At 37.6% G+C, this 142,591-nt stretch overlaps 12 protein-coding genes and 1 long non-coding RNA gene across 15 annotated transcripts in view; 10 read left to right on the top strand and 3 right to left on the bottom strand.

Annotated features, from left to right (window-relative positions):
* LOC115974746 (stromal processing peptidase, chloroplastic) overlaps nt 1–8,742 on the bottom strand; it is an 18,382-nt gene extending 9,640 nt beyond the window's left edge. Inside the window, exons 1-10 of the mRNA XM_031095248.1 lie at nt 8,401–8,742; nt 7,231–7,474; nt 5,826–6,067; nt 4,124–4,322; nt 3,535–3,582; nt 3,183–3,290; nt 2,901–3,089; nt 2,501–2,800; nt 1,719–1,820; nt 836–970 (exon numbers count right to left, since the gene is read on the bottom strand). Of these exons, the coding sequence (XP_030951108.1) occupies nt 836–970; nt 1,719–1,820; nt 2,501–2,800; nt 2,901–3,089; nt 3,183–3,290; nt 3,535–3,582; nt 4,124–4,322; nt 5,826–6,067; nt 7,231–7,474; nt 8,401–8,567 (1,734 nt within the window). The 5' untranslated portion in view covers nt 8,568–8,742. The remainder of the gene's footprint in view (nt 1–835; nt 971–1,718; nt 1,821–2,500; nt 2,801–2,900; nt 3,090–3,182; nt 3,291–3,534; nt 3,583–4,123; nt 4,323–5,825; nt 6,068–7,230; nt 7,475–8,400) is intronic.
* A 15,906-nt stretch (nt 8,743–24,648) lies between these two features.
* On the top strand, nt 24,649–25,780 carry LOC115977745 (putative calcium-binding protein CML19). The gene has a single exon (XM_031099764.1). It carries the CDS (start codon nt 24,884–24,886, stop codon nt 25,553–25,555), a length of 672 nt encoding a protein of 223 aa, XP_030955624.1. The 5' UTR covers nt 24,649–24,883; the 3' UTR covers nt 25,556–25,780.
* Nucleotides 25,781–33,402: 7,622 nt separating this feature from the next.
* On the top strand, nt 33,403–41,145 carry LOC115977929 (putative calcium-binding protein CML19). Of its 2 annotated transcripts, XM_031099961.1 has the most exons (2): nt 33,403–33,885; nt 40,818–41,145. In XM_031099961.1, the coding sequence occupies exons 1-2, from the start codon at nt 33,439–33,441 to the stop codon at nt 40,995–40,997; spliced, it is 627 nt and encodes a 208-aa protein (XP_030955821.1). In that variant the 5' UTR covers nt 33,403–33,438; the 3' UTR covers nt 40,998–41,145. The 2 variants fall into 2 exon arrangements, with proteins under 2 accessions (XP_030955821.1, XP_030955822.1); XM_031099962.1 differs by lacking the exon at nt 33,403–33,885 and having other exon boundaries at nt 40,293–41,125.
* A 3,587-nt stretch (nt 41,146–44,732) lies between these two features.
* LOC115977837 (putative calcium-binding protein CML19) lies at nt 44,733–45,587 on the top strand. The gene has a single exon (XM_031099861.1). The coding sequence runs from the start codon at nt 44,836–44,838 to the stop codon at nt 45,430–45,432; it is 597 nt and encodes a 198-aa protein (XP_030955721.1). The 5' UTR covers nt 44,733–44,835; the 3' UTR covers nt 45,433–45,587.
* Nucleotides 45,588–59,310: 13,723 nt separating this feature from the next.
* LOC115960181 (zinc finger MYM-type protein 1-like) lies at nt 59,311–61,231 on the top strand. Its single transcript, XM_031078952.1, has 3 exons — nt 59,311–59,344; nt 59,827–59,992; nt 60,049–61,231. The coding sequence occupies exons 1-3, from the start codon at nt 59,311–59,313 to the stop codon at nt 61,229–61,231; spliced, it is 1,383 nt and encodes a 460-aa protein (XP_030934812.1).
* Nucleotides 61,232–62,873: 1,642 nt separating this feature from the next.
* Nucleotides 62,874–63,889, top strand: LOC115974744 (calcium-binding protein CML37-like). The gene has a single exon (XM_031095247.1). It carries the CDS (start codon nt 63,100–63,102, stop codon nt 63,706–63,708), a length of 609 nt encoding a protein of 202 aa, XP_030951107.1. The 5' UTR covers nt 62,874–63,099; the 3' UTR covers nt 63,709–63,889.
* Nucleotides 63,890–65,259: 1,370 nt separating this feature from the next.
* On the bottom strand, nt 65,260–67,138 carry LOC115974745. Its single transcript, XR_004088003.1, has 2 exons — nt 67,077–67,138; nt 65,260–65,694 (listed from the first exon to the last, which is right to left on the bottom strand). It is a non-coding gene; the product is annotated as an uncharacterized LOC115974745 (long non-coding RNA).
* Nucleotides 67,139–72,529: 5,391 nt separating this feature from the next.
* On the top strand, nt 72,530–93,431 carry LOC115974743 (2-alkenal reductase (NADP(+)-dependent)-like). The gene is made up of 3 exons (XM_031095246.1): nt 72,530–72,755; nt 92,763–92,830; nt 92,955–93,431. Exons 1-3 carry the CDS (start codon nt 72,591–72,593, stop codon nt 93,331–93,333), a joined length of 612 nt encoding a protein of 203 aa, XP_030951106.1. The 5' UTR covers nt 72,530–72,590; the 3' UTR covers nt 93,334–93,431.
* Nucleotides 93,432–96,817: 3,386 nt separating this feature from the next.
* On the top strand, nt 96,818–105,842 carry LOC115974740 (2-alkenal reductase (NADP(+)-dependent)-like). Its single transcript, XM_031095242.1, has 6 exons — nt 96,818–96,921; nt 98,970–99,315; nt 99,690–99,867; nt 104,646–104,812; nt 105,088–105,170; nt 105,295–105,842. The coding sequence occupies exons 2-6, from the start codon at nt 99,088–99,090 to the stop codon at nt 105,671–105,673; spliced, it is 1,035 nt and encodes a 344-aa protein (XP_030951102.1). The 5' UTR covers nt 96,818–96,921; nt 98,970–99,087; the 3' UTR covers nt 105,674–105,842.
* A 9,537-nt stretch (nt 105,843–115,379) lies between these two features.
* Nucleotides 115,380–116,389, top strand: LOC115974742 (calcium-binding protein CML38-like). The gene has a single exon (XM_031095245.1). It carries the CDS (start codon nt 115,621–115,623, stop codon nt 116,233–116,235), a length of 615 nt encoding a protein of 204 aa, XP_030951105.1. The 5' UTR covers nt 115,380–115,620; the 3' UTR covers nt 116,236–116,389.
* Nucleotides 116,390–118,600: 2,211 nt separating this feature from the next.
* LOC115974741 (UPF0047 protein YjbQ) lies at nt 118,601–121,615 on the bottom strand. The gene is made up of 8 exons (XM_031095243.1): nt 121,240–121,615; nt 120,391–120,451; nt 120,205–120,299; nt 120,078–120,111; nt 119,900–119,954; nt 119,766–119,808; nt 118,922–118,994; nt 118,601–118,811 (listed from the first exon to the last, which is right to left on the bottom strand). Exons 1-7 carry the CDS (start codon nt 121,582–121,584, stop codon nt 118,923–118,925), a joined length of 705 nt encoding a protein of 234 aa, XP_030951103.1. The 5' UTR covers nt 121,585–121,615; the 3' UTR covers nt 118,601–118,811; nt 118,922.
* A 6,564-nt stretch (nt 121,616–128,179) lies between these two features.
* On the top strand, nt 128,180–132,001 carry LOC115974827 (putative disease resistance protein RGA1). 2 transcript variants are annotated; one of them, XM_031095356.1, is made up of 2 exons: nt 128,180–129,249; nt 130,041–132,001. In XM_031095356.1, the coding sequence occupies exons 1-2, from the start codon at nt 128,286–128,288 to the stop codon at nt 131,534–131,536; spliced, it is 2,460 nt and encodes an 819-aa protein (XP_030951216.1). In that variant the 5' UTR covers nt 128,180–128,285; the 3' UTR covers nt 131,537–132,001. The 2 variants fall into 2 exon arrangements, with proteins under 2 accessions (XP_030951216.1, XP_030951215.1); XM_031095355.1 differs by having other exon boundaries at nt 128,180–129,419; nt 130,211–132,001.
* A 174-nt stretch (nt 132,002–132,175) lies between these two features.
* Nucleotides 132,176–139,618, top strand: LOC115974739. Its single transcript, XM_031095241.1, has 9 exons — nt 132,176–132,792; nt 133,421–133,648; nt 133,811–133,932; nt 134,143–134,203; nt 134,449–134,589; nt 137,592–137,699; nt 138,051–138,279; nt 138,392–138,643; nt 139,220–139,618. The coding sequence occupies exons 1-9, from the start codon at nt 132,640–132,642 to the stop codon at nt 139,300–139,302; spliced, it is 1,377 nt and encodes a 458-aa protein (XP_030951101.1). The 5' UTR covers nt 132,176–132,639; the 3' UTR covers nt 139,303–139,618.
* Nucleotides 139,619–142,591: the final 2,973 nt, after the last annotated feature.

Here is a 142,591-nt window from a genome sequence, read left to right as displayed (position 1 = left end):
AAAAAAAACCAGAAAACACATTGAACCTCCTCTTGGACCTGAGATCACAGTTCTAAGTAATTTGAGACTGGCACAAAGCACAAGCTCCACTGCACATTCTCACAAGGAGCTTATCAGAATTCATGATTGAATGGTTCTGGACCTTGAAGTTATTGGAGTCTGTTGATCTCAATCTTATGACAGTATTCTTTGGCATCAGTCATGGCCAAAGGATTGAGGACTAGTTCTAGGGGTTAGAAGTGTTATATCTTACTCAGTCAAATCATCTTAAATAAAAACACACACACACACACACAATTTTGCATTACAGGACAGGCTGCTATGCAAAGAAATTTCCAATTAAGCGAAGTCCCACCCTGAACAGTAGTTGGGTCTTGAATTTTGTGCCAGCCAGGCCAATGAGGCCTAAAAAATCTGCCCAAGCCTGTCCAGCTAATATATTTATGGCATCAGCCATGCCCAAAGGATAGAGGATCGGGTTTAGGGGTACACGTGTTATATATTACTTGGTCAAATCATTTTAAATAATAAATTTAAAAAAAACACACGCACAAATTTGCAGCCCAAGACAGGCTGCTCAATTATGAAATTTCCAATTAAGCCCATTCCCACCGTCAAAAATAATTGGGCCTTGAATTTTGTACCATCCTGGCCCCATGGGCCTCAAATAACTGCCCAAGCATGCCCGAATGCAAGCCAAGCATGTCCAGCTGAGTGCCAGTCCACTATCAGGTTCAATGATGACAACCAAAAAAGATACAAAAGAACATAACATAGCTACTACACCAAAATCAATGCATGAAGATTGTATTTATGGAATGGTAAGAGTACAAACCTCTTGGACAGCCACCCTAATTGCACTCTGCCAATTCTTCGGTTCAGCACTTACTGTAAGAGTAGTGACAGTGCATCCTTCCCTTCCAGAATCACTATGGTCCAATTCAATTGAAGTGAAGGGCGGATTTGAACTCTGAAAATTTATGTAGGTTAGCTACACTTTTGGACAGAAAAAAAGGGTTTTTCCAAGCACCAAACAGGGTTTCAGCACACAGACAAAATGACTTAAGCAGCCTCTATCGTACCCATTATCAACCTGATTGAAAGTTTCAAATGAATTATTGTAATTTCATTAACTGGTTATATCTTTCAAACGTGTTATTGCAATTTCATTACCTGGTTATATCTTTTTTTCTCTTTTAATATGCAAATAGTTAACACAGGTAAGGAATTGAAATTGAACCATTTACTACCAATAAGTAAAATTCCATTGCTTGTCCCTTTTTTTTTTTATTTTTTTTTATTTTTTTTTATTTTATGATGTGGAACCTCACCAAGGTAGGTCCATTTGGACCCACCCCCTGTTTGTCCATTTTTAGTAGTACTAGATACTTTCATCATTTTTTTAGACCTTGCAAAAGTAGAACCTTTGTGCACTAGGTACGACCTTTATATACTTTTATCATTTACACATAACTTAAGGAACAATCTTCACTTGCATAACAAAGAAGATGAAGCAAAACCCACTCAAACAAAAAAGGAAAGGAACATGATGAAAATCATACTTTGATTATAAGAGTAATCAGCTGCAATCAACTCAGACAGAACAATTTTCGGAGGGGGGGGGGGGGGGGAACTCATACTAAACAATAATTACCTGAATTGCAATCAACTAATTTATAATAGTGGTAGGAAATAGTACAATAATAATTGCAACCCACCTTGTATCTTGTATTGATTCGGAAATGTAAGGCAGATAGAAATATTCTCTTCATCAAAACATTTCGCAAATCACTGTATGTTTGAACCTTGTTCACTGGAATCTGCACAAAATTAAATCCCCCCCAACCAAAAAAAAAAAAAATCCATATTAAAAATAAAACATAAAAAAGAGAGAGAAAAATGGTAATCATATAAACTCGTTGAAGGCTCAAACATTAAATATGAATCATAAAAAACTGAAGACCACCAAGTTAACCAAATTGTTTTTTGATAAGTGACCAAGTTAACCAAATTTTAAACTTTGATATTAGCTTGAGTTGTATTTTTTGGTGTTGCTCTTATACACTCCCCATGTAATAGGTGAGACCCTTTTTTGGGCTCTTAAACATATTCTTTACTTATCAAAAAGAGGGGAAATTCTTCTAGGGCAATCCTTTTGTTAGCCCAATGTAGACAAATATAGGGTACTATTTCTTTCACTTGTCTCCTATTTGTAAAGAAAACAAGGAACCAATTTTCAATTTATTCTCCTTTAGCATTGTAATATGAAGCAATCTACTACTTCTCAGTAGAGCATCCCTCCAAAGTTTTCTCTATATTCCCTTTATTATCTCTTCAAGTTTACCCTTTAAATTAAGTTATTCTTTAAGTAGGAAGTTGTAAAGGCACAAACTAGTGACCAAACCACAGTATTTACCAACAAAACAAAGACATCTTCACATGAAGCCCTATACTAATGAAACATGACAAGTAAATTTATTTATTAAAAAAATCACCATACCTTGCAGAAGAAATTGATTGAGAAGTTTTGTAGCAGCTCGTGCTGGAATATCTGTGGAAGCTTCACATCGATGCTGCTTCCAGGGAGAGACCAATTATGCTTCACTGGAGGACGAACTGCATGCCTCTCTTTCTTTAAAATTTTAGATTGATCTAAAGAACTAGATGATTTTTCATTAGATAAACTTCCAGCAAGCCCAGCTGAGAGCTTAGGAACAAGAAAACTAGCCATGGCACCAAATGCACTAGGACCAGGTGCAGAAACTGGCTCATTTTCTAGGCCAGTCTGCCCAAAGATAGCCTGCATGGAAAAAACTAACTATTGTCAAATTCAAAAGTTAAAATATTTCTCATCTGGACTCCGATGTTACAAATGATAATTAACAAGATTTACGACATACTTCAATCTGGTCAACTGTCTTTGAGATGTTATCAATATCCCCCACTATGTACAAGGTTGCATTTGCAGGAAAGTACCAACGCTCATGAAATTTTCTTATTTTATCTGCATCCCATTTCTTAATCTGCTCTTCTAATCCGATTGGGAACCTTTTGCTCAGCTTATTTTCAGAATGCAGGTGTTGTAACAACTGAGTTCAAAAGAAGGCAAGAAAACTATGACATTTGGCCACCAATGTGCAAATATCAACCAGCTAAAACACAAAAATATCTTTAGTCCATACCTGACAATCAACACGATACTCTATTGTATTCATCATCTGGAGTTCTGAAAGTATAGCACGACGTTCCTTTTCAACTCTAGAAGAAAGAAATTTTGGGTGGAACGCTATCTTTATGCATGAATGAAATAGATTTCATCAGGCAGAGCATTACAAAACTCATTACATAAGATGCTGTACTTCAGCTAAGAAAAGCTTTTTTGAAAAAAGGGAACAAATTGAAAGAAATTAAAAGATGATTTCCATGCTAATATGACATAAGAACTAAGTAGCAAACACTCAGCTTACTGATGATTTATCTTTCTACAACAAGGCACACACAAAAAGCTTATGGCAGAATCGAACTAAATCTTACCTCGTTCAGAGCATCCAGCACAGATGGAAGCAGATCTCCATCAGAGTCCTGCAAGCACCACCCAACTACAGTCAGTAAATGAATGAGACATTGATTGTAACTCGTATTCTTTATTTAAAGAAAACAAAATGAGATACGAATTATTTATCCTTCATAAGTAAACACAAAATTCCGCATGTCACTAACTTGACTTCACAGATTTGTGTACTTTTTTTTTACAATAAGTACTTTTTTAACGACTACTAAGTTTAATAAATTCTGTATAAAAGAAAATGCAATACATACGCATGTGCATCAAGAAAAAAGGAACACCTACCAATGGAGCATAACTTAAGTTGGTAAGAGAACAAATCAAATGGCCCAATTAAATCAGTATCCAATGTCTAAACCTTGTAATCATAAAAATAAAAATAAAAAAGGTCTATACCTAGTAGAAAATATTAATTAAAAAACTAAAAGAAGAAACCTTTTCTATAAGTAATAAATTTTTTATTAAAGAATAGATGAATCACTACACAAGATGATTATAGGGCATCCTTTCAGAAATTACAATCAATTAATTCAATAGGGCTATAGGAAAAAAAAAAACCTTTGTGCTAGTTGGAGAATGGATGTGGAACACTGTATGGTGGAAATCAGTATAAGCATTAGATCGGGCTCCTGTTCCAAGAAGTTTCTCACGCTTCTTACTTCCAAGGAAAGCAACATGTTCAATCATATGGGCAATTCCTTGCTCATCATCCTCCTCATCAATTGATCCAGCATGAACTTCCATATGCGCTTCAAACCTAAAAACAAAGAGGCAAATCATTTTTACATAAGAGCAAGCAAGAGGACGGCAGAGATCATCTCAGCTGCATAGTATTTTTTTAGCAAAAGTGACAATCAATACAAAGAAAACAAATAGGCAATTCTTTCCACTATGCCCTTCTGATACATGAAGAGGCAAACTTATTCATTAATCATTGCACTTCGAAAAAAAAAAAAAAAATTCTAAGTTTTGCCTATTATCAAGCTTCTACAATTTTCTTTTTTTAACCAAAACTTATCATACTATTAAATATAAAGGCATTATATTAGTTGTTTACATATGATAGATTATCACATGCATATTCAGTACTTTTGTCCAGACACTTAATGTTTAATCCTCTGACATATCACATATTTCTGTAACATCTACCATTAATTCTTTAAAATTTCTTTACTTTCAAGTCATAAGGGACATGTCAAGTTTTCAACCTGTGGGAGGGGAGGGTTTTGCAGTAGGTAGTTTAATAAAATCAACGCTAGTTCAACAAATACAACTATTAGGTACTAATTATAGTTCACTGAACATAAAAATCATATTGAACTATATTCTTTGTCTTCCATCATCATTTTATATTTGTGCTACATCAATGGTGAATTGGCAAAGGAGGTTAGTCGCCATACCGCCATAGTACTTGAAACATTTCATGTATAACTCTACATTAAATATAAAACCAAGTGCTAATCACATATGGAATCACAAACGGAAAAATGACAAAACTTGAACATTAGGATTAGTTCCAATCAACATCATCTATAAAAAAAATTAACTGTGCATTAGGGTTAACTTTTTGTTAAAAAGCTTATTTGCTGAAAAGTTGGTAAAAGTACAGCTATACCTAGAAAGAGGGAGTATTAAAGAGCTACATTTAATCTAATAAGCTAACAAAAAGAAAAAAAAAAAACCTAATCCAAATGCATTTCAACATTAAATAATACCAACCCCTAAATTTAGGTTGGAGATCAATCCTCAATTAGCACTCACTTTAGACAAGCATACCTGGAGTAAACAATTTTTTTATGAGTAAATAAATGCAATTAAAAGCACAAAAAGAGAAGCAACCCCTTGGAGTAAACCAATTATTTAAAAGGAAGATTACCAAATAAAAAAAAATGTTGGAGCGATGGACATTTTTTGGAATTAACCTATAACCTTGCATTGACAATGAGTCTAGCAATAAAATTGCAAGGAAATGTATGATATTTGTGCGAAGAGATATGAAACATTAAATTTCAATGAAATTTGCATAAAATTTTACAAATCTATGAGCAATACTTCGATGTTTTGTAAGTGATACGTGTTTTAATTAGCTGCACATTAAACTTGTGGCTTGTCATTATCATGCATAAACCATTCAGTATGCCTTTTTAAAACCACACTTTTTCAAAGCCCCCAACAGGTACAACTTATTAGAACACTTCATTCTTAAAAAGCTATAAAATAAATAAAAGGTACCAAATGGACAGTTGTGGATGAACCATACCTATTTGGAGGTACTTTATTTGGTAAAATAAGATATCGCAATCCATTTTTTAGCTGTCCTCGATACAACTTTGGGTGAGACGGGAGTTCAGAACTTAAGAACCCATCCAAATTTAGTTGTTCTCTCTCAGGATAAGATATATCTAAATCTTGTTTTTCAAGAACACCATCTGGCCAGGCTGTATTTGCTGCATGTGGCTCATCTGGACCAACAGTTGCTCGCGGAATATGATCAAACTTCACCTGAAGAATATAAAGAGTACAAAAAAGTTGACAAATATTGTCTTGGGAGTAACGAGAAGGGAAATTGGAGCGCACTAAATTAAAACAAATCATCTCATACATGCCTTCTCTTCTATTTCAATTAGTGAATTACACACATATCAAGTGGATCATAACCACAACCTCACCCTCCGCTCTGTTATAGAGGAGGTACCATTTGAACCAGACCTTACCTTATAAAAGCCATCTTAATATACAACAGACAAAAGAATCAGTATCTGACTAAACATGAAACAGTACAGATATCACAGTGAGCTGTTTCTAGAATCAGTATCTGACTAAACTGTTTCTAGAAGCGCCCCCCCCCCCCCCCCAAACACCACCCCCCCCCCAAAAGAAAAAAAAGAAGAAGATAAAAGTCAAACATTGTTTTGCAATTCGTACAGATATCACAGTGAGCTGAAAAATGCTGTTTCAGGCTTAAGATAACTCTTAATTAGTTGCTTGATAACAACAAACAACAAATATAACAGTAATAATCAGCCTAAGACTGAGTAAAAGCATATGCCATACAATTCAGATAACAAGCTGGGCAAAAGAATGAGATGACTGTGCAACTTTCTGACCTGAACTAGGAAGTTAGAAACAAATCACTTCAAGTAACTTTTTTTTACTAGAAGTAACTTATTATAATTTTTTTAAAGGTAATGAAATTGATTTCAATAATTCATTGACTGAAACAACTCAGGTGCAATCCTAGTCAACAAAAAGGTCCTACCTTCATTGGGTTCAGATTAGAAGAACCAACCAAAAAAAAAAAAAAAAAAATTTTTTTTAAGTGATTGTTTTAAAGGTTTGAGAGAAACACATATTCGGTCATCAATGAACTATCAAAATGGTGACCCAATATCTGTTCCATAAAATCCATGCTAATAAAATAATTATTTCCTCTTCATATTATGTGATGCAACATCATAAAAATTAGAAGCAACCACTCAATTACATATGGAAGTTCATAGACACCTCCAAGATTTGGGGAGGGGGGGGGGTGGGGGGTGAGGAGAGGAGAGGAGAGAGAAAAAAAACACTTGATTGCGTGCGCATAGACACACACACATAAAAATCAGTTGAGAAGAGCAAATTCGATGTAATTTAACTGAAGGAATTTGATCCGGTATACTTACAGAAGTATTGCCAAGACCATGCTTGGAGAGATGAAAAGTAGATTTGTCATGAAAGGCCCATGGTATAGATCTTTTGAAAGTGGGACGAGTTATTCTGCGGTTGAGGGAGCAACTAAAGCAGGCGGTCTGTCCTAAAAAAGGTGCTTCAGTCACTGGTTCACCAAGCATGGAAGAATGATGTTTCCAAGCATTATTCTTCTTTCTGTGATTCGCTAATCTGCCATGACCAAGTTCAAGTGGGTACCTGTTATCCACAATAACATGGAAAAACAATTTAAAAAGGATTATTATTTCTACCCAATACTATAAGTAGCAATAAAGTAGTCATACTGAAAATGTAAATACACAAGTATATGGCATACTAAAGGCAATTTCTTTAAACAGGTTTTAAAGTAAGGCCTCACCCTTGGAAGTGCCATTTGAGCCAGAGCTCATTGGCCCTACAAATGGCAATTATAAAGGTACAACAGAAATTGGCAAGAGCAATTTTTTATTTATTTAATTTTTCAACTGGTTTTTTGAGACAAGAATTGCCTAAAGAAACATGTCCTAAAGCTTAAGAAATGTATGTGATTGTTACACGAAAATAGAACATTCAATAAAAACACGCCAAAAGCTTTATAGCTCAACTAGCACCTTCTAATGTTTACGACAGAGACATCTAGAGTTCAAAAACCCATTGTAACTATCAAACTATAAAAAAATAATTAAAAAAACATGCCAAGGCATTTGTTATTCCACTAATTATTTTGTTCTTGGAATTGATTTTTTTGGATAATTCGATAGTTGGGGGTGGGGATTTGAACCCGGATGTCTTCACTGAAAACCAGAAAGTGCCATCCAGTTGAGCTATAAAGCTCTCGGCTGAATTGGTCATTATTAGTGCTAGTTAGTGAGAGTAATTACTCCCCGTTTTTTGTGGACACGGATATAAAGCATTAAATAATGAAAGGCGCAACACTACCAAGCACGCAGACTGATTAATTTCACTTTTTTTTTTTTTTTTTAGTTTTGAAGAACATAGGGACAGGAAGCACAAACAAACATATGCTAGTATGATATTCATGTCAATTCCATGGCTATGAAAACAAGTTTGTGTAATTGAGAATTAACAATAACCTAATTAATAAAGCCGGAAAAACAAATAAAAAAAAATAAAAAAATAAAAACCTGGTTCTGGTGGAAAGATGGTTGAGATGGAGTCGGGTCAAAGGGTGAGAACGAGGAGGCAGAGAGAGGAGCGAATTAAGGCGTCTTCTGGGATGAGTGTCTCTCTGTTTTAAAGATTGGATTTGAGGGACGCTGCTGCTTCCAACCACGGAGCTTAACGCAGCCATTTTTGCAAGATTGAGAAATTACACAGAGAGAGAGAGAGAGATAACTTGATACTTTTGTCTGAGGGTGGGGTTGGGAAGCAGGGGAGAGCAGGTTTGCCTTACAAACGGATCCTTTCGATTGATTTTTTTTTTCCTTCAAGAGAGTAGGGTTCCCATACACCGCCAATGCAGCTTATGGAAATGAACATGTGAGGTGTAGGGATTGGTTAGGTTGATCTTTGGGGCAGTCAAGGATTTTTGGTTTTTGTTTTTTTTGTTTTTTTTTTTTTTTAATTTTAAATAACACTAAAAGCCAAACTAATTTTTTAATTAACAAAGTTTTGAAGCTATTTGGGTATCTAACAACTCGAGACCAAAAGACTCAATTTTGGAGTTATAAATCGAGTATAACTTACTTGATTTTCCCATCGTGCAGCAATTAAGGTGGATACTTGGTCCATGTAGGCACCGAACTCGAGTCAAATGGACTCGAGTTTTGTCATATAGAAATCGAGTCTTACGAACTCAATTTAGTTTTGCTTCCTTTTGCTTCAAGAACTAGAGACGAACTTTCTTGTTCTTCCAGGCCCTAAAAACCCATGAACAAATCTAAATACAAAACCCAAAACAAATACCTGATCGGATTGGATCTTCTCCTCTAGTAAGATCTTCTCGTTGCCATTGCTTGAAGCTTTTGCCACCTAGGTTTAGTCAAAATCGTCGCCTGGGTTACTTCTCCTTTAGCAAGATCTTCTCTAGACTCTAATGTGTTCTTCTCCTCCACTAGAGCGACAACAACATCACCTGAGCGGCTGCGAGAAACCACACCCACATTAAGTCCGATCCGATTTCCCTCGCCTAAAGCCTTCGCTACCATTGCCTGAAGCTTTCGCCGCTTGGGTTGCTTCGTTATTGCTTCTCTGGTGCTTTGCCATTGAGTATCAGGTGGTAAGAATTGCTGGGTACCAAAATCGAGCCTTATAGACTCGATTTCAATTTAAAAGAATTGACTCTGTAAAGCTCGATTTTCATGCCTACATGAACAAATTTCCACATCAGTTGAAGCACGATGTTGAAATCAAGTTCAGTGTACTCGATTTAGCATTCCAAAATCGAGTCTAACAAACTCGAGATGTTAGTTTCCTAAATAGTTTGAAAACAATGCTAACTAACGAATATGTTTGAAAAATAATGTTATTTTGAAAAAAAATTTGGCCGTCAAGATCCATACTTTTATTTTATTTTTATTTATTTTTTGGGTAATAATTCTAATATACTTAATTTTGTGAACACTTATTAAATTATTCAAAAATAGATAAAATTGGTTGTGTTAGGTTGATACAAAATATGCTCATTTCAACCCATTTAAAAAAAAAAATGATTCAAAGTCTTTGTTTGATTTAAGCTTATAAATTCAACTTTTAGATTTATGTACAGTTTTTAAAAATTTCATTCAATTTTTTAAAGTACATGTATACTTTAGCAAAAAGCTAGATAAAATATTTCTAAACAAACACAAAATTACTGGGCCTTGATTTAAAACCTAAAATGATACATTGAAAATACAAATGGAGATTTGTCATCTATCCTAAAATGGTTTCTAATAGTATTTTCAAATTCTCACCCAAATTTGACTTAATTTTTTTTTTTTAAATCTACATTTCTGTAAAGACACAATTTGTAACGACCCAAAACGATACTGGATTCGTACGTAAATAGTCCCAGACAATATAATTTGTAGAGCGTGGGAGTTAAGAACTAGGTTAACTTTTTCGTAATGAAAAGATTCACCCTCACGTGTCTCGAAGGCCCAGAGCTGGCTCAACGATCGTTTTGTTTTGGTAATTGATACATTTCTTTTTCTCTTTACGTTCTTCTTCTTCAGTCTATGTTTTCTTTCTTTCTTTCTTTTTTTGTTTCTTCTCCTCTTTTTGCATGTTCTTTTTTCAATTTATATACCATCCTTTGTGTTCCATCCTCACCACACACGTGTAGGTTGGGTTCGGAGGATTTCTTTCTGTCCCATCTAGCACCTCCTGGAACTTCCTATGGGTAGTTGTAAGGCTGCCTCCTTACTATTCAGGTATCACCTCCACATTAATGCGGCCAGAGAGTTGGTTGAGAGGTAATTAATGCGGAGGCAGCTGTAGTTATAGATATTTGTTTTGTCTTTTCTCTTTTACCATTGGTCTGTTATCCTATCTTCAGTGGTGACATAATTCTGAGATCCGGTTGCAACAAGACCGCGTCCTGATCGTCCTCGGACGTATACTGCCGAGGAGTATGGCGTCCTCGGATGAATACAGAACTCTACCTTCGTGATATTGACCACCAACCCCCTTCGGTAATTGCCTTGTGACTTGACTTGGCCTCCTCGGACGGATATGCATCCTCGGATGGGCCACAGGCCCAACGATCCTGACCTTAATGGGCCTGTCGATTGACAGGCCCCCACAATAGCCCCTCAAAATCCTACTTTTCGACTCCTCGAGAGAGAAGGTGGATTTTTGACGTCATAAGCCCGTACCTATGCGTGTTTTGGGGCATGCCCCTGACGCTTCAGCATTCCGATTTTGGTAGCATTAAATTTTGTCAACGCCCTTGTCTCCCACGTTCGACGGTGAGATTTAAATCAAACGGCAGAGGACCTCCCTTGTTTTGTGAGCGGGAACTTTATCGCTCACAATCCTCATATGACTATAAAGGCGTTCTCAAATTAACCCTGTACTTTACCTTCGATGATTACGTGGTTCCAGAGTTCATACATTGAACCTGCCTTTCTCTATTTTCGTTATTTTCCTAGCGACTACAAATAATCGTACTTTGTCCGAGGTCCTTCCTTTGAATCTGTAAGTCCTCTCGAAGTTTTTACCACTTTTATTTCAAACCCAACAGTCTTTTCTGCTAAGTCTTTTAGAAAAATGGGGAAACAAAAGAATCCATTTCGATGTCTTGTTGAGTCCGAGGAAGGTATTAGAAACTTTCGCTCTAAGTATAAAATCCCCTTAACGGTAGGGATGAGGTACGCAGCCCAAGGGAAATGGGCTGATGCCAGACAAACTGGGGAAGTAGTTATTCTCATGATTGCTTTTATAAAGGGCGGGATGACTATCCCCATAGGTAGTATCACTAGGAGTTACCTTAATTTCTTTAGGCTATCCCCTACCTAGTGTGCTCCAAACATATTTAGGGTCCTGGGAAGTATAGACGCTCTGAATAAGAGAATGGACCTAAAGTTAACCCATCATGATGTGAATTGGGTGTACAACCTCCATCACTTAACCGGCCAGGGGTATTATCTCAAGTTAAGATATCTTGAGGTAAGGCTAATTCAGTGCCTTCCCACTTCAAATAAGAACCTAAAGGAGGACTTCCTCATTTTCTCTGGGGAATGGCATGATGGTCTGCCTTGCCCGACGGTAGAGGGAACACCAGGTGGGCGCGTAGGCATAGATCTATAATATTTAGTTCACGAACACATTTCGTTTTCTTTTTTCTTTTTAATTATATTTGTCTCCAACAATTTTCACTCTCAACTCAACGGTTTTGCAGATAGACGCTACACAAAACCCAATCTTAGGTTAGTCAATAAGGCGAGCTTGGATAAGTTATTAAAAGCCAAAATATACGTGAACGAGGCTGATGGTCAACTCCGGGCAGCACACTTAATTCTCGGCTATACCCCCCTTTCTTTTGGCTTTTAGGCGCCGAAGTGCGTGATTAGAGCCTGCGATCCTCGGCTTCACCGTATCAATGTTGCCTACGAAGGCTTCATTGTTCCAGAGGGTATTCCGCTTCCCCAGTACACACCTCGCATAGAGCCTCTTTTCGTAGCCAGCGTCTCGGCAGGAACTTCTTCATCCCTACCTTCCCTTAGGAAAAAGGAAATAAAAGGGAGAAAGAAAAAGGAGAAAGGCGAGGAAAAGGTTGTAGCAGTATCTGAGTCCTCGGACGATTTCGGGATTTTTGATCAACCCATAAGCCCCGAGGAAGATCCTGACGAGATGGGGATACAAAGAAAACCCCAGAAAAGCTTACTGGAGCTGATGGAAGGTCAGTCGGAAAAGAGTGCGCCTGCAAAATCAATACCATCCCAGGCTTCATCTCTTTATGCTAAGTCCTCTCCTCCTACTCCTCGTCAACCTCCTCGGCCATCAACACAGCCAGCGTTTCCTAACGCTGTCGAGCAGAAAAGGCGTAAGGAACAGAAGGGCAAGGAGGTGGCGGACACGAGTAAGTCCCGTCCAACTCAAGAGGAGGATGTCCAACGAGCTGCAAAGCAGCAGAAAACCAAGCACCAAGCCATGCGGGGCCAAGAGAAATCTGATTCCCAACATCCTGAACCACAAGCATGGTTGTTAGCACCTATGCACGGTGGGGAGCCCCTGCGAGATGATGCATCTATAAGGGACTTTAACGGCAGCATAGGGTGTCACGTAGCCTCGGCCATAGAGGAAGCCTTATTGCTCCCAAAAGATATGGCCGAAATAAATAATATGAGGAAGAATGAACTCGTCCTCGACAACAAACGATATTTGGGCATGGTAAGGAGCTATCTTTTATCTTTTTCATTCTGTGACTGTTACTCACCAATATGCACTTTTCATTGACTATAGTGTTAACCTTTTTCCTATAAATCATCCAAAATACTTTCAAGCTAGATGAGATGCTCAACGCCTGTTCCGATCAGCTAGATGACGAAAGAAAAAGACGGGCAACGGCTGTACAGACCTTGTCCAAATTTGAATAGGACTTGGCCGATGCAAGGAAAAAGCTACAGGTCGAAGAGTAAGCTCGCAAGAGCGCCGAGTCGGCATTAGAAGGCTACCAAAAGCAGGCCGAGGACTAAGGGAGACTTCTGCGTGAGGCGAATGCCGAGCTAAAGAAGACTCAGGAGCAAGCTCTAGTTCTCAGGAAGCACCTGGAGGAAACTCAAAAGCTAAGGGAGCGAGCTGAAAAGTCCAAGGAGCAAGCCGAGAAAGCAAAAATCGATGCCGAACAGGCAATGAACGAAGCTGAGCAGAAAGGCTACGAAGTTGGTATAGCTGAAACTGAGAAGGCTCTAAGAGCCGAGGTTCCGGAGGTATGCCGTATCTACTGCGCAAGAACTTGGAGCGAGGCTCTTAACCGTGTTGGGGTTGAAGCCTCATCTAAGTTACGTAAGCCAGAGAACGTATTCTATCCCGAGGCGATCTGCCCCTCAGTTCTTTTACTCCATCAGGCTGATGCTCCCCCTTCAGCTATTAACCTCAACGAGGAGGTTTCGCCTCACAGTTTTCCTCCCCGTAGCTAGCCGGAGTTAGCTAAAGAGGGACTTGCCCCTCCCAGAATTTCCCCAGACAAGACCACCACCGCTTCGGAGGCAGAAACGGCCTCCCAAGGTTTTTAACGGGATTTGGACTCCACAGTTCTGCCAACTGGGGGCGTCACCAAAGCCAAAGAGGGAATCATCACTTCGGAAGCAGACCTACCTGCCATTCAGAACCCGAAGATGCAATTGAAAATGAAAAAGTAGAACTTGTTTTGTAGCCTAACTAGACATTTAGTAGGGAACTTCCTTGCTTATTTTCTTACCGCTTTTACTATTTTATGTTATTTTTGTACTCGTTCACTTTGTTATTGTAATTTGGATAGGTTCATTTCAACTACCTTTTACTTGTATGGGACAATTTTACTCACACATATCGTCAATCGATAATTAGCAATAGGCAATAAGCATTAATACAACAGGGTCTTATGGAGATGTTTTTGATATGTGCGTATTCTTTCCAATCAATTGCAATTCTTTACGAAAGCTCATAAACTAAATAATATCATGCCTTCAGTACCTTGATTGTACGCCAACTTACGTCCAAAGATCTCTCTCTGACTCCTCAATGAGTGTTACAGGGCGTTATTTCCCGTTAAGTTTGTGATTAGAAGATCTATCACAACTCAGTTACTGTTCAATACTTCAATACACAACATAAGACGTTAATTTCTACCAAGTTTGCGGTTCGAGAACCCGGCATAACTTAGTTTCTGTTTAACATTTCAACATACATCATAGGACGTTAATTTCCACCAAGTTTGCGATCCGAGGACCTGGCATAACTTAGTTTCTATTTAACATTTCAACATACATCATAGGACGTTAATTTCCACCAAGTTTGCGATCCGAGGACCTGGCATAACTTAGTTTCTGTTTAACATTTCAATATACATCATAGGATGTTAATTTCCACCAAGTTTGCGATCCGAGAACCTAGCATAACTTAGTTTCTGTTTAACATTTCAATATACATCATAGGACATTAATTTCCACAAAATTTGCGATCTGAGGACCTGGTATAACTTAGTTTCTGTTTAACATTTCAATATACATCATACGACGCAGGAGTATAAGATATATGGTTGACGTAAATTAAAAGAAATATTTGAATTGAAACACTTTTATTAATAATAATACCTCTTGAGATTATTTACATTCCAAGGATGAAGTACGGCTTTTTCATCTAGGTCTTCCAGATAATAGGCTCCTATTCCCGCTACAGAAGTGATTTGATATGGCCCCTCCCAATTAGGTCCCAATTTTCCCCAATTTGGATTCTTGGTGGCCCACAGAACTTTCCTCAGCACCAAATCTCCTACAGCTAGTGGCCTCATCTTCACATTACTATCATAGCCCTGCTTGAACTTATGTTGGTAGTAAGCTAGTTGAACCATCGCGCTCTCCCTCCGCTCTTCAATCAGGTCCAAACTTTTCTCCAACATCGCATCATTACTATCCGAAGAGAATGTACCGGTCCTTAACGTTGGGAATCCAGTTTCCAGGGGAATGACGGTCTCGGCCCCATAGGTCATGGAAAAGGGAGTTTCCCCCGTTGAACGTCGGGGTGTTGTCCGATACGTCCAAAGCACATGTGGCAATTCTTCCACCTACTTTCCTTTCGCGCTCTCCCTCCGCTCTTCAATCAGGTCCAAACTTTTCTCCAACATCGCATCATTACTATCCGAAGAGAATGTACTGGTCCTTAACGTTGGGAATCTAGTTTCCAGGGGAATGACGGCCTCGGCCCCATAGGTCATGGAAAATGGAGTTTCCCCCGTTGAACGTCGGGGTGTTGTCCGATACGTCCAAAGCACATGTGGCAGTTCTTCCACCCACTTTCCTTTCGCATCATCCAGCCTCTTCTTAAACCCATTGACTATCATTTTGTTAACAGTTTCAGCCTGCCCATTGCCTTGTGGATAAGCCGGAGTGGAATATCTGTTTCTTATACCCAGTTCTGAACAATATTCCCTAAAGGCATTACTATCAAATTGGAGTCCATTATCTGAGACAAGAGTGCGGGGAATTCCAAATCGCGTAACAATGTTTCTCCAAACAAACTTCTTCACATCTACGTCTCTGATGTTCGCCAAGGGCTCAGCTTCAACCCATTTAGTGAAGTAGTCTGTGCCGACCAGTAGGTACTTCTTGTTTCCTATGGCTTTAGGAAAAGGGCCGACGATGTCCAGCCCCCACTGGGAAAAAGGCCAAGGGCTAGAGAGAGGGTTAAGAACTCCTCCCGGTTGGTGGATATTTGGAGCATATCTTTGACACTGATCGCACTTCTTAACGTACTCCTGCGCTTCATTTCACATATTTGGCCACCAATATCCTTGTGTGAGGACTCAACATGCTAGAGACCTTCCTCCTGTATGGCTTCCACAAATGCCCTCATGCAATTCCTCCAGTATTGACTCTGCTGTCTCAGGAGGCATACAGAGCAGGTATGGCCCAGAGAAGGACCGTTTATATAACTTTTTATCCTCAGATAACCAGTACTGAGGAGCTTTCCTTCGTATTTTCTTAGCTTCCACCTTATCTTTGGGTAATATGTCACTTTCAAGAAATTCTAACATGGGATCCATCCAGCTTGACGACGGACTGATTTGATTGATTTGGCAAACCTCCTTTTCTGGTGAGGTGGGGGTACACAGGTCTTCGATGATAATCACCCGAGGAAAATTTCGTACTGAGGAGGTGGCAAGGGTTGCCAAGGAATTAGCGTGAGTATTTTCACCTCGAGGAATATGCAATAAGTCGAAAGACTCAAACTTCGTTCGTAGACGCCTAACCCGATCCAAATACCCTTGCATCCTTGGGTCTCGGGTCTCCAACTCTCCTCTCACTTGGCCGACCACTAATCTCGAGTCTAAGAATAACTTCACAGCCTTTCCACCCATTTTATGGACCATACTTATTCCCATTATCAAAGCTTCGTATTCTGACTCGTTGTTAGTAGCCGAGAACCCTAATCTTAACGACTTCTCGATGATGACCTCCTCGGGGGATATCAACACCAATCCCAATCCTGCTCCCCGTTGGTTTGCGGCCCCATCCACGTACACCCTCCAAAAGGACTTACCTTGTGCGGATATTAGGCCAACCGATTTTTCATCCATGTGACCATGGTTCATATTAACTTCTTCTGGGCATTCGACGAACTCAGCCACCAGATCGGCAAGGACTTGACCTTTCACAGAGGTGCGAGGCATGTATTTGATATCGAAAGCATCCAGAATCGTGCCCCACTTGGAAATTCTTCCGGTGTAGTCAGCACTTCTAAGTATGGACTTAAGAGGTAGTTGGGTCAAGATAACCACGGTATCGGCCTAAAAGTAGTGCGGGAGTTTGCGTGTTGCATGGACCACCGCCAATATGGCCTTTTCCAATGACAAATATCTCACCTCGGCCTCATGGAGGGATTTACTCACATAATAAACTGGCCTTTGGACGCCATTGTCTTCTCGTATCAAGACGAAACTAACTGTATGAGGGGCTACCGCCAAATAAGCAAACAACACCTCATCCATCTCAGGACTAAACATGATAGGTGGCCTGGACAGGTATTCTTTCAACTGCTAGAACGCTTCAGCACACTCCGTGGTCCATTCAAATCCCTGCCACTTATGCAATAGGCGGAAAAAAGGACGACACCTCTCAGCCGACCTGGAGATGAACCGAACCGATTCAACGCAGCAGTCATCCCAGTCAGTTTCTGCACTTCTTTTGGATTCCGAGGTGCTTGCAAATCGTTGATGGCCCTAATCTGGTCTGGGTTCACCTCAATTCCTCTATGGGTCACCATGTACCCCAAGAACTTTCCGAAACCTACACCAAAGGAGCACTTTGAAGCATTAAGCGCAACTTATGTTTTCTCAGTATCTCGAAGATACTTGTGAGGTCCTTCACGTGTTCGGACACCACTTTACTTTTCACAACCATATCATTGATATAAACTTCAATACTTCTACCCAATTGCGGTTCAAACATTTTCGTCATCATGCGTTGGTAGGTAGATCCAACGTTTTTCAAGCCAAATGGCATCACCTTGTAATGGTAGTTCCCAATCGGGGTCACAAAAGCAATCTTTTCCTGATCGTTGCAGCCAGCGGTATTTGGTGATACCCTTGGAAGGCATCCATGAAACTTATCCTAGGGTGACCCACGGTCGCATCCACTAACCGGTCGATCTTCGGCATAGGAAATGGATCCATGGGGCAGGCCCTATTAAGATCCGTTAAGTCCACGCACACCCGCCACTTTCCAGTCTTCTTTTTTACTACCATCGTATTGGCCAACCACTGAGGATAAAAAACTTCCTTGATAGCCCCAGCCTGTTTGAGCTTGGCAACTTCGCTTCTAATCGCCTCGGCGTGTTCCTTCGATGGTCGCCGAGGAGGTTGCCTCCTGGGCATAACGGCGGGATTCACGTTGAGTTGGTGACAAATGAAATTCGGGTCCACCCCTGGGGCTTCATATGGGTTCCATGCGAAAACGTCCACATTGGCTCGGAGGAATTCCAGCAACCTCGCCTTCTCCTGTAAAGGCAATTTAGTCCCAACCTGGAAGAATTTTTCTGGATCATCAGCAACAACTACCTTCTCCAGATCTTCACACTCTACCCCATTGGCTGGCACGTCTAAACCTGATACTGGGGACTTTAATTGCTATAACTCATTGTCGGCCGTAGCCGAGGTTTCTGCTTCTAGCCGATACTGTATAGCCGCTACTAGACATTGCCGAGCAGCCGCCTGATTCCCTACTATTTCCAACACTTGGTCTCCAGATGGGTACTTCACCTTCTGATGTAGAGTAGACGAGACCGCTTTAAGGGTGTGAAGCCAAGGTCTGCCTGTAATAGCCGTGTACGGAGAAAAAACATCTACGACAATAAAGTCCACCTCCACCACATCCGTACCTGATTGCACGGGCAGCCTGATTAGTCCTTTGGGAGTGACCAACCTTCCCTCAAAACTTACTAGAGGAGAGTTATAGGTTGTTAAGTCCTCTGGTTTCAAACCTAGCCCCTTGTACAAATCTGGATACCTCACATCCACAGCGCTACCCTGATCAGCCATCACTCTCCTGACATCGTACCCGCTAATTCTCAGCGTTACCACCAAAGCATCCTCATGGGGTTGTATGGTCCCAACCATATCCTCATCTGAAAAGCCTAGAATCAAGGGGACACGCACTTTGGCCCTCTTCACTGCTTGGGAATGATCCTCGGCCGGGGATCGGGACACTGACAATACTCTGGAGGGGCAAGACCCAGTCCTTCCCGGGGCTGCAAGGATAACATTAATCGTACCCAGCGAGAGTCTTGATGAAGCGTCCCTACGCACCTCTGAACCTGCTTGGCTCGCCCTTCCACTGGAGTGATGCAAGAGTTGTTTCAATTTCCCTTCATGGACCAATTGCTCCAAGTGATCCCATAAATTCCTACAATTATCCATCGTGTGCCCATGATCCTGGTGATAGTGGCAGTATAAGTTCGGGTTGCGTTTCCTAGGCTCTCCTGCCATCTTGTTCGGCCATTTGAAGAATGACTCGTTATTTATCTTCTCTAAAACCTGCTGCACTGGCTCTCGAAATATTGCATTAACCACCTGGGCGTCCGCCGAACCCGACTGCCCAACAAAATCCCTCCGTGGTCGGCTGTTATTATAACGGTTCGACCTGAAATCCCTCCTCTCCTGAGGGATCACCTTGGCCTTTCCTTTTCCCTGAAGTTGATCTTCCTCTACCCTTCTGTACTTATCTATTTTGTCCATCAGTTGGCGCACACTGGTGACAGGTTTACCCGTCAGGGATTTCCTCAAATCATGATCAGCTAGGAGACCAGCTTTGAAAGTGGTTATAGCCACAACATCGTTCTTTCCCTCTATTTCGTTAAACATTTCCTAGTACCTATCCGAGTAATTCTTGAGAGTCTCGCCCTCTCGCATAGACAGAGTCAGCAAAGATCCCAAAGGCCGAGGAGTCTTGCTGCATGTAATAAAGCGAGCACCAAAAGCCCGAGTCAGTGTTTTGAAAGATCCAACAGAATTGGCCCTTAAGCCGTTGAACCACCTCATCGCCGTCGGACCCAAACTCGATGGAAAAACTTTGCACATCAAAGCCTCGTCCCTGGAGTAAATAGCCATCTTCTGGCTGTAATAGCTTACATGTTCCATCGGATCTGAATGGCCTTCATACAGAGAGAACGTAGGCTGATGGAATCGCCGAGGATGAATCACATCGTCTATGTTTCTCGTAAAGGGCGATTTGGAAATTTGACTCAAGGCCTTGTTCATAGCATCGTTTCCCAAGCCCCTGCTAGGTGGACTTCTACGCTTACGTCGATGGCGGTGCTCCTCTTCGTAGGAGAAGGTTTCGCTTGGCGGAGTTCTCAATCTCCGCCTATAACTAGTTCCGTTCGACTCCTCAGATGATGGTTCGGAGCAAGGTGGGGAGTGCTCCCGCTGTGCATAGCGCAACTCTCTCTTCAAATCTGCAATCTCACGTTGCAGATTCTCGTCATGCTTCGCGTGGGAGACGTGACTCTTCCCACGAGAATGGCTTCTGGTGGTATGAGTTTTACGTACACTCCCCTCATGGCCTTCCCTCCGTTCGGGACTCCTCCGGAGATCACCATGCTGGGAGTCCCTTGACTCTGCCTGGTGCAAGTTGACATTCTCCTGATGCGGTCCCGCCTCGTGGTGATGTGGACCCACTTCCTCCATCAGAAACGTTGCACCGGAAGTCCTTTAAGTTAACACAAGCTCTTCTCACAGACGGCACCAATTGTAAGGACACAATTTGTAACGACCCAAAACGATATTGGGTTCGCACGTAAATAGGCCCAGACAATATAATTTGTAGAGCGTGGGAGTTAAGAACTAGGTTAACTTTTTCGTAATGAAAAGATTCACCCTCACGTGTCTCGAAGGCCCAGAGCTGGCTCAACGATCGTTTTGTTTTGGTAATCGATACAGTTCTTTTTCTCTTTACGTTATTCTTCTTCAGTCTATGTTTTTTTTTTTTTTTTTTTTTTTTGTTTCTTCTCCTCTTTTTGCATGTTCTTCTTTCAGTTTATATACCATCCTTTGTGTTCCATCCTCACCACACACGTGTAGGTTGGGTTCGGAGGATTTCTTTCTGTCCCATCTAGCACCTCCTGGAACTTCCTATGGGCAGCTGTAAGGCTGTTTCCTTACTGTTCAGGTATCACCTCCACATTAATGCGGCCAGAGAGTTGGTTGAGAGGTAATTAATGCGGAGGCAGCTGTAGTTATAGATATTTGTTTTGTCTTTTCTCTTTTACCCTTGGTCTGTTATCCTATTTTCAGTGGTGACATAATTCTGAGATCCGGTTGCAACAAGACCGCGTCCTGATCATCCTCGGACGTATATTGCCGAGGAGTATGGCGTCTTCGGACGAATATAGAACTCTACCTTCGTGATATTGACCACCAACCCCCTTCGGTAATTGCCTTGTGACCTGACTTGGCCTCCTCGGACGGATATACATCCTCGGATGGGCCACAGGCCCAACGATCCTGACCTTAATCGACAGGCCCCCACAATTTCTATTTTACCTACCTAGTTTAAATCATTTTCAAGATACTTTTATGTTTTCTCTATTCCATTTAAATATCCATTCAAAATTCATTTTTTATATTTCTTTTCATATTGTGAACTAAAACCCATCACCTTTTGTTAAAAAAATAAGTGATTGGTTTAGAGAGTTACAATGGCTCACAAGGTGCGGAAAGCCACCGTAATAAATGTGAAAGAGCAAATAATTAAGATTTAAGATTTTTTTATTTTTATTTTTATTTTTATAGATAGTTATAGTTTGTTTTGCTAATCTCGCAACTTAAACCATTTTTCCCTAGATCCCAAGCACTTTGTACATAAGGAGGTACCAATTAAGTTATAAAATCCTTAACTTAAAAGAGAGTTTGTTAGAGCATTTTGAGTTTGGATTTGTAAAAAATGGAGAAAGTGAAATATAAAAGAGTTTGTTGGACATACTCTAAGTCCTAAATATTTTTTTGTATATGTGTTCTCACAATGTCATCTTTCTCCCCACTTCCACATTGTTGTAACCACGAATTATCAAAAATAATGTCATCTTTTTTATTTTTTTATTTTTTTTATATACTAAATTACACTTATGACCTTTAAAGTTTGAGATTATTTTTCATTTTGGCCATGTATATTTTAAAATTTTCAATTTGATTCTTCGTTTTCATTTTGTTTTCATATTGACCATGCCATCCATTTTCGTTGGTAATATGATCGTTAAGTGCCCATCATGTTGAACTATTTTATGAAATCCTAACTTTGAAATGTTGTAAAATGCAGGTATTCTATTGTTGTAGGAAAATATTTATATATTATGGACAATCAAATTACTAGAGAAAATGAATGGCAAGATTAATGTAAAATAGTATCAAATATGAAGAGTCAAAATAAAATTTTTTGAAAATAAAAACAACCTCAAGCTTTAAGGTTAAGGATCAAAAGTATTACATAACTCTCATATATTTTATTTCCTAGCAAGCTGCAACTATACGGACATGATGAGCCCATGTCTAGAATCTGTAGAAAAATCCAGCCACAATCCAGCTAAGGTTGAGAAAACTTATTACACGTCTAACTATAGTTATAATCGTGGCTCGTGGATTCATCTTGAATTGTATAGCTCGACCTAGATCTTTCTCTCGACCTGTTACGATGGTTCTCACATGCTATCTAATTATCTTTCCTACGATGGTTCTCACATGCTATCTAATTATCTTTCCTAGCCAACAAATATTCAACTTTCTTAAAAATAAAAATAAAACATCGCATCAAAAAAAATAAAACATGACCCATATGACAGTTGTGTTTGGTATTGGCTTAAAAAGTTAGTTTTTTTTTTTTTTTAATATTTAGTTTATTTTTGTTACTATTCAGCTTATTTTTGTTACTATTCATAGGTCTCATTGCACTTTTTTGTATTATTCATGGGTCTTATTGTACTATTTCAGTTACCTTTTAGCTTTATCTATAATACTTTCGACAAAATGTTTTTAATTTCAGCTAAATAAGCTGTTCTCAAACATATCATCCAGAAAAATCCATTCTGTGTTTCACAATTTTGTATTTTATATTTATAATTCTAGCCCAAAGATAATTGTAATCGGACCCGGTTTGGATGATTTAGCCCAATCTAACCGGACCGGACCTATTTTACATTGGATAAGTTAGAAATGGGCCTGGCTGCCTAATTTATTAGGGCAGGAACCCGTCAATCCACCCTAAAGTTTGATCCACATTATCATATTTTGTGGGTTAATATTCAACGTAGAAAACCAAGTCATTTTATTCAAATACTTGCAGAATGGTAGAAGAAAAAACTGATTGTGGCCAAACCAACATTCCTTGTCTTTCTACAGTTCCACTTGAACTGGATACTGTACTAATGAGTAATGAATGTGCTGCAATTTTTGCAGTTCTACGTACAAAAGAAACTCTAGCTGATTCAAGTGTTCTCAAAGTGTTGTAAAATCCAAGATGCAACAGCCAGCAGCTCAAGCCTAAGCAGTTCAAGAGTGTCAAGCTACAGTCAGATTGGAAACAAAGTTACAATAATTTTCACGGGAAAAACTTAGGTGCTCTGGGAGCAATGCTCCCTCCTCTCACATGAGGGGTGGGCCCCATGCGTGGGTCCCACCATGTGGCCCTCCCCTCATGTGAGAAGAGGGAGCATTGCTCCCAAAGCATGTAAGAATTACCCCGCTTTCACATGGTTTTCTGTCAATACCCCTATATGAGCTTATGATCACGTGTGTCACTTATCTATTGTATGTACACATGAATAAAAAAAAAAGTAACAAATTAAATATACTTGCATATAATTTTTAGGCGCATTATATTAAATTTTTAATTAAATTCAAAATATGATTGAATTGACCAATTTAATATGAATACAAGATAAGATAGTGTTGAGTATTCTCTTTTTCCTAGCGATAATTAAATTTTTAAAAAAGTATTATTTCTCACCCCACACACACAATACACACTTTCACACTTTCTCCACATTTTTCATGGAATATTCACATTTTTTTCACTCCAGACTCTAGAGAACATGCCTTCTATGACAGTTTTGACCGTTATTCATTAAATAATACATAAAAAGTATCTACCGAAAGAGGAGGGAGAAGCAAATACTATCTGTTTTTCCTTAAATTCATTGTTGTCAACAAGGTTCTTTCAGTACCAAAAATAAACTCACAATTGTTGTCACAACTCTCTTATATAGCCAACTATAATTAATTGCATATTACTTTCACATGATCCATGTACACGTCATTTTTTAAAAAACCTTTCACAGTTAGCCACAAAAAGAATTGCGGCAAAAATTATACATTTTTGTGATACTAGATTTTTTACATAAAAAATTCGGTGACCGACTTGTAGCTTTAGTTACTTACCACAAGATTCAACGACACTGCTCGCCCCCGCGTGTCTACAATTGATTGCGGCTAAGCTTTCCCTATGGGCAAAGGATAGAATAGAATACCAAAAACAAAAACAAAAACAAAACAAAAAAGTCTCAAACTTTCATTAGTCAATTCCTCCGCAGGCAGCAGGAAACTTCCTTCACGCGCTGCCGTAAAGCTAAATCCAACTCATTTGTCTTATCAACAATTGAAGAGCCGGCTAAATATCAATCTCATGATAGCTCAACACCGTGTCCCGTGTAACTTATCCGGTATATATATATATATATATATATACCTATTGAAAGACCATAACTTAGCCAACTCATAAAGACCATAACTTATAAAAGTTTGCACGAATTTCTTGTCGTGTGCTCCAAAATATCCTCAGTTATTTCATGCTTTATTTCTCCTTTACTTTTTAGGATTCATTTTCCGCGTCTGTTTCGCTTTCAAATAATCATTGATAGCAAATTTCTCTCTTATATATATAGCAAAGAGGAAGAGCCAACCTTGTTCCATTCATTCAAACTAATTTCAAGTTCAGGTTTATGCACAAAATTTCAAAGTTCTTTGATTTAGCAAACTTCCTTCAATTAATCTCAGGTTTCATCATGAAGACCACACACACACTGACACACGATGCAGCTTCTTCGTCGTCTTCTTCTTCTTTCTCTTCTCCAACTATAATATTGGAAGAAAGGCGTACTTCAACCTCACCAAAAAAATCAGTTTTAAGAAGTTTAAGTTGTAAATTGTCTTCAAGAAGAAAGGCCAATAAGCTCTCTCTTTCATCAAGCAAAAACTACAGCAATGAGCTCCAAAAGGTGTTCGATTACTTTGATGAGGATGGGGATGGTAAAATATCTCCTTCTGAATTACAGAGCTGCGTGGGAACTGTGGGGGGCGAGCTGTCAATGGATGAGGCAGAAGCAGCTGTGAGAGCAGCTGATTTGAACGGAGATGAACTGCTCGACTTCGAGGAATTCCAGAAGCTAATGGACGGAGGAGGAGAGGAAGACAAGAATGTGGAGCTCAAAGAGGCTTTTGGCATGTATGAGATGGAAGGGTCGGGTTACATCACTCCCACAAGCTTGAAGAGGATGCTCAGTCGACTCGGTGAGTCCAAGTCCGTTGAGGATTGTAAAGCTATGATTCGAATGTTTGATCTCAATGGAGACGGCGTCCTAAGCTTTGATGAGTTCCAATCTATGATGCGTTGATTAATTCATATCCATTACTGTTCGCCGTAAATATTTGTACGATTCCTTTGGTGAATTGGTGATTGGTTTTTTGTTTTGTTAACACTTCATTCTTTTGCTTGTTACACATTTGTAAGGAAAATATTTCCATAATCTTGTAGAATAATCAGCTTATATTTTTCGACCTTTGTTTATACTGATGTATTATACAATATTCACTAGTTCAATCCTACAATATTCTATATATGTTTAGGCCCGCCAAAAAGGAAGTTTGAAATAACTAGTTAGTAAAGTAATAACACTCCAACTACCTGATGGCTAATCAGGTTCTGAAACAAATTTTCGGTATTTAGTATTTATATAAAATTTTATACACTTTACCGCACATATTAGAACAACTTGTGCTTGTGTTAAGTGATAATTAGATTGTTTTTCACCAAGTCCTAGTGATGGCCTCATATGTAAGTGATCTAATCCAATCTTAAATTGGCAAAAGTGAAAATTGTGGCAAAATGGGTAGGAAAGTGTGTGATCCTAAAAGAGTTGTGTTTATATTGACAGCTCTTGTGATTAACAATGGATAGGGGATTCAGTACACTTATTGAAGAGCATTGTTCACTCAATGCATCATTTTTAATTAGCGCGCACACTCTTTCTCATGTTCTCACTGCTCATCAACAGACCATAGCTTCTCTCTCTCTCTCTCTGCCACCAAATTGGTCTAAAAGATCTTGTGATCTTCAATGGGGAGAACAATGAATCCTCAAGTAGTGGTGCGAGGTTGGGCCGACTGTGAGAACAATGATGTTGCGATTTAATAGATTTGCAGCGGTGTGAGACTAGACCGACGCTTAAAACAACGATGTTGCACTGGTGATTAATTTGATGTTGGATCCGGTTGGGTTGATTTAGTTTTGATATGGTTGTGTTTTATTTTTATCTAGTTTGATGGTGGGTCGGCAACACTGATGGATGTTTGTAGGTGGTGATTTGAGAAAAAAAAAAGTGAAATTGGAGAAGGATGAGGTGAAAACAAATATTTAAGAAGATATGAAATAAGTTTTAAATGAAATTGTGATAGAGCATTGAAACTAATGTAGCTATTTGTAAACAATAGATTAGCTAAATTAATAAAAGTGAAAATTTTAGACTAAGTTTAGCTAAAAATTCATTGAGGCTGATGTGAACGCTTAATGAATCTAAATTTTTCATATTAGTATGAGTTCTAAACATTATTTAGATACCTTCACAAAAACACAAAAAAAAAGAAAAAAGAAAATGCCATCTTCACAAAGCAATATACTTTTGAAACCAAGTGACAAGGAAACAACACTGACATTTACTAACACATGTTATGGACACATAAATAAGTATATTATTGCTTACATACATAAAAGGAAAGAAACAGAAATCTCTGAAATTGAGTGTCTATTCTTTTGAGGTTAACCACAACTTTGCAAGGAATAGCGTTGTTGTAGTGCTCACACTGACACGCCCGATCCTCCCAAACCTTATCTTTAGGTACAGAGGCAATGCACGAGAAACTCAGGACCTGTTTGGGTAAGGATTTTTCATCACTCAATTTCCGTCACTCAATTTCCATCACTCATCACTCAATTTTTTACATCCGTTTGCCTTCATCACTCAGTTTTCATCACTCACTATTTTTCACACTATTTGGAGGGCCCACACCTGTCACAGTACAGTGTTTTTTTTTTTTTTTTTCACTAGCAGCTTCTTTTTTTTTTTTTTTCCCTCCTGGGTTGGCTGTTCGGTCTGGTTGGTTTTTTTTTTTTCCACTAAGTTTGGTGAGTCTAGGTACTTAAAAAAAAAAAAAAAGCCAAAACCCAGGAAAAAAAAAAAAAAAAGCCAATGCCAACCCAGGAAAAAAAAAAAAAAAAAGAGCCAACGCCAACCCAGAAAAGAAAAGAAAAGAAAAAAAAAAAGAGCCAACGCCAACCCAGAAAAGAAAAAGAAAAAAAAGGACAGCCAACGCCAACCAAAAAAAAAAAAAAAAAAAGACAAACAAAACAAACAGCCAACGCCAACCCAGAAAAGAAAAAAAAAAAAAAACAGCCAACGCCAACCCAGAAAAAGAAAAAAAAAAAAGTCAAAAGGTGGTCAAAAGTTGCGGCTGTGGGTCCCTTATGTGTGTTTATTTACGGAAATGCCATTGAGTTATGAGTTATGGAAACTGAAAACAGCCTTTTGTTGTTTTCAGTTTCCATAACTCATAACTCAAAAATCAGAGAATTGAGTGATGGAAACAGAGTTATGGAAACAGAGTTATCGTTTGGCCAAACAACCTTTTTGCTATGGGTCCCACCATTTTTGAGTTATGAGTTATGGAAACTAAGAATTGAGTTACGGAAACACTTAAACCAAACAGCCTCTCAGTTTTCCTGCTACGATTGGAAAAATTACTGCCAATTCGCTTGCATTACTTGATTACCTTTACTACCAAGTTGAGGTCTTGCTTGCAGTAGAACATTAATTGGGTGCTTGCTTGATTTGAATGTTGTTAAACATTCTTAGCTAGCGCTAGATCTTTGGGTCTTCTACAACGATTCTTAATCTATCCCATGCTCTGGACCTGGAACTAGAGAATGCCCGTGTAGTTTGGGTTGGGCATAGGGCTAGCTCAATACAATTTGAGCATGCTAGGGATAAGCCTTACAAAACTGAGGCGTAGTCAATAAAAAATATTGATTTAAACATTCATTTATTATGTTTCGGTGCCATATCAGTTTCTAAGTATTTTGTAATAACTTTAGCATTTTTCATTTACTTAATGGTGATTGGGTTGAATTTCTATTAATCTTAAATTTTTTTGTTGTGAAAAATGCTAAAATTAGTCCAAATTTTACTACAAAAAACTTACAAAATAATGTAAAAAATAATGCAATTGGTGGTACTTCAAAACGATAACAAATGAATATGAATTATATTTTTCTTATGATTGGTGACAACAATTTACACAACCTAAAAAATTAAATGTGTAAATTTAGAGTATCTCCAATAGATTAGCGAAATCTATTTTTTGGAGAACAAACCCCAAAAATCAACTCCAATAGATTCTCCAAATGCAAAACTTTTCCAATTTTTTTTTGAAGTTGCTACAGTGCTTCTCTAGATATAGAAAACACTGTACCAACTCCAAATGAATTTTTCTACTTAAAAAAAATCTTACAACTCAATAAAAAATAATTCTTTCTCTCTCCTCTCACAACGGCTACAAACACAACAATCCTTTCTCTTAAACATCTCTAAACTCAAGCATAATCAAAATACAAACTCAAAAACACAATCTTAAAATTAATCAAATCATAACAATAAAAGAAAAAAGAAAAGAAAAGAAAAAAACAAAGAGCTAGCAACGGTGGAGCAAGCAAGATTCTGCGTCTGCCTGTATCCTTCGATCAACGGTGGAGCAAGCAAGATATCTCTCGCTTGTTCTTTCTCTGTTTCTTATCAAATAGAGACCTAAAGAATGTTCTAGAATCAAGTAGAAAAAGAAAAATTAGAAAAAGAGAGAGCTAGAGAAAGAAAGAGAGAGAGAGAGAGAGAGAGAGTCAAGTAGAAAAAGAAAAAGAAGGGAGCTAAAATGGGTATACATGTGTGGTGGAGAAAAAAAAAAGAAAAAAAGAAAAAGAAAAAAAAAAGGTACGAATGGTTAAAATTGAAAGGAAAAATAATATAAAGAATAAGAAATGACAATTAAGAAATGCTACTACAATATTTTCACAATAAATCTTAAGTAACAGATTGTTATTAGCTAATATTAGTGAGTAAAAAAATAATTTCAGTGGTGGGTTCAAATTAAAGCTAGTAACAACTTTCCACATAAAATTTTGTTGTGATTTTTATGAAAATATTACGAAAAATGTTTTACATATAATACTTCTTATTGAAAAATATAATTACTAAGAATGAACATAGGAAGAATAAAGGATGATTAAAAAGAATAAAAAATGAATGAAAAAATAATATTTAAATGAGATGAAGAAATGGATGAAGAATTTTTTAAAAAGTGTATTTGAAAAATAGATAACTAAAAAGTTAAACATCACTGTTTGCTATCTAAACCATACAAAAATTTAGATAAATATGCTCTAACCTCGCAGATTTGGGAGAGCTTTCACTTGTTGGGGGTCTCAGACCTGACCCGAGTCACCTAGCTGGGTGGGCCTAGCTACCTGCATGATGTATCCAAGCTTCCATGTTTCGTACAAGTTTAAAATATAGTAATCTTTTTTCTTTTCTTCTGTTGCTAGAAAACACGCTTTCTTTAGACAGTTTTGACCGTCAATTGTTAAATATAAAATATCTTACAAAGGAAAGGCAGAGAGAAGCAAAGTTTAGGCGCGTTTGTTACGCGAGTTTGACATATTTTTAATTTTTCAATAATATTATATGTATTTTTACACACTTTTTTATTTACATATACTTTTAAAAAGAATTTTATTAATATGTGTTCTAAGAGCATATAATAATTTTCATTTTTAAAAAAAAAATTCTCAAAAATTGAAAAAATATTGACAACTTTTTCAAATTCCGAAAAAATATTTTCAAAAATAGATAATTTAATATGTGTCCTAAAAACACACATTAATTAAACACTTTTAAAAAAATAAAAAATATTATTTAAATATCTGTACCAAACGAGCCCTTAATATCTATTTTCCTTTATTTGATTGTTGTAAATAATTCCAATGACCATGTGTTTACCTACCGCTATTCTACGTCACTGCAGAGTGCCTCCAAGTCTACAATTACGATTACAAATGTGTAATCAATCGCAGTTAAGGTCTCCCTACGGTCAAAGGAAAGAACGGTATTAGGGGAAAATTTTTAAAATTCCCGAAGTGTCCCAAAAAGTCTCTAATATAGTTTGTGTTTGGAAATTATTGAAAAAGTTTTGTTTTGTTTTTTTACCTTCTGTCTTACGTTTGTTTGTTTGTTTTATTTTATTTATAATTTTAAATAATATAATTTTTATTAGTTTTTTTTAAATAAGTTATAAAAAACTATATTTTTTTATAGAATCTTTGCAAGTAAGCTACTAAAAATAAATTATTCTCAAATGGACAATGATGGCTTTAGGAATTTTTTTAAGATGATCATTAAGAAATTTAAATTATAAAAAATTTAATAAAGAGATCATTTGAATATATTAATGTTATAAAAAAACGCACAAAAATATATAGTATTACAATTTCTTTCTATTAATAAAGAGAAAAAGAGAAAATAGACGAATAACAAATAAAGTAGGAACTGAGAATGTTGAAATGAGAGTGATAAAGTGAGTGAGGGTCTGAAATAATAATAGAGAAGAAAAAAAAGGAGTTATTTGCTATAATTGAAAACCAAGTCGCTAAAGAGAGTAAAATTGTTGCAATTGCGCGCAAAACCAATGAGAGCATAACTGCCATCACACCAAGAAGAACTCACAACTAGTTTATCAAAAAAAAGAAAAGAAAAAAAAAAGAACTTACAATCACAATATTTTTATTGGTACCGTTTTTTAAGGAAAAATAAAATTATAGATTATTTTTATTGAATGGGTGAACGAGTTACAAATTTAAATTATTAGAGATTTTTATCTTTTTATTTTAGAATAGGCTTTTTGTTGAATAATTTGTTCTCTTATTATTCTTGTTATTTGGTCTAGTATTTTTTTTTTTTTTGGGTTATTTTGTTGATATTTGAGCTAATTTTTACTGATGTTATTAAGCTTTAAAGAAAAAGGGGGGGGGGGGGGGCTAAGGATTATGTTTAGAGGGCCAAAATTATTTTTGAAGTAATGCTATGTTCACAATATTTTTTATAATAAATCTTATGCAAAAAGCTATTATTGGTGTGTAAAAAATTGATGTCAATATTGGGTCTAAATTAGAATCATTAACAGCTTACCACATAGAATTTTTTGTGAAATTATTCTTAAAATGTTATGGATATAAGTATATAACATTAGGAACAAAGTTTACTACAAAATTGGTTGTAGTCTAAGGTTACAACCTTACTCAATAAAATAAACATTATTACATATTTTAAAAATCTAACCGTTAAATTGCATGTTTTTTAATACACATATCAAATTTTGTGTAGATTAGATATTATTTATTATTTGATCTATAAGCTTATATTTTATGCATAATTTTAAACTACAAAAACTTACAATTTAAATAATATATTATTGATCTTTAATTTTCTAGAAATTTTGCAAGTATGGAGGATAAAAGAAGAAGATGTAATCCAATGGTAAATTTGTCAAAATTCACCTCCTATAAAAAGATATTGAGTAAGGATGTAGTTTTAGGCTATAACCAATTTTGTAACTAAAATTTGTCCTAACATTAGTCTTATTTTTGTTGAATTCAAATAAGAGTGTTTAACATTTTTATTAAGATAGTTACAATAGGTTAATTTAGTATATAATTTTTTTTTTGGCAAGTTTTTTTTTTTCCTTTGCAAGTTAGGGTGCTACTGTATAGTAGAGCCAGCGCTGCAAATGGACAAAAATATCTGATCAACAATCGTCATGGTCTTCGTTAGAGCATCCACACTAGATGTGGTAAATGTGCCGAATGCCAAATATTTGGCACATTTACCACACCAAACACCAAAAACCATCTTTATCAGATGTTCCAAATGCTATAATTTTTGCAACATATGAACAGTGCCATTGCATATTTACCAGTGTACGGAGGAAATGGTATACTGATTAATATTTTTTTATTCTCTTTTCTCTCTCCTCTTTCTTCAGTTTATTATTTTCTCTTCTCTCTCACCTTTGTCATCGCCGATCCATCATCGCTGATCTCTCACCGGTTGCATTTTGCATCGTCATCGCCGATCTCTCCGGGCATCGTCATCGTCATCGCCGATCGGAATCGATGTGGGCATTGACGTTGAGGTGAGATCGGAGTGTTCGTCACGATCATGGGCATCGACGTTGAGATCTTGATCGTGGGCATCGACGTTGAGGTGAGGTGAGATCTTGATCGTGGGTTGCCGGTGCTAGTGGGTTTGAGTTGATCGGAGTCTTTTCTGGGTTTGAGTGCTAGTGGGCATCGACGTTGAGTTGATCAAGATCTTGATCGTGGGTTGAGGTGAGGTGAGATCTTGATCGGAGTGTTTTCTGGGTTTGAGTTGCTGTGTTTTCTAGGTTTGAGTTGCTGTGCTAGTGGGTGTTGCTCTGTTTTTAATGGGTTTTGTGGTGGGTTGTTGATGACGGTGGTTATGGTGGTGGTTTAGTTTTTAGTTTTTTGTTTTGCAATGGATTGTGGCTGCCACGGTGGTGGCAGTGGCGGCGGCAGCATGGTTGTTAATTATTGTGTTAGATATATTATTTTAATGTGTAGAAAATATTATTTTAATGTATAGAATCGAATGATAAAACATCTGATAAATGAGATGTTGTAAAATGATTTGATAAAATAATAAAGTAAGTCTTTGATGTAATAAAATGACATTTTTTTTACACATCTACTGTAGATGCTCCTACCTCCTCTCATAAATAAAAAAAACAATTGGCGGTCTACAAAAGTCAAAAGTCAAAACCATTATACGGAAAAAACACAATTGAAAAAATATTGGTCTCAAGATATATATAAAATCTTTCCACCACAAGTCTGTCGTCACGTTCCACAACGTCATCACTTATATCATTTCATCATCGGACCTTTATTTTGCTTTCCCATTTGGGATTCCTTTTCCGCTTGTGTTTCGAAGTTTCGAACTCATCATTCTATTTCTATATAACTTGATATCTCTCTCTATATAAAAAGCCAACCTTGTTGGTTGTTACATTCATTCAATCTAATTTCTAAGTTCGAGTACTATATACCCAGCTCAAAGTTCTTTGATTTAGCAAACTGCCTTCAATTAATCCGGGTTTCATCATGAAGACCACATACGATGCAGCTTCTTCTTCTTCTTCTTCTTCTTCTTCTTCTTCTTCTTCCTCTACTCCAATTACAGTATTGGAGGAAAAGCCTAGTTCAACTTCACCAAAAAAATCAGCTTTAGGAAGATTACGTAGTAAATTGTCTCCAAGGAGAAAGGAGGATAAGCGCTCTCTTTCACCAACTGCTTCCAATGCAAGCAAAAACTACTGCAGCGAGCTTCAAAGGGTGTTCGATTACTTTGATGAGGATGGAGATGGTAAAATATCTCCTTCTGAATTACAAAGCTGTGTGAGGACTGTTGGCGGCGAGCTGTCAATGGATAAGGCAGAAGCAGCCGTGAAAACATGTGATTTGAATGGAGATGGGCAGCTGGATTTCGAGGAATTCCAGAAGCTAATGGAAGCAGGAGGAGAGGAGGACAAGAATGAGGAGCTGAGAGAGGCTTTTGGAAAGTTTTCTGCTGCTTTGCAGCTCGTTGGACATCCTCCTCTCGAGTGGAGCGAGATTTACTCGCATCTATCACCTCCTTACCCTTCTATTCTCTGCGCTTTTCTTGCTCGGCAGCACTGGTCGGCGTTGGTTGCGGAGAAGATTGAGGAGGGTGGCGAGGAACTGTAGGAGGAGACCTGGCTGGAAGAGATGAAACCAGGGATGGTACTGTTTGGGCAGGTGCAGCCTTTCCCTGTTAACCTTCCATCAGCTCTATTAAACTTTTCTGGGGTTTCCTGTGTACCCCCATCTCGTCAGAACTTTCCTCGGGGCTTGTGGGCTGATCGAGAATCTCTAAGTCGTCCGTGGATTCAGACACTGTTACAACGATTTCCTTGTTTTTTCCCCTTTTCCTTTTCCTATTGGTTCCCTTTTTCTTGAAGGAAGATGAGGGTAAAGAAGGCCCCGCCGAGACGCTGGCCACAAGAAGAGGCTCTGTGAGAGGTGTGTGTTTGGGAAGTGGGATACCCTCTGGAACAACGAACCCTTCGTAGGCAACACTGATACGGCGAAGTCGAGGATCGCGTGCCCTAATCACGTACTTCGGCGCCTGAAAGCCAAAAGAAAGGGGGGTATAGCCAAGAATTAAATGTGCTGCCCGTAGCTGACCATCAGTCTCGTTCACGTATATTTCGGCTTTCAATAATCTGTCTAGGCTCGCTTTATTGACTAATCTGAGATTGGGCTTCGTGTAGCGTCTATCTGCAAAACCGTTAATTTTAAAGTTAAATTTGTAAGACCCGAAAATAATAAAGGTAAGTAAAATGTGTTCACGAGCTAAGTGGCATAGGTCTGTAACTTTGCACCCACCTGGTGTTCCTTCTACTCTCGAGCAAGGTAGACCATCATGCCATTCCCCAGAAAAAATAAGGAAATCCTCCTTTAAGTACTTATTTGAAGTAGGGAGGCACTGAATTAGCCTTACTGCAGGATATCTCGACTTGAGATAATAATCCTGGTCAGTTAGGCGGTGAAGGCTGTATACCCAATTCACGTCGTGATGGGATAGGTTTAGATCCATTCTCTGATTCAAAGCGTCTATACTCCCCAGAACCATAAACATATTGGGAGCGCATTGGGTGAGGGATAGCCTAAAGAAATTAAGATAACCCCTAGTGATACTGCCCATGGGGATGGTCATCCCGCCTTCAATAAAGGCAATCATGGGGATAACCACCTCCCTAGTTTGCCTGGCGTCAACCCACTCCCCTTGGGCTGCATACCTCATCCCTACCATAGGTGGGATATTGTACTTAGAGCGGAAGTTTCTAATACCCTCCTCGGAGTCAACGAGACGCCGAAAGGGATTCCTCTGTTTCCCCATTTTTCTAAAGAGACTAAGTAGAGAAAAATTTTTTTGGTGTAGAAAAACAATGGCAAAAGCTTCAAGAGGACTTACAGGTTCAAAGGAAGGACCTCGGACAACGTATGATTATTTGTAGTCGCCAGGAGAACAGTGAAGACTGGAAGAAGGCAGATTCAATGTATAAACTCTGGAACCACGTAACCATTAAGGACAAGGTGCAGGTTCAATTTGGGAGCGCCTTTATAGTCATGTGAAGGTTGTGAGCGGTAAAATTCCCGCTCACAAAACAAGAGAAGCCCCCTACCGTTTGATTTGGATCTCACCGTCGAACGTGGGAGACAAGGGAGTTTTCAGAATTTAATGCTACTAAAACCGGGGTGCTGAAGCGTCAGGGGCATGCCCCAAAACGCGCACATGTGCAGGCTTATGACGTCAAAATCCACCTTTTCTCCTGAAGAGTAGAAAAGTAGGATTTTGAGGGGCTATTGTGCGGATCGTTCGATTAATAGGCTCATAGGATTCAGAATGGGTTCAGGATTGTTGGGCCAGTGGCCCATCGGAGGCCATATACCCGTCCGAGGACACCATGGTCCTCGGCAGAACGCGTCCGAGGACGATCGCGTCCGAGGACGATCAGGACGTGGTCTCGTTACGATCAGATCTTAGAATTCAGTCATCTCAAAGGGTAGAGTAGCCGACTAAAGATGAAAGAGATAAGGCAAACAAATATCTGAAGCTACAGCTACCTCCGCATTAATGACCTCTCAACCAACTCTCTGACCGCATTAATGTGGAGGTGATACCTGAACAGTGGGGAAGCAGCCTTACAGCTGCCCATAGGAAGTTCCAGGAGGTGCTAGATGGGACAGAAAGAAATCCTCCGAACCCAACCTACACGTGTGCGGCGAGGATGGAGCGCAAAGGGAGATATATAAACTAAAAGAAGAACATGAAAAGGGGGGGATCGGGACAGAAAAAAGAAGGAAAAAAGAACAAGAGACAGAAAGTAGAGAGAGAAAAGGGAGAAGAGAAAGAAGGATTGGTACTAGTCACTAAGGAGGAATATCCAGAGTATCAACTGAAAAACCTTGAACGTTCATGAAATTGAGTCTTTGGAGGATAGATTACAGTTAGCCTAGTTCTTTACACCCACGCTCTAAAAATCATATTGTCTGGGCCCTTTACGTACGAACCCGATACTGTTTTGGTTCGGTACTAAATCGTGTCCTTACAACTAATATTCCTATTATATCCCTATTAATTTACTAACTCAATATTTTGATAAATTTATTTAAGGGTAGTTTTGGAAACTTATACATTTTTAAAAGGTAGACAAGATAATAAATGATGTTCCCTTAAAAAATTTGACTTTTCAAACAGGACAAACAAAGTGAGACGGAGGGAGTAGTAATCTTTTTTCTTTTCTTCTGTTGCTAGAAAACACGCTTTCTTTAGACAGTTTTGACCGTCTTTTTTTTTTTTGTGTGGCTAAATAGACAGTTTTGACCGTCGATTGTTAAATATTAAATATCTTACAAAGGAAAGGCAGAGAGAAGCATAGTTTAGGCGCGTTTGTTACGCGAGTTTGACATATTTTTAATTTTTAAACAATATTATATATTTTTATATATTTTTTTTATTCACATATATTTCTAAAAAAGATTTTGCTAATGTGTGTCCAAGGACACATAATAATTTTTATTTTTGAATTTTTTTTTTCTAAAATAGAAAAAGTTGTCATATTTTTTTTAATTTATGAGAAAATATTTTCAAAAATAAATAATTTAATATGTACCCTAAAGACATAGATCAACTAAATTCTTTTAATAAATAAAAACTGTTATTTAAATAGCCGTACCAAACAGCCTTAATATCTATTTTTCTTTATTTGATTGTCGTAAATAATTCCAATGACCATGTGTTACCTATCGCTATTCTACGTCACTGCAGAGTGCCTCCAAGTCTACAATTACGATTACAAATGTGTAATCAATCGCAGTTAAGGTCTCCCTACGGTCAAAGGAAAGAACGGTATTAGGGGAAAAATTTTAAAATTCCCGAAGTGTCCCAAAAAGTCTCTAATATAGTTTGTGTTTGGAAATTATTGAAAAAGTTTTGTTTTGTTTTTTTACCTTCTGTCTTACATTTGTTTGTTTGTTTTATTTTATTTATAATTTTAAATAATATAATTTTTATTACTTTTTAAAAAATAAATTATAAAAAACTATATTTTTTGATAGAATCTTTGCAAGTAAGCTACTAAAAATAAATTATTCTCAAACGGACAATGATGGTTTTAGAAATTTTTCTAGGGTGATCATTAAGAAATTTAAATTATAAAAAATTTAATAAAGAGATCATTTGAATATATTAACGTCACAAAAAAACGCGCAAATATATATAGTGTATTGGGCCTTATACTTTGTCCGAGAACATTGACAAATCCGAGGAGGAGCGAATAGTTATTAAGGGGTTCCCAGTTAAAGTTTCATAAGCGAGGGATGAATGGAAGGTGATCCGAGGAGAAATACCTCCTCAAATACGACGAATGTAGTCCAAGTGTATACTCTAACAATTAAAGTAACCCTCCAAAAGGCTCTAGCGATAGAAATATGCCCCATGAATAAACGAGAAGGAAGGAAACTCAAAATATCTAAGGAAAAACTGTTATCACCGCATTAAATGCATTGCAGTTACTTTTATAGCCGCATTTATGTGGAGAAGACCTCTGAACAGTGCTGTCTTGGCTACCACAACTCACTGAAGGCTAAAAGGGGTGTCTGATGGGATGAACACTCAAGCAGGGACTCAAATGATCAACAAGTGTAGGATCAAGATGATCCAAAAAGAGCTATATAATGTGAGGGACTCTCCATGAGAAGAGGATCGGAAAATAGAGAGAAAAAACAGTGTAGCAATCTAACTCATTCTGAGATTCAAGAGTGATCATTATATACAAGTTTAATCTCCTCGGACTGAAAGTTTTTTGATATCAGCATCCTTTATTCGTGTTTGATCGCCATGCAATTCCATACTAACCGCTGTCCAACTCATTGTGACCTAGTTCTTTGACCTATTCTTTACAAATTCATTGTATTGGGCTCATTGGGCTAAGACTCCATATATTTTGGGCTTGGGCCTCAAATTGATTCCCTACATATAGTATTACAATTTCTTTCTATTAATAAAGAGAAAAAGAGAAAATAGATGAATAATAGATAAAGTAGGAACTGAGAATGTTGAAATGAGAGTGATAAAGTGAGTGAGGGTCTAAAATAATAATAGAGAAGAAAAAAATGGAGTTATTTGCTATAATTGAAAACCAAGTCGCTAAAGAGAGTAAAATTGTTGCAATTGCACGCAAAACCAATGAGAGCGTAACTGCCATCACACCAAAAAGAACTCACAACTAGTTTATATATAAAAAAAAAAAAGAACTCACAACCACAATATTTTTATTGGTACCGTTTTTTAAGGAAAAATAAAATTATAGATTATTTTTATTGAATGGGTGAACGAGTTACAAATTTAAATTATTAGAGATTTTTATCATTTTATTTTAGAATAGGCTTTTTGTTGAATAATTTGTTCACTTATTATTGTTGTTATTTGGTCAGTATCTTTTTTTTTGGGTTATTTTGTTGATATTTGAGCTAATTTTTACTAATGTTATTAAGCTTTAAAGAAAAAAAGGGGGGGGGGGGGTTAAGGATTATGTTTAGGGGGCCAGAATTATTTTTGAAGTAATGCTATGTTTACAATATTTTTTATAATAAATCTTATGCAAAAAGCTATTATTGGTGTGTAAAAAATTGATGTCAATATTGGGTCTAAATTAGAATCATTGACAGCTTACCACATAGAATTTTTTGTGAAATTATTCTTAAAATGTTATGGATATAAGTATATAACATTAGGGACAAAGTTTAGGTTACAACCTTACTCAATAAAATAAACATTACTACATATTTTAAAAATCTAACCGTTAAATTACATGTTTCTTAATACACATATCAAATTTTGTGTCAATTAGATATTATTTATTATTTGATCTATAAACTTATATTTTATGCATAATTTTAAATTACAAAAATTTACAATTTAAATAATATATTAGTGATATAGCTATTAATCTTTAATTTTTTAGAAATTTTGCAAATATGGAGGATATAAGAAGAAGATGTAATCCAATGGTGAATTTGTCAAAATTCACTTCCTATAAAAAGATATTGAGTAAGATTGTAGTCTTAGACTATAACAAATTTTGTAACTAAAATTTGTCCTAACATTAGTATTATTTTTGTTGAATTCAAATTATTGTAATTTTCAAATTAGAGTGTTTAACATTTTTATTAAGTTAGTTACAATAGGTTAATTTAGTACATTTTTTTTTTTTTTGCAAGTTAGTTTTTTTTTTTTCCTTCGCAAGTTAGGGCGCTACTGTCACTTAATCGAAGAGCCAGCGCTGCAAATGGACAAAAATAATTGCCATTAAGACCTATTACATATCTGATCAACAATCGTCATGGTCATCGTTACCCCCTCTCATAAATAAAAAAAACAATTGGCGGTCTACAAAAGTCATAAGTCAAAACCATTATACAGAAAAAACACAATTGGAAAAAAGATTTTGCTAGTGACTTAAGAGCACACAATAATTAATTATTTTTATAAATATTTTTTTGAGAATTGAAAAAGTATTGACAGTTCTTTTAATTTTTAAAAATATATTTCTAAAAATGGATGGTTTAATGTGTGTTCCGAGAAAATATTTTTAAAAATAGATAAATTAATGTGTGCTCTTTTGAAAAAATAAAGACACACGACCCTATCAAAAAATATTGATCTCAAGATATATATAAAATCTTTCCACCACAAGTCTGTGTCACGTTCCACAACGTCATCACTTAAATCACTATATCATCATGCCTTTATTTTCCTTTCCCATTTGGTATTCCTTTTCCGCTTGTGTTCAGAAGTTTCGAACTCATCCTTCTATTTCTATATAACTTGATATCTCTCTCTATATAAAAAGCCAACCTTGTTGGTTTTTACATTCATTCAAACTAATTTCTAAGTTCAAGTATATACCCAGTTCAAAGTTCTTTGATTTAGCAAACTGCCTTCAATTAATCCGGGTTTCTTCATGAAGATCACATACGATGCAGCTTCTTCTTCTTCTTCTTCTTCTTCCTCTTCTCCAATTACAGTATTGGAGGAAAAGCCTAGTTCAACTTCACCAAAAAAATCAGCTTTAGGAAGATTACGTAGTAAATTGTCTCCAAGGAGAGAGGAGGATAAGCGTTCTCTTTCACCAACTGCTTCCAACGCAAGCAAAAACTACTGCAGCGAGCTTCAAAGGGTGTTCGATTACTTTGACGAGGATGGAGATGGTAAAATATCTCCTTCTGAATTACAAAGCTGTGTGAGGACTGTTGGCGGAGAGCTGTCAATGGATGAGGCAGAAGCAGCCGTGAAAACATGTGATTTGAATGGAGATGGGCAGCTGGATTTCGAGGAATTCCAGAAGCTAATGGAAGCAGGAGGAGAGGAGGACAAGAATGAGGAGCTGAGAGAGGCTTTTGGAAAGTATGAGATGGAGGGGTCAGGTTGTATCACCCCCACAAGCTTGAAGAGGATGCTGAGTCGACTCGGTGAGTCCAAGTCTACTGAGGATTGCGAAACCATGATTCGAATGTTTGATCTCAATGGAGATGGCGTCCTGAGCTTTGATGAGTTCCAAACTATGATGCGCTAATTCATATTCCATTGCTGCTAATCGAGATTATTTGTCCGTTTCCTTCAATGATTCATTGTTCTTCACTTCATTCTTTTCATCTTTTGTCAGTTACATATATATTTGTAAAGAAATTCAGATTCCACCAATCAACTTATATTTTTTGACCTTTGGCTGTACTGAAATCCTTTATTAACAATTACTCGGAAAACTTTTTTCAGCAAAATAAAACTTCTAAAAAAAAAAAATCGTTGAATCTTACAATATTCTATGTTTGGGCCCGCCAAAAAGGGAGGTTTGAACTAACTAGAGATAATATAGTAACAACATACCAACAACCTGATGGCTGATGCCATTATAAAGAAACTTTCATTATTTATATTGACATCCCTTGCTTATATATATATATAGTGCCTAGCTAGCCGCAATTATCTAAATATCTTTATCATCGGCCAAAAGAAAAGAGGATTGGAATTGCTTCTCCAACCAATCACACATTAGTATATTTTGCTTTACTTTTCTTCTTTTCCCTTGGCTTTATCAAATATGAGCATAGTTCAAGTATTTTCATACACTTTGTCACAACTATTCTATGTGGTAAATTGTAAGTGATAAAAAAAAAATTTGTGAATTTATATGATAGTGATAAACATCTAATCACAGTTAGCCACATAAAACAATTGTGGCAGAGTGTGTGAAACTGTATGGTAATAGAATTATTCTAATGATCTTGTTAACGGATGTTTTTAAGGCATTTGTTAATGTTGAAAAATTGCCTCTAATTCCAATTGTGATTTGGAAAGTCAATTGAGTTTCTTTGTTGAAAAAGGAAAAATTAATTTGAGTTTCTTTGATGTGGAATGAAAGACCATTCCTTAGTGTGAAATGAAAGTTTATTATTTCTTAAAAAAGTAATGTATTCCTTGTTCTAGAGATAATAGAAAAAGAGTTTTATAAATAGAAAATGCTACAAAGAATTTGATGGCTTCGGCCCAAGGGTTCTCCCTAAGGAAAGAGGGAAAATAGAGCGTGAAATCAAAAGAGAGAAAAAAGGGTTTTCGCTTGGGAGGTAATGCAAAGAGAGAGACAACAAGGTTTGGGTTTTGTCAACAACATTTTTTTGTAAAGCACACAAATCAAGGAGAATTTGTAAAATTTTGTTTGATGTTGCAAAGTGCCAAAGAAAGAGGTGCTACATAGGGAGAGATAGCCAAGGAGAGTTATGTGGAAAAGAGAAAGAAGAAGAGAAGAAAGATAGAAATAAATAATTAGTGTGTATGAGAGCAAAGAAAAAAATAAGATTTTTTTTAGCCATGAGACATACACAAGAGGATTTATATTGTATTTGGTGGTTCTCAAGTTAGGCATAAACTTAAAAATTATTGTAATTGATTTAATAATAGTGAATTGATTTAGAGTTTATCCTGTGATTTTTTTTCCTTCAAGTAGATAAAATTTTCTATATAAATATTTGTGTTCTCATGTGTGATTGCTATTAGAATTGGTAATTTTGGTGATAATTAATATTATTTAGGACCCAACAGTTTATAGACTATTTTAATAAAATTTTAATACTACTTTTATGAAAAACATAAAAAGCATAGTTCCTAAACCAATACACTTAGGATATCCGTTAACTTTTTCTTTATTCCAAATGCAAACTGTTTGAAGAAAAAAAAAAAAAAAAAAAAAAAACAGTATACTTACCTTCAATCGTATGCTTCCAAGAAGTAGACCTTCCCTGAAAATAGATATCCAAAAACCATTGAATATCTTTGTTAAGATGACATAGTCTACTAGATGACATGCTAAGGAAGGCAAAAAAACCTATGGATCTATCTTGTTGAGGAATGTCACAATATCATGCATCCTGAACATCAGAGTTGTAATTCTCATTGATATATAGTAAGGGATGCACTTTGTGTGCTGCATTAAAAAAAGAGATGAAATTCTGAAAAAAAAAAAAAAAAAAAAAAACCATGATGAACATGAAGAGGAAATTACTTGATGGATATCGTAATATTACAGAAGAGATGAGCAAGGCCACACTTGAATTCTGACAGATGTTGCTCAATTTCCTTCACGATCTGATATTTTAGGAACAAATGTAATAAGTGAATAAGTGATGATTATTGAAAAAAAAGAGAAGACAAAAGATGGTCTGAAAAATATGCTGGCACCAACTGCATGTACTTACTGTTTTTCATGGTATTAGTCACTATTGTGAACTGTGAACATAACATAAAACCAAACAACGCAGTATAAAGATAATCACATTCATAGTTAGAGAAGAAATATTTGTAAAATAATTTCAAAACTATTAAGGGGCTGTTTGGATTTGCTGTTTCCATAACTCATAGCTTTGTTTCTATAACTCATAACTCAAAAATGGTGGGATCCATGATTGAAAAGTCCGTTTGGATTTTTATAACTCTGTTTTCAGTTTTTGTTTCCATCACTTAATTCTTTGATTTTTGAGTGATAAGTTATGAAAATTGAAAACACCTAAAATGTATTTTCAGTTTCCATAACTCTGTTTTCAATAGTATTTCCGTAATTAAACATACACCAAGGGACCTATTAGCCGCAACTTTTGACTCACTTTTTTTTTTCTTCACTAGTTTTGGTGAGCTTGGTTTCTTCATCTTCCTTTTTTTCTTTTTCCTTTCACACTAGGTGACTTCTTCTTCTTCTTCTTCCTTTTTTTCTTTTCCCTTTCACCCTGAGTCTTGGTCTTCTTCATTAAGTTTTTTTTTTTTTTTTTTTTTTTTTTTTTTTTTTTTTTTTTTTTTTACGGGGTTCGGGACCTTTAGCATTTTTTTTTTTTTTCACTGGGTTTGGTGAGTTTGGGTACTAGGGTTTAAGGAAAAAAAAAAAAGAAAAAAAAAGTAAAAGCTGTATCGTGACAGGTATGAGACCCACAAACAGTTGAAAAATATTGAGTGATGACAAGTTGAGTGATGGTACCAAACACACTTCATGATGAGTGATGGGGTATTTTGAGTAATGAGTGGTAATGAGTGACGAAAATTGAATGAGAAATGATGAGTGACGAAAATTGAATGATGAGTGATAAGTGATAAAAAAAAAATCCAAACATGGCCTAAACCACCATAACCATTCTCAGTTAAACAATAAAGTATAGGATATACCAAATTACCAATCCCTATCTATTTCGTTTGTTGCTAGAAAACACGCTTTCTTTAGACAGTTTTGACCGTTAATTGTTAAAAAAAATAATAAATATCTTAGAAAGGTAGGATAGAGAGAAGCAAATATCTGTTTTTCTCTATTTGATTGTCGTAAATGAATCCAACGGTGGTGAGCGACAACAGGTACTATGAGTTAGTTATTGTACGACACTGCTGAGTGCCTCCACGTTTACAATTGCAATTACAAACGTACGATCATTTGTGGTCAAGGTTTTCCCAAAGTCAAAGGAAAGAACAATTCAGAGATTAAAAAATAAACAAGAAAGTCCCTGAAGGATCTCGATAGACAAAAGTCTAAATATATCCTCATCCCTTCACTCGCTACTGCCGCTGAATCCAACTCATATTAGAGTATTATACATCTGATCTTATCAACAACTGTCATGGTCGTCGTAATCTCATCTTCTAGAAAACAACGGGCGGTCCAGAAAAATAAAAAAACGTCATACCATAAAAATACTCCGTGTGATGTGACACGTCAAAACCGTGTTCCGGCGTGTTCCGGCATGTGTTATATATCTCTCTATATAAAGAGCCAACCTTGTTAGTTGTTACATTTCTTTCAAACTAATTTCAAGTTCAACTATATACCCAGTTCAAAGTTCTTTGATTTACCAAACTGCCTTCAATTAATCCAGGTTTTCATCATGAAGACCACACACGATGCAGCTTCTTCTGCCTCTACTCCAATTACAATATTGGAAAAAAAGCCTGGTTCAAGTTCACCGAAAAAATTATCTTTGGGAAGATTACGTCTTAAATTATCTCCAAGCAGAAAGGTGGATATGAATTCACTTTCACAAACTGGTTCCAATGCAAGCAAAAACAACTGCAGCGAGCTTCAAAGGGTGTTTGATTACTTTGACGAGGATGGAGATGGTAAAATATCTCCTTCTGAATTACAAAGCTGTGTGGTCACTGTTGGGAGCGAGATGTCGATGGATGAGGCAGAAGCAGCAGTGAAAACATGTGATTTGAATGGAGATGGGCAGATCGATTTCGAGGAATTCCAGAAGCTAATGGACGCAGGGGGAGAGGAAGACAAGAATGTGGAGCTCAAAGAGGCTTTTGGGATGTATGAGATGGATGGGTCAGGCTGCATCACCCCCACAAGCTTGAAAAGAATGCTGAGTCGACTCGGTGAATCCAAGTCTACTGAGGATTGCCAAGCCATGATTGGAAGGTTTGATCTCAACGGAGACGGTGTCCTGAGCTTTGATGAGTTCCGAACTATGATGCGCTAATTCATATTCTGTTGCTGCTTACCGAGATTATTTGACCGTTTCCTTCCATGATGTAATGTTCTTCACTTCATTCTCTTTTCGTCTCTTATGTCAATTAGGGCATGTTTGGTAGACGGTAATAGACGCTGTAATATAATAGTTATTCTTATGATTTAGTTATTTTTTAATTGGTTATATTTTTATTACAAGGAATAGAATTCCTTATGAACAGCTATTCTTCAAAATGAAGAATAAATATTTCTTTTTAAAAGGTTGTATTAGATATTCATTCGTAAGTGCAATAATTTTAATACTTAATATATTTTCAAATAAGCAAACTTTTCATATACATCTAACAATTATAAAAATAAAAAATCATAAAAAATAACACATATCTCTCTTAAATTTAAAAATAACAAATTTTAATGAAATATAATTGTATTAATAAGATATTTCCTAAAATAAATGTTAAGTTTCATTCTAATGTTATAACTCACAACCAAACTAATTAATAGGTTTAGTTATTACATTACAATGCACTTTATTACTAGTAATAAATATTACAATTCCTGTCGTAATCCTCAGGACGTACCCTTACACATTTGTAAAGAAAAGATTCCACTAATTAGCACTTTGCCTATTCTGAAATCCTTTACTACCAATTATTTAGAGCATTCTCATTAGGTGCGTCAAATGTCTAATATTTGGCATTTGACACACCAAATGCCAAAAAATCCCCCACATGATGTTCGATGTATATGCTTCAAGTAAGTGTAATGGATATTAGTATTATCATGGAAAACATAAAGCAATAGTTAAACATTGTAAGCGTCCCAAAGTTGTTTCCTTAAAAATTATAATTGGTAAGAATTTTTTTTTTGAGATGATAAATGGTAAGAATTAGAGATTGGATCTTTAAAAAAGAAAAAGAAAAAAAGACATTAGTATGTATGACTTGCCATAAAGTTATTTAAATCATAAAATTAATGAGAAAACCATACAAAGCTATAAGTTATAATCTCAAATACAAAGAAAAAGAAGAACACCATATGCTCCATACCTATCGATCATAATATGTAGAAGATTGTTGAGGACCAAAATTTCACAAGAAAGCCCATTTCATGAAAAGTAAGGAAAGACCATGCGCCTTAACAAAAGAAGGCTCAATTCATGAAGTTAAGAAAGACCATGAAGTCCCAAAAAGAAGGAAAAAGAAAGAATAAAAAAAAAATAAAAAAATAAAAAGAAGAAGAAGAAGAAGAAGAGGACTTAGACTTGGTTAGGCTAGAGAACATGCAACAAGGATCTCGGTCAGGCCAGAGGATATGCAGCAAGATGAATATCAAGGCCCTAGGACCTTGATGTGTCCTTTTGAAGCCTTGAGAAGAGGACCTTGACTGACATATGAGAAAACCAAGGTGTATGTTCAGATTTCTAGCAAAAAAGCCATTAAAAATTAGCAAAACATGTATTTTCTTTGTAACCCATGGTCCAAGCCCATGGGATCCCAAGTGCATAGTAAGGGAGAAGTGGTTTGGTCGGTAGGGGAGTGATTTCTGGTGAAAGAAGGATCCTAAAGGTTTCCTTTGGTTCATATATTTGCTTGGAATGCATGAATCAATGGAAAACTCAGTTCCCCCATGTGCATGACACCTTACCACAATTTCCTCTTAATTGTCATTTTCAACTAAAGCTGTCATCAAGTACATTGAGCAGCCCACCCACTTCTTTGACTTTCCAAGAAGGAATCTTTCATTTATAGCTAAAGCCAAATGCCCCTTTAAGTTATAATTGTCTAATTAAGCTAAATCTCTGCCTAATGCACTTTTTCAAGTTCCAAAGGACATTGTTTTACCCAGTAGACTAGGGATGTCCTCGCCTAGGGTACCAAACCATGTCCACTATAAAAAGAACACTAAGGCATAGCAAAAAAGGGAAGGGGGAAAGGGGATTCAGAGGGAGGAAAAGAGGGAGAGTTCAGAGATTCAAAAAATACATTCTTAGAGTTTTAAGAGCCCAGCAAGGGAAGGGAAAGAAAATAAGGACAAAACAAGAGAGAGCCAAGGAGTAGGAATTCATCCCATATCCTTGAGATTATTCAAAATATCACTTAGCCTCTAAAGAAACATATGTCAAAACATGCACACATCAGATATCACTCTCTCTCCCACAAAATCCTCCTCACCCAACTATCTTGGAAGGCAATGCCCAAGCAAAACTACTTGGAATTTAGTTCCAAATCCCACAAGTCTTGTGCAAAAGCACTAAGTTTGTGAAAATTGGGGTCAGGATCCTCGTGGTTGACTCATTCTCATGATATTTATTTACATATATGTATATATATTAAAATGTATGTCCTAATTTAAGAAACTAACGATTATTTGAAGATATGTTTATTGTATAGTGTGTTCTTATGCAGAACCTATAGGGGTAAAGGAAAGGACAAAACTCCATTGCATAATAAGCATGGAAAAAGATCGTATAGTTCAGAGAATCGACATTCTGGGTTCCATGGATTATAGGCCTAGTACATCTGGGGTACCACGACAATACGTCCGAGATACCATGACATCACGCTTGGGGTACCAAGTGAAAGAACTTTTTCAAATGTTCACACAATAAAAGATAAGCCCCAAATACTCTATTTCAATCTCCTTCTCATTGTGAATATTGTGAATAATTATTTTACTTATTTCGTAAGAATAAAGGGTCATTTTGTAACACTAAAACACTTATAATGGTATTTAATTGCTTAGGAGAAATCACATTTTTGCCTTGAGGAACTTTATGTGACTCGCGCATAACTTGGTTTGTAATAAGCCCATTTCACTGCGATGAACCAAGCTCAGTCCACCAAACAATAAGTAAAGGGCCTAGGATCCTTGTTTTTACTTGGGCCTGGGTATTGTCCAAAAAAAGGACCCACACAAAGATCTTGTTTCTTCTTCCAATGTATCCTAAGATGTTAGAAGTTAACATAGATTAGATTTAGATGAGACTAAAGAAAATTAGCAAGAATTTATATAGTAAACATAAATAGAACAAATAACAAAGCCATTCAGAAAATAAAATAAATAAATGGGAGGGAAATGATCATGTACTAAATTAATAAAATGCATTCAAATTTTTTAGACTATTTTAATGGTTAAAATGCAATTATGTATAGGAAAATTTTAAACATGAATATAAAGAAATAGACTAACAATTGACAATTTGAAAAAAAAGAAAAGAAAAAAAGAAACAATGTATTACGACATCATAATATATATATATATATATATATATATGTGGGGCCCAAATGATTTACGGGCCAGGCCCATCTACTTGGGGAAAATCCGAAGGCCCAAGCCGAGGAGGGCTATGGCCCAAGCTCGACAAAATAGCCTGTGGATATTGCCGAGGACGGCTCAGTCCTCGGCAGACCCAAAGTCCCCCCCCTGAAGGAAGGGTAAAAACGGTATAGGACCGAAATCAGGACGAAAGATCTAAAATATCCAGGGAAAGCTGCTCTCACTGCCATTCAATGCTCTGAACCTGACAGATCCGCAGTCTTAGGCTTTTACAACCACCCCCAACGACTTTGAATATGGGCTGATGGGACAAGTATCAATTTTGGAAAGGTTGACCCCATACGTGGGCGAAGGACAGTGGACGCAGGCGAGTATAAAAGGAAAAATAAGTAACCTAAAGAAGGGGTTGGGAAAAATGGCCAAAAACCAGAGCCTCCCAGCCCACCTCCAGGAGAAAGACTCCAGGGGTGTAGGAAAACTTAAACTGGTACGAACACCGCGAAAAACCCACCGCCTATCGATCAAGGCCTAGCCTTCCAAACCCACGCTCTACAAATGATGTTGTTAGGGGCCTTTTCACGTGCGAACCCGACACTGTTACGGTCCGCCACGAATCGCGTCCTTACAATTGGCGCCGTCTGTGGGAAAGGCTTGTGTGTTGGTATAGGAAGTGGGTCGATAGAGTTTCTTCGTTATATCTAACCGTTGGTTATAGAGTTCTAGTACAAAGTTCTGTTACGGACTACGTTTCTTGACTAGGGGCTTGGTTGAGGAGCTAACTCCCTTAAAGCCAAGGTCCCCAGTAAAGAGCAAACTAGGCGCGTGGTAACGTTAACCGTATGGATAAACTCTAGGGGCTTGGCTGCGGAGCTAACTCCCCTAAAGCCAAGATCCCACACAAAGAGAAAACTAGGTTTTGGACAGAATCAAGGCATTGCATGGTCTACGAACTCAAGCCTCTGGGGAAACCAACTACCTGGATGTGGAAAACTAAGTTTTGGACAGAACCAAGGCATTGCATTGTCCTCGGACTCAAGCCTCTGGGGAAACCAACTACCTGGATGTGGAAAACTTGGTTTTGGACAGAACTAAGGCATTGCATGGTCTACGGACTCAAGTCTCTGGGGAAACCAACTACCTGGATGTGGAAAACTAGGTTTTGGACAGAACCAAGGCATTGCATAGTCCTCGGACTCAAGCCTCTGGGGAAACCAACTACCTGGATGTGGAAAACTAGGTTTTGGACAGAACCAAGGCATTGCATAGTCCTCGGACTCAAGCCTCTGGGGAAACCAACTACCTGGATGTGGAAAACTAGGTTTTGGACAGAACCAAGGCATTGCATAGTCCTCGGACTCAAGCCTCTGGGGAAACCAACTACCTGGATGTGGAAAACTAGGTTTGGACAGAACCAAGGCATTGCATGGTCTACGGACTCAAGCCTCTGGGGAAACCAACTACCTGGATGTGGAAAACTAGGTTTTGGACAGAACCAATGCATTGTATAGTCCTCGGACTCAAGCCTCTGGGGAAACCAACTACCTGGATGAGGAAAACTAGGTTTTGGACAGAATCAAGGCATTGCATAGTCCTCGGACTCAAGCCTCTGGGGAAACCAACTACCTGGATGGGGAACCAACTATTTTAAAAAAAAAATTATGGCACATAAACCTCAAAATTCATCCGAAGAGAGCTCCGCGTTAACAGATGGGTTAATACCTTGATTGCTCGGATTCCTCGGTCCACCCTCTGATCCCCCAATATCAAAGGGGTTGATGCGATATGGCGTAACATATTATCCAGAAGCACAACCAAAGCCCCTCGCTACTCGGCTACCCTCTCGGACGAATTACTTAGAATTTGTCGTACTCGGACATCGCTCTTGTATGCATCGCGTAGCACTCAGCCGTTATTCCGGTTAGTTCCAAGAGTTTAATTTATTTGATGACTAACCTTGTTATGTTTGATAATATTTGTAAGTCTAAGCTAGTAGGAATCTGTGTTAAGGCCTTTCTCTGCCTAGAATATCATTAAGGGCAAACTCATATTTAATATTCATGCATAAAGTAGTGGTTACGAAGAAGAAAGATATGTATAGAGAAATAAACACATATTTTATTAAGACAAAGGAACAGTACAGTGTACAATGGAAAGCTGAAACAAAGCCTACATCGAAGCTAACTACGTAAGTAACGAAGAATACAAGAGAGTAAAGATAAAGCCGAGGAGGCAGTTCAGAGGAGAGGTTGGCTACTGCCTCGAGACCTTATTCCCCCTCCATGCTTTTGCACGCCCATAACTCAGGCAGCAAAAGAACCCAACTTGGAGCCTGCACCGGTACAGAAAAGGTGCAGGAAACCTGACTTCAGGCTAACACCATCTACAGAAAAGGTGTAGGGAGCCGGAAGTTGGGAAGCCCCCGCAAAAATTTGCCTGCTACAAGGCAGACGGCGCTGATGGCGGAAATTCCTTTTTCTGGCATACCAAAAATCTGGCATGACCAGAACCTGCTTCGGATTTTGACTAAAAGAAGGAGGAATACCATCTTCCTCCTGTCAAGGCGGAGGACTGGCTTGAATCTGTGCCATCCTTGTCCATACCATATCACCTTGAGGATTCGGTGCCTCTGAAGCACGCGGAGACCTTTCATCCCTATCCAAGCCTAAAACATCTTGCTTTGGGGCAGTGGCACTAGAAAGAGAGATCGCGGATATGGAAGAAATACAGTTCTGAAGGGAACGGGAGAGTTCATGTGCAAGTAAAGTGATCCACTATCCCATTTATACCCAGAAGTAAACCGATGGCATTTAATTCGCGCAGCGTCCCAAGGAACGCTACAGACAAAATGTATCTGGCTCGATTTCCAACGTCGTCTGCAACCCTGAGGATAAAGGAGTCTCGAGAGGGTGCACCTCGAACACTGGGACGCCAAAAGGTACCGCGTGATCAAAGGTTATGGAAACACCTCTTAATTTGTGGGCCCAGTAAATTCGCGGCCCAGGCCCGTTCAGCATATGGGCCCAGGGACAAAAAATTATAAAAATTACAAGTTTTGGACAGAACCAAGGCCTTGTATGGTCCTCGGACCCAAGCCAATGGGGAAACCAAGTACAAAAAATTATAAAAATGACAAGTTTTGGACAGAACCAAGGCCTTGTATGGTCCTCAGACCCAAGCCTATGGGGAAACCAAGTACAAAAAATTATAAAAATTACAAGTTTTGGACAGAATCAAGGCCTTGTATGGTCCTCGGAACCAAGCCTATGGGGAAACCAAGTACAAAAAATTATAAAAATTACAAGTTTTGGACAGAACCAAGGCCTTGTATGGTCCTCGGACCCAAGCCAATGGGGAAACCAAATACTTGGATAAGAAAAGGTTTGAATCCCGTAAGATGGGTTACTTGGTAAAAATGTCAGGTCACTTCATCCACGGCTTAAACACCATAAAAGGTTAAGGCCAATAAAGGTGTAAGGAAGGGGGTGGAAAGCCCCAGCACTAAGTCATATAAAAAGGCCGCTCATTTGGTGGGCGCTATATTTTCAAATGGTTATTCCTTACATGACATCAAGCCTTCGTTTCTCTCCTCGGCTAGCATGGGATAAGTATTACTCTTCACTGATCGGCCCTATTATGTCAAGCATTTCTATTAAAGTTATGGCGACGTCTTTTTATTATCAAATCTTTTGGTCTTAGCCGTCATTGATTTAGATGCTATATTAATATGCCGAGCAGCGTTTGTAGATCCAAAAGAAAAAAAAAAGTATAGAGACAAAGCATGCGAAATAAAATAACAACGATTTTTATTAATACGAAAAATTATTACAATGTACAAAGAAGGGCTCGAACGAGCCTATACAAAATGCGAATTGCCTAAGCGATAGTTACATCCGTAGTACAGATAACTAAACTCCCAGGCGTCTTCTAAACTCGTTTTCAAAGTCTCTCCAATCTTTGCCTCGATACTGCTCATATAATGATAAGAACATTCTTTGGGAAGAAATGGCGGAGAGGGAAATAGTAAGGAAGAAATCAATGAAGAAGATGGAAGAGATGAATGAAGAAGATGGAGGACATGAGTAAAGAAGGAGGAGAAGAAGAAAGAAGAGATGAAAAGAGAGAAAAAGGAGCAAAAGAGGGAGAAGTGAAAGCACCAGGATGGAACTGGTGCTGGGAAGACTAAGAAAGGGAGATGGAGAATAGCTCCAGTGAAGGAAGAGAGGAAGAAGTAGAGACGCTTAGTCCCGGCCTCGATCCTGACTCCCAATACACTGGAGCCATACTAGGTATGCTCATAGGAGAGCGGTGGGTACTGATGATGGGTGTTCTCGACTCAGTCACGCCGAAAGTTTGACATGACGAGTCCCTGTTTCGGATTTTGATTGAAAGAAGGGTGAGGTTGATTTTGGGTCTTCGCCATCCCTGTCCTGATCGAGCCATAGAGAGCTTTATTGGAACATGGCGTCTATGGGAGGGGTTTGGCTCCTGCATCACTCGTTGTTATGATAAAGTGTATCACGATTTAGTTTGTGGACCAGTGGGTAAAATGAACTCTCGGGGAGGCCAAATATTTCAAATCTCAGAAAGATGAGAAGGAATTCTTTACAAAAACAATAACCTCCGCCTTTCCTTCTTATACTGAGGGTGGAGCGGGAGACATTTAATAGGTTCAGATATCCAAAGGAATCTGCCAACACGAACATGCCGGTTCCGTTTCCCCACCCCATCAAAACAAACCGCCGAATTAAAGCAGTCTCGTAAATAGTGGTCATTAAAAGCACGTTTTGGCATACCCAAACGATAAGAGCGCATCAAGCGCGAAATCAAAAGGCTGCCTCATAGACCGGCGCGTTTCTTGGATAGATGAGGAGCCGCCAGCATTATTAAAAGGCCAAATTGATTGGGCCGTAGGAAGAGGTTTGGCATCACCAAAACCCCCCTTTCCAACCAAGAGGTTGGACAGCCGGGTTTTGAGGGGCTATTGTGGGGCCCAAATGATTTATGGGCCAGGCCCATCTACCTGGGGAAAATCCGAAGGCCCAAGCCGAGGAGGGCTATGGCCCAAGCTCGACAAAATAGCCTGTGGATATCGCCGAGGACGGCTCAGTCCTCGGCAGACCCAAAGTCCCCCCCTGAAGGAAGGGTAAAAACGGTATAGGACCGAAATCAGGGCGAAAGATCTAAAATATCCAGGGAAAGCTGCTCTCACTGCCATTCAATGCTCTGAACCTGACAGATCCGCAGTCTTAGGTTTTTACAACCACCCCTAACGACTTTGAATATGGGCTGATGGGACAAGTATCAATTTTGGAAAGGTTGACCCCATACGTGGGCGAAGGACAGTGGACGCAGGCGAGTATAAAAGGAAAAATAAGTAACCTAAAGAAGGGGTTGGGAAAAATGGCCAAAAACCAAAGCCTCCCAGCCCACCTCCAGGAGAAAGACTCCAGGGGTGTAGGAAAACTTAAACTGGTACGAACACCGCGAAAAACCCACCGCCTATCGATCAAGGCCTAGCCTTCCAAACCCACGCTCTACAAATGATGTTGTTAGGGACCTTTTCACGTGCGAACCCGACACTGTTACGGTCCGCCACGAATCGCGTCCTTACAATATATATATAGCACAAACCATAAAATTTGCAACTAAAAAGAAAAGAAGTTGAAAGGGAAGAAAAGAAAAGACTGAAATCAAAGGGAGTTTCCAATTCTATTTGTAATTTGGTGACTTATGAGGTGGAAAGAGAGCAATTCAAAATTTATATATATATATATATATATAATCAGTGGGTTTTAAATACAAAAGGAGGCAAATGAATGTTTTGATGGGGAGAGAAGCCGTTTTAAAATGGCTGCCATGTGTTAATTAATGACTCCCTTACCTTAATCAATTATTAACTTCTTTATTTTTTTTTTTGAAAGCCAAACCAGCATAATTTCATTCATTCAAATTCAGCATATCAAAGTACAATTCATCCACCACTGGAGGCAGGGAGTCTTCCAGCCAATACATATCTTTCGAAACTTTTTTAGCAAATCTCGCAAGGCCATGAGCCACCATATATCCTTCCCTCCTAATATTGTTTACATATACATTTTGCATCCCATTCATAAGACACTTAACATCCTCTATTATTATGCCCAGTGAAGAACGGTTTGGTAGTAATGAGCCTATAATCTTCATAACATGCGCATTGTCACCTTCAATGATCAGCTCCAGAAAACCCACATCGATTGAGAATTCAAGCGCTTTCCTGCAAGCTAATGCTTTTGCATCATCTCTAGTTGTCATCGGCGGACCCTTGGCTGACATAGTAGCCATCACCTCTCCTCTGTAGTTTTGGATTACTGCACCAAATCCCGTACAATTCTACTCAACAAAGATAGCTGCATCGAAGTTAAGTTTGAAGCACGAATGTGGTGGTGGCTGCCAGATGGTCCTCTGTGTTGTTGATGCAGTAACAACAAGTTGCTGTTGTGCTTGCTGATAGTCCCTTAGGTAGTCGCTAGCTCTTTTGTTAAGCCATTTTGGATCCTTAAAGCTTCCTCCATATAAGACCGTATTTCTCTAGTTCCATATGGATGAAGCTTGGACCAGAAACAACTCAACCTTTGAGATCTGAAGCCTGTCTAACAGAGTCTCAAGAAGCTTAACGATATTGCCGTGGCTGTTTGGCATCTTTTGGAGCCTAGGTACACATCCTGCCCAAACATCTTGTGCAGCCCCACATTCCCACAGTACATGTGCTTCAGTTTCAGGTTCTCTCCCACAACACCGACATAGATTATCCTCAATGATTTTCCTTTTTGCCAAGTTCACACGGGTTGGCAGAATTTCATGACAAGCACGCCAACCAAACAACTTAATTTTATTCGGCACTCCAAGCTTTCAAATCTTTTGCCATACATGCCTTCTTGCTGGACCCGTGGAGCATTCAGTCCACCCAGGCTCCCTTGCAATCTGTCTTGCAACTTGATATCCAGACTTGCAAGAGTATAACCCATCCTTGCTGTGAAGCCAAAAAATGGCATCCGGTGCAGACCTAAGACTCACTGGAATTTTGCAAATAGCATCCGCATCAACTCTATGGAATTTGGCATAGATGAGCTCTTTATTTGCTGGTCCGTTAAGAAAGCTCCTGCAGTTGGATTGATATTGATGAACAAATACCATAACATTAACATCAATGCATTAAATGATTTTTATTGTGGAGAAGGGTAGGAGAAAGGTTAGTTTGCCATAGATTTATAAATAAAAAAAATAAAAAAAGGAACCATTAAAATTATACTATTTATTTTCTATCTATGGAATCCAGACATAGTAACAAACAATACAAAACAAAACATTACCAAACCAAAAAAGAAAAAAAAAGAGCTTAATTGTTTCACATGTACTAAATCAATAAAACGCATTCCAATTTTTTAGACACAAACAATTTTAATGGTTAAAATGAAATTATGTATAGAAAATTTGTAAACATGAATATAAAGAAAAAGACTAAAAATTGAAAAGTGGAAAAAAAGAAAAGAAAAAAGAAACACTGTAATATGACTTCGTAAAAAAAAATCAACAAACCATAAAATAAGGAGATGAAAAGTCAAAGAGAGAGAGAGAGAGAGAGAGAGAGAGAGAGAGATGATTGATTGTTGAATTTAAGGCAATTGAGATTTAATGGTGAAGTCATTAATAGAAGAAATATTAGCAATTTGTTTGGTGGGAAGATGATGTGTTTTTTTTTTTTTTTAGAAGAGGAAGATGATGAGTTAAGAGAGAGATATAGATAAGAAGTGGGTTTTATGGGGGAGATAGAGATGTGATTTATTTTATATTTTATAGTATTTTTAAATTAATAGAAATTATTTTTAAATTGTTGGACAAATATAAAAAAAATGATGGAAATGACACGGTTGCTGACATGACTGAATGTGAGCATAACAATATTAAATGTTATGCTTCAGTTTTTAGTATTATATAGAAATAGATAAGAGTTTACCTAGATCAATAGGACCATCCCTAACATCTCTTTGATAGTAAGAAGGGATGCAGTAGTACTTGTGCGCTGCTCTAAAATGTTTAAAATAAAAGATGAAATTCTGTCAAACTAAACCACGATGGACTTGAAGGGGAAAATACTTGATGGATATCGTATATTCGTATCACTTTACATTAGAGATGAGCATGGCCACACTTGAATTGTGACAGATCTTGCCCAATTTCAGGGGCGGAGCCACATAGTGGCTTGGGGGGGCCATGGCCCTTGCAAAAAATTTTTTTTTTCCCATTAGACTATGAAGAAAAAATAATTGGGCCCCCCCAACATTAGACAGCCGGCCCCCCCTACCTATTTCTCACCCATTCTCCCAGCCCTCAATCAAAATTTAGGAACACCCTTAAATTAAAATAAAAAAAAAAATTTATCTGTTCTACTTTCAAGCAAAAAAAAAAAAAAAAAACCCAAAAAAAATTTGAACTAAAATAAAAAAAAATTTAACAGAGCCAAGCCCATGGTGAGCCCAATAGATTACAGAGGTAGCTCGCTCACGGCAAGCCCACAGATTCTCAACCAAAAAAAAAAAAATCAATACAAAGAATCAGAAAATGAACCCATCACGTCGCTGGCAGAGAAATCAACCCCATCACGTCACTGGCAGAGAAATCAAACCCCAATATTGTCTATACAGAGCAAAAGCAAATCAAACTCCAGCAAACCAACTTCTTAAAAAAAAAAAAAAAAAAAAAACTCCAGCAAACCAAACACAAAGGTGTTTATCTTAAAAAAAAAAAAAAAAAAAATCCCCAATACACAAACCAAAACCAAACCCCAGCAAACCAAACCCAGTAACCCACGGTCATGTTGCCGCGACACCGCAGCTCACTCGTTGTCGTCGTCGTCGCTCGCCCCTCATCGCAGATCGCAGATTGGAGATCACAGATCGTAGATCGCTCTGCCTCTGCTCCGGTGCTCGGTGCTCGGTGCTCCCTCTGGCCCTCCCTCAAGGTATTTCTCTCTTTTTCTCTCTTAGTCTCTCTCTCTCTTTAACTCATTGAAATGAAAAAATGAAACGAAATTTTCGCAGATCATAGATCGGTCATCAGAGATCGCAAATCGCTCTGCCTCTGCTTCGGTGCAGCGGTGCTCGTTGCTCCCTCCAGCAGTCCGGCCCTCCCTTAGGGTTTTTCTCTCTGACTCTCTCTCTCAGTCTCTCTCTCTCTATCTCATTGAATGAAAAAATGAAAGGAAATTTATGAACGTCTCTCTCTTTATTCTTTAACTTTAATAGCCTATCTGATCTCACATCTCAGTAAGTCTCTCTCTCTTTTGAACTGTGAGTCTCTTATTGGCTGGCTTTTGCTTTTTTCCTGTTTTTGTCTTTTTAAATTTGGCTTTATCTTATCCCTTTTTGTTGGTCAGTGTGTTGGTCTTTAGTGTAACGTGTGTTCACTGTGTTATGATTTGTGATTGGCATTGCGAAAATTTCTGATTGCAGCTGGCTATTGTGATTGGGGCGCATGTTGTGCTTGTCTGTTGTCTGTTGAGTGGGGTGGGAAGGGGGTAGATGGGCTCATAGGGCCGAGTAAACAATAATTAAAGCAATGTAATGTGCTGAATGTAATGTGCAGCACATTACATTGCTTTAATTATTGTGCTACACATGGAATGTATAATGTTCGGCTCTTTCAATGTAATATGTACAAGGGGCTAAACAATATAACAAATTAAAGCAATATAATTAATGACAAATAAATTAAAGCAATATAATTTATTGTTACGCTAAACAACAATAATTAAAACTATATAATTAAATTAACCAATACATTATAAAAGACAAATTAATTAAATTATTTTTGTTTTTGTTTGAGGGGTTATTATTAATTAAAGTTGTATTAAAAATGGGTTGACTGTTTAAATTATAGTGGAAATTTTGTTTTTTTCTTGAGTATGAATAACATTCATATAATTAAGTAAAAATTTCTAATTAAAATTTTATTTTTTAAAATTCTTTTTAGGTTAATTTTTTAGTCATATTCTTAAAGCTAAAAGAATTATGAGCAAACGAAAAACAATTGATGCATTCTTTAAGAAAAAAGATGTTAGCAATTCAGAAATTAGGACACCTGTGGCTGTAGAAACAAATGTTAATGCTTCAATGCCTAATGAAAACCCCTCCAAATGTCCAAAACTTCAATTTGAAGAGATAGATCGTGATCTAGGAACACGTAAACAAATATGTGACTTTCCTATCAATAAACAAGATGAAATCCGACGAGCTTATCTCATAGAAGGTCCATACCAACCTAAAGATATAGACTATCCATACAATGATGATACTCAACGTCATCGATTTCAACCTTTTTAACATCTTTAAGAAAAAAGATGTTAGCAATTCAGAAATTAGGACACCTGTGGCTGTAGAAACAAATGTTAATACTTCAATGCCTAATGAAAACCCCTCCAAATGTCCAAAACTTCAATTTGAAGAGATAGATCGTGATCTAGGAACACGTAAACAAATATGTGAATTTCCTATCAACAAATAAGATGAAATCCGACGAGCTTATCTCATAGAAGGTCCATACCAACCTAAAGATATAGACTATCCATACAATGATGATACTCATCGTCATCGATTTCAACCTTCATGGTTTGTTTCACATAAGGATTGGTTGGAATACTAACCTTCAATGGATGCGATATATTGTCTACCTTGCTACCTTTTTAGTAAGAAACCAATAGGTCATTCCGGATCAGATGCATTCATTTCAACAGGTTTTAATAATTGGAAAAAGGTGAAAGATAGAATGAATTGTCCTTTAATTTGTCACGTAGGGAAAGAACCAAACTCCCCACATAAAATTGCTGTGAAATGTTGCGAAGATTTAAAAAATTATTCACGACATATTGACAAACTAATTAAGAAACAAATGTCAAAAGAATTAGAGAATAATCAGTTGCGGCTCAAAACCTCAATAGAGTGTGCTCGATGGCTAGCATTCTAAGCTTGTGCTTTTAGAGGTCATGACGAAAGCCTTGATTCAAAAAATAGAGGTAATTTTATTGAATTGATAAAATTCACATCAACTTTCAATGACAAAGTAGCTAGTGTTGTCTTGGAAAATACTCCAGGAAATGCCAATTATACATCACCCACAATTCAAAAGGAGATTTTGCATATTCTTGCTAGTAATGTGCGAAATGCTATTTGTGAAGAAATTGGGGATGCAAAATTTTGCATTCTTGTTGATGAAGCCCGGGATGAGTTGAAGAGAGAGAAAATGGTCATCATTTTGAGGTTTGTTGATAAAGAAGGTTTCATTAAAGACGTTTCTTTCATGTTGTGCATGTTAGAGACACTACTGCATTGACTTTAAAAAATGAGATATGTGCTGTCCTTTTTCGTTACAACCTCCACATTGAAAATATTCGAGGTCAAGGATATGATGGAGCTAGTAACATGCGTGGTGAATGGAATGGATTACAAGCTCTTTTTCTTAAAGATTGCCCATATGCTTATTATGTATATTGTATAGCTCATAGGTTGCAATTAGCTCTAGTTACAACATCTAGAGAAGTAAAAGATGTTCATCAATTCTTTGATCATTTGGTTAATATTATCAATATTGTTGTTGGTTCTAGTAAGCGTAATGATGAATTGCAACATGCTCAAGCAGAACAAGTTGAGAATATGATTGCTTCTAATGAAATTGAAACTGGAAGAGGTGCAAACCAGATTGGTACTTTGCAACGAGCTGGAGATACTAGGTGGGGATCTCATTTTCAATCTATTTGTTGTTTGATTAAAATGTTTGATGCTACTTGCAAAGTTATCAACACTATCTCTGAGGAAGGGGCTAACTATAAACAACGCGGTGATGCCGAGGGAGCTTATCAGGTATTAACATCATTTGAATTTATTTTAATCTTGCATTTGATGAAAGAGATAATGAGAATTACTAATGTTCTTTGTCAAGTTTTGCAACAACATTCTCAAGACCTTTTAAATGCCATGCATTTAGTTTCAACTACAAAATCACTTATTCAAAAGTTGAGAGATGATGGATGGGAGCATTTACTTGCTAATGTTATGTCATTTGGTGAGCAACATGAAATTGATATTCCTGATATGAATGCTCGTTACACTAAAGGTCGAGGTAGATATCGTCGTCAAGATGACGATTTAATAATGGAACATCATTTTAGAATTGGCATATTTACCGTTGCAATAGACTTTCAATTGCAAGAATTGAAAAGTAGATTTTGTGAGCTAACAACGGAACTTGTCATTCTTAGTTCAGCTTTAAATCCCAAGGATGCTTTTAGATTATTCAAAATTGTTCATATATGCAATTTGGTTAAGAAATATTATCCTCAAGATTTCACTAAACATGAACAAAAACTTTTGGAGTCTCAATTGCAACATTATGAGCTTGATGTGATAAAACATCCAGATTTTCTGAATATGAGTACAATTTCCGAGTTATGTAGGGGATTAAAAATTTCAGGAAAGATTAAAAATTTCAGGAAAGTCTAAAATCTATTTTTTGATTGATAGACTTATTCGTCTTGTGTTGACCCTTCCAGTTTCTACAGCAACTACAGAACGAGCTTTCTCAGCTATGAAGTTGTTAAAAACAAGACTTCGCAATAGAATGGAGGATGAGCTTTTGGCAGATAATATGATAGTTTATATAGAGAAGGAAATTGCAGGGAATTTTACTATAGAGATGATAATGGATGAATTTTATTCCATGAAAAATCGTCATCAGGCATGATTTGATTCGGTTGATGACCCGACCTGACCCGAATAATGGGAGATTTACTGAGGCTTAGTCCATGCAGCGGAGACTTGGGCCGACAAAAATTTTTTGGCCCGTTTTGTAGCTTATTGTGAATCCTGTGCGCAGGATATAAAAGCCGTTTTTTTTGGTGATTAGGGTTTTGTCTTGTTGTTATTTTTGAGAAAGAAAAACACTGTAACCACACATTGTAATTTTCTTTGATAATAGTGAAATCCCTGCAACTCTGTGGACGTAGGTAAATTGCCGAACCACGTAAATACTGTCTTGTGCGTGTGATTGTTTTTCTTTTGCCGTTTTGTTTTCTCTATTTTTTTGTTTCTCACAGGTTTGGAATTTCGGTTGAATTCCCAACATGTTCAAGTATATAATGATATATGAAAGTTGATAATTTTGTATCCAATAGACTTAAAAATTATATTTACTTTATTTAATATATCTCTGTTACAACCCGACCTCCCCAAGTATGTATTCCTAGCTACGCCCCTGCCCAATTTCTTTCACGATCTGACATTTTAAAAGCAAATGTAAGTTATATAAAGGATGGTCTGTGATTATATTGAAAAGAAAGAGAAGACAAAAGACGGTCTTTAAAAAACTAAAATATGCTGGTACGAACTGCATGTACGTACTGTTTTTCAGTGTATGAGTCACTATTGTGCACTGTGAACATAGCATATATAAAACCATACTACTATAAAGATAATCATCTTCATAGTTAGAGATACTTTGTAAAATAATTTCAAAACCATTGAACCAGAACCATTCTCAGTTAAACAATAAAGTTTAAGATATACTAAAATTACTAATCCCAATTCATTTCGTTTGTTGCTAGAAAACACGCTTTCTTTAGACAGTTCTGACCGTTAATACCTGTTTTTCTCTATTTGATTGTCGTAAATAATTCCAATGGTGGTGACCAACTACAACAGATCCTATGAGTTACTTATTATTGTACGACACTGCTGAGTGCCTCCACGTCCACAATTACGATTACAAATGTACAAAGGAAAGAACAGTACAGAGGAAAAAAAAAAAAAAAAAAAAACAAGAAAATTCCCAAAGTGTCCAGAAAAGTCAAAAGTCAAAAGTCAATATATACTTTCACGCTCTCATCCCTTCACTCGCTACTGCCACTGAATCCTACTCATATTAGATATATATCTTATCAACGTCATGGTCGTCCTAATCTCCCCTTATAAAAAACAACTGGCAAAACATCATACTTTAAATATGTTACTCGATGTGACACCTCAAAACCGTGTCCTGCATAACACCCAACCATATTCCCATTAGAAGGCCATACATATATAACATATATAAAAGCTTTTCCACGAGTCTGTCATCGCGTTCCATAACATCATCAGTTATTTCATTATATCGTCATATGTACCTTTATTCTCCTTTCCGTTTTTAGGATTCCTTTTTCCGCGTTTTTCAAACTCATCATTCTATTTCTAATTAACTTGATATCTCCCTCTATATAAAGAGCCAACCTTGCTGGTTGTTACATCCATTCAAACTAATTTCTTAAGTTCAAGTATATACCCAGTTCAAAGTTCTTTGATTTAGCAAACTGCCTTCAATTAATCCGGGTTTCATCATGAAGAACACACACGATGCAGCTTCTTCTTCTTCTTCTTCTTCTTCTTCTTCTCCAATTTCCATGGAAGAAAAGCCTAGTTCAAGTTCACCGAAAAAATCTACTTTGGGAAGATTACGTAGTAAATTGTCTCCAAGGAGAAAGGCGGATAAGCGTTCTCTTTCACCGACTGCTTCCAATGCAAGCAAAAACCACTGCAGCGAGCTTCGAAGGGTGTTTGATTACTTTGACGAGGATGGAGATGGTAAAATATCTCCTTCTGAATTACAAAGCTGTGTGAGAACTGTTGGGGGCGAGCTGTCAATGGATGAGGCAGAAGCAGCCGTGAAAACATCTGATTTGAATGGAGATGGGCAGCTCGATTTTGAGGAATTCCAGAAGCTGATGGACGCAGGGGGAGAGGAAGACAAGAATGAGGAGCTGAGAGAAGCTTTTGGTATGTATGAAATGGAGGGGTCAGGTTGTATCACCCCCACAAGCTTGAAGAGGATGCTGAGTCGACTCGGCGAGTCCAAGTCTACTCAGGATTGCAAAGCCATGATTCGAATGTTTGATCTCAATGGAGACGGTGTCCTGAGCTTTGATGAGTTCCGAATTATGATGCGCTAATTCATATCTAATAGTATTGCTGTTCACTGAGGATATTTGTCCGTTTCCTTCAATGATTGGTCTTTGTTACTTGTTAATTAGTTCATTCTTTTGCTAATTAGTTCATCGGTTAAGAAAAGATTTCCATAATCTTGTAGAATAATCAGCTTATATATCACTCCGAATTCTTTTTTTCTTTCCACTTCCTCTGGCCCCTCCTCGACTTTTTTTTTTTTTTTTTTTTTTTTTTTTTTTTTTTTTTTTTTACAATTATGCAGCAAAATAAAACTCATAAACCATAAAAGACGAGAAAAAATAAAATAAAATCATGAAATCCTATAAAATAGTCTATGTTTAAATCTTTAGACTAACTGTGGGTTTCAATTAACTCAACTGGTAAAATTTCTGATGGTTGTATAAGAGATCTGGGTTCAATTCCCACCTACACCAAAAATTGATTGATGTCTTGGTCTGATGATAATGAGCTATCATTAGGAGCGGACGCCATAGATTAAAACTCTCTCTCAAAAAAAAAAAAAAAAAAACTTTAGACCAGCCAAAAAGGAAGCTTAAAATAATTAACTAGATAGTAAAGTCCTTCTCAAAAAAACTAGATAGTAAAGTCTTTCTCAAAAAAAAAAAAAAAAAAAAAAAAAAAAAAAAAAAAAAAAAAAAACTAGATAGTAAAGTAACAACACCGTCAACACGGACCCCACCACCGCATATATAGATTCCACGTACTATCTATGAGAGGATGGTCTCGTGAGAATATCCCATGAAATATTTTGTCTAAAAATAAACGAAATACCTACCTTAGAGCATCAGCATCAAAGAATGCTATGCTATCCTATTTTACCATCTCAAAAAGTTACTTTATCAATTATACCATACCATTTTACAATACACCCTACATCCAAAAACTCTATTATTTCACTTTTTCATTAAAATATTATTTTTTAATCTTTCTTTATTATTTTTTTCACAACATCACTTTTTTTTAATTAGGGATCTATTCAAACGGTAACATTTTCCTGGGCTTTCCAACTATAATTTTTTCAACTATAATTTTTTTTCCAGACTTTAGCCAGTTCACACATTGCTTCTTCTCTGAAGAAATAGAAACCCAACATATGACTAAATAAAATAAATAGCATGTTACTCTCCACGCAAGTAAGAAAATTTTCATAATATAACTTGATCTGTGACTTCAAATCATGTGATCAAGAGATTCACAATCAACATAAGGTTCAGTTCACTTTCTTCACCAACTAGCCAAGATGCATTTGATAATTTTCATTGAATACCTGATCTGATTTTATAATACGCTGGAAACTCATGAGGAGACTAGTACATGCTGGTAGAAAACAAGGAAAAACCACCACTGTAACTTTATGACAGCCACAATCAATGCTCACAACGTCAAATCTCTTGCAACAATTATTGAGATCACACAAAAGTTTTAACAGGTATAAATGTAAACCACACCAATCTTCTCACAAGTATAATGTGAATCACACCATTTACAATAACTAAAGTTTCTATCAGTCAAGAAACACTAATAAAATTTATAACAGAGTGAAAAGAATTCATTTAAGTACAAGCAGAAGCCAAGAACAACTACAAGAGAGCTAAAAAAAAACAAATCCATATACAGAAGAAAGCAACCTTGGACGCACACAACTTGGAAAATAACTCAATTATGTAAATAAAGATAATTTATCAATGTTGTCGCTTGCCGGAGAGGCTGATAAAGCTAACTTTCATAGGGGTAGCAACCACTAGTGGAGCTTCTGGGGAGTCACTAATGGCAAACTTGTCATGCATGAACCGACTCTCAATAATAGACTCATCCTTCAACACAATCTTGTAACAATAACAGCTTTTAAGGCCTTGCTGATTCCTGTAGCATGCATGAGCACTGTTTTTCACCTGCTGGAAGTCCCATATCACACTGAACTTTCCCACTGTTGCAACCAAGTGACGCTCTTGTTTACCATTTTCTGTGACCTGAAAGCAAATATCATACGAGAAACAAACACATAAGTTAAAGAAATTTTAAGATGATAGGATCACAAAATATAAGAGACCAAAAATATAAAAGAAACATGTATCATAAGATAAAAAAATATCCATAATATGCGGCAACAAAACTATCCAATTCAGCCGGAGATAAGTAGTTAACAGGCACCAAATAGATACCCCCAAACCACCAGACCATCTAACTTTGAGGACCCAAATGCAACCAGATCTAAGACACTAAAATAAAAGTAAAATCTTACATGCACAAAACAAAAAGAAACATTATACAAATTTTAATTGAAGTCCTTTTGTTCTACATTGGATTTCCAAACAGCTAACTCAGTTTTCTATCAGATATTTCACAGTTTTAGAAAAATAGATCATCACCATTATTCATGATGACTCCAATGAAAATCATCCCCAAATACACAACTAGACATCGTATTAATGCCAAATAGCACCAATAAGGAAGCCTAAACCAAATAGCTCTTTCTTCTTCTCTTTTATATCTCCTAAGTCCTGACCCTTTAGTCACTTTCTGCACAGCATACCATTCTACCATCCCTAGCAAATTCAGTTACTTTTATCAGAAAATTGTCAGAAATATTTTCATTTCGGAATCCAAATCTTAACAAAATCATCCTAAACCATATCCAACCACTAATTTGCCACCCTTTCCCAATTCAACTACAAGCTTACTATATCCAAAATTCAGCTCAACAAAGAGCAAAGCTCTAAGCCTCCAACCCGTATTTCTGCTTATCAAAAAACTATAAATATAAAAATAAAAAGGCTCCAAAAGAAAGTGTGCCCTAACCCCTAAACAAGTTTAGTTACTTTTATCACAAAATTGCCGGAATTATTTCCATTTTAGCATACAAAAATTTACAATGCTAGTCTGAACCATATCCAACCACTAATTTTTAATCCTTTCCCAATTCAATAGAAACAGCTGTTATCCAAAATTAAGCTCAACACAGAGTTAAGCTCCAAAACAGAGCGTGCCCTAACATCTATTCAAAATTCAGTTACATCTTTTTTCTTCAGACCTTTCCATACAAATATCAGTTATTTTTATCACAAACTTGTCAAAAAGTTCCCATTTTAGTTTCTACAAATTAACAACAGTATCCTGAACCATACCCACCTACTAAATTTTCATTCTTTCCCAGTTAAACTAAAAACTTATATAAAAAATTCAGCTTAACGCATTGCTAAGGTCCAATACAAAGCATGCCTTAACCTCTATACAAATTCAGTTACTTTAATCACAAAATTATCAGGAATATTCCCATTTCATCCATCCAAAGGGGAACAGAAACAAAGTGAAAAGAGAGAAGCGAGAGAAATAGATAGAGAGGGAAACTTACTGGTATGGAAGATGAACCTGAGCAAATTTTTTGATGATGCTAATCCCGTGCCAGAAAGCGAAAACCCCTGCTTGATGAGGTTGAATCTCTGCAAACATCAACAACAATATTTTGATCAAAACCCAAACACAAACACAAGCTGAATCCCTCTTTTTCTTGCAGAGAGAGAAAAGAAACACAAACAAAAAAACTCTAATACATTATCAAAACTCACGTTACAGTTAGCACCAACACCGATGGAGCTGAATCCCCCACACCGGCGGAGCTTAGTTGAACCTTGAGTATCGGTTTGAAGAGAGAGTGATGGAGTGAAGAGTTAAATGGGTACTATCTAGAGTGTTGGGTTTATGAGATGAGTGAGGGTGAGGGTGAATCGGTAAAGGGATTTGGAGATGGGTCTGATTAAATCGGTTGAGGTTGAGGGTGAGGGTGAATCGGTAAAGGGATTTGGAGATGGGTCTGAGATGAGACGCCGTGTGAAGCGTCGACAATGGAGATGGGTGAGGGTGAATCGGTTGAGCTTCAGCGAATCCACATGGTGTGTGATGTTGGGAGGAGTATGCCGTTTGGGTCTGAAGAGAGGAGAGAGCTGATTGAGAAACAGAACAAAGAAGAGAGAGAAGAGCACTAAAGTACCGTGATAGTGGAGTGTTTCATTTCGGAGGGAATAAAATATATTTTTTCCTTTTACCATTGTGCTACAGTACAATTCTAAGTTTAGAATTGTACTGTAGCACTATTGTAAAAATTTTTACAATAGTATGGTTTAGCATTGTTTGATGCAAGTGTTTTTATCCTCTAAAATGTCAAAAATGCCTTAAATATGACTTTAGCATTTTTCAATGCTAGTGCTCTTAGGGGCAACACATATTGCTTCATTAGTCTCTCTAAAATCAATTTAGCTTTTCTCAACAAAAAAAAAAAAATCAATTTAGCTAGTATATTGTCCTTGATTATTTAGAACTCCCTTGAAAGTCAGTTGGGATTATCATTAATTAATTAAACTAATGAATCTAATATTTCTCTTAATAGTTTGATTTCTAAATATCATTTTCACCCAAAAAAATATTATTAGATAATCCAAGAGTATATTCTTTCTCTCTTAACCCAAAAAAAAAAAAAAAAATTCAAATGCGTCCTTCTAAAACCAAGTGACGAGGTAGCACATCACTAACATTTAATTACTTACACATCAAGTCATGAACACACAAATAAATATATTATTGCTTAGATACAAAAAAGAAAAGAACAAAAATCTCCTAAACAATAGAGTCTCAAATTCCATTGAAGGTAACCCCAAATTTTAAGCAACAAATTATTATTGATGATTTAAAAAAATTATTTCAATTGTGAAATTTTTTTTTGAACCAATTGTGGATTAAGTGATAGTTTTAATTTCAGAATAATAATATATTCTTGTGTTAGAGTATATATTATTTAAATGATTGGTTGTGGTGGTTAAAGTATATATTATACATCCTCAAATGATTGGTTGTGGTGGTTAAAAAAAAAAAAAAAAAAAAGTGAGTGGGTGTGGTTTGTTATTATTATATTAATATAATTCCTTATGTTTTTTGGGAATCATATTATTACTGTACTATCAGCCAACTCACCCTACTTGTTTTCATAAATAAATAAATAAATAAAAACCAAACTCATCTTAATTATAATAATTTTTTTAAAAAAATAAAAAGAAGCAGTAGACTATGCAGTAAGTACGAGTGGTTTCCAGCTTGCAATTAATTTGATAATTGAAAGCTGCCTACACTCGCAGGAGCCAGGAAGTATAAGTAAATTCCAGTAATAGTGCCTGCTACATTCACTTGCAGGTTGCTCTAACAAGCTGAGTGTATAAACAAAACCCAGTTTGTTCGCTCAATTCCATATTGAGGAAGTGGAGAACAAGCAAATCATATTGAAAGAGTACATAGACATACTTCCAAAAGAGTCAGACATGAAAATCAAGGTTAGTAAGATTAAGCTCAAGGCTCCAAACGGGTCAGGAGCTTTTCTTGTCAAGAATCTCTACTTGTCTTGTGACCCTTACATGAAAGGCCGTATGCATGAGATCCAAGCCGCAAATTACTTATTTCCTCCCATTGTTCCTGATCAGGTAAACCCATCGTCATCTCTAGGGGTGGAGTCAGAAATTTTTATTTGGGGGGCCGATTTGTGTTGCTAACTTATTAGTCTATACAAACTTTTATACATATACACAAACACAAAAAATTAGTATCTTTCATAATGAATCCTTAAAATTAAATGTTTCATAGAATTAAATTAATCTTTCACCATCTTTCATGGTAAAATCCTTACAATTTTCATTTTCAATACAAGTTACCAAATTATCTACCATTGTGAGAAAAAATTTTAATTGAATTAATGAAGTGTGCAAAGACATAAATGATCTAAAATTTAAAAAAATACTAGAATACATTTTACCATAAAAAATGAATTTGAGAAACAATACGTTCTCTATAACTATTAGACAAATTGGATAATTTTTTTAAGAACATTATTGGACCAACTCAAATAGTTGGGGGGGGGGGGGGGGGGGGGGAAGTCTCATTTTTGAGGGCTAATTATTAAAAATTAAATGCCCCCCCCCCCACCCTAACAAGTAGCTCTGCCCCTGGTCATCTCTTCCACTCTTACTTCACTTAATTCACTCTTGTTGTGAGTTTAGTGTGGTTCTTGCTAATATTGTTTTGAGTATAGTTTTTCTAAGACCAGAAAAGTTTTATCATAACTTTGATGTGGTCCGCGTGATTGGCTCCCTATCATTTTCATATAGATTTATCACTTTAATTTTCTCCATTATTTGTAATTGACTACATTAGAGTTGTAACAAAAATTGTGTTTTTAGACTTCCTCGTTTGAATAATGTAGCTATCAATTATACGAAGACAAGAGGTTCCATAATCTAGTATTTCACCTATTGTTTATAAAAGTCATTTTTTCTTACAAATTCTCAACAATGGCGTGTTTTGATGAAGGCCTTGGAAGGATTTGGTGTATCCAAAGTTATAGATTCTGATGATCCAGATTTCAAGCCTGGTGATTTAGTTTCCAGATTTACTGGCTGGGAAGAGTACAGTTTGATTCACAGAACTGAGCAGTTGAGGAAAATTCAGGCAAAGGATATTCCACTCTCATAGCATGCCGGCCTCCTTGGTATGATAACTTTCTAGTTTTGATATCCCTCATATTTTTGTATTGCTTCTCTTTCACCTCCTGTGTGCGTGTTTAGTCCAAGTCTTTCTCTCAAAAAAGAAGAAGAAGTGGGTTATCCCACATCGCCTAGTTGTGTGTCCCTATATAGGATTAAAGCATTCACACAGCATTAGAGAGTCACTGGCTTTTATATGTGGTGAGTTGTGTGATGTTAACATATTTAATATTTTTTGACAATGATTTAAACTCTTTTCACCTAAGTACACTCTAACATATGCTCTCAGTTTTCAGGTAATATTTTTTAATGGTTATAATAATGTGAAAATTGTGAGATCCACCTAAATCTGATTTGACAAAGACAGACACTTCGTACCCATTTGGGTATAGCTGAAATGCGGTGCCTTTTTTTTTTTTTTTTTTTTAATTATTTTTTTTTATTGAGAAGCACGTTTCAGTACTTTACAATGGGTCTCGTGCACTGTTTATGAGACTCACAAATCTCATTTTTTAACAAAATTTTCATTAAAAATGAGTCTCACGGCATTATTCACATATTTGAAATTTATTTTGCTATAATATTTTCAGTTTTCAGCAAAATAAGCGGTATCCAAACGGACTCTTAGACTCCGTTTGGAAAGCGCGTTTTGCGCATTTCCCAGTGAAAGCGTTTTTTTATGTGGCTCCCGTGCATTGTTCACGAGACTTGCAAGTATCTTCATTCAACAACTTTTTCTTTAAAATCGGGTCTCACGATACTATTCACACATTTAAAAATTATTTTGCTACAATATTTTCAGTTTTCAGTAATAAACGATATCCAAACAAACCCTTAAACAGTGCTTTTTTCTCTCTTTCACGACTCTACAGCTCATCTCTCTCTTCAAATAAGTTACTGTCTACTCCCGGGGTAATGCTGAGACCCACTCTCATGTGAGAGAAAGGAGCATTGCTCCGGAGTATAGAATAAATTTTCCATCCCCTTTCTCTCTTTACTCTAAAGTTCATTTCTCACACCCTTCATTAGCACTTTTTTCTTCTTCGTTTTTTTTTCCTTATGTCCCTTTTTTTTCTTAAGTTCAAGATCCCAAGGGTCCTTTTTTTTTTTTTTTTTTTTTTTTTTTTTTTTTAATTATCGTTATACAAATATGCATTTGAAGGTTTTCAGTTGCAAGGCCTGTTAAGTAAAATTGCTTTATATTGTGGTTTTGAGTTTTTTTTTTTAATTTATTTTTTTTAATGGTAATATTGTTGTTTTATGTTGTTTTCTGTGGCTTGGGTGTTACAGGATTGAAGTGAAATTGATGGTTGAAACTACTTGGTTGATTTATTTTTTGGGGTGGATCTGAGTTTGTGGCATATGTTTCTCGCCATTTTGTGTCATGAGTTCCATTGGTGGTTGGTTTGGGTATGTGAACAGCACCTTTTCTAGGATTTCTTTGTAAAATTTGCGGGTTTTTTAAAGTATTTCGTAAAAGAGAGGGAGATATGAAAGAAAATAGAAGTTGTGGCTGCTTCAACACTTTCAGAAAAGAGAGGGAGATTGGTAGAGGAGAAGAGAGAAGCGAGAAAATGGTTTAGTTTTTTTGCTCGGACTCTCTCTTTCTTGTCAAAAGCAAGGAAAATTATTAGGTACTCCTGGAGTACCATAAATGCGTACTCTTCTCTCTCACATGAATGGTAGGTCTCACCATAAATTTAATTAGTGAGACTCACCATTCATGTGAGAAGAGGGAGTACGCATTTATGGTACTCCGGGAGTACACAATAATTTTCCCAAAAGCAAAATCCACAGGATTTTTTTTTTAGAGAGTTTCAACCTATAGCGTCCACTTCTGATGAGAGCTCTTTATCATCAGACTAAGACACCAATCAATTTTTGGTGTAGGCGGGGATTGAATCCTAGATCTCTTATACAATCATCAGAGACTTTATCAGTTGAGCTAACTGGAACCCACAAAACTCACGGGATTGTGTCAGAAAATGTTCATCTTTATTATTATCAATAATCTTAAAATATTAAGTTTATGAAAAAGGAAATACTTAATTATTTTAACTACTAGTCTAACATGGGTTAAAAAATTATTGTTCAAGGAAGAAGTTACTTGTTAATGCTGTAAAAGCCACATCCATTCATTAATTAGAAAATTCTCAAGTTTGCTGTGTCCAACTCTGTACTTTTTGTCAATAAAAAAGTTGTGTTGTTGTATGGCTGATTTAAATTAAAATTTAATTTCTTAAATTTAATCTGAATAATTTTCCAGTAAGATTGTGGTTTAGTCATCTAAAGCAGTCCCTAAGTAGAAGGTTTTCTTCTTCTTCTTCTATTTTTTCAATATAGGTATGCTAGGTTTTAATGCTTATGCAGGATTCTTTGAGATTTGCTCCCCTAAGAAAGGGAAATATGTCTTTGCCTCTGCAGCTTCTGGAGTCATTGGTCAACTTGTTGGCCAGCTTGCTAAATTGCATGGTTGCTATGTTGTTGGAAGTGCTGGCACAAGCCAAAAGGTAAGTTTTTCTCTTTTTCTTTTATCTCTTAAAGGATGGTGAAAATGGCCAAATACCACCATTTTGCAAAATTTGTAGCACTTCAGCACTATTTCACTAATTAGTGATCTACCACTTTGTTGAGGTCCAAAAAAAAAAAAAGGGGTTACAATAAAATAAGCCCAAAAGAAATGGAAGAGCAAGTCAAGCCCAAAAGAAATGGAAGAGCAAGTCAAAGCCCAAAAGAAAAAATCCAGGCTAAACCCAAAAGTAACAGGAACGGATGACCCATGGGGGATAAAAGAAAAGCCAGAGGATCCTGAAGCCCAAAAAAGGAAGCAGCATCCCAAAAGAGACCATGGCAAAAATATAAAGAAGCAAGGATCCCCAGAACCCTTCAAGCACAAATAAAAAGGAAGACTGAGACAGATCGGTAGAAAGAAGACAGGAAAAGAAGAAAAAAACAAGAAGCGCAAAACGACCTCTCATAGCACAGACAGCAAAAGGCCTCGGGGAACCAGGACAGGGAAGAAAGAATAGCAACGAACGACTTTCGTTGATGGCAGAACAAGATTCCGCCCAAATAGGAAAGAAAGGGAAAAGAGAAACACGCCAGAAATGGGGATACCGAGAAGGGCATACCTCAGCACGTCCCAAAGAGGATGACCGACCAGAAGCTTTTGAAGGAATCAGAACCAAGAGAAGGGAAGAATGAGGGAAAACGGCAAAGGAACTTACCAAGGCAACAGGGACAGAACATGCTCTGTTTGCAAAAGAGCAAAACAGAGGAACCCGGGATACCCAGAAAAATTCCATTATAAAAGGAGGGGACGGGTCGTGAAGAAAGGCACGAGAAAAAAGAAAAGAAGCACAAAAAAAAAAAGAGAAGAAACTCTCTAGGAAGAACCATCAGAAAGATCCATCCAGAAAGAAAAATACTAAGGGAAGAACAAAATACTGTCTCCCGATATCCTGTAAAGGCCACTATTGCACATACTCGGATTCAACGGGAATCAAACTTTGCAAGTTTTGAAGGCTGAAATAGCCATTCAAGACTGCAATTTTTGAGCTTGATTGGACCTTGTATCACGTCTTAGTGAGCTTTCTGTAATCAAACAGACAATTTGTTAATAAAATACTGCTTATTAATTCCCAGGATCCCACTGCACCTTTTTCTTTATCGTTCTTTTTTTTGCTAATCCTGTCTTTCTTCTGAATTTACGTTGTTAATATTTTGGCATTCTACAATATCCTCGTTTGTCATTTTTGTATGATGTCAGGAGTATTCTCTGCACCTACTTGACTCTTAAACAGCTCGTTAGCTGCGGTGAGCCAAGGCCCGGTCCACCAAATCCTCTCTTCCTTTTTTTTCATTTAGGCCCGGGATCCTTGGGCCTGAGTATCTTGAAAGAAAAGCACTCTCACATTTTGGCGACTCCACTGGGGACTGGGCAAAGAAGAAGGAAGAAACAACCCTTCACAGAGAATGCCTCCAAGACAAAGAAACAGCAAGGGAACTAATGTGCCACCTACGGCCTCTGAGCCTGTAGGAGAAAACGAGGAAGTTTCCAGGCAAGGAGGTGGGATACCCTTGGTAGAACAGGAGGTGGTGTCAGAACAAAGACACGCGAGGCAGGAACCAGACCTAATGGCCAGAATGACAGCAATGTTAAAGGATCTGGAGCAAGAAGTTCGTCTTCTCAAAGAAGGCAGGACACAGGAGGTCAGAGACGATATTCCCCCTACTGGTCACCAAGATGGGGCACATCCAGAAGGAGGGTCAGCAGTGGGAGGAAGGGCCAACCCTCAGTACCTGACGCTGGCAGACATCAATGCCCTCCTGGAGCAAGAAAGGGAAAGACTCTCAGGGATCCCCAAGCAATTCTCTCGGGATCCCCCGTTCCCTCCAGAACTTCTTTGCAAACCATACCCTAAGGGGTACGAACCCCCAAAGTTCCATCCTTTCGATGGAAGGAATGGAAGTGCAGTAGAACATGTGAGTAGGTTTGTCCACACTATGGGCCCCTATGTAGGAGACAAAGAATTATGCCTAAGGGAATTCGCCAAATCCTTAGTGGATAGGGCATACACTTGGTACACCACACTGAGACCCGGGTCCATCAAGACCTGGGATGAGATGATGGAAAAATTCTGCGCCAAATATTACCCAGGTGAAGACAAAATCACTTTCCAGAACCTGCAAATGGTGAGGCAGAGACCCGGAGAAGACCCTGTTCAGTTCATTAAAAGATTCGAAGACGTGTCCCTAGACTGCTATGGAGACCATGAAGAAAAGGAGCTCGTGGAGACCTGTATAGCCAACATGCTTTTTGATTACAGACTCAACCTTGAAAATTTATGTATCACACAATTTGCTGACCTGCTACAGAGAACTAGAAGGACGGCGCAGACCATGAGAACAAAAAGGCTGCCCGCATCCCAAGCTATGACAGCATCAGCAGGAGAGAAAAGGAAGAGACCAGATGGGAAGGTGTTTGAGGAACCACCAGTGATCCCATGTACGGCTGAGGAGTTAAGCCATGTCCTAGACAAGTGGATTGGAGACGGAGTGGTCAGGCCATTCACTGTGTCCAGGCCACCAACAGAAGAAGAAAGGAAGAACCCTTTATTTTGCAGAATCCATAATTATGTCAAGCACTCCACCAAGGATTGCTGGACCCTTCGCAGACTCTTCCACAAAAAGTTGAGAGAAGGAACCCTGGAGCTCACCCAGAAGGAGCCGGAAGTGCAGAGAAACCCCTTGCCTAACCACAAAGGAAAAGGGGTGGTAGCAGTAGTAATACACGGGAACCCGGCAGAAGCAGGAGAATCTGAAGGATCCTTCCACCCGAGCACAGTCAGGACCCTCCAGAAGAATCCCAAGTTCAGGTCATTGTTCAATCAATTAGGATTCGGACCAGAAGCAAGGAGGGTGGCCACAGAGTCTCTCATGAGCATAGCAGCAGATTCAGGGATGGAATGCTTTACAGCTGAGTCACATGCTAGTCGAGCTTTCCTGGAAACGACCAATGCAATAACCTTCACTGATGAAGATATGGAGATTGAGCACCCAGACCACCGTAGACCCCTTTATCTAATGGCCACCATAAACGGCGTTCAAGTCAGGAGAGCACTGGTGGATACAGGGGCATCACTCAACCTCATAGCCTTAAGTACCCTGGAAGCTGTTGGGTTAGTTGACAGAAGGATCCTGGGGACTCCCATGGAGATAACAGGATTTGGAGGATCAGTAGAGTCAACAGAAGGATACGTGCAGCTAGCCTTAAGGGTGGGGCCGATAGTAGCTCTGACAAGGTTTCATGTAATTAATGCAGAAGTTTCTTATCACGTGTTGTTGGGACGCCCGTGGCTTCATAAACATCGCCTTATTCCATCCACGTTCCATCAATGCATTAAAGGGAGACTGAATGGGAGGCCCATAAGGATCCCTGCCAATCGTAATCCTTTCAGCCAGGGAGAAGTGAACTTCGCAGAAACAATGTTTTATGATGAATTGGAGCTAGATGATGAGAACCCCGCCCCAGGGACCCCGGGGGCACCAGTCCTAGAAGAAGAAAAAGGAGGAAGGGGCACCCGTGACCTGAGAAACCTTCTAGAAAGAAAGAGACAGAAGAGGGAGCCCAGCTCTTCAGGGTCCCGAGAATGTGTGGTGGTTCGGGAACCTGGGGGAAGGCTGATTTATCGTTTGTGAAGGTGCGCGGGACCTGAATGCATTGTGCAGGAAGGTCCCGGACCACCAAGCTGCATGATGGCCCAAGAAGAAATCCCAGAAGAACCAGTTAAGGAGGCTCAGATCCAGCCTGAGGAAGAATTAAAGGAAGTAGACTTGGGAACAGAACCAGGATCCCGAAAACCTGTCTTCATTAGCAGTCAACTGGTGGCTCAAGAAAGAGAGCAACTGGTAACCTTACTTCAAAAATACAGAGATGTGTTTGCATGGACCTATGATGAGATGCCTGGTCTAGACCCAGAGTTGGTAGTCCATTCTCTTAATGTGGACCCGGGGATGAGGCCAGTAGTCCAACCAGCTAGGGTCTTCCACACTGAGATAGAAGCTCAAATAGTCCAAGAGGTCAGGAAATTACTAACAGCTGGTTTTATCAAACCCATCAAACATCCAAAATGGCTTTCCAACATTGTACCTGTGAAGAAGAAAAATGGTCAAATCCGTTGCTGTGTAGACTTTCGCAACCTGAACAAGGCATGTCCTAAAGATGAGTTCCCCTTGCCCAATATAGACCTCCTTGTAGATTCAGCCGCTGGAAACTCGATGTTCTCATTTATGGATGGGTACAGTGGATACAACCAGATCCGCATGGCAGCCAAAGATGCAGAGAAGACGGCATTCAGAACTCCGATTGGGAACTTTTACTATACTGTAATGCCCTTTGGCCTAAAAAATGCGGGGGCTACGTATCAACGGACCATGACAGCCATTTTCCATGACATGATGCATGAGGAGATGGAAGATTATGTAGACGATATTGTGGTCAAGTCAAAAACCAGAACAGGACATTTCCAAGTACTTGAGCAAGTCTTTGAAAGATGCAGGAAATACAAGTTACGTATGAACCCCATGAAGTGCGCCTTTGGAGTGTCTGCTGGAAAGTTCCTTGGGTTCCTGGTGCATCACAAAGGCATAAGCGTGGACCCAGCCAAGGCCACAGCCATTGCCACGATGAGAAGACCAACTACTATTAGAGAACTCAAAAGTTTCCTGGGAAGAGTTTCCTATATCAGGAGATTTGTTCCTGGTTTAGCCTCAGCCACAGCAGGCCTATCCAAACTATTGAAAAAGGGAAATGAATTTACCTGGGGAACAGAGCAGCAGGAAGCTTTTCAAAGGATTCAGGGCATTATGAATCATCTGCCCACCCTCCAGGCACCGGTACGTGGGCGACCTCTGTTGTTATACTTAGCATCAAACTCTCAGGCAATAGGAGCTTTGCTGGCACAAGAAGATGACCAAGGAAATGAGCAGCCCATATATTATGTAAGCAGAACACTCAAGGATACCGAGACCAGGTACCCCAGAATAGAGAAAGCCTGCCTAGTGATCATTTATGCATCCCAGAGGTTGAAGAGGTACTTCTCAGCTCACCAAATCCTCCTAGTAACCAAGTCCCACCCCATAAAGGCACTCCTTCACCAGCCCCTTCTCACAGGAAGGATAGCACAATGGCTAGTGTTGCTCTCACAATATGATATAGGTATAAGAACTCCCAAAGCTGTTAAGAGCCAGGCCATAGCAGATTTGCTAGCTCAATTCCCAGGAAAGGAAGAAGGCCCGCTGAGTGAAGAAATCCCTGGTGAGGTAGCAGTAATGGAGATCCCAGGGAAGAAATGGACCATGAGGTTTGACGGATCAGCTACAGCAACTTCAAATGGGGTAGGAATTGTACTAAGCTGCGAAAATGGGGATATCATGCCCCTGTCCTTCAAGCTTGGTTTCTCATGCTCTAATAACGCAGCTGAATATGAGGCATACTTAACTGGGTTAACTGTAGCACTCAGCATAGGAGTGAAACATATGAGGGTGCTGGGAGATTCTAATCTTGTAGTCTCCCAAGTGAAAGGTGACTTTGCACTACGAGAACAAAGCCTAGCAGCCTACAGGACTTGGGCACAAAGGCTGGAGATGGAATTTCAAACCTTCAGCGTAGAATACACTCAAAGAAGTGAGAACAAGTTTGCAGATGCTCTCGCCACCCTGGGATCCCAAATACCATTTAATGGGAGGGATACGCTGATAAAAATAGGAAGGCAGGAACATTCTATTGTGAGGATCCTTCAAGGGATGTACCCCGGGGAATCCAAACAGTGGGACTGGAGGGACGAAATCAAAGAAAGGATGAAAGAGGCAAGCCCCAGAGGGAACATCAAAGAACTAATGGATTACACTCAAATAGAAGGAGAATTGTATAAGAGACTGCCAGGAGGAATACTGTCCAGATGTATTACCGAGAAGGAAGGAAAAGCGAAACTAGAAGAATTACACGCCCAGGCATGTGGAGTTGCAGAAAAAGTCAGTCTATACAGAAGAATGCAACGCATGGGGTATTACTGGCCGGATATGGACAAGGAAGCAGCAATCATACAGGGGAGATGCCAGGAATGTCGTTTGGCAGTAGACAAAGAAGAAAGCTACGCGGTGTTTATTGCAGAAGACTGGCGGGTTCCTTTCATAGGATACCTGGCCCAGGGGATCCTGCCAACCGACAGGGAACTGGCCCACAAGCTCAAAAAGCTAGCGTGCAGGTACTTCCTACAGAATGACATTTTATTCAAAAGAGGATACCATGGAGACCCCCTCAGGTGCCTGGGACCAAAGGAAGCCAGAGAAGTAGTCAGAGAGGTGCACTCGGGAGATTGTGGGAGTCACCCAGGGAAGAGAAGGCTGTACAAGCAGTTGCTATTGTTGGGATATTACTGGCCAACGATGAAAAGAGACTCTGAGGAGCTGGTCAAAACATGTCATGCCTGCCAAGTCCTGGGAGATGCAATTCACACTCACCCAAATGTCCTACAGGATATGACGACGCCATGGCCTTTTCATACTTGGGGGCTCGATCTCATAGGGCCTATAAACCCTCCATCCAATGGTTATATATGGATCCTGGCAGCCACGGAGTACTTTACAAAATGGGTAGAGGCCATCCCTTTGAAAAAAGCTACTGGAGCAGCTGTGGCAAATTTCATTCGAGACCACATCATTACAAGGTTTGGGATCCCCAGAAGATTGATCAGCGACAATGGAACCCCATTCATAAACAAAGATATGAAAGGATTAACTGAGGCATACCACATCAAGCATGGAAGATCTACCCCCTACTACCCACAAGGAAACGGCCAAGCTGAAGCCACTAATAGGGTAATATTAAAGATCCTTAAGAAAATGAAGCATGAGTATGGGGGAAAATGGAGTGACCATCTGGCAGATGCGCTTTGGGCATGTAGAAGCTCTGTAAAGACAGCCACAGGATTCTCCCCATTCTCCCTGGTTTATGGAACAGAAGCCATCAGCCCTGTGGAGTTAGTCATTCCTACACCAAGGGTAGTTCTGGAGGAAAACCAGGGAGAAAGTGAGGACGCCAGCAATGAAAAGAGGCTAGCAGATCTGGAAGGAGTAGAAGAAGAAAGAGAACTGGCCAAGAAAAGAAGCCAGAGATACCAGCAAAGAATGACCAGAGCATATGCACAAGCAATACGCCCAAGAGTGTTCAGTAAAGGGCAATTAGTGCTAAGGATGGCGGAGCATGTGAGGAGGAACCTGCCAGGGCCTTCCAAGTTCACCCCGAAATGGGAAGGACCTTACATCATCAATACAGCTCATGAAAGTGGGTATTACTACCTTGCCAAAGAAGATGGAACAGTCCTGACAGAGCCCATAAACGGGAAGTGGTTGAAGCAATATTATGCATAAGGACAAGGGGATCCCGGTACCTCAGGGTCCTTTCACCAGCTTCACTATCTGCTAAGTTCCTTTTATTTTTTTGTCTTTTTCAGCTTTTATCATGAATTCTAGTCTAAGATAATTTTGTTCAGGAACATGTGATAGATTGACACTTTGTGGTCAATACTGCACCAAAAGACTTTTCTTTGTTCCTTGAAAATGACTATGTTTTAATGAAATTCCTGTTTCTTCAACATTTAAGTTTTTCATACTACAAAAAAAAAAAAAAAACAAAGTTTGGATAAATTTAAGGAAGAATACCTGAGTCAAAAAAAGGGGAGAGTGTGTAATACCCTTTTACATATGGCCCAGGATTCATCCCACAAATAATTTCAGATATCCCCCAAACAGTCCCAAGTGCATAGGTCTAGGATCACAGAATAAAAAGCAAAATATCTAGGATACCTAGCCTAGCACTTGGCAAAAGGGGAACCTGTCAAAGTTCATGAACTGGGACCGTATCTCAAAAGAAATATAAGAAGGATACCAGTGTACCCAGTTCAGTGCTTGCACAATAGATTACCGGGTACCTGGACCAGAATTTACAGTAAAACCTGTGAAGACCATGGTCCAGGACTCAGGGAAAAAAAAAGAGCCATAGGAAAGAAAAGGCAGTATAAAAGGCAGATTCACATACTAAAAAAAAAAGCAGTCTTGAAACACAAAAGAGAAAGCAAAGAGCAGAACAATGTTCAAAATAAAGAACTTATACAATCCCAAATTGTTTATGTAAATCTAAAAAAAAAGGGGCTAAGGAATGAGGCCGGCCAACAGGGAGGCATCCGGAGAAATGACAGGCACAGCCAAAGTAGAAAGGATCCTCTGCCGTTTGACCTTCAGGTCTTGTAAAACCTTGTGAGCACGAGCCAAAGCTTCCTCAGCAGCAGCTATCTCAGTGTCTACACTCTTGAAAGATTGCCTCTGAAATAGCATATGAGCCAACAGACGCAAGTGATCCAGCAGAAAAGACAAATTAAACTTGGCCTCTAGAAGGTCTTGCACCACCCCTCTCCACTCCAGAAGCTTTCTTCAGACAAGGAATCTACAGAGGAATTCCTTAGGGAAATCAGCACAGCACACAGCACACAGCAACTCCATTAAAATATTGCCTAGAAAGACGCCTCCCCTGAAGCCGCTGGTGAAATCCCCGTGACTCTTAAGCAGACTCTCTAGCAGCGGCAGGCCTTCCACAGGAACAGAGAAACGCAGGAAGCTGCCATAAGAAGACCCAAAGACATGGAAGTGGCTAGCAGGAAGACTGTTGAATTCCAAGAGATCAAAGCGAGCCAGAAAAGAAGAAAGCTTTGAATCAAGATCTGAGGCAGTCATCTTCGAGGCATCCCCCATCACTGTGTCACCACTTGCAGAAACAGGGGGACTTGCAGCCTTTTGCTCTGGACGAAGGTCAGCAACTTGAACAGGTCTCACAATTCCTTCCGGAATAACAGGCTCAGAACCTGCAAAGCCTGCATCAATATTCAAAAAAGAATAGAAGAAAAGAAAAGAAAAAGAAGAACAGATTTAGTCTTAAAAAAAAAAGGGGGAGAAAAAGAAGAACAAACCGGTTCCAGCTTCTTGGGGCAGAGCCTCTTCTTCCTGATCTCCTGACTTCCCCGAAGATTCTGGGAAGGAACATAAGGCAAGTTGAAGAAAAGGTGAAGGACCAGTGGCAAAGTGGCTAAAAGAAGGGATAGATGCAGGGGGCTTCGCCATAAAAAAAAAAGAAAGGAAGAAAAGGGAAACACGATGGGAGTAGCTTGCACTCACCTTCTGAGCTTTCTGATTCTAAAGAAGAGGCAACACTGGGACCAGATTTCTCACTGGTTTGACCTAAAAGGAAAAGGAGGAACTCAAAAAAAAAAAAATTTGGAAAAGAAAGAAGAATATAACGCCATTCCAAGGAAACAAGGATTACCTGTTTGTTTGGATAAAGGAGTGTCTCCCAAAGCACCTTTATCTGACAAGGACTGAGGAAACACAGTCCTAATAGGACTAGGAGTACGCTCAGGACGGGGACTTTGAGATAACAGAATCCCAGAAGCTTTGGGATCCTGAGAATCCTGGGAACCTTGCACTGGTTGCCCGGTTTCCTCAGCTGGGTCATCAGTAGGGGGCTCCTCCCCCATGACAGGAAAAACAACGGAAAGAGTTGTAATAACTTCCTCCCCCAGAGCCTTGTCAGTCATAGGAGGGGATACCTCCACCTAAAGGAAGAAGAAGAGGAGAAGGCAGTGTCAAAAGAAAGACAGCAGGAAATGCAGACAATACAATGACAGAACAAAAGGGAAAGAACAAAAAAAAGGGAACACATACCACGTCGTCTCCAGAAGATTGGCTCTTACCCGTCTTGGGATCAGACTTGCGCTTGGACTGCAAGGGAAATCACCACTCGTCAGCAAAATAGAAACAAGTGCAACAAAAAAAAAAAGAGAAGAAGGAAAGAAGTCTTGCCCTTCTCTCTCTCTCTACAGATTCTCTGGAAGTCTTTTGCTTACTGCGAGTACGCCCAGAGGGTCCTAAAGGAGGCTGGGATACCAAACCAGAGGATCCTAAAGAACCATGGACTGAGGCAGTCACAGGAACCTGGGGAAAAGAAGGCTCTACCTTAGTCTTCTTCCGGGTCCTTGAAACCAAAGGTTCCCTGACATCCTTGCCTTCCTGAGGTGCCAAGTGTGCTTGAGATTTCCCCGATTTCCTTCTTTTCGCCTCAGAGCCTATCTCCACACCTCCTGTACTTTCACCAACATCAGCAGCTTTCATTTTCTTCGACTTGACATCCTTACCTTTACTCGGAGCAGTGGCAGCACTTATTGTCTCTGTTGCACCCCTTTTGATGGGCACCCCAGAGGAAGCACCAATGATGAAGCTATCACCTAGCCAGGTCTCAGGAAAATCCTGTCCATAAACCACCCAACCTCCCCTGGAGGCATGCCACTCTGCAAACCCAGTCTTGCTGCTTGCAGCAGCAGAAACAATCCCAGCAGTAGGAAGGGATAAGCGCCTATTGGATGTCGGAGCAGAAACAATGCTAGGATCCGGGACATCCCGAACTGTGCCAGTGCTAACATAATCAACAAAGGACTTTTGCACTCTCCTCCAATAACTTGTATAGCCACTAGAAGCAAAGACTCCTCTTTGGGAGTTAGGCACTGCAAATTGGGGGCTCCTCCGTGACCAATAAGAAAAGGCCTGCAGCCTCAAGAAAGGATCCAATGAAGGAAGGGATGGCACCACATCCTTAAAAACTGGAGGAATGTCCTGATCAAAACCAAATTGTCGGAGCACCCGGTGTGCTGAATAATGAGTATATTTTGGGCCACTTGAAGAAGGCACAGGAAGCCAGGAAGGGCTAACGCAAGCAAGGTAGGCCAGACTGCCCTCATCACCACGGCGCAAGTCAAAGGTATTACCTGTAGAAGATAAAAAAGAAGACAACACAGAATCACACGCAAAGCCAGGACCAAACTCACGAGGAGATCTCCAACATAAGCTCCCAGCTTGGTCAAACAACTCCACAAGATTGAGACCACCACCCTTCAAGCTGATCCAACGAAAAATAATGGGAAAGGCATCGGTAGAATTGCCACAAAGACCTTTCACTATGTCGGGGGATCCTTGGAACTTGTCTTTCACAAACTTCAAATTCCTGCACTTAGCCAAAGTAGCTGCAGAACGGTCCCACATGAAAATCTGAAGGATAGCACAGTGAAGAGACGAAGTGATCGCATAACAAGAGTCACCCTCAGCCTCATCTCCATGAAGCTGGTCTAATTGAGAATAGACATGACCCAAAAACAGAGGGGCCAAAGGATACTGGGTACCTCGAGCCAACTTGATTGCCAATGGAAAAAACGAAGACTTAACTCCGTACCCAGGGAACTCACTGAACAAAAATTTACTAAGCCAAAAAGCCAGGAAACCGGCCCACCTCACCTCCTTATCTTTTTCACGAGAGAGGGTCATCACCCATCTCCCCATCCTAGCAGGCTTACCACCAGAAGAAGCGGCGCGACCACCAAAATGGCCAAATAATTTCTCTTCTACCATGAGATCCTCACCAGAAAGGTCAATATCAAAGGGATTCTCTTCGCCAAACACCGGGAGGAGGAAGTTATTAACCACATCCTCCAAGGTGACTGTTAATTCACCAGTAGAAAAGAAAAAAGTATGAAGGGAAGGGCACCAACGACGTACCAGATGCCTGAGCCCTTTGGCGTCTCTGAAGCCCTCAAGGTTTCTGGAAATAGCCACTGCCTTTAGGATACCGACGCGCTCCAAACGACCCACAAACTCAGCATCAGACAGTTCTTTGTCTACCCATATAGGCCAGCCCTGAATCTTTCCTGGAACAAAATCAAAGAAAATAGGAACCGCCTCTCGGATTCCCTGTCTGATCTGGAGATCAAAAATCTCTCTAGGGTCAGGAACTTGGGCGGAACCAGCGAAACCCGCTTGACCAGAAAACATCCAAACGTGAGGGGATGGAGGAGCCTCACCATGAGATATATGAGGAAAAAATGCGCTGAGAGAATACCAAGGATCCCGTAAAGGAAAGGCCGGACGTTCAGTAACCTCGTGAGAATCACTCGGAGCAGAACCAGAAGAACCCTCACCCTCAGAAGGACTGGGAGTACGTTCTCTCCTCTTTCTAGAAGAAGAAGAAGCCATCGAAACAGCACCCGCTCTGAGAAGAAAGAAAGATTGAAAGTGCGAAAAGGAAGAAGACCAGAGTAACGGAGAAGAAGAAAAAAAAAAGAAAGAGAAACACAGAGTGAAAAACTCAGAGAAGCAAAGTGATAAGGTGAAACGGCTACAATAAAGGCGCAAATAGCAGTTGGGGAAAAACAGTTTATGGAAAGACGCGCCAGTTGCCAAGAAATTTAATTTGAAGTGATCAGCAGTTATTAATGAGGGATAACGGGAAACGAGAAAAGTGGGTAGAGGAGTTTTACCTCAAATACCCAACTGCCACGTCCCGTATAAAGAGGAAGCTGCGAGAGGTAATAATGATAAGGGAACGCAACACGCCAAAAGGAGGCAACTAAAAGCAGCAGAAAAGAGCCGGGATCCCAATTAAAAGGGAAGGAAATCCAGTAGAAGTCAAAGGAAAGGGGGATACCATGAGAATCCTAGGAAACCTAAATCACTCACGCGTGGGTTTCAGGCAACCCACGAGCTCGGGGGGCTAAATGTTGAGGTCCAAAAAAAAAAGGGGTTACAATAAAATAAGCCCAAAAGAAATGGAAGAGCAAGTCAAGCCCAAAAGAAATGGAAGAGCAAGTCAAAGCCCAAAAGAAAAAATCCAGGCTAAACCCAAAAGTAACAGGAACGGATGACCCATGGGGGATAAAAGAAAAGCCAGAGGATCCTGAAGCCCAAAAAAGGAAGCAGCATCCCAAAAGAGACCATGGCAAAAATATAAAGAAGCAAGGATCCCCAGAACCCTTCAAGCACAAATAAAAAGGAAGACTGAGACAGATCGGTAGAAAGAAGACAGGAAAAGAAGAAAAAAACAAGAAGCGCAAAACGACCTCTCATAGCACAGACAGCAAAAGGCCTCGGGGAACCAGGACAGGGAAGAAAGAATAGCAACGAACGACTTTCGTTGATGGCAGAACAAGATTCCGCCCAAATAGGAAAGAAAGGGAAAAGAGAAACACGCCAGAAATGGGGATACCGAGAAGGGCATACCTCAGCACGTCCCAAAGAGGATGACCGACCAGAAGCTTTTGAAGGAATCAGAACCAAGAGAAGGGAAGAATGAGGGAAAACGGCAAAGGAACTTACCAAGGCAACAGGGACAGAACATGCTCTGTTTGCAAAAGAGCAAAACAGAGGAACCCGGGATACCCAGAAAAATTCCATTATAAAAGGAGGGGACGGGTCGTGAAGAAAGGGACGAGAAAAAAGAAAAGAAGCACAAAAAAAAAAAGAGAAGAAACTCTCTAGGAAGAACCATCAGAAAGATCCATCCAGAAAGAAAAATACTAAGGGAAGAACAAAATACTGTCTCCCGATATCCTGTAAAGGCCACTATTGCACATACTCGGATTCAACGGGAATCAAACTTTGCAAGTTTTGAAGGCTGAAATAGCCATTCAAGACTGCAATTTTTGAGCTTGATTGGACCTTGTATCACGTCTTAGTGAGCTTTCTGTAATCAAACAGACAATTTGTTAATAAAATACTGCTTATTAATTCCCAGGATCCCACTGCACCTTTTTCTTTATCGTTCTTTTTTTTTGCTAATCCTGTTTTTCTTCTGAATTTACGTTGTTAATATTTTGGCATTCTACAATATCCTCGTTTGTCATTTTTGTATGATGTCAGGAGTATTCTCTGCACCTACTTGACTCTTAAACAGCTCGTTAGCTGCGGTGAGCCAAGGCCTGGTCCACCAAATCCTCTCTTCCTTTTTTTTCATTTAGGCCCGGGATCCTTGGGCCTGAGTATCTTGAAAGAAAAGCACTCTCACACACTTTTCTAGTACTCGACTTTGACAAACTTGAGTTCTTAGAAGTTTTGCCATCGTGGCACAGGCTAAGCTAGCATTTGGGATTAAAAAATGCCACTTGGGACTAGAGTTTCTAGGACTCGAGTACTATGTTAGTGTGTACCCGAGTTTCAATAACTCGAGTATGGCTCGGGTCTAAAGTGAAATAAGGGAAATCATCTAGATTCATACTCGAGTTTCATGAACTCAAGTATTGTGTTAGTAGTACACGAGTCCTCTAAACTCGAGTATGGCTCGGGTCTAATATGTGAAATAATTGAAATAATCCAGATTCATACTCAATTTTCATGGACTCGAGTATTGTGTTAACAGTACCCAAGTCCTTGTGAGAGTGCCTTTTTTTGAGACACTCAGGCCCAAGGATCCCGGGCCTAGATAAATTGTGGTTTGGTGGACCGGCTTTGACTCACCATAGCTAACAGGCTGTTTAAGAATTAAGTAATGCACAGGGCACGCTTTCTACAATACACGTAAATGACAAGCAAGGATAATAGTATTGAAAGACATATCAAAACAGCAAAATAAATTACAGAGAACAGAATCAACAAAGAACACAAAACAATGTTATGAGGATCCTTAAATTAGTGAGACATATTTCATTAGGATTTCCTTTGTTATGGTTACAGTATGCTCACCAAGACGTGATACAAGGTTCAAGCAAGCTCAAAAATTACAGTTTTGAATGGCTATTTCAACCTTCAAGACTTGCAAAGTTTGATTCTTTTTGAATCCGAGTATGTGCAATAGTGGCTTTCATAGGATACCGGGAAAAAAAAAACAATGTTATTAATTTCCCTTAGTTTTCTCTTCTTTTACAATACTTTGCTGATAGTTTTTTCTCCAAAAATCTGCCCCTTTTCTTCGTAACCTACCCCTCCTTTTATAGTGAAATTCTGGCATCCCAGGGGACCCATTGGTTCCCCTGTTTCGTCTTATGGTTAACAGAGCCTGTTCCGTGCCCATCGCTCGGCAGGTTCTATGTCCTATTTTTTCATTCTTTTCCTCTTTTCAGCTTTGATTCCTTTGAAAGTCCATGGCTGGTTACCTACTTCGGGATGTGCTAAGGTATGCCCTTCTCGATCTCAACGTTTAGCAGTTCTCCCCTTTTGCCCTTTTTCTCATCCGGACGGAATCCCATTCTGCCGATTTGAAAGTCCCCTGTTGCCATTCCCCTTTTTGTACTTCTCCATTCTAGTTCCCTGAGATGCTTCCCAGTTGCGCCATGAGAGGTTGCTGGTTATTTCCTCTTTTTTTGCTGGGTCTTTTGGCACTTGTGGCTTTTGCTCTGTTTTTTATTTTCTTTTCTTGTCCTTTTCTTTTGAACTATCTTAATCTTCCTTTTGACTGTGCTTATGCGCCTGGAAGGATCCGCACCTCCTGGTGGTTGCTGAGGATCCTGGCTATTTTTCTTTAATCTCTTTCCATGGGTTTCTTTTCCTTCTTAATGCTTCTTCTTTTGGGCTTCAAGCCTCTTGGGCTTGCCATTTCTTTTTCTTTCGTGGTCCCTTGCACCTGCTTCCTTGGACTTGGCTTATTTTCTTTTTGGGCTTGGCTCACTTCTTTGGGCTTGGGTACTGTGATCTTTTTTAGACCTCAGCAGTCCTCTAAACTCAAGTTTGGTCTTTAGCCACAATGGCTTCCGCTTATACATATTTTAGTGCTATCATGTACAGTGGTATCATGCTTATCATTTTTTTTTTCCTGTCATGGGCAGAGGATACATAGCCAGTTGCTTGGCTCTAGTTGCTTTCTGATATAGTAATGCTCAAATTCACTTTCACCACTTATCCATGAGTATACACATTTTCACCATTCTATGATAAAATGTTTTGTCCTTTAGGGCTTTCATTGGAAATATGCTCAAGTACCACAACTATCTCTTTTATTATTATGCATGTTTGTCATACCACTTCATGGCAATATATATCCAAATCCCAGAATAAAGTGAAAAAAATTTAACTACGAAAAATTTGCACAAAGACCACACTTTGTATTTCAAAAGATAGATACAATAAGATTCTTCATGGCAGACTAAGGTTCTTCACCCATATTGTTTGTTCACTAAGGCAAAACACACCAACAACATTACAAACATGAAAAATAACCATGACAAAACCAGCTTGTATATTCTCTCACATTCTCTCTAACCCTCTTAAGTTTCTCCCTAGCTTCAACATAAAGCTCATGAGCTTCCCTTTCCTTCTAAATTTTATTGATTTTGGACTTGGATGCATAGGTCTGTTCTAGACTTGTGTCAAAATGCTTTTATCTTATTCTCCATATCTGACCACAACCCTTTCTCAATATCTGCAATGAAAAGTAGTTGTTTCAATATAACCTAAATTAGGCTTAGTTTGAACTAGAGATATCACACCTAACTAAAACTGAACTTCTTTACAAGCAAAGAAATCACTATAATAGAAGTAGTAAACTGAACTTCTTGATGTTAGTAATAAATTCCATCCATAATGCCAAATTCTGTTGAACCAATCACAGAAATAGGTAATGTCAGTGGATAAACATACAAATCAAATAGTCTCATAGCAATTTTAAAGATCTAAAAACATTACCAAAGAGCCTCCTCAAAACTCATCAAGTGCATATTTTTTGAGTATTACAGCTTGTAAATGGGAAGAAAAAAGCATCCATAATGTCATCTAAAGTAAAAGGAAGTTTCAGTTTTCAAGACATACTAATGACAAACAAACAAATAGATAAACATAAAGTGAGAAACAACGAAAACCATACTTACAAGAAAGCAAACTGGGGGATTTTGGCCAAAAACATAGGAAAAGGCCCAAACAAGCTATTGTTGTTCAACCGCCTAGTCTCATAACATGACAAAAATAAACAATATTAACTAAGATCATATAATTGATTACATAAAAAATCCCAAAACATAAACTATACACAGTATATATATGGTAGGGTACTTGAAGATGATCATGTTAACAGAGGCCAAGTCAAAGTTGACACCCTTAATGGTAGGGTGCTTGAAGATGATCATGCTAAGGAGAGTGCCTTCACAATTGTAAAATATGCAATCAAAGAAAACTTTTAAGATCCAATAGGTTAAAAGTGGAAAAGTGAAATCATGGCCAATCCACAAATGACCTAACACCCTTCAGAGAAAGAAAAAAATGAAAAACATTACATGACACATAGGACAGTTACACATTACATTACATTAACCAATTAGTATGCAATTTTTGCGACAAACCAAATGGCAATGCTAATGACTTTTTGTATTCATCCTATAGGGAAAGTAGCTTATAGTATAAATGTCATATTTGGTCCTTAAAATTTTATCCAATTTTTCTCAAGTTTTAAAAATACATAATTGAATGGCATATAGCATGCATTTTGATCTAATGGCATATATCATGCATTTTGTTTCAAGTTGCATTTAGAAGGATGCCACAGTTCAAACTTAGCGTACCTAGTCCGCAAGACCATAACTCATCGGTACCTCTTTCCGCTTAGGGCATGTTCTTCGGTTATGCCCCTCTTGGTCACACAACCCAAATTGCACCTTCCTTCCCTCCTCCTTCCATGGTGTGGTTCTCAGTTGTTTCTCGCCCTCATCCATCTCATTCCTGATTCGTGTTGAGATAGGGTGACCTTTCTTTCAGATCAATCAAGGGTTAGGGACGACCCTTTAAGTTTCTTTAGGATCCGTCCATGATAATTTATCTTTCAAAACAGGGAAAACGGGAGCATAGCTACGGAACAGTGCGTTCACGCTATAGCATGGGTCAATGTACTGCTCTGCATCTTGTCGATACTTAATACAAACTGCAATGACATGTGAACATAGTATCTTGTACAGTTTTCATTTCTGACATATGCAAGTTTTTTTGTAGTAAATTAACTCCATGTGTGTGATCCCCATGTCCAGCAGTCTTTGGATTATGCGGTGTATCTACTTGATATGGTTATTGTTGCGCACTCAATCTCGTCACCCTGTGATGCTCCGCATTCACCTTATTTCTCATGAAGATATTCAAGGCATATTTACACAATTTTTTCCCCGAATTCAACTGCGCTATACTCTTATTACGATGATCATCGAAGTAAGCATTCAGTTTGAACCATATGTATTTCACCATTGCCGTAATGGGCAAGTTGCGAGCACCCTTTAGAACACCATTAAAGCACTCGAAGACATTTGTAGTCATCGCTCCATAACGGTAACCCTTGTCAAAAGTTAGAGCCCATTTGTCTTTGAGCACATACTTCAGATATTGGTGCGCATCCCAGTTGACATTCTTAATTAATTCGAAGGTGCTTGAACTTTCACTCCTGGGTAGCACTTGCTGCCCTCCATAATAGATTCTTTAAAGTTTTATTGTTCCATCTAGTATTGACGTTACTGCATAGAAAATGAAGGTAGTAATGCTGTTCTGTCATGGGAGGCTACAAAAATTCTTGACTAGTGTCTATGAAGACAGCTTGTATCCCAGGGTGTCTGTCAGATATGATGCACAGCTTGCTCCGATTGATAACATACATTTTTATACAAGCCAAGAACCAACCCCAAGTCTCTGTGCTCTCGCTCTCGACAACAGCGAAGGCTAGTGGATAAATCTTATTATTAGCATCCATCGCCATTGCAATCATCAATTTCCCTTTATATTTTCCATAAAGGTAGGTTGTATCAATGCTGATCACAAGCCTATTGTGCTTGAACCCAACAATACTTGGATGAAACGCCCAAAATACAGACTTGAATGTACATGTTTCCCATTCATAATTATCGTCCACTAGTAACTTATACTTTGTACCCAAATTTGCATCCTTGAGTCCTACCAAAAAGCGCGGCAACTCTACAAAAGACTCCTTAAAATCCCCATATAAGCTGCAACGGCCTTTTGTTTGGCATCCCATACCTTATATATGAATCATAATGATTATGTTAAAAATGAATACAAGTTAAATAATTATAGTTGAAGAAAACAAATCGTAAGGCTGCAACGGCCTTTTGTTTTTCAATTTCATTTTTCATAATATAAAGGAAAAGTACTTTTGAGTCTTAAATTTACTTTTCTTCCAAATTTGAAATATCCCAAATATATTAAGTTAAGATATATAAGAATCTTGTTTCTCATGCCCCAAAATAATTAAAAATAAGAAAAAAGGAAAAGTACTTTTAAGTCTCACTTCTTTGCATTTCTATTGATAGAAACACAATATCAGCTTTGTGTGTGTGTGTGTTTTTTTTCCTCAATATTTCTAATTTTGAATACATTAAAGTTTCAAATGAAAGATGTAACCCTAAAACTAAAAAATTGACCTCAGTGCGAGACAATGAGAGAGCTGAGTGAGAGGTCGCCAATGATAGTCTTCTGTCGCCGATGGGTTTTTTGCCACCAATGGAGTGAGGGTTTGGGGTTTGTATGTTTGGGTGTGAAGGAGAGTGAGAGTGTGTTCACAAAAAGAGAGCTGAGTGAGAGGTCGCCGACAAGAGTCTTCTACCACCGATGGATTTTCTGCCGCCGATGGAGTGAGGGTTTGGGTTTTGTATGTTTGAGTGTGAAGGAGAGTGAGAGTGTGTTCTGGTAAGTGAGAGTGAGAAGTGAAAGTGACAAATAAAGTTGAATCTTTTGTTTTTTTAGTGCCGTGCAACCTAAGACATACTCAAGTTGTAGAAACTCGGGTACCACAACATAGTACTCGAGTTCCTAGGACTCGAGTACCAAGTGGCATTTTTTAATCCCAAATGCCAAGTCAGCCTGTGCCACGGTGGCAGAACTTCTAGGAACTCGAGTTTGTCAAACTCAAGTACTAGAAAAGTGGTAGATTGCTAATTAGTTCCGAAACAGTACTAAATTGCTACAAATTTTGCAAAATGGTGGTATTTGGCCATTTTCACCCTTCAAGGATTTTATAAGCTATCTTTATCTTTGTAGACACTTTCTAACCACTATATATATCTTATAAATCTTTTCTGCTTATGAGCAATAGACTTTTCTTTGTATGATTAATCAGCTCTGACAAGCAAGATAACTTAAATGAGTGATTTTATGTTGATCTTTTGAAGAATAAGCTTGGATTCAATGAAGATTTTAACTGCAAGGAAGAACTAGACCTTGATGCAGCATTGAAGAGGTTAATGATTAGTTTTTGAGAATGAAGTATGATAAAGAACTTGTTATGTGAATTAATAACCCCATTTTGTTTTATGTTTATCCTTGAAATAATTTGGTTTCGAATGAATGACTTAACTAAATAGGTACTTTCAACAAGGCATTGACATCTACTTTGATAATGTGGGAGGGGATATGCTTGATGCAGCACTTCCTAACATGAGGATTCATGGCCGAATTGCACTTTGTGGGGCAGTTTCTCAATTTGGCCTCTCTAAGCCACATGGGATTCATAATTTGTTCAATCTCATAATCAAGTCCGCCAAAATGGAGGGTTTTGCGCAACACAATTACTTGCACCTATATCCACGCTTCTTGGAATATGTTATTGGTTATTATAAGCAAGGGAAAATTGTTTACATTGAAGACATGAATGAAGGTTTGGAAAGTGCTCTTGCTGCCTTTGTTGGGCTATTTTCTAGAAAAAATGTTGGTAAGCAGGTCATTCATGTAGCCTCTGAATGATTCATGCTCGATGTGATGCATTTTCATTGAAAACATTCCATAAGAAAGTGAAGTGAGTTCAGGGCTTCACGATGAATCATGAATAATGAGACATTCATTCAAAGTATCTGGTTTATAATTGAAATACTCTTAATCCTTAGATCATGAATGAAACGTTTGAAATAAAAACATGTGGTTCGTGTTGTGTACATAGTTATATACATGTGTTAGTTTTAGACCCTTGAACAAACAAGGTTTAACCAAGTTTAAGGCCAAGTTGTTATTTAGATTAATTATGCAAGCTTTAGGTTAAACAAATAATCAAACATATCATGCAAAACGAAAAAGTAAATAACACAATGATATGATAACTCAAAAAACTTTATGTAACAACTTGCTCTAAAGGAAAAGGGTAGGGGGACTAATCTCAAGAAGAAAAATCCACTATCAAATGGAAGTTTACAATCAAAATATTTAATTCATAGTAAATCTAACTAAAGTTAACAAATTTAGCTATGAATCTCATGGACTTCTCTGATATGGATCTATTTCAACATGAACCTCCAGTCCATGAGTACTCTAAGACCATCCTTGAAAGTTTTCTTCAACGTAGACCTATAGTCTAAGACTTCAAGATCATACTAGAAGGTTTAAATATCTAGCACCCTTGATGACCAGAATGATGGCAATAGCTTCTACAACACCGAATCTTGAGTTTCTTTAAAGAATATTGCCAGTAGAAGATTTAAGAGAGTTTTAGGTACAGAAACCTCAAATCTAAAATAGGGGGCATAAGAGACACTCTTCTCTCTCTATTTAAAAACTCTCTAAGTTTAGCTTATAATGTTCTTCAAATACTGTAACAAACAGATCATGATTTGGGCTTGAAATGGACAAGTTATGGACTTTTTACATTTGTTGATCCGCGACTCTCGATCAATCGAACTTCAGTTTTGATCGATCAAAACTGTGAAAAATCTAGATCCTTGAATCAACTTCTTTCCTATTCTTTCACACTAAATACTAGCATCTTGAGTATTGTCTAATCAATTATATATACTCTATGAGCTATATCTAAACAATTCTGTGTTCACATGTTTGCCAGTAAAACTATACAAGTATAGAACCTAAAAACATATAGTTGTAATATATAATAAGTAAACATACTTGAACAGTAGAAGAATAAAAAGAATTTTAAAGTAATAAAACAAAGTTTAAGAATTCGCTCAAAGTGAGATTCTATTTTGTTTGAGTTTGGGACAAGTGAGGTACTGGCCAAAGTTTCTATATGAATCTTGCTTGAGAGAGACACAAGTGAGGGATGAATAGGGGTGTAATCAGTTTGGATCGGTCGGTTTTGAAGGAAGTTTTTATATTGAATGAGGATTTTCAGTTTCGCCGTATTTGAAACTAACACCAATTTGTAAGGAAGTAACGTCGAACCAACCAGACTACAGTCAATTTCGATTCTTTCTAGTCAATTTCGATGTTTGGGGTGTGAGAAACAAAATCAAAAAGAAAAAGAGAAGAAGATGGTGGTTTAGGATGAGAGAAGAAGACATACCCATAGACAAACCATGATTGATAGCAGCATGTCTTGGAGAGAGATACAATAAAAAAAATTTAGGGAGGACAACAATGCTGAAGGAAAAGAAAAGAGAGAGAGAGAGAGAGAGAGAGGCTAGAAGAAAAGAAAAGAATGAAAAGTGGTACTTATATGATGCTAATAGGGTTTTAAAATTTTAAATAAACTTTAAATAACTCAAAAACGAGACGAAGGATCAAATTAGAGATCACTAGGCCAAAACATAGCATAGCACTAAGCTATTGAATCAATTATGTTTCAAAGTTATATATATAAATATATATAATGGTTTGGTTCGGTTAGTTTCGATGTACAAAATTCTAGCACCGCCATTGAACCAAAAACTAAAAAATTTGAAAATTTAAAACCGAATCAAAATCAGAGAAAACTGCTTGAAACCTAAAATTTCAATCGATTTTGGTTGATCCATTTGGTTGGTTGGTTATTTTTACACCCTTAAGGATGAATGAAAGTTTCATGTTTGGTATTTTTATAAAAGATTATTAAAGAGCTCGCTCGATCAAGAAATTCTTGCTTGAGCGAGAAGGCATCTCACTCAAGCAATGTGCATTCTCACTCAAACGAAATAGTAGTAGAATGTATGTTTTTGTAGAATTTTGCACCCAAAAAGTAAAAAGCAAACAAACAAACGAGGAATTTATTTATTTATTTATTTTTTTAGTTCCTAATAATGACTAGTAATAGCCTTGACAACATTTTAGAGTGTTTGTCACACCATAAGTGGCCTTTTAAATGTTCTTATTAGCAACTCTTCATGGTTTATAAAAAAACAATAATATCAGTTTTATATACACACACATTCAAGTGGAACAAATATCATCTTAGAAATACGATTATTTCACACCTTTAAACTATCAAATAATCCTATTTATTTGACTTTTTATTTTATATACATTTTTATGTTTAAAAACTATTTTTTTAGATGTCAAATTTTTAATTAAGTTTTTTTATCACGGTTTTATTTATTCCACTTTCACAAATTGTTCTAAAAATTTTCGTCAATGATTATTCAGCACATTCATAATAAGTTCATTCAAACTAATTTCAAATTAAACTATATATACCCAGTTCAATGTTCTTTGATTAAGCAAACTAACTTCAATTAATCCAGGTTTCATCATGAAGACCACACACAATACAACTTCCTCTCTAAGCCACAACCCACAAGGGATTCATAACGTGGCCTACAGAGTACAAAGAAAACACACAAAATACAAAGAAAAGAAATAAAGAGGGGAGGGAAAGAGACAAACAAAAACAGAGTAAAAGAAGAACTGTTAAGAGTTAACCCAATATGCCAATTTCTGGCCCAAATCAAATAAGTAATAAATATAAATATCTCTACTTAATTTTTTTTTTTTTTTAAATAAAGAAGCCCAAAAGCTGAGCCTTTTTTATTTTTTATTTTTAAACTTGAACCATTCAAATTTGAAGAGTAGTTTTAGGATGAAAAATTATTTTATAACTTTTTTGTCACAAATATAATAATTAATCATCACTTATATATAAATTCATAATTTTTTCTTCATTAATCACACTTTATCACGTAACAATTGTGACAAGAAGGAAAAAAATTTATGGCCTTTGACCTTTTCAAATTTGACAGCATGGAATCACCTGTACAGACACATAGTTGATGCTAACAAAACACCAAGAAACGTACAAAACACCAAGAAAAGAAATAAAGAGGAGAGAAAGAAGAAGAAGAAGAGTTGTCTCAGCTATCGGTAACTTCCACTAATCACATTTTGCCACGTAACAATTGTGACAAGAAGAAAAAATTTTATGGTCTTTGACTTTTTCAAAATTGAAAGCATGGAATCACCTGGCATACAGAGGACAGACACATATAGTTGATCCTAGTGCACAAAATAACAAAAACCAAGAAACGTACAAAACACAAAGAAAAGAAATAAAGAGGAGAGAAAGAAGAAGAAGAAAGAGTCTCAGCGATTGGTGACTTGTGGGTCGTGGACCTCGTGGTGGCGACCATCGGTGACGTGGTGACCATTTCTGACTTCTTTCTTTCTTTTTTTACTTTTAAATTTTAGACCTCTTTTAGTAGAGTTGTTAAACAATTTATTTTCGGTTCTTAAACAATATAACACACATTTTCACATATTTTTTCATTCATATATATTTCAAAAAATTATAAACAACATTACTTAAACTTTCCTACTAAACGGGTGTATTGGACGATTTTTGTTTTCTGGCTAAAATGACCAATATCACCTGGTATGTCTACCAATTGGTATGTAGAGTGTTATGATATGAGAGGATTTTTGTACCACGGCACTGACCCCAGTCATACCGGCTAGTACGTACCATATTGACTCTCTTGCAGCTGGCTACCAAAATATTTTCTCTTCAAATGGGAAAGAAAACAAGAGAGAAGAAATTTAGAAACACCATATACTGCAACGTGCTAAGTTTTCTTGGTTTGCTTTTTTTTTTTTTTTTGGTACTCAACTCTTCCTTCTTCTTTTTATTTTTATTTTTTTAATTTTAATTTCCTTCTTTAATTTTTGTCATTTTCTGTACTCAGCTTTCCTCTCTCCTTTTTTTTTTTTTTTCGTTTTTGTTTCTCAGCTGTTCCTTTTTACTTTTCGTTTTTTTTTTTTTTTTAATTTCCTTCTTTAGTTTTTTTGTTCTTTTCTATAGTTTTCATTCAGTTTTTTTTTTTTTTTAATCAGCTGTTGTTTTTTTTGGTTTGTGTTTATCTATTTTACCTTTTTTTTTTGCTTCATCTATTTTTTTTTTCTAATTTGTTATGTGTTTTTTTTTATTTTTTTATCTAGTAGGATTATGAAAATAAATTTATACAAACTACATTTTCTATCCCTTACTATTTCATCCCTAAACCAAATACTATGAGGGAAAACTAAAAGTTTTTCTATTCTCCAATTTTTCTATCATCTCCCTAGTTTTTATCCTCCCACTTTTCTACCTCTCCAACTAAATGGACCCTCAAAATTTGTATCTAGCTATATAATTGTTGTTGTCAATGTCTATTACACCAATATCACTACTTATTTTAGGAAAAAGAGTATCTGCAAAATCCTCTCCAATTTATTGTATGACCAATGTTGTATTCTATACATGTATTATTTTTACTTTGTAATATATTCATTTCTCTCAGAAGTTTGTCAAAAATTTGTCGTTGAGAAAAATGCTCAATTCTTATTCCGTAAGTCTAGCTCATAGATGGAACAAAACCCACTTTTGAGTACGTGGGATATGTGGTGAAGCCGCATGTCAAAAAGTGATTTTCTTGGGAAAAAAACTGTTACACACATCATATTACACACATTCTTACTTAATAAGACTTACAACTTGTCATAATTTGCCAATGCTAAAACTATTGAACCTAAAATTTTTTTACCGCTCTAAGATTTTGAGAAAAATATATCAGTTTCAATCTCTCTTAAATATCATTTTAGCCTCCCAATTATTAAAATTGGTTCAAATAAACCCAAAAAGAAACATTTTGACAAAAAGAACCAAAAAAAAGTATCTTGTCCATTTCTTTGACCCATAAATCCCCCAAATACATCTAACAAAATAATTTTACAAATCCCAAGATCACCCAAAAAAAAAAACCAAATTTCTTCTAAATTACGACTTCTCTTGAAATCAAGACTCCCCACACGCCTGCAAAAAAGAAAAAAATCTTTAATATATAAAACAAGATAAATGCTATGTTCATAACATTTTTCCAACGCTTTCACGACAAATTTTAAGTGACAAGTTAATACTAACAGTTAAAAAAGTAATTTAAATGGTGAGTTGAGTGATATTTTTAAGTTCCTAATAATAATATATTCTTGTGTTAAATTTTTATTTTATTTTTTTTGCAGAATTAATATCATTTCTTTTGTAATATGCCTTTGTAGTAGAATTTTTTTTTTTCTCCCTTATGTGAGTGTTTGTTTCAAAAAAAAAAAAAATTAGTAGCAGACTATGCAGTAAGTATAAGTGGTTTAGTTAACCAAAAAAAGAAGTATGAGTGGTTTCCAGCTTGCAATTAATTGAATGTTGCCAACACTTGCAGGAGCCAGGAAGTATAAGTGATTTCCAGTAATAGTGCCTGCTGGCTGCTGCCTACACTTGCAGGTTACTCTCACAAGCTGAGAGTATAAACAAAACCCAGTTTGTTCGCTTAATTCCATATGGAGGAAGTGGAGAACAAGCAAGTTATATTGAAAGGGTACGTAGACGTACTTCCAAATGAGTCAGACATGGAAATCATGATTAGTAAGATTAAGCTCAAGGCTCCAAAAGGGTCAGGAGCTTTTCTTGTCAAGAATCTCTACTTGTCTTGTGACCCTTACATGAGAGGCCTTATGCGTAAGATCCAAGCCGCCAATTACTTATTTCCTCCCTTTGTTCCTGGTCAGGTAAATCCATCATCATCTCTTCCACTCTTACTTCACTTGATTCACTCTTGCTGTGAGTTTGGTGTGGTTCTTGCTAATATTTTTTGAGTATAGTTTTTTACTTTTCTAAGACCAGACAAGTTTTACCATAACATTGACATGGTCAGCTCAGCTGTGGATGACTTCCTATCATTTTCGTATGAATCGATTATTTTTTCTCTATCATTCATAATTGACTACGTTAGAGTGGTAACAAAAGTTGTATTCATAGGCTTCCTCGTTAGCTATCAATTATACAAAGACAAGAGGTTCCATAATTTAGTTTTTCACCTATTGTAATTTTCATTATAAAAGTCATTTTTACAAATTCTCAACAATGGCGTGTTTTGATGAAGGCCTTGGAAGGATTTGGTGTATCCAAAGTTATAGATTCTGATGATCCTGATTTCAAGCCTGGTGATGTAGTTTCCGGATTTACTGGCTGGGAAGAGTACAGCTTGATTCACAAAACTGAGCAGTTGAGAAAAATTCAGGCAGAGGATATTCCACTCTCATACCATGTCGGCCTCCTTGGTATGATAACTTACAGAATATATTACTTGAAGAATTTTACAAATAATACTTATTACAATTGATTTTTAAGAAAAGAAAATTTCAAAATTGAAATTATCAAAATCCTACATAAAGTCGATATACTATAATAAGATAAAGAGAATTAGTCATAATATCAATTGGTAAAAAAGATGTAAGCAAACTTCAATACAAAACCTTAATGTATCTTAAAAAGAAAGAATAATGGATTTTTTATAAAAACTATATTATACAATTTTAAATAAATATTATTTAAGTGATATTAAAATATAAAATGTCCTCATTTAAGTTGTCAACTTAGACCATAAGCTATGTAAGGACACGATTCGTGGCGGACCGTAACGGTGTTGGGTTCGCACGTAAAAAGGCCCAAACAATATCATTTGTAGAGCGTGGGTTTGAAAGGCTAGGCCTTGGTCGTCAAACGATGGGTTTACGTGATATGCATACATGGTTAAGTCGTCTTCGCCTTAGGAGTCTTTCTCCTGGAGACGGGCTGGGAGGCTCTGGTTTTTGGCCATTTTTCCCAGCCCCATCTACGAATTACTTACCTTTCCTTTTATACTAGCCTGTGTTTTTTATCCTTCGTCCATGTGTAGGATCGACATTCCAAGACTGATACTTGTCCCATCAGCCCAAACCCGGAGTGGTTGGGGGTGGTTGAAAAAGCTGGAGAGTATGGCTCTGTCAGGTACAGAATATTGAATGGCAGTAAGGGCAGCTTTCTCCGGTCATTTACGCTTTCCAGCATCCCCTTTTCTACTGGCACAGATATTTTAGATTTTCTTCCAAGTTGTTTCTATACCATTTTTACCCTTTCTTCCGAGGAGACTTTGGACTAGCCGAGGACTGAATCGTCCTCGGCTGTATCCCAATGCTATGTTGTACTTGCCTTGCAGCGCCTGAGCCATAACCTTCCTCGGCTTGGACCTTTGGGCCCCAACGAATAAATGGAGCTGGCCCAAAATATTGTTGGGCCCCACAACAGCCCCTCAAAACCCTGCTGTCCGACCTCTTGGTTGGAGAGGAGGGTTTTGGTAAGACCGAGCCTTTATTATGGCTCATTTTAATTCGACTTTTCACTAATGCTGGCGGTTCTCCATTTGCCCAGGAAATGTACCGGTCGACGAGACATCCTTTTGAATTTACTCCTGACGCGTTCTCACCGTTTGGTTATCCAAAACGCGCTTTTAATGACCTCTATTTACAAGACTATTTAAATTCGACGGTTTGTTTGATGAGGTGGGGAAGTGGAACGGGTACATCTTTGTTTACAGATTCTCTTGGAAATCTGGACAAATTTAATACCTTCCGTTTTGCCCTTCCTATAAGAAGACAAGTTAGGAGGCTATCACTCTCATACAGAGACCCTTTTTATCATTCTGAGATCTGAAATCCTTAGCCTCTCCTAGAGTCTACTTTACCCACTAGTTATACACTAAATCGTGATACGCTCGTCATAACAACGAGTAATGAAGGAACCATACCCTCCCCGTAAACACCATGTTCCAATAAAACTCGTAATGGCTAGATCAGGGCAGGGATGGCGAAGACTCAAAATCTGTCTCACCTTCCTTTCAGCCAAAATCCGAAGCAGAGGCTCGTCACGTCAAACCTTCGGCGTGACTGAGCCGAGGACACCCATTATCAGAACCAGCCGCTCTCTGACAAGCATAGCTAACATGACACCAGCGTGTTAAGAGTCAGGATTGAGGCAGGGACTAAGTGCCCCTGCTTCTTCCTCTCTTAGTTCACTGGTGCCTCCTTTTACCTCTCTTTCTTCTTCTTTCCACCACCAGATCCATCCTGGTGCTTTTCCTTCTCCCTTTTTTGCTTCTTTTTCTTTCTTTTCATCTCTTCCCTCTTCTTCTCCTCCTTCTTTTCATTCATCTCCTCCATCTTTTCATTCATCTCCTCCATCTTCTTTATTCATCTCCTCCATCTTCTTCTGAAGAAGATCCTTCTCTCAATATGGGCGCTACTGAGGCAGAGTTTAGAAGGACTTCGGAGACGAGTTTAAAAAGACATCTGACTGTTTACTTATCTGTATTGCTGTTTTTTTTTTGTTTCGGCAATCCACCTTTTGTATAGGCTTTTTTAAGCCCCTCTTTGTACGTTGTAATACATCTTTATATTAATAAAAATTGTTATCACTTTACTTCACATGTTCTATCTCTATATTTCCGAAATGATAACGCAATGAATGAACATACAATCTTGCGAATTTCTCTTTTATTTTTAAACCGTAACCGACGTCTAGGACCAAAGTCCCAGTTAATAAAAAGATCTTGCTCTGTGTTTATAAAAACAATCCGGTTTAATAATACTGAATCGAATAAGTGATACTTAGGGTTGAAACTCCCATTAGGTAGGAAAAGAAAGGACATTATGATGAACTTACTGAGTCGGCCTGGCACAATACCGCCGACCTTAGAGTACAATACTTGGGGCCATAATCCCTTATCAAAGAGAAAGGCGCTATTATGAATTTGCGAGTGCTGTTCGGCACAATAATATAGCATTTGAGTCAATGACACCTAGGGTCAAAAATACTTGCTAAGAAAAAGATATCACCATAACTTTAATAGAGTTGTTTGGCACAACAATGCCGACCTGTGAAAAACGATACTTACCCCAAAACTAGCCGAGATGATAACTGAATGCTCGATGCGGTGTAGGAAGTAACCATCCGAAGACATATCTCCAACAAAATGAACAGCCCCCCTAGGTTGCTGAATAGTGGGGCGTTTCACCATCTTCTTAACACTTTTATTGGTTTTAACCTTTTACAATATTTGAGCCGAGGATTGAGTAACTTAGAATTTTTATTAAGTAGCCGACCTTACGAAACTCAATCTTTTTCTCATCCGAGTAGTTGGTTTTCCCATAGGCTTGAGTCCGAGGACCATGCAATGCCTTGGTTCTGTCCAAAACTCAGTTTTCTCATCCAAGTAGTTGGTTTCCCCATAGGCTTGAGTCCAAGGACCATGCAATACCTTGGCTCTGTCCAAAACTCAGTTTTCTCATCCAAGTAGTTGGTTTCCCCATAGGCTTGAGTCCGAGGACCATGCAATGCCTTAGTTCTGTCCAAAACTCAGTTTTCTCATCCAAGTAGTTGGTTTCCCCATAGGCTTGAGTCCGAGGACCATGCAATGCCTTGGTTCTGTCCAAGACTCAGTTTTCTCATCCAAGTAGTTGGTTTCCCCATAGGCTTGAGTCCGAGGACCATACAATGTCTTAGTTCTGTCCAAGACTCAGTTTTCTCATCCAAGTAGTTGGTTTCCCCATAGGCTTGAGTCCGAGGACCATACAATACCTTGGTTCTGTCCAAAACTCAGTTTTCTCATCCAAGTAGTTGGTTTCCCCATAGGCTTGAGTCCAAGGACCATACAATACCTTGGTTCTGTCCAAAACTCAGTTTTGATAAGTAGTTGGGGGAATTACCCCCTCGGCTATGGCGTAGGATCTTGGTTTAAAGGGACCATCCCCTCGGCCAAGCCCCTAGAACCATCCGTGCTATTGACGCTACAAAGCGCAGCCCTTAGTGAAGAAACGTAGCCCCTAGTGGGACTTTACTCTAAAACACTATATCCAACTACTGAAAATGATGTGAAGGATGGTATCAACCCACCACTAGTGCCAAGGCACAAGCCTTCCCCACAGACGGCGCCAATTGTAAGGACACGATTCGTGGCGGACCGTAACGGTGTTAGGTTCGCACGTAAAAAGGCCCAAACAATATCATTTGTAGAGCGTGGGTTTGAAAGGCTAGGCCTTGGTCGCCAAACGGTGGGTTTACGTGATATGCATACATGGTTAAGTCGTCTTCGCCTTAGGAGTCTTTCTCCTGGAGGCGGGCTGGGAGGCTCTGGTTTTTGGCCATTTTTCCCAGCCCCATCTACGAATTACTTACCTTTCCTTTTATACTAGCCTGTGTTTTTTATCTTTCGTCCACGTGTAGGATCGACATTCCAAGACTGATACTTGTCCCATCAGCCCATACCCGGAGTGGTTGGGGGTGGTTGAAAAAACTGGAGAATATGACTCTGTCAGGTACAGAGTATTGAATGGCAGTAAGGGCAGCTTTCTCCGGTCATTTACGCTTTCCAGCATCCCCTTTTCTACTAGCACAGATATTTTAGATTTTCTTCCAAATTGTTTCTATACCATTTTTACCCTTTCTTCCGAGGAGACTTTGGACTAGTCGAGGACTGAATCGTCTTCGGTTGTATCCCAATGCTATGTTGTACTTGCCTTACAGCGCCTGGGCCATAACCTTCCTCGACTTGGGCCTTTGGGCCCCAACGAATAAATGGAGCTGGCCCAAAATATTGTTGGGCCCCACAAGCTATATCCATACGGTCCAAGATATAGAGTGGAGACAAGTTCGTAATTAAATAAATTGTTATGATACGTAATTTATCATTATAAATAATTTGCAAATATTAATTTTATGAAAAATGAAAATTTTAATTATTTGACTATTAGTCTAACATAGGTCAAAATATTGTTGTTTAAGCATGGAAGAAGTAACTTGGTCACTTATTGACGCTGTAAAAACCCCACCTCCATTCATTGATTAGAAAATTCTCAGGTTTGCTGTGTCTAACTTTGTACTTTTTGTAAATTAAAAAGTTGTATTGGTGTATGGCTAATGTAGATTAAAATTTAATCTTAATCATTTTTCAATAAGATATATAGCGTCATCTGAAGCAGTCCCTAAGCAGAAGATTTTCTTCTTCTTCTTCTTTTCAACACAGGTATGCCAGGTTTTACTGCTTATGCTGGATTCTTTGAGATTTGCTCCCCTAATAAAGGGGAATATGTCTTTGTCTCTGCAGCTTCTGGGGCCGTTGGTCAGCTTGTTGGCCAACTTGCTAAGTTGCATGGTTGCTACGTTGTTGGAAGTGCTGGCACAAGCCAAAAGGTAATTTTTTTCTCTTTTTCTTTTTTGTTCTTGTTATTGATATATTTCTTTGGGTTGTGTTTGTTATACAAACATTGTATTTCATAGCTGAAAACGTAACTTTAAGTCTATAACAGGATTTTCTCTTTTTCTTTTTATCTTTTGGAGGATTTATACGCCATCTTTATCTTTGTAGACACTTCCTAAACACTATATATAAGGCTTTTTTTGCATAGCAATAGACTCTTCTTTGAATGATCAGTCAACACCGAGATAACTTAAATGAGCTATTTTAGGTTGATCTTTTGAAGAATAAGCTTGGATTCGATGAAGCTTTTAACTACAAGGAAGAACCAAACCTTGATGCAGCATTGAAAAGGTTTATGATTAGTTTTTGAGAATGAAGTATGATAAAGAACTTGTTATGTGAATTAATAACCCCATTTTCTTTTATGTTTATACTTGAAACAATTTGGTTTCTAATGGATGGCTTAACTAAATAGGTACTTTTCACAAGGCATTGACATCTACTTTGATAATGTGGGAGGGGATATGCTCGATGCAGCACTTCCTAATATGAGGATTCATGGCCGAATTGCACTTTGTGGGGCAGCGTCTCAATTTGGCCTCTCTAAGCCACAAGGGATTCACAACTTGATCAATCTCATAACCAAGGCCGTCAAATTGGAGGGATTCGTGCAACACAATTACTTGCACCTATATCCACGCTTCTTGGAACATGTTATTGGTTATTACAAGCAAGGCAAAATTGTTTACATTGAAGACATGAATGAAGGTTTGGAAAGTGCTCCTGCTGCCTTTGTTGGGCTATTTTCTGGAAAAAATGTTGGTAAGCAAGTCATTCGTGTAGCCTCTGAATGATTCGTGCCCAATGTGATGCATTTTCATTGCAAACATTCCATAACAAGGTGAAGTGAGTGTAGGGCTTCACAATGAATAATGAATAATGAGACATTCATTTGAAGTATCTAGTTTATAATTGAAATAATCTTATTCCTTAGATCATGAATGAAACGTTTAAAATAAAAATGTAAGGACACGATTCGTAACGAACCGTAGCGGTGTTGGGTTCGTACGTAAAAAGGCCCAAACAATATCATTTGTAGAGCGTGGGTTTGGAAGGCTAGGCCTTAGTCACCAGGTGGTGGGTTTTTCGTGGTGTTCATACACGGTTAAGTTTTCTTCACCTCTGGAATCTTTCTCCTGGAGGTGGGCTGAGAGGCTCTAGTTTTTGGCCATTTTTCCCACCACCCCCACTTGGTGCACCTACCCTTTTATTATATAGTCCGTCTTGGTTAATCCTGGCCCTCCACTTGTAGGTCAAGCAGGAGCTTATTTTCTGTATCCATCCCATCAACCGTCCCGTCTTACTTTTTACTAGTTGCGAAGATCGAAGTTTACACCGTCCCAACGTATTTTCTCATTAATCGGATCTGGGTGTTGGCAGATGCATTTAATGCGGAGGAAACGCGTCATCCTTGATCCAATCCTACACCCTGCTTCCCTATGGGCCCCCTTCTACTTACATCCCCTTCAGGGGACTGTCTGGGGATAGCCTCTACCAAGATGTTGATCGTCCCATCGAAGTTCTGGAGTGCCGAGAACAGGGTAGCTTCTCAGCCGTTCCCCTGGACTCCCCGGCCATTGACAATTCGTCCTCGGCAAAATACCTCCTCGGCACGGGTCCTGGGCCCAGACAAAGTTTGGGCAGGATTGTAAACTTCTCGGACCCACAAAAAATATGTTGTTCGTGTTGTGTAGATGGTTACATACATGTAGCTGTAACATATAATGAGTGATACCTGAACAGTAGAAGAATAAAGAGTATTTTAAGGTAATAAAACGAAGTTTAAGAATTCTCTAAAAGTGAGTTTCTATTTCATTTGAGTTATGGACAAGTGAGGCACTGGCCAAAGTTTCTATATAGATCTTGCTACAAGTGAGGGACGAATGAAAATTTCTTATTTAGTATTTTTATAAATGATTACTAAAGAGCGAGCTCGATTAAGAAATTTTTGCTTAAGCGAGAAGATATCTCACTTGAGCAAGGTGCATTCTCACTCAAGTGAAATAGTAGTAGAAAGTATGTTTTTGTAGAATTTTGCACCCAAAAAAAAAAAAATCCAAACAAACAAATGAAGAAATGATTTTTTTTTTTTTTTTTTTTTTAAGATCCTAACTAAGTGCTTTCAATATAAGTGACCTTTTAAATGTTCTTATTAGCAACTCTTCATGGTTTATAAATAAACAAAAATGCTAGTTATATATATATATGTAAGGACGCGATTCGTGGCGGACTGTAACAGTGTCGGGTTCGCACGTGAAAAGGCCCCTAACAATATCATTTGTAGAGCGTGGGTTTGGAAGGCTAGGCCTTGGTCGACAGGCGGTGGGCTTTTCGTGGTGTTCATACAAGGTTAAGTTTTCCTTCACCCCTGGAGTTTTTCTCCTGGAGGTGGGCTGGGAGGCTCCGGTTTTTGGCCATTTTTCCCAGCCCCTTTCTTTAGGTTACCCCTTTTTCCTTTTATATTCGCCTGCGTTCATTGTCCTTCGTCCACGTATAAGGTCAACCTTTCCAAAATTGATACTTGTCCCATCAGCCCATATTCAAAGTCGTTGGGGGTGGTTGTAAAAGCCAAAGACTGCGGCTCTGTCAGGTTCAGAGCATTGAATGGCAGTAAGAGCAGCTTTCCCTGGATATTTTAGATCTTTCGTCCTGGTTTCGGTCCTATACCGTTTTTACCCTTCCTTCAGAGGGGGGGGGGACTTTGGGTCTGCCGAGGACTGAGCCGTCCTCGGCGATATCCACAGGCTATTTTGTCGAGTTTGGGCCATAGCCCTCCTCTGCTTGAGCCTTCGGATTTTCCCCAGGTAGATGGGCCCGGCCCGCAAATCATTTGGGCCCCACAATATATATATATATATATATATTTATATAACAATTTTCCTACAAGCCAAATCTCATTTAAGTGGAACAAATATTATCTTATAAATACGATTATTTCATGCCTTTAAAATATCAATTAAATGCTATTTATTTGACTTTCTATTTTATATACATTTTTATGTTTTAAAACCGTTTTTTTTTTTCTAGATGTAAAATTGTTTATTAAGTTTTGTATTACAGTTTTATTTACTTCTCTTTCACAAATTGTTAGGAAAAAATTTGTCAATGATTATTCAACATATTTATAATAATTTTTTTTAGTTATAATCAATTTAGTTAGAGTTTTACTGGCTCAATATTCTGGGAACCTTTTTGAAAGTGGGGGGAAAAAAATGCAAAATTCAACTATATATTTTTATTTTAAAAATAATAATTATCATTGTATAATTTTGATATAATTTGTATACAATTTTAGGGACCTTTTACTTATACAATAGTGGGCTTTGAGACCCTTTAAATTTTTTTTGGGACAAGTGGGTCTTAGGCCTAACTACCTTAGCCTTAAGCCGGCCATGTCATAGCCAGAGATAATTTGTAGAATAATTTCAAAACCAGAACCATTCTCAGCTAAAGTGTTAAACAATAAAGTTTTAGGGTGAGTTTGGTTCAACCTTTTGATATTATGTTTTTTGAAAAATTAGAATTTTTAAAAAGTGCGGTGTGAAACTGAGCTTTTTGAAAAAGCTAAGTATTTAGTAAAAACTGTTAAAAAGTGTTTTTTGAAAAAACTGAATGTTTGGCTAGCACTTATAAAAGTGGTGGTTTAAGTGGTGAATTACCAAAAATAACAATGTATATATAAGTTAAAGTGTTAAATAACAAAGTTTTAGGGTGAGTTTGGTTCAGCCTTTAGATATTATGTGTGGGGCCCAACAATATTTTGGGTCAGCTCCATTTATTCGTTGGGGCCCAAAAGCCCAAGCCGAGGAAGGTTATGGCACAGGCACTGTAAGGCAAGTACAACATAGCATTGGGATACAGCCGAGGACGATTCAGTCCTCGGCTAGTCCAAAGTCTCCTCGGAAGAAAGGGTAAAAATGGTATAGAAACAACTTTGAAGAAAATCTAAAATATCTGTGCCAGTAGAAAAGGGGATGCTGGAAAGCGTAAATGACCAGAGAAAGCTGCCCTTACTGCCATTCAATACTCTGTACCTGACAGAGCCATACTCTCCAGCTTTTTCAACCACCTCCAACCACTCCGGGTATGGACTGATGGGACAAATATCAGTCTTGGAATGTCGATCCTACACGTGGACGAAGGATAAAAAACACAGGCTAGTATAAAAGGAAAGATAAGTAATTCGTAGATGGGGCTGGGAAAAATGGCCAAAAACCAGAGCCTCCCAACCCGCCTCCAGGAGAAAGACTCCTAAGGCGAAGACGACTTAACCATGTATGCATATCACGTAAACCCACCGTTTGGCGACCAAGGCTTAGCCTTTCAAACCCACGCTCTACAAATGATATTGTTTGGGCCTTTTTACGTGCGAACCCAACACCGTTACGGTCCGCCACGAATCGTGTCCTTACATTATGTTTTTTGAAAAATTGGAAGTTTTAAAAAGTGCAGTATGAAACTGGGTTTTTTGAAAAAACTAAGTGTTTGGTAAAAACTGTTAAAAAGTGTTTTTTTGAAAAAACTAAATGTTTGGCTAGCACTTATAAAAGTGACGGTTTGAGTGGTAAATTACCAAAAATGACAATGTATATATAAATGAGTTTATTTCATACTTAAATCAACTACTTCATAATACTTAAATCAATTTTTCTTCATTTATTTTTAAAAACTACTGTAAGGACACAATTCTCTGGCGGCCCAATAAGGATGTTGAGCTCGCGCATGAACGATCCCTCACAATATGATTTGTAGAGAGTGGGCTTGAAAAGCTAGTCGTTGGTCACAGGGCGGTGCCCGGTCCTGGTTTTAGAGGAATTCGTGTAGAAAAAGATTTTGGGCTTGAACGTTTAAGCCCTACGGCATCGCATCCTATGGGATGGGCCTCCTCGGACTTGATCCGAGGACCATTAGGGTCTTACCCCGGTTACCCGACGATGGGTTTTTTCTGTAATCTCAGGTGTTGTTGAGATGTTCTCACCCAGATCGTCTCCCTTTTTTTGGAGGTGGAATGGGAGTCCCCTTTTTCAATACCACGAGCTTCCCTTTTATACTAGTATTTCCTTCCCAATCTTCATCTACGTGTCCGCTTCCCCTTGTTCAGGGTGGTTACTTGTCTTATCAATCCTCACATCAGAGTGGTTGGGGAAAGCTGGATAGCAGGGTATGAGTATGGGTTTGTCAGGCGCTGGGCTCCACATTAAGGTGCTAGCAGCCTTCTCCCCTGTGCTGTTCCTGTGCTGAATCTGTCCTTTTCCTCAGGCCTTTTTGTGAGATGTTGGGCATAAAGTCGTCCTCGGCAACATCCTTGGACCTTTCAAGGAGTTTTCATTGCGCGTTCTTAGCATTAGGGCTCCTCGGCCTGGGCTTTGGGCTTTTAACACAAAATGGGCTGGGACCTCAGATTTCGGGCCCCACAATAGCCCCTCAAAATCCTGCTGCCCGACTTTTTAGTTGGGAAGGAGGGTTTTGGTGACATTAGGCCCACATTACGGCTTGCTCAAATCCAGTACTCCATTATTACTTGCATTTTCTCATTTACATGGGAGGCGTGTCAAGATAAGGGCCACTCCTTTATTTTTCGCTCACGCAGGGTCTTCTGACATTTCAGTACTCGAGGCGCGCCTTCTCGAGGATCTTCAGATCCTACGGCTGAGGATGAGGTTGGAAATTGAGCTGAGTCTGCTTTGTTCGTAGCATCCCTTGGAAATTTGCATGCATTAAATGCCATCGGTTTACTTCTGCGTATAAATAGGGCAGGGGGTCACTCCATCTGCACATGAACTCTCCTGTTTTCTTCAGGATCATACTTCTTCTTTCATATTCGTGATCTTTATTTCTAGTGCCACTCTGCCTCAAAGCAAGATGTTTGAGGCGTGGATAGGGATGAAAGGTCTCCGCACGCTTCAGAGGCACCGAATTCTCAAGGTGATATGGTATGGACAAGGATGGCACAGATTCAAATCAGTCCTCCATTTTAACAGGGGGAAGATGGTATTCCTCCTTCTTTTAGTCAAAATCCGAAGCAGGTTCTGGTCATGCCAGATTTTTGGTATGTCAGAAGAAGGAATTTCCGCCATCATCGCCGTCTGCCTTGTTGCAGGCGTGGTTCCGTGGAGGCCCATCAACTTCCGGCTGTCTGCACCTTTTCTTCAACGGTGCAGGCCTCAAATTGGATTCTCGGCACCTTTTCTTCAGCGGCGCTAGCCCGAAGCCAGGTGCTCTCTGCACCTTTTCTTCAACAGTGCTAGCCCCACGTTGGGTTCTTTGACTGCCTGAGCTATGGGCATGTGAAAGTATTGAGGAATAGTTTCCTTAAACAGCATCTTGGAGCAGCAGCCAATCTCTCCTCTGCACTTCTTCTTCGGCTTTATCTTCATTCTCTTGTATCTTTTCTTTTCACTTATGTAATTAGCTTTAATGTAAGCTTATTCCAGCTTTTCATTGTACCCTGTACTGTTTCTTTGTCTTAATAAAAAATGAGTTTATTTCTTTCTAAATATTTCTCCTTTTGGCAGCAATAACTTTGTGAATGAATGTTGAGTATACGTTTGCCTTTAATGATACTTGGAGCAGGAAAATGCCTTAAAACAAATTCCTACTAGTTTAAACTTACTGACATTATCAAGTATAACAATGGTAATTCTTAATAAATTGAACTCTTGGAACTAACCGAGATAATGGACGAGCGTTGTGTGATGCATGCTAGATAAACGTCCGAGAACGATAAACTCTAAATTATTCATCTGAGAGGGTAGCCGAGCAGTGAGGGATCTCAATCGTGTTTTTGGTAGCATATTGCTCTATATTGCATCAATCGCTTTGGTATTGAGGATCCGAGGGTAGATTCTAAGGTCCATGTAACGTAGTTTTTCTTTTAAGTACTTGGTTTCCCCATGGGCTTGAGTCCGAGGACCATGCAATGCCTTGGTTCTGTCCAAAACTTGTGATTTTTTCTTTTTTGTACTTGGTTTCCCCATAGGCTTGAGTCTGAGGACCATGCAATGCCTTGGTTCTATCCAAAACTTGTGATTTTTCTTTTTTGTATTTGGTTTCCCCATAGGCTTGAGTCCGAGGACCATGCAAGGCCTTGGTTCTGTCCAAAACTTATGATTTTTCTTTTCTGTACTTGGTTTCCCCATAGGCTTGAGTCCGAGGACCATGCAAGGCCTTGATTCTGTCCAAAACTTATGAGATTTCTTTTTTGTACTTGGTTTCCCCCTAGGCTTGAGTCCGAGGACCATGCAAGGCCTTGGTTCTGTCCAAAACTTATGATTTTTTCTTTTCTGTACTTGGTTTCCCCATAGGCTTGAGTCCGAGGACCATGCAAGGCCTTGGTTCTGTCCAAAACTTATGATTTTTTCTTTTTTGTACTTGGTTTCCCCATAGGCTTGAGTCCGAGGACCATGCAAGGCCTTGGTTCTGTCCAAAACTTATGAGATTTCTTTTTTGTACTTGAGTTTGTTGGTTCTGTGTGAATAGAGGACCATGCAAGGCCTTGGTTCTGTCCAAAACTTATGAGTACTTCCCCATAGGCTTTTTGGTACTTGGATTTCCAGGCTTGAGTCCGAGGACCATGCAAGGCCTTGGTTCTGTCCAAAACTTATGATTTTTTCTTTTCTGTACTTGGTTTCCCCATAGACTTGAGTCCGAGGACCATGCAAGGCCTTGGTTCTGTCCAAAACTTATGAGATTTCTTTTTTGTACTTGGTTTCCCCATAGGCTTGAGTCCGAGGACCATGCAAAGCCTTGGTTTTGTCCAAAACTTATGAGATTTCTTTTTTGTACTTGGTTTCCCCATAGGCTTGAGTCCGAGGACCATGCAAGGCCTTGGTTCTGTCCAAAACTTATGATTTTTTCTTTTCTGTACTTGGTTTCCCCATAGGCTTGAGTCCGAGGACCATGCAAGGCCTTAGTTCTGTCCAAAACTTGTTTTTATGTACTTATTTGTCTTCGAACGTAAGCCCCTAGACCAGGGCGGGGAAAGCCGGCCTGAGGCCAGAAGCCCCTAGAGCTATCCGCGCCATTGTCACCGCGAGGCGCAGCCCCTAGCAGAAGTTTTTGTCAAAGTGACAACTGCATGTCGCCGGAGACGGAGGAAACTCCGCGAACCTCTGCTTGTTAGAAAGTTGACTCCACCGCCACCTGCGCCAACGCGCAAGCCTTCCCACAGACGGCGTCAATTGTAAGGACACAATTCTCTGGCGGCCCAATAGGGATGTTGAGCTCGCGCATGAACGATCCCTCACAATATGATTTGTAGAGAGTGGGCTTGAAAAGCTAGCCGTTGGTCACGGGGCGGTGCCCGGTCCTGGTTTTAGAGGAATTCGTGTAGAAAAAGATTTTGGGCTTGAACGTTTAAGCCCTACGGCATCGCATCCTATGGGATGGGCCTCCTCGGACTTGATCCGAGGACTATTAGGGTCTTATCCCGGTTACCCGACGATGGATTTTTTCTGTAATCTCAGGTGTTGTTGAGATGTTCTTACCCAGATCATCTCCCTTTTTTTGGAGGTGGAATGGGAGTCCCCTTTTTCAATACCACGAGCTTCCCTTTTATACTAGTATTTCCTTCCCAATCTTCATCTACGTGTCCGCTTCCCCTTGTTCAGGGTGGTTACTTGTCTTATCAATCCTCACATCAGAGTGGTTAGGGAAAGCTGGATAGCAGGGTATGAGTATGGATTTGTCAGGCGCTGGGCTCCACATTAAGGTGCTGGCAGCCTTCTCCCCTGTGCTGTTCCTGTGCTGAATCTGTCCTTTTCCTCAGGCCTTTTTGTGAGATGTTGGGCATAAAGTCGTCCTCGGCAACATCCTTGGACCTTTCAAGGAGTTTTCATTGCGCGTTCTTAGCATTAGGGCTCCTCGGCCTGGGTTTTGGGCTTTTAACACAAAATGGGCTGGGACCTCAGATTTCGGGCCCCACAACTACATTTCACAATATTTTTACAATATTTTCACAAAAAAATCATTTGTGATAAATTGATATTGATTTTAATTTGAACGTACTATTAAAATTATTTTTTTCTTTTTCTAAAAAAATTATTTTTTTCTCACTAATATTAGCTAATAATTACCTATCACTTAAGATTTATTGTGAAAATATTGTAATAGCATTTCTCAATTTTAATTTCTTATTCTTTATTTTATTTTTTCCTTATTTTTTTTTTTTTTTTCATCCATATTTCCTTCTTTTTTTCCTTCTTCTTTTTTCCTTCTCTTTTTTTCTCCTCCACACACGTACCCTTACTTTTTTCCTTTTTTTCCCTACCACTTCCTCCAAACTCTAGAACATTCCACAGAGGTCTCTTTCTTTTTTTATTTTCTTTCTTCCTTTCTCTCATTTCTCTTACCACTTTGTTTGCAAGTTTCTTTCCCTCTATCCCATCAAAACACACAAACTTAAAGGTCACACACAACCACACCATTTGATTCTCATCAAACAAAGATAGAGAGAATAGGAAATTGCCAAGGGAGGAAAATCGCCTTCGTCATCTACTAATATACTTTGCCTTCACCGCCGCTTGTCTTCCTCCCCACCGCTACTTGATCTCTTTCCCACTGCCAACAACATGCGGTAGAAGTAGGTCAAATCGGTTATTTATTTATTTATTTATTTTGTTTTGATTTCATTATTGAGTTCCTTTGTAAAATTGTGTCATAAGCAAAGGGATAAAATTGGGTTTTTAAGAATAGCTATTGGGCAATTTGGGAAATTTGCGCAACTTCCAACGGTAACATGAAACGCACATCAGTGCTTTTTTGCAATAGAGCTCCTTGCTACTTTTACGATTTGAGCTTTTCCTTTACAAATGAAAACGCAAATTTTTAGAAAAAATAACTTTTAAACCTTACCAAATGCACCTTTTTTTTTTTTTTTTTTTAGTTTTAAAAAACGAAGCGAAACAAATGGGCACTTAAAATTACTAAAATATTCTATTAGTTTGTGTTTTTGTTTGCCACTAAAAAACATGCTTTTTTTGACAGGTATGATCGTTATAATCGTTAAATATTAAGGACCCGTTTGGTAGAAGAGTTTGAGTAGTGTTATTTGTAATTTTTTGAAATACATATAAATAAAAAAGTGTATAAAAATATATGTAATGTTATTTAAAAACTGAAAATAGTGTTTGAAATGCCTGACAAACTTTGTTTAATATCTTTTCCCAAAGCCCAAAAAGGGCCAGATGAAGCAAATATTGGTTTTTTTTTCATAGGAGTGGGCTCAATTGTAGTAAAGAATTCAAATGACGGTGACCAACAACCGGTACAATGAGTTACCATTATTGTACGACAATGGCACATCTGCCTCCACGTCCACCTTGCGATTACAGATGTACGATCTGATTGTGTTTAGGTCCCCCTAGTCAAAGGAAAGAAGTCAAGGAACAGAACAGTACAAAGAAAAAACAATAGTAAAAGAAAATTCCAGAAATGTCCCGAGAAGCTCACTCGCTATAGCCACTGAATCCTTATATATACCTTATCAACAATCGTAATTGTCATAGTTAGCCCCAGACTCAAAAAAAAAAAAACAATTGGCTGTCTTACAACTCAAAACCGTGTTCTCTGAATAATTTCTATCCATATCCTTGGGGCCGTGGTATATCCCATTAAGGCCATAACTGGTAACAGCTAGCTTCTTGTTACATATATTTATTCAAACTATTTTCTAGTTCAAGTATATACCCAGTTCAAGGTTCTTTGATTTAGCAGACTGGTTTCAATTAATCCAGGTTTCATCATGAAGACCACACACGATATAGCTTCTTCTTCTTCTTCTTCTTCACCCTCCTCTTCTCCAATTACAATATTGGAAGAAAAGCCTAGTTCAAGTTCACCAAAAAAATCAGCTTTGGGAAGATTGCGTCTTAAATTGTCGCCAAGCAGAAAGGCAGATAAGCGTTCTCTTTCCCTAACTGGTTCCAATGCAAGCAGAAACTACAGCAGCGAGCTCCAAAGGGTGTTCAATTACTTTGACGAGGATGGAGATGGTAAAATATCTCCTTCTGAGTTACAAAGCTGTGTGAGGACTGTTGGGGGCGAGCTGTCAATTGATGAGGCAGAAGCAGCTGTGAGGACCTCTGATTTGAACGGAGATGGGCAGCTTGACTTCGAGGAATTCCGGAAACTAATGGACACAGGAGGAGAGGAAGACAAGAATGAGGAGCTGAGAGAGGCTTTTGGAATGTATGAGATGGAGGGGTCAGGTTGTATTACCCCCACAAGCTTGAAAATGATGCTCAATCGACTGGGTGACTCCAAGTCCACTGAGGATTGTAAAGCTATGATTCGAATGTTTGATCTCAATGGAGATGGCGTCTTAAGCTTTGATGAGTTCCGAATTATGATGCGCTAAGTCTTATCCATTGCTGTTTACTAGAAATGAGAATGTTTGTCTGTTTCCTTCAATGAATGGTTTTTGTTCTTACTTTAATCTGTTTGTTACCTTACACATTGTAGAGTAAATAATTTCCAATAATCTTGGAGAATAAATAGCTTATTTTCTATAATCTTTTACTCCGAATTACATTTTCGACTTTCCCCCTCCCCCTTCTCTTCCCTTATTATTTAGTAAAACTTTTAGAGCAGAAGTTGCGGAGGGTGGGGGGAAAACCTTTCTTGTTCTAGAGCATGAAGGCAAGAGAGAATAATTTTCACTCGTTAATTCCTAAAATAATCTATGTTTATGTCCGCAAAAAAGGAAGTTGGAAATACTTAGATAATAGAGTAACAACATCAAAACTACTTTCTTTTTTTTATTGGATAAATAATGATTAGTTTTATTAAGAAAAGGCAAAAAATGGAGAGAGAACCTCCCCTGCATCAGCAAACACCCAAAAGGGGGATATGGTGCAAATAAAAAAAATAAAATCAAAACAAAATTGAACCATGTAATGATTTGATTTCTCTTGGGGGTACGTTGACAACTTGGTATTCTTTACTCAGTTTAGTCACAACAATTGCAAGCTTAAAATGAGGCATGAGACCGTATGTTATTGAATGAAACTTTAATGGCGCATAGTTCATAAACAGTTAAACACCTGCAATCCACATAAAAAGAAAGAGAAGTACGAAAGACCTGTAGCCAAAAATCCGTTGGAAAGATTTCGCAAAACCTTTTGTTTGCATTCTTCGAGGAACGAGCAATGCATCTCCCTCCATTGTCATCCCTCAAAGGCTCAAACTTCTTCTCATTTGCTTTTACATTTCTTGCTGAAATCTTGACTGGGGCAGAGTTAATAGTCATTTAAGTCTTTGCTATTGCTTTTTGCATTCCTGTCATTTGATGGGTTGGGATTCCCAAGTCTTATAAAAGGAGGTCCAATTGGTCCGAGCAGGTATATGGTGTACCCGGCATGCCGGGTACAGCATATAATTTTCGGTCCAATAGGCAAAATTATGGATTAAACAATTAAGAGACTTGGGACAAAAGGAGAAGGAGATAACAGTGCAGTTACACTAGGCTCTAATATCTTTTACGATAGATAGGAATTCCATTTGAGTTGCAAGTCAGGATTTATAGAGTCGATAATTATTTTGGGCGTCTCCTTCAAAGTAGAAAAATTTGCAACCTTGATTGATGGCAAAAGAGATTGCAAAGAACCTTTCAAAAAAAGATTGCAAAGAAGAGCAGTTTTACTTCCGCACACACGTAGGAGTGCACGAGGAAGCCATTTCAATATTAACAAATAAAATAGAGCCTTGAAAATCTTAGCATATTGAGGCAAGGAGAGATCCTGTATCGGTTACAGAGGCATCAAAGTTGAATTTGGACCAGCTAGGATCTTTCCTTGCCTCAATATACTATGTAGAAGGCCTTTTAGCTTGGGCATACTATGTAGAATGCTGCTTAGGGATGGTGGATGCCCAAGGCCCCAAGCTTCAGTACGGGAATTGAATGCTTTATTGATTTCAATTGCTAAGTTTATGGGGCGGATTATGGAAATATTGTAAAAATGAACTTGTTTTTGTGCCGCCAAATTCAGCCACATGCAAGATATGCCAATCGGGTGAAAGGTTTTGCCTCTGTTTTGTTTAAACTAAGGATCTTTGTTGGGTCAGAGATGTAGCGAATCCAATTAGATAATGACTTTGTTAGCAAGAGATGTGAGGTGAGCGGGGAACTTGGTATGTGTCCATACAATCGTGGCAAAAGGGCACCAAAATAAAATATGTACCAAAGATTCGGAATGATTGTGGCAACTGGGGGTAGCTTATATCACAAATTTGGATTCAATGAGCCCTAGTAGGAATCATATCCCAAGCAATTCTCCAAAATATATAAAGAGTCGTTTATTAAGTTTTAGGATCCATAGCTTTTTCCATTCAAAAGGGTTCAAAAGGCCACAGTCAGATTCTAAAACCTTGGTCGACTAAGCCAGCCAATTTGGTAGAAAAATCCCACTTCTGATGCTAGTTGTATGGAGGTCAAAGGTTCTATGAAGAAGCTCTCAGTTCCATTGGTTGCTCTCTAGGGAGATGAGATCGGATTCTTAGATTATAGGCATTTGATTATCTGGTGGTGGGAAGGAATAAAGTTTGGCAACATCCCAAGTCCGAACTACTTGCTGCCGTTAAAGATCTAACTTTCATTATTAGCTTTTGTTAACAAGTGTCCTAAAGGGCACAGTAGATGTTGAAGGCTTGCAATCCATTGACATCACCTGATTCAACAAGGGCACGACAGACAATAGACAACAAATACTAGGTAGAATACCAACTTTACTGGCAACACATATTGCTTCATTAATCTGTTTAAAATCAATCTATTGATATTGTCCTTGATAATTTTGAACTTCCTTGAGAACGGGTTGGCATTATCATGAATTGATCAAACTAATGAATCTAAATTTCTCATAATTGCCTGAACTCTTAGATGCCATCTTCACGAAGCTTTATCCTTTTAAAACCAAGTGGCAATGCAGCACAACACTGACATTTCATTACCAACACATCAAGTCAGGGAAATACTAAAAAAAAAGTATATCATTGCTTACATACGCAGATGAGAAAAGAAACAGAAATCTCCAAATTTTTCGAACCTCATATTCCATTGAGAGTAACCACAACTTTGCGAGGAGTAGCTTGGTCACGGTGCTCACACAGCCATATCCCCTGAGGCATAACGGCAGAAGGAACTTATAACACATTCTGATATAGTAATTACCAGGCAGGCAAAGGTCAAACAGCTTATACAACTAATCACTAGAGACAATTTAGATGTGACCTGTATCACCTAAAGCATGTGTGCTATAATTGATTTATGTGAAGTATATGCGGGAATGAAACATGATCTCACCTACACCTCTTGTTTACCTGGGAAGGAGAGGAGAAAAAAAATTGGGGGGGGGGGGGGGGGGGCAGAGAGATATGCCGTGTGGACCAAAGATTATTGGCATGATCTGCAATGTTTTGTCGACGTTTTATCCTCGCCAACATTTTCATCATCTTTAATGAATTACAAAAAAATTCTTATACTTGATGATTTTAAGCCCTACACAGATAAGTCCAGAAAAATGCCTCTGCCATTCCATTAGAACCACCTATCCTGATGTGTCTTTTTTTTTTTTTTGTTGATAAATATCTTTGATGTGTCCTAAAGTACATATTTTCAGTTTCATCTGTATCTGACACCAAGTATTACGGTTATGGGAGTTTACCTAGATCAATAGGATTTTAACTGGCTCGTACTCGTAAAAGAGAATGTTGTTGTTGTTGTTGTTGTTGTTATTCTTATTAATTTTAGATTAATTTTCTAGTCCTAAGAGTAATTAATTTTCTGAAACACGTTGTTAGATTAATCATGGAAAAAATCCACATGAAAATGATCTTCTGATCGTTAGATATTTTTGGAGAATTTTGAAAATTAAAAATGCTGTCATATACCTGCCAGGTTCCCATGTTAAGCTGTCCATTTGTAATTGGAACCCTGTACAAGAATGAAGACTGGTTAATTGGAAAATAGATGATATAACTAAAGTAAATACACAATCATAACAACAAGTATAAGATCATCTTACGTGAGTGTGCAGCCAAACATTGAAGATTTGATATGTGCTGGCATGTCATCTGGGCCTGCAAAGGTTACACAACTAAAAACCAACACTTGTGTATAGGAAAATTGAGAAAATACAGAGCATATATAGAATTAGAAATCAGCCCCTAGCCTAATTCAGGTTAAAAAAAATACATACTTACCTTCCATTGTATGCTTCCAAGGAGCAGACCGTCCCTGAAAATAGATATCCAAAAACCAGTTAAGATTTTTTGTCAGATGATATAGACTATAGATTTCTAGTTACTACATGAAAGAAGGCAAACAAACCTCTGGAACTATCCTGTTGAGGAATGTCTCAGTATCTTCCCGGACATCAGAGTCATAGTTCTCATTGATAGTAAGAGAAGCACTTGTGTGCTGCACTAAAATGTTTAAAATAAAAGATGAAATTCCGTCAAATAAACCACAATGAATGTGAAGGTAAAATCACTTGACTGATAACATATCACTCACAGAAGAGATGAGCAAGGCCACACTTGAATTCTGACAGATCTTGCCCAATTTCCTTCACAATCTGATATTTTAGAAACAATTTCTTATCAATAATGTAAGTAATATAAAAGATGGTCTTTAAGATATGCTGGTAGCAACTGTAGGTGCTTCTATTTTTCATTGTATGAGTCACTACTGTGAGCTGTGAACATAAAATAACCATACTACTATAGCGATAATCAAATTCAGAGTTGAAGATACTTTGTCGAATAAATTCAAGACCAGAACCCATTCTCACTTGAAAAGCTAGAATGAGTTGACAATTGCCACAACATCTACCAGTGAAGTTTCCTTTCTATGCATACACATGTAAACAAATACAATAGTGAGCCGATGAAGGGGACTAAAACAATGAAAGGTTAATATTGCTCAATTCAACTAGGATGAAGGTGGTGACAAGCATGTTTGATTCCTATAGGTTGTGTCGGGATTCGAGATATAAATTTAACAATACATGATGAGTTGAGTTCTGGATATTTTGCTCAAACAAAAATACTTGTGATATTAATCTTTTGTGGATTTTAAATGACATCTTATACCTAATCATTTCAAATCCATTATATTAATAAAGCTCCAAACTAATTACAAATTTCAACAATCAAATAAAAATAAAAATAAAAACATTTCTGCTCTATTCAAGTTATTTAGACTTTGTTCATATGATACAACAGGAGTCAAGTCCCAAACAATTAAAACATATCATAATATGTTATTGAAAGACCAAAAATAAAACCATTAATCTAGTCTAGCCAATAACAAGGAGTTGATGTTGTCTCTAGGGTTTGGAAATGGAATTGGTGATTTTGGTACCTTAGGGGTGATGAGATGACAACCCCTTCTCTGGGGAGGAAGAGTTATGGTTTTCTGGGCCCACTTAGGACCAGCTGCCGCCATTGAATTGGGATCGTTGGTTGTGGTCGGAGTCGGTGGTCGACTTGTGTACAGCGAATTCACGCGAAGGGGAGCCCAGGCAGCAGGAGCAGGAGGCTTGGCAGCTAAGAATACTGAGGAGCTTTGCATGGTGGGTTCCAAATCCGAGCCCACCTTATTCCAACTAAGCCCAACAATGTTCCAGACGTAGGGTGCGATGGTCAGGGTTATAAGTGGCACAACAATGTATTTGATGAATGCTAACGCCCACTTCGCTCCACACATTTTTCCATTCCATTCAATTGGGGCCTTTTGTGCTGTGTGCGGTTTGAAATAAAAGCAATTTTGGACACAATTTCTTTTACAATTGGTTAAGTTGGTATTAATCCAACTTCTAATATTTTGCCATTTTTAATCCCACAATTTTACACATAATTTTTTATTAATTTACTTATTATGTCAAAAAGGAGAGTTTTAAACCTAGTACTGATGACTACTAAGCAAATTGAAGAGTTTTAAACCAACTACTACAAGTTTTAAACCAAACCGAATACTTTTGACTATTAGTTGACCTTCTAATATTTTGCCACATAAACCTTGGTCCTAAAATTTTACACATCATTTTTTTATTAATTTATGTATTATGTCAAATTGAGAGTTCTAAATAGACCATTACTCAACAAACTAGAGAGTTTAAAACCAATTACTCCTAAGTAAAATGGAGTTTTAAACCAAATCAACCTACTACTACTATATATATACTGCACCACACCAAAACTCTTTATTCTATTTACCTTCTCTATGCCGTTTCGGCTCTTTTGTTTTTACAAATTCTTCTTCCTCAAGTCTCAAGGTATCTTTTACATGAATTTTTCTTCGTAGTTACTTTTACTTTTCATATTTTTTCTTTAATATTTTGTGTTTTTGTATCCCTTTTTTTTTTTGGTATTTTTACTTTCATTACCCATGTGTTTGTTTAATATTTTATTAAGAACCAAACTTCTAGACACCATGTTTGATTCTAAAGTTTTTATGGATGGAGTAAATGCTAAAAGAAAGCTAAAGGTAATGGGCCACCAAAGTATCTTGATTTTTTTTATTATCATGTTTGACATTTTAGTTTTGTTGGATGAATACTTTTTTTCATAGAATGTTATTTTTGCATCGCTAAATTTGCTTCTTTTTTCTACCCCTAATAGCTTCGGTGGAACTTGAAAATTTTCTTTTGTCACTAAGTTGTATTTTGTTGTTCCATGGTTTATAAAAGTTTAGGGCCCATTTGGTAATATTGTTCTAGTAACGTTGTTTAAGTGTTATGAAAATACATGTGCGTGAAAAAGTATTGTGAAAATACGTGTTGTGTTGTTTAAACACGGTAAAAACATAAGTAGTGTTTTTTGTTTCTTTATTTTTTTTTTTTCAAAAGATGTATATCTTTGTTTCACTATTATAAATATTGAATAGTGAATATATTTAACAATAGTTAACTATGTGGTGTATAGCACAAATTAGTGACTAGATATTCTATACATTTAATTAAAGCCAAAACTGAGAGAATATCCAATTAGGTTCTAAATTGGATTTCAATTGTTGTCTAATTTTGTGTCACATGTCCTATTTAAGTTTTTTTTTTTTTTTTTCTTTTTCAGTGTGAGTTAATGTTGTGCAAAATACAAAGAGTCTAATATAAATAAACCATAAAAAAAAAAAAATAAATAAACTCAATAAACAAACAAACAAAAAAAGAAAAAAAGAAAAGAAGGAAGAGTAAACTTATTTGTATATCCAAAAAAACTAAAATTAAAAAAATAGAGATGGAGAGAGAGAGTGTAAAACTCATCTATCAATTAAAAAATCTATAACTCTTACACCAGGTATAATTTAAACCCATATATGTGTATAATTGTGATTGTTTTTAATTGTACCATGCATATGCACGGGTATACACTAGTCTATATATATTAAAAGCCAAAATTCAAAGAAAATCCAATTAAATTTTAATTGGATTTTCAATTTTGCGTCACATGTCCTATCTAATTTTTAATTTTTTACCAAATGAATTATTGAATGTAAAAATTAAAGAGTCAAAATCTAATAAGATTCTAAATTTGATTTCAATTGGAGTCTAATTTTGCACCACATGTCCATCTAATTTTTTTAATTTTTGTGACAAATGAATTATTGGATGCAAAAAACAAAGAGTCTAAACCTAATTAAATTCTAAATAATATATATATATATATACACACACACACATATCTATCTGAGAGAAACTCAAATAAGAATTTTAAATTAGAGTTCCAATTTTGTGTCATGTGTCCTAAATTATTTATTCTCAAAAAGTTTATTTCTTAATTTTAGAATCAAAGGTGAGACCATATCATATATATTCATTCAAGTGAATTTTTAGGTACAAAAACCAAAGAGTTTAAAATAAATTAATTGTAAAAAAAAATGTTTCACAATAATTAAAAAAAAAAATATGGACAATTTACATTTTATACGTAATAGGATCCTTACAAAAATTTTTAAAGAATTTTTTTTTTAAAGATAATTATAACATACTGCTAACCCCACGAGAAGGTGTCAATTCAGCTACAAGGCCGTTGGCTTTTTAAATAGTTAATAAAATATAAAAATGACTATCAATAGTATTTCAATTATATATATAGAAATTATATTATGCATCTTATTGTATATTTTTAAGTGTATCCATGCATATGCATGGGATTAGAAGCTAGTATATATACATACATATAATGAGAAATCATTACATATTTTAAAAATATATGGTTTAAAAAAATATATAAGTTAATATCATGTATAATTTGAACTTCTTCTGAAGAAAAAAAAATGTATAATTTGAACTGTGTAATTATGATTGTTTTTAATTGAACTCGTACATATGCATGAGATTAAACACTAGTATATATGTAAAACCAAAACTAAGAGAAAACCTAATTAAATTCTAAATTAGATTTCAATTGAGCTCCAATTTTGAGCCATGTGTCCAATTTAAGATTTTAAATATTTAGTATAAATACCTATGATCTAAAAAACCTTAAGGTTGACTTGGGATAATATGTGGCATTTTATGGACTATGTAACATACTAGAAACCATATGTGGGCGACTAATATGTTTCATTTTAGTTTGACCAAATTTTAAGTATATACAAGTTAATTAGGATCAAAACATCTTCTTAAAACTATATGATAGAATATTTAAGATAAGTACTAACAAAAAGTTACATAAAATTATTATGATTTAAGTTAAATATAAATTACAGTTAAAAGAGACTTAAAAAAAATACGACCTAAAAATATTAAAATACTATAACTAAACATATGGCCTACAAATCTTAGTATAGGTGGAATTGTAGTCTTACATAGCGTGGGTTACATGCCAGTTGGAGTTATATGACTCTTAAAAGTTTCAATTAGCTCAATTAGTAAAGTCTCTGATGATTGTATAAGAGATTTGGGGTTCAATCTCTGGCTACACTAAAAAACTGATTAGTGTCTTGGTCTGATAATAAAGAATTATTAATAAAAACGAACGTTATAAAGTGAAACTCTCTAAAAAAAAGAGTTATACTACTCTTTATATAAGTCAATTATTAATATTTTACTTTTATTTTGTACAAATCATAACATGATATATCAACCCTTATAAGAAAAACTCTCGGACAAATAGTGAAAACTTATACATCGATTTGACTGCATCTTTTCATAGATATTTGATGTATATACTCTCACTCTAACACAAACTCTAACCTAAAATGTTATGAATGTTTATGCATTGGAAAAAAGAGACCTTTAACCATGACATCTTAATTTTGGATCAAATTAAGAATGTTTTTGCATAAGATCATTTTTCCAATGCAAAAATATTTATAAAATTTTTGGGTTAAAGTTTGTGTTTGAGTGAGAGTATAAATCAAACATCCTTAAAAAGATGCAATCAAAACGATATAGAAGTTTTCACAATTTGTCAAATAATTTTTCTTACAAGATTAATATATAGTTTTCACAATCAAAACAATAATTTTTTTTTTTAATTTTGATTTAAATTTTGTGGTTTGAGTTATTAATTTATGGTTTTTTTTTTAATTAATGTTATTAATATGGAAATAAAAGCTAGCCCAATTTGTACCCTAGACCTAATTACCTAACGACTTCAACCCGTAGAACCGACAACTCATGAGACTTGTGATTTCAACCAACCATTTGGTTGGCCATGGGTCCTTTCCCCAGTCACTCAATTTGATCAGGCCAAATGACGAGTTGACCCAAGCCTAACGTGACATGACCTTGACCTGACCCGTGAACATGGCCATAAATGTGAACCACTCTTTCAGTATTTTGCTCCCTGTCGTAGGGGTTAATCAAGATGAACAGTGGCCAATAAAATGAAATGAAAGGCAAACAATTCATGTGGTTTGGTTGTTACGCCGCAAATAGCATCCACACATAATTTATGCTATTTTGTCATATTAAATACCTATTTTATTATTTTATCACATCATTTTATAACATTTCATTTATCAGATGTTTTATCATTTAACTCTATACATTAAAATAATATTTATTACAAATTAAAATAATATATTTCCTCCTCCCTATCATCACTATCATCAACAACAACAACAACAACCCACACACGCAGATCAACCGTCACAGCCCACAACCATTGGCCACCCCCACAGATCAACCACCAACCACCAATATCAGCCACTGCTACCACAAAAAAAAAAAAAAAAAAAAAAAAAAAAAAACTCAAACAAACACTACACAGCCACAAATCTCACACCCATAACCCGATCAACTTACCACCATCAACCAAAATCAGCCAACCAACAACAATCAAAACAACCAACCACCAAAAGAGAGAGAGATCGGCGAGATTGGAGAGCGATGAAGATGACGATGGCCCTTCTCGTCTTGGACATCGGTGATGATGATGGCTCGTGCGCCGTGAGCGGCAAACTCACGAGGCTCGGCGATGGCTTGCGAGGCTTGGCTCAGCAATAGCTTGCGCCTCCGGTGATAATGGCCACAGTCAAACTGATCTTAAATTAAAGGGAAAAGAGAGAACAGAGGGAATCGATGGCTGAGAAGAGAGGGAATCGGTGAGAGACAACAGAGGTGAGAGAGAAGAGAAAAGAATAAAGTGAAGAGAGAAGAGAGAGAAAAGAGAATAAAAAAGGATTAAAACTTATACCATCTGATTCCGTACCGTTGCAAATTTGCAACGGTACTATAGCTGTGTGGTATAATTTTTGGGATTTGGCACATTTGATAAAGCTCTATTTTTGTGTTTGGTGTGGCAAATGTGCCAAATATTTGGCATTTGGCACATTTGCCACACCTGCTGTGGATGCTCTAAGAGTATCAGAATCAGGAAATGCTACTTTAATCTATTTTACAATCTCAAAAAACTACTTTATTACTTATACCATACCATTTTACAATACCTCCAATATCCCAAACTTTTATTTTCTTCTTCTACTCATTAAAATAATATACCTACATAATAAAATAATATATACCAAAAGCAACAATCTACACAGCAACCACCGTCTTCACCGAGACCAGTCACTTCACCCCAAAACCCCAACTGCAAGAACAAGCCTTTCCCACCACCACCGAGATCTTCCTCTTCTGTGACCTGATCATCGACTTAGACCCACACCGCCACCACAATCTCCGATCTCCGCCAATCCCAAACCCAAAATCAACACCCAACTCCGTCACGCCGATCCCAAATCCAAAATCTCTGATCCACGCCTAGATAAACCCAAATCCAAAACCCATAACCCATAACCCACGGCCCACCATGTCAATCCACCACTTGACCCATGATACACCGATTGGAGCAAATCACACCCACATCGGAGCAAACCCATCGAACCCATCGAAGCAAACAACATTGAGAGAGAGGAAAGGGAGAGGGAGAAAGAGAGAGAGAGACGAGGAGGACAGAGTTGAGAGAGTGGGAGAGTTAGAGCAGATGAGAGAGAAAATGAATAAAATAATGTTTTTATTTTTAGAATACTGCTACAGCACAATTCTACTTGTAGAATTGCACTGTAGCAGTACTGCAAAAAAATTTGCAATTCTTTGGTTTACAATTCTTTGATGCAGAGCATTTTGGGGCATTTTGGGGCTGCAAATGCCAAATTCTCCTTACATTTGGCATTAGCATTTCCCAATGTTAATGCTCTTAGGAGACATGAAAGTCAGACGTGGATAAGTTCAAAATATGGGTTTGGATCATTTTATTTTATTATTATTATTATTTTTTTGGTTAAGGGATCATTTTATTTTCATAACTTTATTATGTAGTAAGGTGTAATGGATTGTTTACCACTTTTTATATAAGTTTAATATATTCTTTTTCACCATTTCCAATCAGATACATTAAGGGTCCGTTTGGATACAATTTATTTTTGTTGAAACTGAAAACTGAAAATTAAAAATACTGTAGCAAAATAATTTTTAAATGAGTAAATAGTACCGTAGAACCTATTTTTAATATTTTTTTTGAATAAAATGGTTGTGGATTTCATGAATAATACGTGAACAATACAGTTACAGTATATAAACAGTGATAATTGTTTCTTGGCCTAAAGCAAAACGCGTAAAAAAAAAAAGAAAAAAGAAGAAGAAAAAGCAGAAAACGCAAACGCAGTAGACGTGACGCATCGAAACACATACTAAAAAGTCAAGTAAAATTTGACGTGAAATTAATTCTGATCATAAAATTTCTCTTTTGATTTTGACTTTTCAATCACATACTTCCACGTCAAATGCAAATTGAAGTCCATTAGAAAGCCGATCACCAGAGAGTGTCAATCCGCATGGCCCACAAACGGTTGATAAGTTTTCTTTTGAACCAAAATATTTGCTCACATTCACACCACTACCACACTTCAAAACCAACATTCTTAGCTCCTCGTCCTCCCTTCCTCCAATCTCAAAAACCATGACTGAGTTGGTCTCTTCCATTGCAGCAAATGTCATTGAGAAGCTAGGGTCCCTTGCTTATCAAGAGATTTCCTTGGCATGGGGCACTGCAAGCGATCTGAAAAAGCTTGAGGACACCATGTCCACCATCCAAGCCGTGCTGCTCGATGCTGAGGAGAAGCAAGCAGAAAACCACCAGCTCAGAGTTTGGCTGGAGCGACTCAAAGCTGTCTTTCATGATGCTGTAGATGTGGTGGATGAATTTGAATGTGAAGATCTACGGAGGCAAGTTGTGAAAACATATGGAAGCACTGGTAGAAAGGTATGCCGTTTCTTTTCATTTTCTAACCCGCTTGCCTTCGGTTTTAAAATGGGTCATAGAGTCAAGAAGATCAGAGAGAGGTTAGATTTGATAGCAAAGGATAGAGATCAATTTCATCTTAAGGTGCGACACGATGAGAAGCATATTGTGCACAGGGAGACCCACTCATTTGTTTGTGATTCTGATGCTATTGGGAGGGCTTATGACAAGCAAAAGATAATAGATCTTTTGATGCAACCAGGTGATGATGGTAATGTTTCTGTGATTCCAATAGTTGGAATCGGAGGTATGGGCAAGACTACACTTGCTCAGTCAGTGTATAATGATAAAATGGTAAAAATCAGGTTTTATCCCAGAGTATGGGTATGTGTGTCAGTGGACTTTAATGTTAAGAAGTTGGCAAAAGAAATCCTTAAGTCTGCAGGTGGTGTTATTAGTGAAAGTATGAGTATGAATGAAGTGCAAGCTAGTTTACAAAGTATTTTAGAGAAAAATAGATTTTTTATCGTTTTGGATGATGTTTGGAATGAGGACCGTAACAAATGGATTGCAATGAAGAATTTGTTAACAGAAGGTGGTCAAGGCAGTAAAATTCTTGTCACTACACGTAGTCAAAAAGTTGCCTCGATGATGGCTTCTGGGCCCTTCCACCACATAAAAGGTATTTCAAAGGATGTTTGTTTGTCCTTGTTATTAAGATGGGCCTTCAATAGAGGAGAGGAGAAACAATATCCAAACCTAGTAGAAATTGGAGAACAAATTGTGAAAAAGTGCAAAGGTGTTCCTTTGGCTGTAAGGACTTTAGGAAGCTTACTTTATTCTAAAACAGAGGAAATTTTTTAACAATTTTTTCATTAAAAATAGATCCCACGGTACTATTCACACATTTAAAAATTATTTTGCTACAGTATTTTCAGTTTTTAGTTTTCAGTTTCAGCAAAATAAGTTCTATCCAAACAGACCCTAAATATTCAAGTAAAAATTGACGTGGAATCAATAAAAAAAGAAAAAAGAAGAAGAAGAAGCAGAAAATGCAAACGCAGTAGACGGGACGCATCGAAACACATACTAAAAAGTCGAGTAAAAATTGACGTGAAATTAATTCTGATCATAAAATTTCTCTTTTGATTTTGACTTTTCAATCACATACTTGCACGTCAAATGCAAATTGAAGTCCATTAGAAAGCCGATCACCAGAGAGTGACATTTTTGAAATTTGAAGCACAGAGATTTGTCAATCCGCATGGCCCACAAACGGTTGATAAGTTTTCTTTTGAACCAAAATATTTGCTCACATTCACACCACGACCACACTTCAAAACCAACATTCTTAGCTCCTCGTCCTCCCTTCCTCCAACCTCAAAAACCATGACTGAGTTGGTCTCTTCCATTGCAGCAAATGTCATTGAGAAGCTAGGGTCCCTTGCTTATCAAGAGATTTCCTTGGCAAAGGTATTTCAAAGGATGTTTGTTTGTCCTTGTTATTCAGATGGGCCTTCAATAGAGGAGAGGAGAAACAATATCCAAACCTAGTAGAAATTGGAGAACAAATTGTGAAAAAGTGCAAAGGTGTTCCTTTGGCTGTAAGGACTTTAGGGAGCTTACTTTATTCTAAAACAGAGGAAAGTGATTGGATCTCTATAAGGGATAGTGAGATATGGAAACTAGAGCAACAAGAAGAAGACATTTTACCCGCATTAAAATTGAGTTATTATCAATTGCCATCGTACTTGAAACAATGTTTTGCTTATTGCTTATTGTATCCAAAAGATTTTAGATATAATAGCTCCTACTTAATTCAGTCGTGGATGGCAAATGGACTTCTCCAAAAGTCCAACAACAGTAATCAAGAGTTGGAAGATATTGGATTTCAGTATATAAAAGAGTTATTATCAAGATCTTTCTTTCAAGAAGTTCAGGATCATGGTGTTTTTTTGACATTTAAAATGCATGATTTGTTACATGATCTTTCATTATATGTTGGACAAAATGATTATTGCTTAATTGAAAACACTCACAGCACAAGCAATTTTGAAAAGGCTAGGCACGTGTCAATTTTGGACCATAATTTGGGTGTTGATGCAATGAGAGATTTTTTACACAAGTTGAGTGATAACTTGCGGATTATTATTTTCTCATGTAAAGAATGCACATATGATGAACACGATTTTATTACTATTAATGAATCCTTGATGGAAACATGCATTTCAAGGTTTAAGTACTTACGGGTGCTAGATCTAAAATTTTCAAGGTTGGAGGTTGTACCAAGCTTAATTAGTACTTTGAAGCATTTGAGATATCTTGACTTACGAGGGAATAAGAAAATCAAGAGATTGCCTAACTCCATTTGCAACCTGCAAAACTTGGAAACTTTGATGCTTGCTGGCTGTGAAGACCTTGAAGAATTACCAAGAGATATAAGAAAGATGATCAGCCTCAGATATTTGTGGATAACCACAAAACAAACGCATTTGCCTGCCAATGGAATTGAGTACATGTGTTCACTTCGAAATTTGGTCTTTATAGGATGTCCCAGACTATTGCATTTTCCTGAAGGGATCCAACGCCTCACTGCCCTTCACAGATTGGAGTTTACATATTGTGAAAGCTTGACGTCTTTGCCACGTGGTATGAAACATCTAACTGCATTGGAAATTTTGGGAATTTGGGATTGTGAAAAGCTTATTTTGATGGAAGGGGATGACTACCCAATGAGGCTTCGAAGACTGACAATCGGTTTCTTGCCAAAACTAGTGTCTCTACCGCGAGGGCTTATACCATCTGCTAATACTTTACAGTTCTTAGCTATTTATCATTGTGGGAACTTGGCGAAATTGCCACAGTGGCCTCCAAATCTCAGTTTACTTCCAAAACTTGACATTTTGAACTGCCCAAAATTATTGTCTCTGCCTAAAAGGATGGATCGCCGCACTGTTCTAAAAGATTAGGTAAGATTTAAAATCTTCCTCATCTTCCACATATGCTCAAATTATCTATCTTAAACGATATTGCTGTTGGTTTTTTTTTTTTTTTTTTAATGGGCCATACAACTTTGATTGTTTATTGTGATTGACATGACACTACCTTAATGCAACTTAATTTAAATATTTAGGTTTTAAATATTTTTTTCTCATGTCCAAAATGTTATATTGTTCCTTTCTCTTTGCATTTTTTTTTTTTTTTCACTCCTTCTTTTTCTCTTTGCCTCTCTTCTACTAAGAAAAATTTGTTGCGACCCCATATGGGTCCATGGGACCTATGCATCACAATAATAGTCTACTTACAAAACTTTAGTACAACTAGGCTCTTTATTATAAAATGGTGAATGAGTCAACTAGGCTCTTTATTAGTAATAGCAGGGAACAGTGTCTCGCTGGTTGTAGTGATGTAAAATTGAATGTTGCTTCTCAAAAAAAAAAAAAAAGGATGTTAGATATTTTTGGTGATTTGTTGAAACTGGAGCATGAGTTTTCAACTACAATTTTAACCACAAATTTGTTTTTTTTTTTTTTTTTTTTTTTTTTTTTTTGATACTACAAATTAGTTTGTTGAACTGTTACGAATGCTGTTACGCCCTAAACTATCTTATCAAAAATAAATAAATAAATAAAAGTGATAGCAGCTGAAATGCAGGTCCGCCGAGCACAAATAAAATAGAATAAAAAGAGAATATATGCCTCAAAAGCTGGGTCCAAAAACTCCAATCAGAAGGCTGGGTCGGTTAGCTTCTTCGTAAATACTAACAACTTGATTCGTGTTTTCTCTCTACCCGACCCTCCTTTTCGTGTTGAACTTTTCGAGCTTTCTTTTTCTTTCCTCATTTCTTTATAATAATTAATAAGAAAATTAAAAAAAAAGAATATTCCTTCTCAGTTTTTCTTGATCACTGACAGTTCCATCGACCTTCCAAACACGACAACATTTGGTCTTTCAAACAAATTAACTATATAGACATACGTTTGTTTTAGTTAAGAACAGAGACAACAACAACAACATAAACCATTAGGCAAAACATAACTACCATATAATATAAGAGCATACATTAAATTAAATGGGCCGCGGGCGCTGGTGGCGCTGGTGGGGTTTGGTTTTAGTGGTGGCGGTGGCGGTGGCGGTGGTTGCAACCACCGCTTCTCAAAGCAAAGAAGACCACCTGGTTTCTCGAATTGCTTTTGGGTCATGCTCCGACCAATCCGACCCTCAGGTTCTCCTTCTCTTTCTCTTTCTCTTTCTTTTTATTTATTCTCCTTCCACTTTCCTATCCACACTCAAACCTATAATCATTATGGCTAATATTATATTGTTTCATCATACTGGATTATTTTTAATCATGTACTTTTATTAGTAATACAATCATTCTGTGTTGTATATGCTAAATCTAATTTATAGTATCTTATAACTATAAATTCATTCATTTGGTACCTAAAGGCCTACTCTAATTGTTATACTACTTAGTTCATAAGCATCCTCCGAGACTTTTGTCGGAATATTTTTGACATTGTTAACTTTCTCTGGAAGTGCCATTATGTATGTATCAAACGCAAGGATCAAGTTACACTCGACTTGGTGTAATTCTAATTGAAGTTATTTACTGTTTGATCTATAAACTCATGTTTTGTGTATAATATTAAAGTTAAAAATAATTGATAATTAAACATTTTATGATGAAATGGTTATTAATTTTCAGCATGGAAAGTATAACAAGGCAGGTGTAACTTGAACTTAACCCAATATGTATGCTTTTTGGTTTAGGGATATAGTTTCATAGATGGCACATGGTTACACAATTTATGTTTCAAATCAGTGATTATTCAACCTGTGTTTGAATGCAGCGCATATGGAACGCAATAAACAACTTTGATCCCCAAGTTTTTATTTGGCTTGGTGATAATATTTATGGAGACATCAAGCATCCTTTTAAGCTATTTGGAAAGGAGAGAACACTCGGACCCTGGAAGAACATTCCAAGGTTCACTCCTTCCTCCAAACAGGAAATGGAGGCCAAGTACAAGAAAGCTAAGACTAATCCTGGTTATTCTCGTCTTAGGGAGAACACTAAGGTGCTTCACTCAAAACCTTCTTTCAGTATAATACTTGCTGTGAATTTTGAAGAGATTATATCCTCACAAGTTTCTGGATGAATCTTGCAGAACTGGTGCTTTTAGTTATTCTAATTAATAATTCTAATATTCTGTCTAAGTCGTAATATGTGGGTGCTGTAGGTAATTGGCACATGGGATGACCATGATTATGGATTGAATGATGCAGGAAAAGAATTTAGTGAGAAAATCACCAACCAAGGGCTTCTCCTTGATTTTCTAGATGAACCTCTGGATAGTCCAAGGTGAGGAATATTTGTATTCATCTATCATTAAATTTCAGTTGTCCACACCAAAATTTTTGCTGTCTCCTCTTTGCTTAATGAACGTTTATCAAATTAGAGTACATCAAATTCTAAGCATTAGTTATATAAATGATTTGAATGGACAATTTAATTACATTGGTTGAAGGAATGGTGCTATTAAGAAAACTTACAATTGCTTTAGTATTACAGGCGCAAGCAGGAAGGTGTCTATGCATCGTATACATTTGGTCCTGTGAGTAGACAAATCAAGGTATCAAAGTGAATGCTTTCAATTACTTCTTTGCTACTTTCTTTTTCATAGAATTTGGATGGTCTCTGCTGGATGAGGTAAGATAATATAATTGTTATACTTTCTGATATAATGCAACAATCTGCATAGTTCTGTTTGCCTTTTATTTACTCACCATATCCATCAATAAGCCAACAACCAGCTTGCTTCTTAACTGATTTTTTTCCAATATATCTTGTGCTCATTCTGCATTAATAACTTGTCAGGTTATCCTTTTAGATACAAGATACCACAGAGATCCTCTGTTAAGCGATGGAACTTTCTTAGGGAAGTCTCAATGGGCATGGTTAGAAAAAGAGCTGAATGGTCCTGCATCAGCCATTACCATAATTGGATCTTCTGTTCAGGTAGATCTGTAATATATTTCCTATCTATCATGAGGACACGTGTTTGAATGGTTAGATATTGTATATTTATTGATGCATGCTTAGTAGTTTGTTATTAAATCATATGACATGTGTGTTTTCTTTTTCTCAATGTTTAGATTTGTTTGGGAATTATTAAGATGGGTTAAAAATATGTGTGTAACGATAAGAATATGAAAAATTTATGTTAGTTATGGGATAATTTTCTGCGTTCATTCCTTTGAATCCAGAAGTCAAAAGGAAAATTAGGTCCTAATCCACTTGCATTGGACACTTTTTTCTCTTCTTAGTTCTCAGTTCTCACACACTCTCTGAAGTATTGGTAAATTGTGTGCATGAAATATATTCTGACCACTTCGTTTTTCCTCCTCCCCAATTTTTGATGGTCACTAAGGCAGGATTGATATTTTAGTTTAAGTCCAGCAGTCTCTTGGCTTCTGGAACCATGATTTTAATTTTTGGTATTGATTTGAGCAAAGATAGATTCATCAAAGAAGGTACGTGGGTCTTAGATGAAAATGTTGATAAGATGTAGAATGCAATGGCTAGTTAAAAAAAAAAAAGTGGATAAAGAAGTATTTTGAGGATCTAACTGATGCAGAATAGCACCAACTAAGGAGACTTGGTTGTGGAATGAGAAGGTTCAAGTAGCAGTTAGATTAATGAGAGAAATATAGAAGCCTACCTAGATGTAGAGATAATGCAGCTTATGAAAAGTATAAATGTGGCAAACAATGAAGCAAAAAAGGCTAACTAGGAGACTAGATTTATGGCTTCTGATGAGGCATATAGTAAGTTGGGGATGAAGGATAGAGAAAATAATATTTATAAACTTGCTAAGGCAAGGGAAATGAAAACAAGAGACTTGAAGTGTGTCAAGTGGTAGTGAAGGACAAGAAGATTAAAGAAAGATGGAAGAGTTATTTTGAGAAACTTTTAAATGGAAGCCATAGAAGAAATTGTAGCAAACTAACTAATCCAATTGAGAATGGAAACTTTAGGTTTACCATTTATTCAAAGAATTACAATGATTGAGGTAAAATACGCATTGAGGAGGTTGAATATGGGAAAGCCATGCGACCTCATGAAGTCCTTATTGAAGTTTGGAAGTGCTTGGGTGACGTGGGTGTAGGATGGTTGAAAAACATTTTCAAACATATTTGTGTTAACAAAATGCCTTGTGAGAAAGGAAAAGTACATTAATACAAATTATTGTGGATTAAGCTTATGGGTCATATTATGAAACTTTGGGAGAGAGTTGATTGAGCATAGGTTAAGACAAGAAACAACAATATCAGATAATAAATTTGGTTTTATGCTAGGGTGATCTACCATGGAAGCAACTTTTTTAGTTAGACGTCTAAAGGAGAAATATAGTTTTAGCATCTTCATATGATTTTTATTGACCTAGAGAAAGCACATGATAGAATACCTAAAGAGATTATGTCATGGATATTAAAAAATAAAGGTTTTCCTCTAAAGTATGTTAGGGTGATTAAGGATATGCATGACGTAGCTTTAGCTAATGTGATAACAAGTGGATACCTCAAAATTGATTTCCTATCACAATAGATTTGCATCAAGGATCAAAATTAAGACCATATCTCTTTGCATTAATAATGGATGAACTTATTAGAAAAATTCAAGACAAAGTACCTTAGTGTATGCTGTTTGCAGATGATATGGTTTTAGTGGATGAAACTAGAGTCAATACCAAGCTGGAAAACTAGAAACTTGCATTAGAATATAAAGGCTTTAGGTTAAGTAGGTCTAAAACAAAGTACATCGAGTCCAAGTTGTGTAAAGGGGAATTAAAGATGGGGTTGTAAAACTTGATGGTTATGAGATACCAAAGAATGAGTGCTTTTGATATCTTGAACTAATAATTCATAATCGGAGAATATTTAAATCATAGAATAAGAGCGAAGTGAATGAAGTAGAAAAGTGCATCAAGAGTATCATGTGATTGTAGAATACCTATTAAATCAAAGAGAAAGTTTTACAAGACTAGAATATGCTATAAGACCAGACATGTTATATGGTACTAAATGTTGGGCTATTAAGAAGCTACATCTTCATAAAAAGAGCATGGCTAAAATGAGAATGTTAAGATAGATTAGTGGAAATACAAGGAGAGGTAAGATACATAATGGAAATTTTCATTTAAAGATAGGAGTGGCTCCTTTTAATGAAAAGATAAGGGAGAGTCACTTGAAATGATTTGGTCATGTGCATATGAGAGCAATTAATTGACCGATAAAGAAAGTGATTTGATACAAGTCAAGGGAATGAAAAGAGATAAAGGAAGACCTAAATAACACTACTGAAATTGGAAGTAAAAAAAGACACCTTAATTAAGAAGGCAATAGAGAGTATGATTTTGGATAGGATAGAATGAAAGAGAAAAATGCACGTGGTCGCCCCCAATTAGTCTGTTGAGAATCTATAGTCGATGCCAAAAGCTTTATAGGATTAAGGTTTTGTTGTTGTTGTTGTAATTCAGCAAGATCTTATTCAATTGTGCAATAAGTGATCACTCAAAGGAAGGTTTTAAAGTGTAATGCACCATGGTGATAGTTTCGTCTAGCACTCTATTCCCTGAAGATTAATAAGCTATTATTACTTTCTGCTTCACCTTGTCATGACTCCATTTCTTGCTTAAAATGGTGAAATGGTTTTGTGCATTTTTCTTCTTAATTTTTTCCTTCCAGTTTTGTACAAGTAATGAGTATGTTAATGAACCTTGCTCTTTTGTTATATGCTTCACCCCCTTTGACACCATGTTTGGTGTAAAATTCTATTGCATTTTTAATTTATTTGATGTAGCAATGATGTAATGACCCTGAGTAAATGGTGCCTGCTGATACTATTTTTACAATGCTCTTCCTGGAAAAATCAGTCTACTATTTGGATTTTTCAGCCACATTTCTGTTAACAAGTTCTGTTTTTCTGTAACTTAGCATTATTGTTTCTATATAACTCAGGTTATTTCAAATCATTCGGGAGCAACTGGCCCTTTATTTTTTTTTGAGTGTTGGGGACGTTTCCCTAAGGAGAGAGACCGCCTTTTCAAATTGATTGCAGATAGCAAGGTGATAATTTTTACTCTATGCTCATCCATTCTCTGTACTACATTCAGTTTTCATGTTCTTGAAAAAAACAGCAGGTGTGTTTGCCAGGGTTTTTTTTTTTATTTTTTTATAATTCAAATCTTTACATGCCTTTTCTTTTCTCCCTTCCTATCTGGTCTGAGGGTGGAGGATGCTTAATGACATTGATATAATAATCTTCTACTTGCCAATGGTCTTTGGGCCAAATGGCAAACGCACCCCCCACTAGTATGGGGTGGAGGCCTAGAATGGGGGGGTTCAAATCCCCTTAGACACTTTACCTAGCAAAAAAAGAAAAATCTTCCACTTTACAAATTCTTTCTTCTTGTGTAGAGAGATGGAGTCTTCTTCATAAGTGGTGATGTTCATTTTGGAGAAATTGCTCGTTATGACTGTGCTACTGGATATCCACTATATGATATAACGTCAAGTGGTCTTACAAAGGCAGTAGAGAAGGCAGTCCCACCACCATTACATCTCATATTAAAGTTTGTGGCACGGTTGACACCTACTACAATGAGAGTCATGGACAGAAACTGCAGAGACAGCTCATGCACATACGGTATGCAATTGTGTGTGTTATCTGCACTTTCCTAGCATATGAATTTGCATTTGCTGAGGAAATACGGTTAGCTCTTCAATTGTTTAATCTCTAAGTCATGGGATATTTTTAGGTCAACCAAATTTTGGTGCAATTGAGATAGACTGGGATGCAACTCCAGTGACCTTGAAAATTGAAGTCAGGGATATCAATGGGTTTCCTGTGACTGGTGTTAAGGTTCCATTATTGGAACTGCAAGCAGGAAGTGTAGACCCTGTTGCTGCCATCAAAGCAGGAGAATATCAAAGGCACTGTTCTCTTGAAGTTACTCTACCGTGGCTTGTCAGATATCGCCTGGCTATTCTATTCTATGGTGCTGTTGCTGGTATGTTCATTTTGATACTTGCATCATCTTTGCTCAATGCCTTTTGCATAAAAAATGCACACTAACATCTATTTCATTGCTGCATTAAAACCAGTCAGTGCTTTTTACATGGGTGTGTTTTATAGTATGAAGATGATGCAACAGCCCTAATTTGTTTTTGCCAAGTATTTTGTTAAATAATGAAAAGGAAGGACTATATAGCACACAATAGATGATGCAAAAGTACTAATAACATACAAAACACCAAAATGCTGGTGTCATCTAGTAGCGCACAACCTTGCTCATTTTTATTAAATCTAGATAAATAGCCAAGTTTCCCTCATTTGCCACTGATTGACTTTTTTTACAAAATGATCAGCTTATGAGATGTTGCATGGGGCTTTATTGCAAGTTTAGAGAGACATTCAGAGCAATATCATGTGATAGAGAAATCAGTTTGTTTATTCTCTGGCCAGTGGTTATTAGAATTTGTTTTAGGGGGTGGGGGTAGTTGATGTCAATCGATTGCAATAATATTCATTAATATCTTCATTCTAATTCCTATCCTGATTGCAAAATTTTCATTTATTGTTGCAGTGTTGCTTCTGGCTATGATAGGAATCACTTCTGGGGCTATATCAATCAGCAGGCGATTACTCCACAAATACAAGTGTGATTGACCACTATTTGTGCTACTTTAATGATTTGGTGAACACCTATTCCACTACTCAGAAACTAACTTTGGGGACAATTATGTATAGAATGTATTTATATCAAAGGTCTAGGGAGGCTTTTCTGTTAGATGTAGAATCCTGTTTTATTGATGCATTGTCTTAGTCAGATTTATCGAAATCATTTTTAAGAAAAGCCTTCAGGTACCATGGTAAACACAATATGTACAGTTGCAAGTTGCAACAACTCATTAAATTCTGCTACGAATCTTCAATTAATTTATTCCATGGTAATGAGAATAGTTGCTCAGTGAAATTTATGTGACTTGTGCATGAGCAAGCCAAATATAATGACTTGCTCATCAGTCTTCTACATTATCATTTGTGTTGATGCTTATTTCATTTTATTTTTTGCTAAAAGTATAGATGCATGTTTGGTCTTTCTATTGTGTGTATAACGCTAGTTATGAAGGAAAAGTTGAGTGTGTGTGGTCATTTCAGTCTTCATAAGTTTTTATCTTCTTTTTTTCCCTAAATGAAAAAGGTATTAATATTTCTACAAAACGTTCATCTAAAATGTAGTCATATGTATTGCGTGGCAACTACGTTGAAGTGAGATTGTGTTTGTTGCTACTAGATGTTCTAATTTCTAACGTTGAATCAGAATTTTCAACTGCCAGTTACGTAGGAGAAGTGCATATTTGAAGCAGGCAATGGTGCTAGCATCATGTAACGCATTTTACCCATTGGAAGCAAAATGATTTTGGGATTTGAAATTCAGAATGACAAGGGGAGGGTCTTCTTTGTCTGTTGCCATTCTCACATATCTGGTTTGAGGATGGGGTCTGAGTCTGACTTCTGATTCTGAGTTTTGGGAATGTCACAGTGACAGTTCTCAATAGTATGTTGAAGAACTAGAAGGTTTGGTCCAGGACCAGCGAGTACTTCATCTTTAATGGGCTGACAAGACTATGGTATAGAGGAGGATACAGGATACTCCATTTTTCTGTTCAATGTTTTGACTCATTCGTGCTTTGAATCAATAAGCAATTATATGCAATTCTTGCAAATGGAAGACGAGAGTGGCAAAGTTGGAAGCTGGATAAAAGGGGTCAACCAAACTAAAGACTTGTTGATTCACTGTTACTGTCTCCTAAAAAATTCAAAGAATCAATGGAGGGTCATTTTAAGAGTTGTTATAAACTATTTCATAATTTCTTTACAACTTTGCCATGACAAATTGTAAGTGATTACTTACCATTTATTCATGGACCCACAGATTTTTTTTCTCCCACCTCTTACACTCTACCTCATAATTGTGGCAAAGAAGAAGTGAAATAGTTTGTGGTATTAAATTTTTTCGTATTTTAATGCTAAAAAGTCTAAATTAGCATAAGCAGCAATAACCATCCTTTTGATTGGTACAGCAGTAGCTTTTTGGTTGGGTATTAGAGCAATACTCTCCTACCTGCTTAAAAAATCTTTAAATTTAGGTCTTGATTCAAATGTGAAATAATTGTGAAATACAATATCACGATACGTGTATCTGAGAAATGGTTGTACTCAAATAAAAAACTTACATTTGTCTCAAATTCATACTAGTTACCATGTAGCATTACCTTAATGGGCAGCAGGTATTACACCGCAATAAAATTGCCTTGTAGCAGTAGCCTTCAACCTTTGTTTGGTGAATGATCTTATGACCAATCTAATGCAACACTTCTTTTTCTATTGAAGCTTCTACTGATCTTGGAAGTGTATATATATATGTGTTGGTGAAGTTGAATTCTCATGCGTGAAAAGTATCAGTCGGTACATTTGTACAACTATGTATGTAGAGACAAGCCTGGCAAGAGACTAAGGGGTTCATGCCCCCCCCCCCCCCCCCCCCTCTCTTTAAATAAATTCAAATAGTATATATGCACGTAAAAGATTTTATAATTTAAACTCAAAATAAGTAAGTCCACTCAAAAATTATAAATTGGATCAAGGTGCTCTAAAAAAAAGTCAATCTAAGCTTATGTCTTAGGGATGGCAATGGATAGGACAAGTTCAAATTATGGGTAACCTATCCATGCTGTGTCTCCTCTCTGGGGCAAGAGCGGGATAGGTCAAGTTTGGAGTAGGTTAAAGATGATTTACTAATTTTAATGAGAGTAATGGGATAAAGATGAAATATAAAGGGAAATAACAGTTATAACAGTACTAAGAAAGAAAGAGAGACAGGTATTTTGAAAATGATAATAAAATATGTTTAAAACAAATAATTAATAATTAAGATATCTATATAAATGATTAAATTATATATATATTCAGGGTGAGCAAAACTCGTCCTCACTTCATCACTTCCTTGGGGTGAGGAAAATCTGCATAGGACGGGGAAGGGCAAGTTAGGTTAAGAGTAATGAGGCTTTCTTGCCATCAGCCCACATCTCAATTGTGTTTGTGCATTGCGTGAGACTGGGTGTCATTTTCACCTTTTTTTGAACACCAAAAATTATCGAAATCTTAATTTAGTTCTAATAATGTTTTCGATGAACTTTAGTTCTAAGAGCATTCACATTCGGAATTTACCAAAAATTCTATTTTACTTTCTCAAAAGCTATTTTATCATTTACATCATACCATTTTTCAACACACCTAACATTCTAACTTTTATTTTACCAAACTACACATTAAAATAATATAAAAATATTCTCACTTCTCTCTCACAGAAACCACGCTCATTCAACCATAAGAAAACCCACTGATAACCACTACTCATTGCAACCCACGGATCTTCAGCAAACCTACTGATCAACCATAACTCACAACAACCCACGGATCTCCACCGCTACACGAACCCCATCGGAACCACCACACACAATCTTGCCACAATTCACGCCGACCACCACGCACGACCTCGTTGATCTCCACCGCTACACCCACACACAACTCACGACCCATCAAACCCGAAACCTAGCTAAACCCATGAACAACCCATCAACAAACCTCCACCCCAAGCCGATCGCCGTGAGACCCATCAACCACCGTGAGAGAGACCCATCAACCACGCACCATCCACACTGACCACCAAAATCAAAACCCACTCACCTCTGTCGTGAGTCCGTGACCCACCTCATCAGAATCCACGCCGTGAGTCTGTGACCCAGCTCGCCACGCACGACCTCGCCATGACCCACATCCATGCCACTAAACCCATGACCCACATCATCACATGACCCACACCAGATAATACCCACCGCTATAAGCTAAAGAGAGATGTGATGAGAGAAAGGAGTTTGGATTGGATTGTTGT

The sequence above is a fragment of the Quercus lobata genome, chromosome 2, assembly GCF_001633185.2.
Source record: "Quercus lobata isolate SW786 chromosome 2, ValleyOak3.0 Primary Assembly, whole genome shotgun sequence".
NCBI classification, from domain to species: domain Eukaryota; kingdom Viridiplantae; phylum Streptophyta; class Magnoliopsida; order Fagales; family Fagaceae; genus Quercus; species Quercus lobata.
This window is presented reverse-complemented; position numbering and strand designations above follow the sequence as displayed.

What these genes read in the sequence shown, in the direction of transcription:
- LOC115974827 (XM_031095356.1), top strand. Translation starts at nt 128,286, where the DNA reads ATGACTGAGTTGGTCTCTTCCATTGCAGCAAATGTCATTGAGAAGCTA. An exon ending in GCCCTTCCACCACATAAAAG is followed by an intron (nt 129,250 to 130,040) that starts GTATTTCAAAGG and finishes TCCTTGGCAAAG; the next exon opens with GTATTTCAAAGGATGTTTGT.
- LOC115974743 (XM_031095246.1), top strand. Translation starts at nt 72,591, where the DNA reads ATGCTAGGTTTTAATGCTTATGCAGGATTCTTTGAGATTTGCTCCCCT. An exon ending in GTGCTGGCACAAGCCAAAAG is followed by an intron (nt 72,756 to 92,762) that starts GTAAGTTTTTCT and finishes GATCTTTTGAAG; the next exon opens with AATAAGCTTGGATTCAATGA. An exon ending in CTTGATGCAGCATTGAAGAG is followed by an intron (nt 92,831 to 92,954) that starts GTTAATGATTAG and finishes TTAACTAAATAG; the next exon opens with GTACTTTCAACAAGGCATTG.
- LOC115974739 (XM_031095241.1), top strand. Translation starts at nt 132,640, where the DNA reads ATGGGCCGCGGGCGCTGGTGGCGCTGGTGGGGTTTGGTTTTAGTGGTG. An exon ending in GAACCTCTGGATAGTCCAAG is followed by an intron (nt 133,933 to 134,142) that starts GTGAGGAATATT and finishes TTAGTATTACAG; the next exon opens with GCGCAAGCAGGAAGGTGTCT. An exon ending in TAATTGGATCTTCTGTTCAG is followed by an intron (nt 134,590 to 137,591) that starts GTAGATCTGTAA and finishes TATATAACTCAG; the next exon opens with GTTATTTCAAATCATTCGGG.
- LOC115977745 (XM_031099764.1), top strand. Translation starts at nt 24,884, where the DNA reads ATGCACAAAATTTCAAAGTTCTTTGATTTAGCAAACTTCCTTCAATTA.
- LOC115974744 (XM_031095247.1), top strand. Translation starts at nt 63,100, where the DNA reads ATGAAGAACACACACGATGCAGCTTCTTCTTCTTCTTCTTCTTCTTCT.
- LOC115974740 (XM_031095242.1), top strand. Translation starts at nt 99,088, where the DNA reads ATGGAGGAAGTGGAGAACAAGCAAGTTATATTGAAAGGGTACGTAGAC. An exon ending in ATACCATGTCGGCCTCCTTG is followed by an intron (nt 99,868 to 104,645) that starts GTATGATAACTT and finishes TTTTCAACACAG; the next exon opens with GTATGCCAGGTTTTACTGCT. An exon ending in GTGCTGGCACAAGCCAAAAG is followed by an intron (nt 104,813 to 105,087) that starts GTAATTTTTTTC and finishes GAGCTATTTTAG; the next exon opens with GTTGATCTTTTGAAGAATAA.
- LOC115977837 (XM_031099861.1), top strand. Translation starts at nt 44,836, where the DNA reads ATGAAGACCACACACGATGCAGCTTCTTCTGCCTCTACTCCAATTACA.
- LOC115974741 (XM_031095243.1), bottom strand. Translation starts at nt 121,584, where the DNA reads ATGTGTGGAGCGAAGTGGGCGTTAGCATTCATCAAATACATTGTTGTG. An exon ending in GTCATCTCATCACCCCTAAG is followed by an intron (nt 120,452 to 121,239) that starts GTACCAAAATCA and finishes CTAAAATATCAG; the next exon opens with ATTGTGAAGGAAATTGGGCA. An exon ending in TGGCCTTGCTCATCTCTTCT is followed by an intron (nt 120,300 to 120,390) that starts GTGAGTGATATG and finishes TAAACATTTTAG; the next exon opens with TGCAGCACACAAGTGCTTCT.
- LOC115977929 (XM_031099961.1), top strand. Translation starts at nt 33,439, where the DNA reads ATGAAGACCACATACGATGCAGCTTCTTCTTCTTCTTCTTCTTCTTCT. An exon ending in AGAATGAGGAGCTGAGAGAG is followed by an intron (nt 33,886 to 40,817) that starts GCTTTTGGAAAG and finishes GAGCTGAGAGAG; the next exon opens with GCTTTTGGAAAGTATGAGAT.
- LOC115974742 (XM_031095245.1), top strand. Translation starts at nt 115,621, where the DNA reads ATGAAGACCACACACGATATAGCTTCTTCTTCTTCTTCTTCTTCACCC.
- LOC115960181 (XM_031078952.1), top strand. Translation starts at nt 59,311, where the DNA reads ATGATACTCATCGTCATCGATTTCAACCTTCATG. An exon ending in CATCGATTTCAACCTTCATG is followed by an intron (nt 59,345 to 59,826) that starts GTTTGTTTCACA and finishes AAAATACTCCAG; the next exon opens with GAAATGCCAATTATACATCA. An exon ending in AAAATGGTCATCATTTTGAG is followed by an intron (nt 59,993 to 60,048) that starts GTTTGTTGATAA and finishes TGTGCATGTTAG; the next exon opens with AGACACTACTGCATTGACTT.